This window comes from Thalassophryne amazonica, chromosome 7 (genome assembly GCF_902500255.1).
Source record: "Thalassophryne amazonica chromosome 7, fThaAma1.1, whole genome shotgun sequence".
Taxonomy (NCBI): domain Eukaryota; kingdom Metazoa; phylum Chordata; class Actinopteri; order Batrachoidiformes; family Batrachoididae; genus Thalassophryne; species Thalassophryne amazonica.
Genome location: NC_047109.1, coordinates 51,856,057 through 51,987,624, shown reverse-complemented (window position 1 = coordinate 51,987,624; position 131,568 = coordinate 51,856,057). Strand labels below are relative to the sequence as shown.

The following is a 131,568-nucleotide window of genomic DNA, read 5'->3' as shown; positions in this document are numbered from 1 at the left end:
GAGACATTTTCACTGACTTTTCGCCATGCTCTTTTCGTTGTATGTATTATGAACTCAATTAGTGTACTGTAAAGAAGACACCTTCAGTTTCAAAATAAAAAAATCATCAAAATCTGACAAATATTAAAGGAGTTATGACATCTGTTGTCACCATAGCAACGTGCAAATCAGTTGGGGCAGATCAGCTGTGTTTTGTGTGGATTTTAATATTTTTGGCCAAAATAAAACGTTTGAGGAATGGGAAGAGGAGGAGAGCAAACGAGAAGAACAGCAGAAGCAACGGCATAAAGATTTAACATCGGACGAACTGGACAAGATTGAAGACGGGAAAGAAGAAGAGAACGGTTGCCAAGGATGAAAATATCTTGAGACTGGCATAAAATAGTCCCAAATACTTATGCATTTTTATCAAGTTCTGTTAACTTAAATATTTGTGTGTTAGCTCACTGTGTCGGACCATGGTATAAGCGGATTAAACAACTCGAAGCCGTGTATTATACGGTTTGAATGCACTTCGCAGAGTAACACCACTCCACTTAGCGTTGTGGTATTTTAGACTGCATCGTGCATTCAAACCATACGAATAATGCACAGCTTTGAGTTGTTTAATCCTTACGTATATTACTTGGCAAATATCATATACAAAGCTAAATTCAGAATCAGAAGAAGTTTATTGCCATTGCCAATGAACAGGATTCACAGACTAGGAATTTGCTTCAATATAATGGTGCAACATTAAACAGAGAGCAATATAAAATGCTAAGATAAAATATACAATATGTGCCAAAACAAGACAAAATATAAGATAAAAAATGACATATGAAATATGAAAGGCTGTGTGCAACAGAAAAACAGAAAGAAAGAGAAACAGAAAAAAAACAGTGCAGTGGGAGGAGTGCAATTAAAACCAAAGTACATTGTCTAAAGTGACCCGTGATAAAATGATAAAGTGACAGAGTTAAGGTTAAGGTGACTGAGTTATGAGGAGTTCATGAGTCTAACGGCAGAGGGGAAGAAACTGTTCTTATGGCGGGAGGTTCTGGTCCGGATGGACCGTAGCCTCCTGCCCGAGGGGAGTGGTTTGAATAGACTGTGTGCAGGGTGAGAAGGGTCAGCTGTGATCCGACCTGCTCGGCCCAGAGTCCTGTAGACATGCAGGTCGTGGAGAGATGGAAGGCTACAGCGATCACCTTCTCAGCAGAGGCCACGATGCGCTGCAGTCTGTGTCTGTCCCTGGCTGTGGCCCCGGCGTACCACACCGTGATGGAGGAGCAGAGGATGGACTCGATGGACTCGAACTTCAGACAATCTAAACCCCTTCTCAAACTATGGGTAATTGAAATCAACACCTACCTTAAAACTTTAAATAGCATACCGAACAAAAAAAGCAATAAAGACAATAAACCTAGTGAAGAACTACAGTTTACAATAAATCCTCTCGTACTTCTCGGGTCAGTCTTTGTCCATGCTGATGTCTGTGTTGTATAATATGTCTCTTGTTATGTTAATTGTTTGTAATGATGCCTGTTTGTTAGCCATGTTGTATGTTAGTCATATAGCTTGTTTGTCTGTGCCTCTCATTGTACTTTTTCTCTCTTGTCTGTATAAAAAAAGAAAAAACAGTGCAGATTAGGAATATATTATCAAACTTTCAATATTGTTTGGTAAATTCGATGTTCATGAGTGCAGAGTATTGAAAAGGACTCCTAATTTACACGGACGTCTGACTGAATTTTGAACAATATAATATAAGCAGTGTTGAGCATATGGACTCTCCCGAATGCCATAAAACTGTCAATCGCAAAAAAAAAAACAGTGATCTTACCTTATGTTTCTGTAATACAGAGGGGTTGACAATAGAGGGCAACAAAGTGTTTGAGCTTGGAATTAAATTTAAAACTACAGCACCACACTCCTATGCCGCGTTCACACCGGGCGCGATCAGACACTACAAATTTGCGGGGGTCGCGTGGTGACGGACGTGCCTCCTTCGCCCGGTGTGTCACTCTGCTTTTGCTGTGAAAATTCGCCCCGGTGCATCATCAAATAGGAGGAGCTTCCATTCCGCTCGCCGGCTCCGAAGTTAACATGATGGACCATGATCACACGGAGCGAGGTGTTGTGGAAAGCTCCCAATACAGGGAGTATCATTACTTGCTGCAGGAGCTGTGTCTGGATGATGGCCGCTTTCAGTGGTCCTTCCACCTCTGCGGACCCAGTTTGAGGACCAACTGTCCCATTCATGCGCGCACATGTAAACAATAAAAAAAAGAAACTCCGCTGCTTGCTGCAGCTCACTCTTCCCCCCAAAAAACTCTGTCATAATTGTGTTTAGAAACCAGTCACCATTTGTTTTATTATACATCTGTGTAGTTAATTAATAAAATATTCTCCACAGACGATTCGCTTGCGCATGCACGTAAAAAAAAAGAGAAAGAAACTCCGCTGCATGCTGCGGGGCTGCTCCTTGCTCTTTCCCAAAAAAACTCTGTCATAATTGTGTTTAGAAACCAGTCACCATTTGCTTTATTATACATCTGTGTAGTTAATAAGTAAAATAATCTCCACGGATGATTCGCTCGCGCGCACGTAAAAACGCGCAAAAACTCTGTCATAATTGTGAAATAAAGGACAAAAGAGACATAAGTCCTGCTCACAGGCTGCTACCAGATACAGGACATGTTCACATCTTCAGTCAAACTCCAGACATCTCCACATCACTACATATTCAGGACCTGATTGGTCATCGCGGCGCGACGAGATGAAAAAGTTCAGATTTTTCAACTTGGGGAGAAGGGCAATGCGACGTGATGCGACGCAATATCGTGCCACAAACGCGCCAATCACTCAAAATCGCTTCACTCGCGTTGCTTCACTCGCATCCATTGCGTTGCGCTGTGTGACTTGGCGCCAAAACGCGTCGTTCCATAGGGATTACATGGCAACCTGTCGCTGCTGTCGCTCGCGTCGCGCCCAGTGTGAATGCAGCTCTAGAGCACAAACCTCCGCCAACAGTCAAACCTCTGCCAACAGTTTCCAATTCCACAAAACTTTACATTGAAAAAATGTTCAAGGTCAAAGGCCTGTTAGAAGTGGCTTTTCATAAGCTAAATTACATGTGATCAAATGTCAAGAGTATGTACGAGATCTGTTAGCAAAGTATCCGACCTTTTTATTTTTTGCAAAAACCTGATGGATTTGAATCACGTGCTTGCATGAGCCAACCTTGAACTATTGTGCACATGCGTGAATTTTTTCATGCCTGTCGATTGCGTCATTTGCTTGTAAGCAGCCTTTGTGTGAGGTGTGTGTCGTGCACTTGGCGTTTTTTCATTGCAAGGAAAAAGACGTAATGACTGGAGCAGCGCCGCATCAAATTTTGCCAGAAACTGGGCGACAGCCAGGTGGAAACCATTCGGATTATTCAGACGGCTTTCGGTGACGATTCTATGGGCATCACACAGATTAAGGAGCGCTACAACCGGTTTAAAGATATCTGCACAACGGTGGAGAGCGAGCCACGCTCCGGGCGGTCATCAACATGCTGAAATGACCAGATCATTTCCAAAGTGAATGCTGTGGTGATGCGGGACCGTCGTGTGACTGTCTGAGAAATTGCGGAAGAGGTGGACATCAGCACTTTTTCGGCACATTCCACTGTGACAGAAGATTTGGCCATGAAAAGGAGTGGCGGCGAAATTCGTGCCGCTGCTGACGGAGCAAAAGCGCCTTCGTGTTGAAGCCGCACAGGACTGGACTCCGAAAAATGATGCCCACCTCTTCCACCATTCGTAAGATTCAGACAGCTTTCAGTGGCTTTTCAGTCGTGTTCACTTTGGAAATGATCTGGTCATTTCAGCGTGTCGATGGCCGCCCGGAGCATGGTTCGCTCTCCACCGTTGTGCAGACGTCTTTAAACCAGTTGTACCGCTCCTTAATCTGTGTGATGCCCATAGGATCATCACGAAAGCCGTCTGAATCATCCGAATGGTTTCCATCTGGCTGTTGCCCAGTTTCTGGCAAAATTTGATGCAGCGCTGCTCCAGTCGTTGTCTTTTTCCTTGGAATGAAAAAATGCCGAGCGCACGACACACACCTCACACAAAGGCTGCTTAAGCCCAGGTTACACATAGACAGTTTTGTTCGCGGGTAGTACGTAGACCGAAGTTCGCGGTAGTTCCGGCTGTTTTCGCGGTGGAAAGGGGTGGAGCATTTCGCCGGCGTTTTGAGCGCCGTACTAGCCGCAAATACGCGGATAAAACACTGCTAAATCCGCCGAATAAAGCGGAGTTTTGACGCCGTAGCATCCCGCACACGTCAGGCAATGACACAGTTCTATCCTTTAAAATCACAGGTTAAGACGCGCGTGAGAACGGCGGTGTTCTGCTGCCACCGATAATGCCCTGTGTACCACTGGATTTATCAATCAATCAATCAATTTTTTTATATAGCGCCAAATCACAACAAACAGTTGCCCCAAGGCGCTTTATATTGTAAGGCAAGGCCATACAATAATTATATATGTAAAACCCCAACGGTCAAAACGACCCCCTGTGAGCAAGCACATGGCTACAGTGGGAAGGAAAAACTCCCTTTTAACAGGAAGAAACCTCCAGCAGAACCAGGCTCAGGGAGGGGCAGTCTTCTGCTGGGACTGGTTGGGGCTGAGGGAGAGAACCAGGAAAAAGACATGCTGTGGAGGGGAGCAGAGATCGATCACTAATGATTAAATGCAGAGTGGTGCATACAGAGCAAAAAGAGAAAGAAACAGTGCATCATGGGAACCCCCCAGCAGTCTACGTCTATAGCAGCATAACTAAGGGATGGTTCAGGGTCACCTGATCCAGCCCTAACTATAAGCTTTAGCAAAAAGGAAAGTTTTAAGCCTAATCTTAAAAGTAGAGATTTATCCAGGCAAATCCTGCGTTACTCCAGGAACTTTTGCTTATAGGCACCGCCCCCAGAGTATAATAGGCTGAAGTAGCTGTCAGTGCAGGGGGAGGGAGTGACAGGGAGCTCATCTCTCAGCCTTTTCTTTTCTCTCCTTTTCCCCTCCTCAACGTGTTGCTCGTTTCCACCACAGGGCTACCCTCTGCTTCTGAACCAGACCTCTTGGTAAGTCCTTGCCGCTGCCAGTTTTATTTTAGGAGGTATACTGGAGCTTCTCTGCAAAAATATCTGGAGCTGGCCGCGAGTGAGAGACCTGCATGCAGCACGCTAGCGTTTTTATACTGACCGCCGCCTATCAGCCGTTTGGAACGCCGTTAACCGGGAGGTGGCATTTAGAACAGCGTACTGTCCGCTAGCGCCACCGTTTTGTCTGCCTCTGTCGCCGGTTAAAACGCCTTTGAGGACGCCGATGTGGGCTCTATCGCCGTTTTACACGCCGTTGGTTAGGGATACAATGCCGGCCGCCAATTACGGCAGTGTAAACTGCGGCACTACAGGAAAGGGCGGGATGACACGGCGATTAAAAAGTATCAAACGCCGTTGTTCGCGTTGTCTCCGTGGTCAGGCCACTTCTCCGGGAGCGCTCCCGGAATTATTTAACATGTTGAATAATTTTTATCGACGATTCCCGGTGAAGCCAGAACCAAACCACGCCCCGTGCGCCGGCATTAACTACGGTGTTTGATCCCTAAAACGGCCCGGAGGGGGCAAAATCTCTGCCGGGACGCTTCTGGGATAGTTTACTGTCTATGTGTAAACGAGGCTTTACAAGCAAATTACGCAATCGACAGGTGTGAAAAAATTCACGCATGCGCACAAAGGTTCAAGGTTGGCTCATGCAAGCACACGTGATTCAAATCCATCACGTTTTTTGAAAAAAATAAAAAGGTCAGATACTTTTCTGACAGACCTCATATTTAGCTTGTGCACTTGAATCAAAGTTTTTTGTGGTGTTCTCAGGTTTGTTTGTTGTTTTTTTAATCAACTTTTTTGGTTTCTGAATTCTTTTTCAGATAATTTTCACAGCACATTGGTTATCTCTACTATGTACAGTTTGTCATTGCTTTTTGGCACTTGGTTTCTGAGTGATAACTGGAAGATAGATAAACAGGCTTAAAATTGGAATCTCCATCCAATTTTGGTGGTGTAGGTAAATCCATAACAGAAAAATGAGAGTGACTGAGGCACTTTTGATTGAGATGTAACACCTAATGGGCTTTTCAATATTAAATTCAAATATCCACAAAATCCACAATCCGGATAAGATCCAGATCACACTTTGCCAAGTGATAGTGAGTTCCAGTCTGCCCCCCCCACACACACACACACACTTTCAAATATGAGAGTGATTGGGGCATGTGGCATGTTTGATTAAGATATAATGTAAAATATACATTAAATGGGGTTATCAATGTTAAATTTAAATGGCCACAAAATCTGTAATCTGGATCAGATCCAGATCAAACTGTCAGTCAATAAAGGATACCATCCTACATAACACTTTCAAATATGAAAGAAATTTCATTGTTTTTGACAGTTATGAATTTTTGAAAATTCATTCAGTGTTAAAGATATTTAATGTTCAAACTGATAAACTTTATTGTTTTTATGCAGATATTTGCTCATTTTGTAATGGATGCCTGCAACACATTTAAAAAAAGCTGGGACAGTGGTATGTTTAACACTGTGTTACATCACCTTTCCTTCTAACAACACTCAATAAGCATTTGGGGACTGAGGACACTAATTGTTGAAGCATTTCTAGATATTGTTGATGTATGGCTTTCGCTTTGCATGGTAGAGTTTTAACTTGCACTTGGAGATGTTGCAAATGTGTTAAGTGACAATGGTTTTCTGAAGTGTTCCTGAGCCCACGCGGTAAGATCCTTTACACAATGATGTCGGGAACGAAGGTCACGGGCATTCAGTGTTGGTTTTCGGCTTTGGCGCTCACGTGTAGAAAGTTCCCCAGATTCTCTGAATCTTCTGATTATATTATGGACTATAGATACTGGAATCCCTAAATTCCTTGCATTGTTCTTAAACTGTTTGACTATTTTTTTCATGCAGTTGTTCACAAAGTGGTGATCCTACCCCATTTTTGCTTGTGAAAGGCTGAGCCTTTTGGGGATGCTCCTTTAATACCCAATCATGACACTCACAATTAGTGTCCTCGGTTTATCAGTTTGAACATTAAATATCTTGTCTTTGTGGTGTATTCAGTTGAATATATGTTGAAGAGGATTTGCAAATCATTGTATTCTGTTTTTACTTACATTTTACACAATGTCCCACCTTCATTGGAACTGGGGTTGTATTCATTTATGTACAATGACAATGCAGGCCCTTCTTCCCTTCTTTACCCCCCCCCCCCCAAACACACAAACATTCTGGTACCTCTATACTGGTATACCCAGCCCAGTCTCACTTTTTTTTTCGTCCTCCCATCACAAAATTAATCAAATTTTTCTTGACAGGTTTTTTTAACTGACTATTACTGACCCTACTCCTACCCCCAACCATAACCTTAACCATAACCTAACCCTACTACTTCTCCCAACTCTAACTATAACCACCCTGACCCCCGCTGCACTTTTAATTACGTGCACCCGTCATGGAATGAATTAGAATAAATTTGTGCTCCCACTTTTCGTGACGAACCAATAGATTAATGTATATTTCGTGCTGCTGAATCACGACATGCCATAAGACTGGCTTGATTAGATATAAGCATAAACCTTCTTCTGTGATTGTGACCCACTTCTAAAAATGTAATCATTAGTGTTGTTTTTGGTCAACCAACATCAAGCACCAGAGGGAGTTTTTCCTGAACACTGTAAACTGTATGCTTGCTTGGGGGTGGGGGGGTTGGTAAGGTTAGACGTTACCCATGTGAAACACCTTAATGTAGCGTTGTTGTGATTTGGCGCTAAATAAATCAACTCAATTGATTGAAGTTAGGTCCAAATTGTACTCCTAAGCATGAAGACACAAACACATGCAAACTTTTGTTTAACTGCTTACACACCTGTTCTGTCCCCAAGAAAAATATATTTTTTTCTAAATGAAGCATTGACTTTAACCGAGGCCATGAATCTGTGTCAAACATAAGGCACAGATGTTTTACTCTCAGTGCCCCTTCTTGTTTTATTTTGAATGGTAGAAAATCAGCTGAAAGATCCTGCGACCAAATTCTGGGAACAAAGGTTTAAAAGTGATGTTGGGTTCCCTGATGGATTTTGAATATTTTTACTTGGACTGCCCTCTTCAAACTTCCGGACATTTTTGGGAGGGGGCAACAAAGGTGAGAAAAGGGTCAAAATTTAAAATTGTCCCAATTGTGTGAATTTGCATATCAAATTGCTCGTCTACTCATAACGATTCCAAAAATATATAGTTTGTTATGCATCCAACCTCAAATGCGGGCCCTATGGCTCGAACTATCAAAAGATCAACAAACTTTTGATAATATGAAAATTTGGTAACAACGGTTAACCTTGACCAATTTTGATGATATTGGTGTCTAATCATATGTTTTCCTACATGTAAAATTCATTTAAGTGCTTTTGAAAAATATAAATGATAAGCTTGACCTTGTAATTTCAAAATGGCTACCATTATTTGTACAAAAATGTAAGAATTAAATGTCAAACATACCTTGGTTTATCACATCGTCTTACTCAGTGTTGTATCCATCAGATGCAAAGTCAGAGTCACTGTAACAAGCACTGGTTTCTGAATCTGTGTCAGATTCTGCAATGTCAATTGTTCCAACACTAAGCAGATGTTCAGGGAGTGTTGGTTAGGAATAATGCAATGGAGAACATTTACCCTGTTGTAATTTACATCAATGTCGTAAACATCACCAAACTTTGGTAAGCCTTTCCAGTCAAGTAATTCGTTCTTCATTGTCTCCCATGCGTCTGGAAAAATGTTGGTTTTGTATTCATCACATTCATTGCACAGAATACACATTCCACTACTTTTACACTCCATCTAATTTCCTTTTTCTGTTTGCTTTTGCTTTCAAAACTGGCATTGATCCTATTGCTGACATTGTTGTATGACGAGCTTAACATGTTTTAGATAAATCAAAGAATGTACAGAAAAAAAGGAAAATTATATCTCAGCCTTTAGACCTCTACATGGTTCTTTTATAACAATGAACAAATTAAAAAAAAAAAACTCAAAGTTTAATGTACTAGTGATCTTCACAAATTCTTGCTATGAGTGTATATACGTGTATTGACAACAGTAAGCGTTTGGGAACTGAGGACACTAATTGTGAGGGTCATGACTGGGTATAAAAGGAGCATCCCCAAAAGGCTCAGCCATTCACAAGCAAAGATGGAGAGAGAATCACCACTTTGTGAACAACTGCATGAAAAAATAGTCCAACAGTTTAAGAACAATGTTTCTCAATGTTCAGTTGCAAGGAATTTAGGGATTCCATCATCTACAGTCCATAATATAATCAGAAGATTCAGAGAATCTGGAGAACTTTCTACATGTAAGCGGCAAGGCCGAAAACCAACATTGAATGCACGTGACCTTCGATCCCTCAGGCAGCACTGCATTAAAAACTGACATCATTGTGTAAAGGATCTTACCGTGTCGGCTCAGGAACACTTCAGAAAGCCATTGTCAGTTAACAGAGTTCGTCGCTACATCTAAAAGTGCAAGTTAAAACTCTACCATGTAAAGCGAAAGCCATACATCAACAACATCCAGAAACACCGCCGCCTTCTCTGGGCCCAAGCTCATTTCAAATGGACAGATGCAAAGTGGAAAAGTGTGCTGTGGTCTGAAGAGTCCACATTTCAAATTGTTTTTGGAAATCATGGATGTTGTGTCCTCTGGACAAAAGAGGAAAAACACCATCAGATTGTTACCAGCGCAAAGTTCAAAAGCCAGCATCTGTGATGGTATGGGGGTGTGTTAGTGCCCATGGCCTGGGCAACTTACATAGCTGTGATGGCACCATCAATGCTGAAAAGTACATCCAGGTTTTGATGCAACACATGCTGCCATCCAAGCGATGTCTTTTTCAGGGACATCCCTGCTTATTTCAGCAAGACAATGCCAAGCCACATTCTGCACGTGTTACAACAGCGTGGCTTCGTAGTAAAAGAGTGCAAGTACTAGACTGGCCTGCCTGCAGTCCAGACCTGTTGCCCTTTGAAAATGTGTGGAGCATTATGAAGTGCAAAAACAACAGAGACCCAGGACTGTTCAACACTGAAGTCGTGCATCAAGCAAGAATGGGAAAGAATTCCACCTACAAAGCTTCAACAATTAGTGTCCTCAGTTCTCAAACGCTTATTGAGTGTTGTTAGAAGGAAAGGTGATTTAACACAGTGGTAAACATACCACTGTCCCAACCTTTTTGAAACGTGTTGCAGGCATCCATTTCAAAATGAGCAAATATTTGCGCAAAAACATTAAAGTTTATCAGTTTGAACATTAAATATCTTGCCTTTGTGCTGTATTCAATTGAATGTAGGTTGAAGAGGATTTGCAAATCACTGTATTGTTTTTATTTACATTTTTCACAACGTATCAACTTCATTGGAATTGGGGTTGTACAAGTGCAAGTTAAAACTCTACCATGCAAAGCGAAAGCTATACATCAACAACATCCAGAAATGCCACCGCCTTCTCTGGGCCTGAGCTCATTTGAAATGGACAAAGTGGAAAAAGTGTGCTGTGGTCTGATGAGTCCACATTTCAAATTGTTTTTGGAAATCATGGACGTTGTTGTACATTGACAGATTTTCTTATTAGTTATAAATATTATATCAAAGTGAAAGCTAAAAATAACATTTTACTTACCAATAGAAAGCCAATGCGATCAATACGTATATTTCTTGAAGACAAGTGTCACACAAGAGGGTATCACATCTGTGACGTTCAGTTTGTCAATTACAAGTAAATCATATTAATGTATCATACACGTATGGTTATTGTTAGAGCTATTTTTGCATTTTAATTGAAAATGCATATTTGTATATTTAGATTTAAAATTCCATTAATATTTGTACAAACCTCTCCACCACGATAAGGTGACGGTTCCTGGAGAGGCTTTGTAATAGAATTTTGTGTTAATTTGTGAAAATTTATGTGAGAACTTAGAAACATAATTGCTCTAATGTGATGCAATCTGATTGGCTGCCGAGTTTACTAAAAACATTAGGACGCATGGGAGAGGGCAGAAGCCTCGAGCCTACGAGCATCACAGTCTTTTGACTGTCACGCTACTTACTTTAGAAGTCAGGAATTCGTCTTTTGTTTTGTATGATTTTAAGTTTTAGTAAAGATACAAACATAGAAGAAAAGCTTGGATTCAAGACCTTTCATTTATTATATAGTGCATGAAATAAGGTCATGATCCACAAAGCAGGGCACTGAACTCTTAAGATAGTAATGAAACACATGAAAGGTTGTTATGAGGTAGACCTACTTGTCTTCAAAGTTTCAGTTTGATTTAATACATTATTTATGAACTTGAATAATAATCAGACTATTAAACAGCTTTTTGAAGCCTTGTTTCTTCACATGCCCAGTCATCCTCATTGACCAATTTCACTTCAGTGTTTACTAAGACTGCTCATCACTATTAATCATAATCTGCACAAAATTTGAAATTGTTACAGGTTTCCATTTTGCAGAATTTTCATTCTTTTACAGACCATAATTTCTGCCAGTTTTTAATACCCAGTATTGGCTTAAATTTCACTTTTCATTTTGAAAAGTGAAATCATAGTTATTTTGAAATTTCAAGCCCAAGACTTCCATTTTTATTTTTCAAGTGCTTAGATGAATTTCTGATGCTGAAAAACATATGAGTAGACACAAGTATTATCAAAATTGATCATGGTTAAGGGCCCCTTCACACATAGTGCGAATTTGGTCATTTGCGCATAAAGTACGTATGAAGCAGGAATCGTATGCAAAACGTGTAGAATCGTAGCTGCTTCTAAGAGTATGGTCACGGGGTCGACAGACTGTTCTTTTACTAGCGATAAGAGCCATCATACTGATCTCTGTTATCAAGTTTGACACACAGAGGTATTTGACTTTGAGCTTCAGTAACATTGTCTAAACATGTGACATTTGCAAAATTGCACTATTTTTTGTAAGAAAGTGTGGGAATGTTAGGGCAGAAATAAACTACATACTGTATCCATCAGAGAGTTTTCTAGTCCTTACAATATTTGGTAAAGTCCTTTTCTACAGTCCCTGCTGTGACAGGCATTTTAGATTATTTAATAAATAACAGACAAGGGATAAAGGTGATTTGGTTCTTTATTTGTAGTTCATTTAGGGCCATTCACTATCGATGTTTCCTTCAGTCATTCTGGTTTGCCCCTCTGGAAAAATAGAAAAAGTTCACAAAAGTATGACATATTTTCTGAAAAAAAAAAAAAAAAAAATGAATTCCTACATGAAATGCATAAACCTACACATGTAACTTGACAGATATCTTTTGTGGAGGTAAAAAAAAAAAAGGTATAAAATTTACAGCAGGTCTATTCAGTTGTCTTGAACCCTGAGTGGAGTGTTGTTATTACTCTCATGTGAGTTTTATCTCCTTTTCACTTAAAAATAGTGTTGTAGAGTTAAAAATTTGTGTCTGACAGAGGTCTATAAAACTTCAATTAGCTTTTAGGAATGCATTATACACAAAACATGCTTCCCCATTAACTTTTATTGTTAGGAAAATTCTGCAGCTGCTCTGCTTTGTGTAAGACCGATCCTGCCAGATCTCAGAAGCTAAGTTGTGTAGGTCCTGATCAGTACTCGGATGGGAGGCCTCTTAAGCCCCTTTCACACCAGGCCTGCTTCGAGTTGCGTTGTGCAGCGTCATGACGATGCCACGTGGATGCAATCTAGTGCCGAGACGATGTAGCTCAACGCCAGAACACCGCGAAGGACGCAAGGGACGAATCGAATCGGACACCAAAAATTAAACGTTTAATTTTTTTGCGTCCTGTGCTTGATGCATTAAGGAAGTAGTTTCAACACAAGTTGGGGCAAAGCAACGGTACTCAATGTGAGTGGAAGCCACACTCTCACAATGGGCCTCATGTATCAAAGTTGCGCACTTGTGGTGTAAATTTACAGCGTAAACTTGAAATACACCAAAGTCGCCGTGACATGTATCAAGCAGTGCGCACCTGCCCATTTCTGGTGTACGCCTGACGTGATCTTGATAAATGCGGCGGGTGGAAACGACCATAATTATAATGAACACTCCCATAAATATTCAGACTCCACTTCAGACACACCCTCATTTTACGACATGGAAGCCAGGAAGACGGCAATGAAAAAGAACTCCACCAATCACGATGCGTGCCAATAGAGCGTCAAAAGTGGCCATCGCATCAATTGTTTTGTAGTATATAATCAATAAAAATAAAAAATAGCCCGAAATACGCGAAACCGCGACATTAGGCAGCGTTATTTTTTACAATTATTATTAATGTTTCAAAGCTGTAAAACCCCTCACTACACAGTTTATACACTTTCTCAATCAGGCATGAACATTTTCTCACTTTTCTCTTGTGTGTAAACACTCTCAAAGCTTAAACCTTAGTAGGAAAATAATACTAAACTGTTTCAGGCCCAAACATTTGTTTGAGAAATAAAAATGGAAAGTTTTCCTATAAATAATTATGATGGCATTTAGAACTAACAAATTAATTTTAACGATCAACGAACGAGGTCGGACACATAAGAAATTATTAATAGTGACTGACCAGTATGTCACAGATCGCTCCTCTGCGTCCTGATGCCGCGCCTTTTTCCACTCACACCTGGCTGCAGCAGGTGTTTGTTTCCGAGTGACAAACACAGTTATGAGTAGTTGTTGGCACTCTTTTTTCTTCTGGGCGACAAGATTCTTATAAACAGACACGAAGAACACAGAACACTGTAAAAAAAAAGTCATGCAAAATTGGACTAAATACTCCGTGAGACTCCGGGGGATTTCTTTATTTTTTAAATGTATTTCTGTATTTATTTTATTGTGACAACCGAATGGAGACGACAAAACCTGGTTGCAGCATGGGCGAATTAAGGGAATGACGAAACTACAGTTGTTATTATCAATTTCATAGTCTAAAACGATCACACCACATGAAGTTAAGCTCAGCGCTGCTCTGGCTCCAGGCTCGAAGTCTGGAGAAAAGGGCGTGCATCGTTTTCTTTGCAGTCAGCGCTGTAGCCACGGATCGTACTCCATAATCCCGCAAAAGCGGGATTTGTATTGATTATTATGTAGTATAATCAGGAAAGTGTTATTTATGTAACATATGCATTGATTTGTATAATGGCACTGTTTATTATGTTGATCATCTTCATTTTTATGTGGATTCCAGCGCTGGTTCATTTTGGTGTATAATTTACGCCACCTCTCGACCTGGTGTATATTTTCAGCGCAGCGTACGCCAACGACCACATTGATAAATGCCAAGTAGCGCAGCCGTTTTGGCGTACACCCCATATACACTCAAATATCGCCGTACGCAACGTTGATACATGAGGCCCAATATAATGTTACCCAACGCCAATTTATGAATCCTGCTGTGTTTGTTGTGTGGGCCGCTGAAGAGGAGGTACTGCTGGCCCACCACCACCAGAGGGCGCCCTGCCTGGAGTGCGGGCTCCAGGCACCAGAGGGCGCTGCCGCCTTATGGGAGCAGCCGGGGTGACAGCTGTCACCCATCACTGGACACAGCTGTTCCACTCAGCACAGAGGTATATCAGGAGGACGGCGTCTCCACCTCAGTGCCGAGATATCGCCTAAGACTGAGGTAACATTCTCTGCATTCATATTCTGAACAACCAGCTAAAACTTGTTAAACCTTTTCAGGGCTGTCGACTACTGGTAGCTACATTGCTTGGATAGTACTCACCTTCCTGCTATACATTGACAAGAGGTGGAGGCGCTTCTCCCCTCTCCGTTACTGGGTGCTGTCGCATCCACACCTGTGTGTTGTTGCTCTCTCCCGCCAGCAGTACCGGATCCGACGAGCGGAGGCAGTGGCCACCTGGGAATTCGGGACTTGGCGGTTCCAGTATTTCCAGGGTTCGGTGGCAGAGGAGATCTGGGTGGTTCCGGTTCGACTGAGACGGACGTCTCCTACCTTCGAGCCTGCCCACACGACACCAGCGGATTCGACCCCAAATTGTGATTGCTGTATTCATTGTGCTCGTTTCACAATAGTAAATCTTGTTATTCACCTTCCTCCATTGTCCGTTCATTGCGCCCCCTGTTGTGGGTCCGTGTTCCTACACTTTCACAACAGGATATCTCGGCCAGCGTCATGGACCCCGAGGGGCGTCAACCGGCTGTTGAACGGCCAATGGAAGACCAAGGCGCGTCGGCGGCTTCGGGAGGGGTAATCGGTGAGTTGCAGCGGATCCTCACCGCTTTCACCTCTCGGATCGATTTAATGACCGAGCAGCACGTTCTCCTAAACCGCAGGGTGGAGGCTCTCGCCGCACAAGTGGAGGCGCGCCCTCCGGGCGCCGCTGCGGCTCTCCCTCCTGAGGACCCTGCGCGTGAAAGTGTCGTTCCACTGGTCGTTCAACGGTCCCTTCCTCCGTCCCCAGAAGCATACATAAGCCCTCCAGAGCCGTACGGAGGCTGTGTGGAGACGTGCGCGGATTTTCTGATGCAGTGTTCGTTCGTCTTCGCACAGTGTCCCGTGATGTACGCGACTGATGCTAGCAAAGTAGCTTATGTGATAAATCTGCTTCGTGGGGAGGCACACGCTTGGGCTACAGCGCTCTGGGAGCAGAACTCACGGCTCCTTCACACGTACGATGGGTTTGTACGGGAGCTCAGAACGGTGTTCGACCATCCCAACAGAGGAGAGTCCGCTTCAACCGCACTACTGTCAATAAGACAGGGGCGTCGGAGCGCAGCTGCCTATGCAGTCGCCTTCCGCATCGCGGCGGCGAGATCCGGCTGGAATAGCACTGCCCTCCGCGCTGCCTTTGTAAACGGACTGTCACTGGTCCTAAAAGAGCACCTGGTGGCTAAGGACGAACCTCGGGATTTAGATGGGCTCATCGATCTAGTCATTCGACTCGACAACCGGTTAGAAGAACGCCGTCGGGAACGAGGCGAAGGGCGTGGCCAGGCACGCGTCGTCCCTCTCCCTTCCGGGTCCGATCGAGCTCCGCCCTCCCCACGCTCCTCTGTTCCTGCGCTCCGTGCGCCTATGGCTCCCCCTGCTGACGAAGCTATGGACACGAGCAGGGCAACATTTAGGGCACCTGGAGCACAAAGGAGGCGGGCCCACAGAGCTTGTTATGTTTGTGGCTCGAGTGAGCATCTCGCAAACGACTGCCCCGAGCGGTTAAACTCCAACGCCCGCCCCTAGAGACTGGGCCAGGGGTGGGCCAAAACATTCACGTGGGACACACCCACATTGCTACACGACTCCCAGTCACGATCCTGTTTGAGGATTCAACCCTGAAGGCCCCAGCACTGGTGGACACGGGCTCTGAGGGGAATCTGCTTGACAGTAGATGGGCCAGGGAGATAGGGCTCCCTCTGGTGGCTCTTACCTCGCCTGTGCAGGTTCGGGCGCTAGATGGCTCCCTACTCCCACCAATCACACATAAGACACCTCCAGTAACTCTGGTGGTGTCAGGTAACCACCGGGAGGTGATCGAGTTCTTTGTGACTCAGGCCACCTCCCGTGTGGTTTTGGGATTTCCCTGGATGCTCAAGCACAATCCCCGGATCGATTGGCTGTCCGGGGTAGTGGTTCAGTGGAGCGAAACCTGCCATCGGGAGTGTCTCGGTTCCTCGGTTCCTCCCGGCTCCCAAGCTAAGGAGGAGGTCCGAGTCCCGCCCAATCTGAAGGCGGTGCCGGCGGAGTACCATGACCTCGCTGACGTGTTCAGCAAGGATCTGGCTCTCACGCTTCCTCCCCACCGCCCGTATGATTGTGCCATTGATTTGGTTCCAGGCAGTGAGTTCCCGTCCAGTAGGCTGTACAACCTCTCACGGCCGGAGCGTGAATCAATGGAAACCTACATCCGGGACTCATTAGCTGCTGGGTTGATCCGGAATTCCACCTCCCCGATGGGTGCTGGTTTCTTTTTTGTGGGTAAAAAAGATGGCGGGCTTCGTCCATGCATTGATTACAGGGGGTTGAACGAAATCACGGTTCGCAACCGATACCCGTTGCCCTTGTTGGATTCAGTGTTCACCCCCTTGCATGGAGCCAAAATCTTCACCAAGCTGGATCTTAGGAATGCGTATCATTTGGTTCGGATCCGGAAGGGAGACGAATGGAAGACGGCATTTAACACCCCCTTAGGTCATTTTGAGTACCTGGTCATGCCGTTCGGTCTCACTAATGCTCCCGCGACTTTCCAAGCGTTGGTAAACGATGTCTTGCGGGACTTCCTGCACCGGTTCGTCTTCGTGTATCTAGACGATATACTCATCTTTTCCCCGGATCCTGAGACACATGTCCGGCATGTCCGTCAGGTCCTGCAGCGGTTGTTGGAGAACCGCCTGTTTGTGAAGGGCGAGAAGTGTGAATTCCACCGCACTTCTTTGTCCTTCCTGGGGTTCATCATCTCCTCCAACTCCGTCGCCCCTGATCCGGCCAAGGTTGCGGCGGTGAGAGACTGGCCCCAACCAACAAGCCGTAGGAAGCTGCAACAGTTCCTCGGCTTTGCTAATTTCTACAGGAGGTTTATTAAGGGCTACAGTCAGGTAGTTAGCCCCCTGACAGCCCTGACCTCCCCAAAAGTCCCCTTCACCTGGTCGGATCGGTGCGAAGCCGCGTTCAAGGAGTTGAAACGGCGCTTCTCGTCTGCACCAGTTCTGGTGCAGCCTGATCCTAGCCGCCAGTTAGTGGTTGAAGTGGATGCCTCGGACTCAGGGATAGGAGCGGTGCTCTCCCAGAGCGGGAAGACCGATAAGGTCCTTCACCCGTGTGCCTATTTTTCCCGCAGGTTGACCCCCGCTGAACGGAACTATGACGTCGGCAATCGGGAACTCCTTGCTGTGAAAGAGGCCCTCGAAGAGTGGAGACATCTGTTGGAGGGAACAGCCGTGCCGTTCACGGTTTTCACTGACCATCGGAACCTGGAGTACATCAGGACCGCCAAGCGGCTGAACCCCAGGCAAGCCCGCTGGTCACTGTTCTTTGGCCGTTTTGACTTCCGGATCACCTACCGTCCCGGGACCAAGAATCAAAGATCGGATGCATTGTCCCGGGTGCACGAAGACGAAGTCAAAACGGAACCGTCGGATCCCCCGGATCCCATCATCCCGGAGTCCGCTATCGTGGCCGCCCTCACCTGGGACGTAGAGAAGACCGTCCGGGAGGCCCTGACCCGTGACCCGGACCCCGGAAACGGACCAAAGGACAGACTATATGTCCCACCAGAGGCTAGGGCTGCAGTCCTGGACTTCTGTCACGGTTCTAAACTCTCCTGTCACCCTGGGGTGTGAAGGACCGTGACAGTCGTCCGGCAACGCTTCTGGTGGGCATCCCTGGAGGCCAACGTCCGGGACTACGTCCAGGCCTGTACCACCTGCGCCAGGGGCAAGGCCGACCATAGAAAGACCTCTGGGCAGCTACAGCCACTGCCCATGCCTCATCGCCCCTGGTCCCACATCGGCCTGGACTTTGTCACGGGTCTCCCGCCGTCCCAGGGACACACCGTCGTCTTCACGATAGTGGACCGTTTCTCCAAGGCGGCCCACTTCGTGGCCCTCCTGAAGTTCCCAACGGCCCAGGAGACAGCGGACCTCCTGGTCCACCACGTCGTCCGTCTGCATGGCATACCATCAGACATCGTCTCCGATCGCGGTCCCCAGTTCACCTCGCACGTCTGGAGGAGCTTCTGCTGGGAACTGGGGGCCACGGTCAGCCTCTCGTCTGGGTACCACCCCCAGACCAACGGGCAGGCAGAGCGGGCGAATCAGGAACTGGAGCAGACGCTACGCTGTGTGACAGCCGCGCACCCGACGGCCTGGAGTACCCACCTGGCCTGGATCGAGTACGCCCACAACAGCCAAGTGTCATCTGCCACCGGCCTCTCCCCGTTTGAGGTGTGCTTGGGGTATCAGCCCCCCTTGTTTCCAGTGGTTGAGGGAGAGGTCGGTGTGCCCTCGGTCCAGGCCCACCTACGGAAGTGCCGTCGGGTGTGGCGTGCCGCCCGCTCTGCTTTGTTGAAGGCCCGGACGAGGGCGAAGAAACATGCAGACCGGCGGCGGGCCCCGGCCCCCAAGTATCGTCCTGGGCAGGAGGTCTGGTTGTCCACCAAGGACATTCCTCTGCAGGCAGACTCACCAAAACTCCAAGAACGGTACATCGGACCTTATAAAATCCTCAAGGTCATCAACCCCGCCGCAGTGAGGCTCCAGCTTCCGGCCTCACTGCGGATCCATCCAGTTTTTCATGTTTCCCGGATCAAGCCCCTTCACACCTCACCCCTCTGCACCCCGGGTCCGGCGCCACCTCCTGCCCGGATCATCGACGGGGCACCGGCTTGGACTGTACGCCAGCTCCTTGATGTCCGTCGGATGGGCCGGGGTTTTCAATATCTGGTGGACTGGGAGGGGTACGGTCCCGAGGAACGCTCCTGGGTGAAGAAGGGCTTCATCCTGGACCCGGCCCTCCTGGCCGACTTCTACCGTCGCCATCCGGACAAGCCCGGCCGTGCGCCAGGAGGCGCCCGTTGAGGGGGGGGTCCTGTTGTGTGGGCCGCTGAAGAGGAGGTACTGCTGGCCCACCACCACCAGAGGGCGCCCTGCCTGGAGTGCGGGCTCCAGGCACCAGAGGGCGCTGCCGCCTTATGGGAGCAGCCGGGGTGACAGCTGTCACCCATCACTGGACACAGCTGTTCCACTCAGCACAGAGGTATATCAGGAGGACGGCGTTTCCACCTCAGTGCCGAGATATCGCCTAAGACTGAGGTAACATTCTCTGCATTCATATTCTGAACAACCAGCTAAAACTTGTTAAACCTTTTTCAGGACTGTCGACTACTGGTAGCTACATTGCTTGGATAGTACTCACCTTCCTGCTATACATTGACAAGAGGTGGAGGCGCTTCTCCCCTCTCCGTTACTGGGTGCTGTCGCATCCACACCTGTGTGTTGTTGCTCTCTCCCGCCAGCAGTACCGGATCCGACGAGCGGAGGCAGTGGCCACCTGGGAATTCGGGACTTGGCGGTTCCAGTATTTCCAGGGTTCGGTGGCAGAGGAGATCTGGGTGGTTCCGGTTCGACTGAGACGGACGTCTCCTACCTTCGAGCCTGCCCACACGACACCAGCGGATTCGACCCCAAATTGTGATTGCTGTATTCATTGTGCTCGTTTCACAATAGTAAATCTTGTTATTCACCTTCCTCCATTGTCCGTTCATTGCGCCCCCTGTTGTGGGTCCGTGTTTCTACACTTTCACAACAGTGTTTCATTGTTCCTGAAGTATAAATCATGCAGGACTGTTTTTATACCGTGTACACAATGCAGTAAAAACTACACACTCAGAGACACAGAAAAAAAAATGCTGATTGCAGCCTGACTGCAATGCTCACTCCTTAAATTCTCACACAGTTGTTTTTGAATAAAGTCCAAGTCCTGTTCACAGACTGAATGCCAGAGACCAGACATATCCACAAAATACAGCATAACTCCAGACATCTCCACATTTTGTCACGGATGGTTCGTTCGTGCATGTGCACATGCGCAGACGCAGCTTGCAGTCAGAGAAGACAAACTATGACAGAACTCAGAGCACAGACCTGCAGCTCAGCAGAAGACATACAAACTAGAAGAGAAATCGGAGTGCACATAGCCTGGCTGCAGCTGAGTCTGTCTGCAGGTTTTCCCCTGCGTCGTTACCTCCTCTCTGCCCCCCTGCTGCGCGCACCTGATGCAGACATTTCTGCGTTGTCATGACGCCGCACGAAGCAACTCAAAGCAGGCCCGGTGTGAAGAAGACTAGGGGGTGTGTGTTTCTCATCTGAAGTTGTGTCAGGAAGGGCATCTGGCGTAAAACTCATGTTAAAGCTGATCTGTCCTGGTCACACTGGAGCTGGTACACCGATCCTGAATGAAGTGGGGGAAGTCCAACAACTTAAATAGTATGATTCATACTTCTGACAAAAGAATAATAATAATAACCTTTATTTAACCAGGTAGGAAAAAAAACCCTACTGAAATTGAAACCTCTTTACAAGGGGTAACCCACTCATTGGGTTTAGATAAATCTAATTTCATGGTAAAATCTGTAATTGGCACTGGAATTAAAGAAGTCATGTTATAGACATTAGACTGGCAGCCTGTCCAAGGTGCACCCTGCCTCTCGCCCAGTGATGGCTGGAATAGGCTCCCCCACCCACGAACCCCTTTCCCCCATTACCCTTAATTGAAATAAGTTCAGAAATGCATGGATGTTACAATGCAGTGGGTAATGTAGAAAGTGAGACACTTTCTGGCAAGTTAATGGATCTGTCTGTAGCACTGAAGTGTGTGAGCGGAGAGCAGACACCAAAGCTCCCTGAAGTGAAACAAGAAGGTGAAGTTTTCAATTTTTTTCATGTGTGCTCAATTTTATTCAGTTCAACTGTATTTTAAAATTCAGTTTCATGTGTAAATGCAGCAGTGGCTTAGAGGTTAGTACTGGTGCCTCACAGTAAAAAAGTTGTGGGTTTGATTCCCACCTGGGGCATTTCTATGTGGAGCTTGTATGTTCTCGCATTGTTAGCGTGTGTATTGTAGCCATCTGTGATGGGTTATTTTTTGGTGTTTGTTCAGGTCTGTTCCCCTTTCTAGTCTGTTAAATTATGTCTTTGTGTTGTTTTTTTCTGTGTTAATAGTCCGTCAGGTTTCACATGATTTTTGCAGTTCCTTTCTCTGGTGTGTTGAGGTTGGCTTGGGGTCAAGTGTTGTATTTCTTTTAACATGGAAGTCTGTTCTCTGCTGCACTTTTGTATTCTTCTTTTGTCAGTACATGTTCTTGTGTAATCAGTTCAGGTGTGCCTCATTAGTTCAGCTGGTTTATATAAGGTCACATTTTGAGTTAGTCTTTGCCGGTCCATTGTTTGTTGCTCATGCTTCACATTTTATGGTGGTATGTGTAATACTGATCATTGAAATTCTTTAAGTTTATTTTTTAGTTAATATGTTCAGGTAATTCCCAGGGGCTCTAAGGTTTTTTGTCTTTTGGTTGTACTTTCTCTTTTATTGGTTTTTTTCCCCCTTACCCTGCGTTCAGGGTTAGTTTGTATTTTAGTTGTAACCTTCCCCACTCCTGCTGTTTTTGACACCTCACCTCTAATCAGATAAAGACTGTATTTTTGTTGAATCCTTTCACTCTCCTGCTGTGTTTTTAATACTACACCTTAATGGGATAAAGACTATTTTTGTTGAATCCTTGCATTCTCCTGCCGTGTGTTTGATACCACACCGCTATTGGACGAAGACTGTATTTTTTGTTGAATCTTTACCCACTTTTTGTATGTTTGGCTCACAGACTGTGTACAACCCCAATTCGAATGAAGTTGGGATGTTGTGTGAAATGTAAATACAAACAGAATACAATGCTTTCCAAATCCTCTTCAACCTATATTCAATTGAATACACCACAAAGACAAGATATTTAATGATCAAACTGATAAACTTTTTTGTTTTTGTGCAAATATTTGCTCATTATGAAATGGATGCCTGCAACACATTTTAAAAAAGGTGGGAACATTCCACAAGTGAACAGGTTAATTGGAAACAAGTGAGTGTCATGACTGGTTATAAAAGCAGCACCATCCCCAAAAGGCTCAGCCATTCACAAGCAAAGTTGGAGCGAGAATCACCACTTTGTGAACAACTGTGTGAAAAAATAGTCCAACAGTTTAAGAGCAATGTTTCTCAATGTTTAATTGCAAGTATAGGGATTCCATCATCTGCAGTCCATAATATAATCAGAAGATTCAGAGAATCTGGAGAACTTTCTACACGTAAGTGGCAAGACCGAAAACCAACATCGAATGCCTGTGATCTTCAATCCCTCAGGTGGCACTGTATTGAAACCCAACATCATGGCCTCAGGAACACTTCAGAAAACCATTGTCAGTTAACACAGTTCGTCGCTACATGTTGTGAAAAGTGTAGGAACACGGACCCACAACAGGGGGCGCAAATGAACGGACAATGGAATAAGCCAAATATAACAATTTAATGTTGTGAATGTGCACAACAGAGCAACAGACAACACAATTGAGATCACCAGTCAAATAAGTTACGGTGGTGTGTGAGCAGGCTCGAGGATAGGAGACGCCCGTCCAGAAAAGAGTCGGATCCCGCAATCCTGGAGCCGCCAAGCACTGGGTCCCCAGGTGGCCACTGCCTCCGGCTGTCAGATCGGGTACTGCTGGCAGGAAGAACAGACAGGTGATGGTGGGTGTATGAACACCCAGCAAACAGTTCAACACAAAGGTGGAAAGCACCTCCACCTGTCAATCAGGAAGTTTGTACAGATCCTGAAGTAACACTTAACAGTCTGCAAACTCAGAATAATGTCAGTAAGTACAGAAGTAAAAACGTATGTACTCTACTGTATGTAACCAAAGGCTGAGACGTTTACTTATCGGTAGACGATTTCTCGGCAGTGAGGTGAAGATGCTGCCCGGCTCTTATGGAGGTGTGGATGATGATGATGAGTGACAGCTGGTGTTGTTGATGAGTGACAGCTGCCACTCCCGGTGCTCTGGCGCCCTCACGTGCCTGAAGCCCGCACTTCAGGCAGGACGCCCTCTGGTGGTGGGCCAGCAGTACCTCCTCTTCAGTGGCCCACACAACAGGACCCCCCCCTCAACCAGGTTTGTCCGGATGTTGGCGGTAGAAGTCGGCTAGGAGGGCCGGGTCCAGGATGAAGCTCCTCTTCACCCAGGAGCGCTCTTCGGGTCCATAACCCTCCCAGTCCACCAGATACTGGAATCCCACGGCCCTTACCATGGACGTCCAGGAGCCGGTGAACTGTCCACGCAGGCTTCTCATCGATGATCCGGGCAGGAGGCGGTGCCGGTCCGGGGGCACAGAGGGAAGAGGTGTGGTGAGGCTTGACCCGGGAGACATGGAATACTGGGTGGATCCGCAGTGAAGCTGGCAGCCTCAGCTTCACCGCGGCAGGACTGAGGACCTTGATGATGGGGAAAGGGCCAATGTACCGATCCTTCAACTTGTGAGATTCCACCTGTAATGGGATGTCCTTTGTTGACAGCCAAACCTCCTGCCCGGGCTGGTATGCAGGGGCCGGGGGCCCCCGGCGGTCTGCATGGGCCTTGGCCCTCATCCGGGCTTTGAGCAGGGCAGAGCGGGAAGAGCACCACACCCGACGGCACCGCCTCAGATGGGCCTGGACCGAGGGCACCCCAACCTCTCCCTCCACTAGCGGGAACAATGGGGGCTGGTACCCCAAACACACCTCAAATGGGGAGAGGCCGGTGGCAGACGAGATTTGACTGTTGTGTACGTACTCGATCCAGGCCAGATGGTTGCTCCAGGCCGTCGGGTGCACCGAGGTCACACAGCGAAGGGCCTGTTCCAACTCCTGGTTGGCCCGCTCTACCTGTCCGTTGGTCTGGGGATGGTACCTGGAGAGGCTCACGGAGGCCCCCAGCTCTCTACAGAAACTCCTCCAGACCTGCGAGGAGAACTGGGGACCACGGTCAGAGACGACATCAGATGGAATCCCATGCAGACACACGACGTGGTGGACCAGGAGGTCTGTAGTCTCCTGGGCCGTCGGGAGCTTCGGGAGGGCCACGAAGTGGGCCGTCTTGGAGAACCGGTCCACTATCGTGAGGATGGTGGTCATGCCCTGGGACGGCGGGAGGCCCGTGACGAAGTCCAGGCCGATGTGGGACCAGGGGCGGTGGGGCACAGGTAACGGTTGGAGGAGACCCTGCGCCCGTTGGTGGGCTGCCTTTCCCCTGGCACAGGTGGTGCAGGCCTGGACATACTCCCGGACATCGGCTTCCATGGATGCCCAGCAGAAGCGCTGCCTGACCACTGCCATGGTTCTTCGCACCCCTGGGTGACAGGAGAGCTTGGACCCATGACAGAAGTCCAGGACAGCAGCTCTGGCTTCTGGTGGGACGTAGAGTCTGTTCCTAGGGCCGGTCCCCGGGTCCGGGTTCCGTGTCAGGGCCTCCCGGACGGTCTTCTCCACGTCCCAGGTGAGGGCTGCCACGATAGTGGACTCGGGGATGATAGGTTCCGGTGGATCTGACAGCTCGACCTTGACCTCCTCTTCATGGACCCGGGACAGGGCGTCAGATTACTGGTTCTTAGTCCTGGGACGGTAGGTAATCCGGAAGTCAAATCGCCCGAAGAACAGTGACCAGCGGGCTTGCCTGGGGTTCAGACGCTTGGCGGTCCGAATGTACTCCAGGTTCCGATGGTCCGTGAAAACCGTAAATGGTACCGCAGCTCCCTCCAACAGGTGTCTCCACTCCTCAAGAGCCTCTTTCACCGCAAGAAGTTCCCGATTGCCGACGTCATAGTTCCTCTCCGCCGGGGTCAACCTGCGGAAAAAATAGGCACATGAATGGAGAACCTTGTCGGACTCTCCGCTCTGGGACAGCACGGCTCCTATCCCTGAGTCAGAGGCATCCACTTCAACAACAAACTGGCGATTGGGATCGGGCTGCACCAGAACGGGTGCAGACGAGAACCGACGTTACAACTCCCTAATGGCGGCTTCGCACCGATCTGACCAGGTGAAGGGGACTTTAGTGGAGGTCAGGGCCGTCAGGGGGCCAACTACCTGGCTATAACCCTTAATAAACCTCCGGTAAGAATTAGCAAAGCCGAGGAACTGTTGCAGCTTCCTACGGCTCGTCGGTTGGGGCCAATCCCTCACCGCCGCAACCTTGGCCGGATCGGGTGCGACGGAGTTGGAGGAGATGATGAACCCCAGGAAGGACAAAGAAGTACGGTGGAACTCGCACTTCTCGCCCTTCACAAACAGCCAGTTCTCCAACAACCGCTGCAGGACCTGACGTACATGCTGGACATGAGTCTCAGGATCCGGGGAGAAGATGAGGATGTCATCCAGGTATACAAAGACGAACCGGTGCAGGAAGTCCCGCAAGACGTCATTAACCAATGCCTGGAACGTCACGGGCGCATTGGTGAGGCCGAACGGCATGACCAGGTACTCAAAGTGACCTAACTGGGTGTTGAATGCCGTCTTCCACTCGTCTCCCTTCCGGATCCGAACCAGGTGGTACGCATTTCTAAGATCCAATTTGGTAAAAATTTGGGCTCCATGCAGGGGCTTGAACACAGAATCTAACAGAGGCAGCGGGTGTCGATTACGAACCGTGACTTCGTTCAGTCCCCTGTAGTCAATGCATGGATGGAGTCCGCCGTCTTTCTTGCCCACAAAAAAGAAACCTGCACCCATCGGGGAGGTGGAGTTCCGGATCAACCCGGCAGGTAAGGAGTCCCGGATGTAGGTCTCCATTGATTCACGCTCAGGACGAGAGAGGTTGTACAGCCTGCTGGACGGGTACTCAGCGCCTGGGATCAAATCAATGGCACAATCGTACGGACGGTGCGGGGGAAGAGTGAGTGCCAGATCTTTGCTGAAGACGTCAGCAAGATCATGGTACTCCTCAGGCACCGCTGACAGATTGGGGGGGACTTTAACCTCCTCATTAGCTGTCACACCGGGTGGAACCGAGGATCCTAAACATTCCCATGGCAGGTGTCGCTCCACTGCATCACTACCCCAGACGGCCAATCAATCCGGGGATTGTGCTTTAATATCCATGGAAACCCCAAAATTACTCAGGAGGTAGAAGGTGTTACATAAAACACAATCTCCTCCCTGTGATTTCCAGACACCACCAATGTCACTGGTTGTGTCTGATGTGTGATTAATGGGAGAAGGGTGCCATCTAGTGCCCGTACCTTCAATGGGGAAGGTAGTGCCACTAGAGGGAGCCCTACCTCCCTAGCACATCTGCTGTCCAGCAGATTCCCTTCAGACCCCGTGTCCACCAGTGCTGGGGCGTGAAGGGTAAGATCCCCACAAAGGATCGTTACTGGGATGCGTGCTGATCTACGGGCTTTTCCCGCGTGGATGTTATGACCCACCCTTAACCAAGTCTCTAAGGGCGGGCGTTGAAGTTTAACCCTTTGGGGCAGTTTCTTTGTATGTGCTCATCAGAGCCACAGAAAAAACACTCCCCGCGAGCCAGCCTCCGTTGTCTGTCATGTGATTTTACTTGGGCCCTGCTCATGTCCATAGCTTCGTCAGCAGGGGGAGCTGTGGTTCTAAGGGGCTCTCTGACTGTGGAGCGTGGAGACGGCGGCACCCTTTCAGACCCGGAAGGAAGAGGGACGGCTCGTGCCCGGCCATGCCCTTCGCCCCGCTCCCGACGGTGTTCTTCTAACTGGTTGTCTAACCGTATAACCAGGTCAACAAGCCAGTCAAAATCCCGCGGCTCATCCTTAGCCAGCAGGTGCTCCTTCAGGACCGGAGACAGTCTGTTTACGAAGGCGGCGCGGAGTGCAACGTTATTCCAGCCGGACCTCGCAGCCGCGATGCAGAAGTCGACAGCGTACTCGGCTGCACTCAGACGTCCCTGTCTCATAAACAGCAGCACAGTTGAGTGTTGTTGATGAGTGACAGCTGCCACTCCCGGTGCTCCGGCGCCCTCACGTGCCTGAAGCCCGCACTTCAGGCAGGACGCCCTCTGGTGGTGCACCAGCAGTACCTCCTCTTCAGCGGCCCACACAACACTACATCTACAAGTGCAAGTTAAAATTTTAGCATGCAAAGCGAGAGCCATACATCAACAACATCCAGAAATGCCGCCGCCTTCTCTGGGCCCGAGCTCATTTGAAATGGACAGACACAAAGTGGAAAAGTGTGCTGTGGTCTGATGAGTCCACATTTCAAATTGTTTTTGGAAATCATGGACTTTGTGTCCTCCGGACAAAAGACAAGAACAACCATCCAGATTGCTACCAGAGCAAAGTTCAAAAGCCAGCATCTGTGATGGTATGGGGGTGTGTTAGTGCCCATGGCATGGGAAACTTACACATCTGTGATGGCAACATCAATGCTGAAAGGTTTTTGAGCAACACATGCTGCCATCCAAGCAACATCTTTTTCAGGGATGTCCCTGCTTATTTCAGCAAGACAATGATAAGCTGCATTCTGCACGTGTTGCAACGGTGTGGCTTTGTAGTAAAAGAGTGCAGGTACTAGACTGGCCTGCCTGCAGTCCAGACCTGTGGTGCATTATGAAGCGCAAAATATGACAACGGAGACCCCAGACTGTTGAACAACTCAAGTCGTGCATCAAGCAAAAATGGGAAAGAATTCCACCTACAAAGCTTCAACTACTATTAGTGTCCTCAGTTCCAAAATGCTTATTGAGTGTTGTTAGAAGGAAAGGTGATGTAACACAGTGGTAAACATACCACTGTCCCAGCTTTTCTGAAATGTGCTGCAGGCATCCATTTCAAAATGAGCAAATATTTGCACAAAACAATAAAGTTTATCAGTTTGAACATTAAATGTCTTGTCTTTGTGGTGTATTCAATTGAATATAGGTTGAAGATGATTTGTAAATCATTGTATTCTGTTTTTAATTTATATTTTACACAACATCCCAACTTCATTGGAATTAGGGTTGTAGTAAAACTTGGCATTTTTTTAAACTCACCTCCTGTGTTTTGGCTGTCTTGCATTTGGGTTCTATTTTGCTAAATACCTGGCTCTGAATCCTGACAGAATGGACCAGCCAAACCAAAACCCAGCAGGCAGCACTCTGAACTTGCTTAAGGATGTTTTTTCTGAATTTAATAATTTGTTTAATTATCATTGCTGCTACACCCCGAGCCAGAAAACAAATTTTTTGGAACAAGCACTGGATCTGGTGGTGCAGAATAAATGGATTGTGGACTTATTTCCTGACTTTGCACTTGTAGGGACTTTGTTTGAGAGGGGGAGTCTTCCTGATTGGGTGAGGAGCCCAGAGGACTATTTATCAGCTCAGGAAGTAGACTCACATGACACAGAAACTTTGCCGTTCACTCCTCCCATTACTACGCCCTCCAAAATTACCTCTCACCACCTAGCTCAGCCTTCCAGCAGGTGGCTGTCGGGGGCCGACAGCCACAGCTCCCAGGATCTTCAGTGCAGTTCAGTCCCGTCAGAATCACCAAGGCCTTCCACATTATCGCACTCAGCAGCACCGGTCAGAATATGGATCCTGCAGGTAGCTTTCTGGGCTTCCTAATCTATGAAAGGTTTTGTGAACAATTCTTCTTCTGATACAATTCCTTCCATGGTACAAACTATAGGAACCTGAAGAAGTGATACCTGGCTACTGCCCAAACGGTGGTTAGCACCCACACTTGGGCGGTGATGGTATTCTCTGAACTGTCTTCTGTGGGAAAAACATTGGAAAGCCTTAACCCCCTAGACTGGGCCTGGGATACCACAGCGTTTTATTGTAAGCTTGGCTGCCAGGTGTCATCCATGCCCAAGGAGCCTCTGGTCGCTCCACACAGAGTGACATTGCTCTCCTCGGCTTCATCTTCACTCACGCCAACCCAATCCTGTCTCCAGCGCACGGCGTCAGCAGCTTGAGCAGAGGTCCTCTGACAAGGAAGTGGAGCCGCACTAAGGATGCCAAAGGAGACTTCCAGCGGGGAACCACGATAGTCACCGCCTCTCTCGTCCCTTCCTCTGAGCCTGCTCAGAAGGAAAAGCCCGGTTCTCTTGTGGAGCTGTCTCTAGGTTCCAGGGTGGGGATCACCTGTAATGATTGTGACTTTCTTTATTGCTCTCTCAGCGAGCCCAGTAACTCTGATGAGGAAGCAGGAAACACTCCCGCTGCCTCCAGACATCACCGAGGGGAATCCTATCCCGACCCCTGAGGACATCATGGAGGAGCGAGCCGTCCCTTCTGCAGCTAGCTTCTTTGATCCTGCAGTAACTTGTATTGCCACAGGGCCTCAACCCCTCACAGTTGAGGAGGTTCTTTTAGACAAAACAGACATGGTATCCTCTAAGCCAGAGTATGGTGGTCATGTAGTGACTGGTGACAGAGACCAAAGCAGTTCCAAAGACAATTTTTGAAGGAAGTAATGGTAATCACTCAGGATCCTGTTGTCTGCAGAATACGGACCTGGGAGCAGGCCTAGACAAACAGGCTCAAACAGAAAGGTCTACTAGATCTCAGGATCCTGCTCACACCATTCCCAATCTTTGTCACAACATTGATTCGTCTGATGATACAGATTGGTCTGACATTTCCCAAGATGCCGAGGGTACCAGTTCCGATCCCAGTCAAAATATTGATCCTTCTGATGTTTCTGATTGGGCTGATATATCCCCAGATCCCGATTGCACCAGGTCCAATTTGGTGACCTTGGGTGTTTCCACTGCATTGATTGTTTTTTTTGTCTCTGGTTCAAAGTGGTGAACCCAACACTCATCCTGGGTAAGAAAACGTTCCATGTAATTGGCTGGATCCTCTTCAAATTGCGCCAAGTTTGCCTTCGACATGACTAGCCTGGTGCGTTTCTGATCAGGCGTCAGAAGATGTGGCACCCACCGAGCTGACACTTTTGACATTCCAAGTTCTTCATGCAGAATGTGTTCAGTTCTCTCACGGCATATTCTCACAGCATCTGCTAGCTGATTAATCGTCGATCGTCTGTCGTCCATCACCATTTCATGAACAAGGTCAATGTTTTTCTGGGTTGTGGCTGTTGCAGGCCGCCCAGACCTTGGGTCGTCTTCAAGGCTCTCTCTGCCCCACTTAAATTCAGCTGCCCACTTCTGCACTATAGATATGGAGGGAGCTTCATCCCCTAATGTAGCAACCATATCCACATGAATGTCCTTGGGCTTTAACCCCTTCTTACGCAGGTACTTAATCACAAAACAATGCCAGATTTTGTCCATTTTTGCTGTTTCCCTCTACCACGAACTTTCAAACTTGGCTATGAACCACAAACTACCTCACAACCTGGAAGAAAAAAAACACAGTTAATCATCAGAAGAGTTGAACTTAATGCATGCCAAGTTTTACTGAAATGGCATTTCACCTTCTTGGTGAGCCTTAGAACTTTTCAGCTTACCCTCGTACATCCACCCAGTTTTGACATGCTCAAGAGCACATTTGCTGAGACTACAGACTCCACCGTGGGCCCAGGAGGATCACACCGCTCCTCGTCAGTCTCCGCCGTGGACCCAGGAGGATTGTACAGCTCCACGTCAGTCTCCACCGTGGGCTCAGGAGGGTCACCCGGTTCCGCATCAGTCTCCACCGTGGGCCCAGCAGGGTCACACGGTTCCACGTCAGTCTCCACTGTGGGCCCTGGAGGGTCATACGGACTCTGATCTGGCTTTAATGTAGCCTGCAGCCGGCCAATGAGCTGGTCTCTGTTTTTTGTCACGAACTTCTGCTGGCCAAAGAACCAGTGCCCTATGTCGTCAAGGAACTTCAACTGGTCTTCCCTTCCTTCAAGGATCTTCAGTGGGCCTCCTCATCCTCTGGCATTCTCCTTCTGTCAGCAGCCAGCCCCGGCTTTCTGTGGGGGTCGGCCTATGGATTCAGTGTTTAATGGGTTATTTGTGAATCCTGGTTTCTGGACTGATGCACCTTGGTTCTTGGGTAGTCCCACCAGTCAGCTGCCAGTCCCCGCTTTCGATGGGGGTCTGCCTATGAACTCTGCATCTGACAGTTTTGTTACCTCTGGTTTCCAGGTTGGTTCCCCCTGGTTCGGGGGTGGTCCCGCCTGTCTGCCTCCCGCCTGTGGTGGTTTGTTTGGGGGGTAGGGTTGTTCCTGTTTTTGTCCCATATCCTCTGTTTATGTGGCCTTCTCTGGTCATTTTTTTTTGGGGGGGGGGTTTGAGCTGTCAGGGAACATCTCTAGGGGGGGTACTGTCATGTAGCCATCTGTGATGGGTTATTTTTTGGTGTTTGTTCAGGTCTGTTCCCCTTTTTAGTCTGTTAAGTTATATCTTTGTGTTGTTTTTTCTGTGTTAACAGTCCGTCAGGTTTCACTTGATTTTTGCAGTTCCTTTCTCTGGTGTGTTCAAGTTGGCTTGGGGTCAAGTGTTGTATTTCTTTTAACATGGAAGTCTGTTCTCTGCTGCACTTTTGTGTTCTTCTTTTGTCAGTACATGTTCTTGTGTAATCAGTTCAGGTGTGCCTCATTAGTTCAGCTGGTTTATATAAGGTCACATTTTGAGTTAGTCTTTGCCGGTCCATTGTTTGTTGCTCATGCTTCACATTTTATGGTGGTATGTGTAATACTGATCATTGAAATTCTTTGTTTATTTTTTAGTTAATATGTTCAGGTAATTCCCAGGGGCTCTAAGCATTTTTGTCTTTTGGTTGTACTTTCTCCTTTACTGTTTTTTCCATACCCTGTGTTCAGGGTTAGTTTGTATTTTAGTTGTAACCTTCCCCACTCCTGCTGTTTTTGACACCTCACCCCTAATCAGATAAAGACTGGATTTTTGTTTAATCCTTTCACTCTCCTCCTGTGTTTTTGATACTACACCCTTAATGGGATAAAGACTGTATTTTTTTTTAATCCTTGCATTCTCCTGCCATGTGTTTGATACCACACTGCTATTGGATGAAGACCGTATTTTTTGTTGAATCTTTACCCACTCCCATTTTTGTATGTTTGGCTCACTGACTGTGTAGTAAAACTTGCCATTTTTTTAAACCCACCTCCTGTGTTTTTGCTGTCTCTCATTTGGGATTTTTAGTTTGCTAAATACCTGGCTCTGAATCCTGACAGCGTCGGTTCTCTCCTGGTGCTCAAGCTTCCTCCCACATCCAAAGATATGCAGGTTATGGGAATTGAAGAATGGGAATTGATGTCTATATGTGGCCCTGTGACAGTCTGGCATCCTGTCCAGGGTGTGCCCTGCCTCATGCCCTTTGACTGCTGGGATAGGCCCCTGTGACCCTTAATTGGAATAAGTAGGTATAGAAAATGGATCGGTGGATGGTATAAATGCAGAGTACATGCATGTCAAGAACCTGCCTGTGTAGGGTACAGCTAAATATTGTGCCATGTTAATACCAGAAATACACTGTCCTCCCCTTTAGACCAGGTTTTTGTTCATCTATAACACAGTCACTTGTTGCTGCCTCACAATAGCAACCCACCTGCACTGCACCTGCCCAGCCCTCATTTTAAGACCAACTTACCAATAAACACAAAAATGAAAACATCCATTTTCAGATCTCTGACCTGTTTCTGTGCCTGTTGCTATAAATAGGAAGGACCTGTTGTAAAAGTTTAATATAAAATCCCAAGCCTGTATAACTGAGAAAGGCACATGAGAGCACATTTTGTACAACGTGACCCCTCCAAGCCAAAAAATCAACAGCTTAACTCTAGATTATCAATAAGAAAAGTATTGCTCAGTTTTAGCACAAAGCCAAATAATTGTATATCAAAGAGGGGACATGAACAGATGGACCAGACCAGGTCAAATTCTTTATATCAAGGCATCTAGAAGAGAACATATGTTGGACATTATACAAAATAATTACCTCAATATAGTTTTCAACCCATTGGATCAGTTCGGTTACTCTGGTGTAGACGCCTGGTCTATTGGGCCGTCCACAGCCTTCTCCCCAGCTCACCACCCCTGCCAGCTTCCAGTCCCCACTGACTGTCTCACACACCAGGGGCCCACCGCTATCACCCTTACAGGGCACACAGAGTGCAGCAAACATGACACACGGGCTTATGAAGAAAGAATCGAGTGTGACCGAGCATCATTAACCTGTGTGAACCACAGTAATGCGACTTTTATGCCAGTGAGTAGATACCTGGCAGGAGTCCACCCCTCCATCCATGTTGCCAGCACAAATCATTCGAGAAGTTAGATGCACTCCATAGACGTTCGGGTGGGAGCAGATGGCTTGAGATATCACATGAACCTGAGCCTGCCTGAGCTTGTCTGACACAAAGCCTGGGTGAGAGAATGACAAATAAAACAAGTCTTTTTTAAATGTCTTATATTACTCTGTAAATCATCAACAGCACAGAGGTCCAAAGGCGACCTCCTTTTTTCTGTGGCAGTTTCTTCTCTCCGTCGCGTTTTCGTAGCAGTTTCCACAAGAAGGAAATAAACACAGAATATATATTTTAGTTAAACTAGGTGTACTTTTTATTATTTTATTTATTTTTTAATTAAAAATGTAATTCTACATTTGCATAATTTGCATTCTGTAAATGTAACTTAATTTTCTCTGGAAAAGTCAATGCAAAAATATAAAGTTCAGTGGCAAATACTTTGGAATACTTGCTTAAATTGTTAGGAAAATCCCCCCCATGGAATGAAAAGGTCAATTTGGATTTTAAAAGTGCCACCTTTTTAAAAATGCACAACCAGAAGGTTAAGACCTATGCAACAAATTGTTTATTCTGGTGTCTGTTGACAGGCTTGGTAAGTTGTTGTTGTCTCATATAAGTTTTTTTATTATTATTTTATTTTAACATTATTAACATTTTGACAGGCTTTGATATATATATATATATATATATATATATATATATATATGTATATATATATATATATATATACGAGGTCTGTGATGAAAAAGCGGTCCTTTTTATTTTTTTCAAAAAATAAATGGATTTGATTCATATGTTTTTACGTCAGACAAGCTTGAACCCTCGTGCGCATGCGTGAGTTTTTTCACGCGTCGGTGACGTCATTCGCCTGTGGGCAGGCCTTGAGTGCTCCACCCCGCCCGTCGGAATCTCTTTGTCTGAATAGCCGCTGCGGATGGCACGCGTTGCTTTATCAACATTTTTTCTGGACCTGTGAGGGATATCCGAGTGGATACTATTCAAGAAATTAAGCTGGTTTTTGGTGAAAAGTTTAACGGCTGATGAGAGATTATGGGGTGTTTCTGTCGCTGTAAGGACTTCCCACGGAGCGGGACGTCGCGTAGCGCTTCCAGGCACCGTCGTCGGCCTGTTTTGACCTGAAAACATCCTAATTTAAGGCTTAATTCACCCAGGATGTCGTGAGAGAACAGAGAAGATTCAGAACAGGCCGGCATGAGGACTTTATGCGGACATTCCACTGTTTAAGGACATTTTGTAATGAAAGACGTGCGCGCAAATTCGCCGAGTCGTTTCCGTGACGACTCAGCGAATCTGTGTGCGCCGCGACAGGAAAAACACCTTCGTGTTGAAAACCATTTGTAAAATTCAGGCGGCTTTTGATGGCTTTCAACAAGTGAGTAACTGAGAAATTGTTTAACAACTTGGGCATGTTCCAACTTGCCCGTTAAGGTTTCCAACGGAGGTGTTTTTCCTGTTGCGACCCCCCACGGTCGGGTCCGGCCCGACATGCGACTCTGCCCACACGTTCTTTCATTACAAAATGTCCGTTAACAATGGAATGTCCGAATAAACTCCTCATGCCGACTTCTTCTGAAAGTTCTCTGTTCTCTGACGACTTACTGGGTCAACAGAGCCTGAAATGTGGAAGTTTTCAACTTGAAACGGCGAGATGCTGTCACCTCGAAGCACAGATCGCCGTCAGGTGCTATGGGCCGTCCTTAAAGCGACACTACCAGACCAAAATCTCTCATCAGCCGTTAAAATTTTTACTGAAAACCAGCTGAATTTATCGAATGGTGTCCACTCAGTTGTGCCTTACAGTTTTTGAAAAATTTTTTATCAAACAAAGCAGCAGTCTCTGAGCCATTCTTAAACAATGAAAAAACGACGAGAGGGTGGGCGACTCCTCACTCAAAGACTGCCCACAGGTGAATGACGTAACCGACAGGCGTGAAAAAACTCTTGCATGCCCACGAGGGTTCAAGCATGTCTGATGTAATCACACGTGATTACATTACATACTTTTATCACAGACCTTGTATATATATACGAGGGCTGTCAATAAAGTTACGGTCCTTTTTATTTTTTTCAAAAACTATATGGATTTCATTCATATGTTTTTACGTCAGACATGCTTGAACCCTCGTGCGCATGCGTGAGTTTTTCCACGCCTGTCGGTGACGTCATTCGCCTGTGAGCACTCCTTGTGGGAGGAGTCGTCCAGCCCCTCGTCGGAATTCCTTTGTCTGAGAAGTTGCTGAGAGACTGGCGCGTTGTTTGATCAGAATTTTTTCTAAACCTGTGAGACACATCGAAGTGGACACGGTTCGAAAAATTAAGCTGGTTTTCAGTGAAAATTTTAACAGCTGATGAGAGATTTTGAGGTGATTCTGTCGCTTTAAGGACTTTTCACAGTGCGAGACGTCGCGCAGCGCTCTCAGGCGGCGTCATCAGCCTGTTCAAGCTGAAAACCTGCACATTTCAGGCTCTATTGATCCAGGACGTCGTGAGAGAACAGAGAAGTTTCAGAAGAAGTCGGTTTCAGCATTTTATCCGGATATTACACTGTTAAAGGAGATTTTTTTAATGAAAGACGTGCGGACGGATCCGCGCGTCGGGACGCAGCCGACGCGGTGCGGCGGCACAGGAAAAACACCTCCGTGTTGATAACCATTTGTAAAATCCAGGCGGCTTTTGATGGCTTTCAGTGGAGTGAGTATATGAGAAATTGTTTAACAGGCAGGACATGTTCCAACTTGTCCTTAAGGCTTTCAACAGAGGTGTTTTTCCTGTGGCGGAGCGTCGCGGCGGCTGCGTCCCGACGCGCGGACCTGTCCGCACGTCTTTCATTAAAAAAATCTCCTTGAACAGTGGAATATCCGGATAAAATGCTGAAACCGACTTCTTCTGAAACTTCTCTGTTCTCTCACGACGTCCTGGATCAATAGAGCCTGAAATGTGGAGGTTTTCAGCTTGAACAGGCTGACGACGCCGCCTGAGAGCGCAGCGCGACGTCTCGCACCGTGAAAAGTCCTTAAAGCGACAGAATCACCTCAAAATCTCTCATCAGCCGTTAAAATTTTCACTGAAAACCAGCTTAATTTTTCGAACCGTGTCCACTTCGATGTGTCTCACAGGTTTAGAAAAAATTTTGATCAAACAACGCGCCAGTCTCTCAGCAACTTCTCAGACAAAGGAATTCCGACGAGGGGCTGGACGACTCCTCCCACAAGGAGTGCTCACAGGCGAATGACGTCACCGACAGGCGTGGAAAAACTCACGCATGCGCACGAGGGTTCAAGCATGTCTGACGTAAAAACATATGAATGAAATCCATATAGTTTTTGAAAAAAATAAAAAGGACCGTAACTTTATTGACAGACCTCGTATATATGTTTTTTACTTAACTTACAGAATTAGTGCTGCATTTTAAATAATTGATGGAACTGCATATCTCTCAACAGTTGTATGTTCCACAGCTACGTGCACCATATGCAGGAACATTCCTGTAAACAAGATACGCCATTAACAATTCATGGAAGACACTTGATACACTATAGATATCACTTTGGAAGAAAATGAGCTGATCAAATTTTAAAATTGTCTGCTGCAGAAATATATGTATTATTGACAATGAAGTATTTGCATCACAGCAAGGAGGTCCTGGGATCATTTCTAATCTGGTCCTTTCTGTGTGGAGTTTGCTTGTTCTCTCTCTGTGTTTGTGTGGGTTCCCTCCGGATGCTCTGGCTTCCTCCCACTCCCAAAGACGGGTTAGGTGAATTGGAAACTTTAAATTGAATTTAGTTGTGAATGCGTTTGTCTGTCTATATGTGTGGCCCTGCGATACACTAGCGTCCTGCCAAGGGTGTACCCCGCCTCTCGCCCAGTGAGCGTTGGAATAGGCTCCAGCCAGTCATAACCCTTAATCAGAATAAACCATTGAGCTGGAGCCTATCCCAGCAAAGTAATTTTTTTCCTTTGAACATACATAATTCAAAAAGACACACCATTGCAAACCAGTTTCATGGCAGTTTGAGGTGACATTTCAGAAAGTACATAAATTTATGGGTTTGTGATGGGGGCACAAAAATGGGGCGCTTTTTGTGACGGGGCACAAATTCATTTCGTGATGGGAGCAAGAAATATGGGGTGATGAGGGGGAGTCTGGGGGAGTTATAGTTAGGGATAGAGGAGGGTAGACACTTACGTTATGGTTACAGTTATGAGAAGGGGAGGGTTATTAATGGCAGAATAAAAAAAAACCGTGTCATGAAAATGGGGCGCTTTTCATGACCGGGGCACAAAAGAAACATGAGATCGGGGTGCACCATTGATACACCAAGGGAGGGGATATCAATATATTACATTTTAGTGTTGCCAAGGCCTTTGCATGTTAATGAGGATAAGATGATCTTTTTCTATTTCACACTATATTGTTGGGTGAAGATGAACTGATTACATTTCAGAGTAATGGTATATATGTTGTTGCTATTGTTATGGTTGACACACAAATTTTTCAAAATGCCACATGATAGATTCATGACATGAAATATAGATTTAAACATTACATACATAGTTAATGCTAATTACTACCTGTAAAGTCTTGGCAACACATTGATGAGTTTAACTTTTTAAATTTGGTGCCCTTTATAATTTATTTTTTTTGTATTATTAGGAGCATGATCATCTGCTAACTATATTTGTGTTTGGCCTGTCATTTGCGTTATGTGACGTATGTGATTGCTCTTAATGCCCGTCTGAATTTCACTTTGTTCACAATAATAAATTGAAGCTAACCTCCTTCACGTATGTGTCCCCAGCCTGTGATCCAACAGGACGCTCCAGGTGGGAAGGACTCACTTGAAGTGGGTAAACAGACTGGGTGCACCCCGTCTGCAATCACAAAAGCAATCAAACTGAAACTTAATCTGGACCTTTATAAGCAAAGCAATAAAGAGACGCAGTAAATGTTGGTGGACTCTACAATGGTTCTGAAATAATATCTAATCTTCTTTTGAATCAAAGTTCCTCATCATAAAATGTCTAACACTTCTCTTTGAATGAATGAATGAATTTTTGAATGAATGAATTTATTCGGCACACAGAATAACAATACAGACAATAACAATTTCATAAAAACAACAACATACAATGAACCCATGTGGTCGAAAGGGTGAAGGCAGAAGCAAAGCTTATAGATATCCTCCCCTTATACCATTAAAAACAAAGTAAAGAATGTATACATATATAAATATATATACTCATAATAACAATAAAAAAGAAATGTGCACAAACAAAACAACTCAGACAGTGCACCAGAATTTCAAGACACAACCAAACGAGCAACAGTGCATAAACTCAAGCACAACAACAACAATGGTAAACCTAATTCTTCAAACTATAATGGATAAGTATATTATGTTTGTAAAGCCTTTTAAAGCCAACTAAGGTACCAAGTAACTTAATATTATCAGGACACTTATTCAAATATTAACAGCCTTAACGGAAACACGACTTTTTACAGTAGTTTGGATCTTTACACACACCTCACATGCCTGCAGCTGATTTAGTCTTTTAATTTGTTCATTTGTAGTTTTAAATGGTTTTTGAAATCTATTGCTGTCTCTCTCAAGACACAATGCATGGAGGGTTGCACCCAAAGTACAGCACCCTGAGACTATAAGTACCTCTGACACTAGATGACAGAGCGTGGTGAGAGGGAAGAGGAGACATCCTAAGAAACAGAGGGGGTGATTGATGTCAAGAAATCCTACCAATGTTTGGCAAAGGCTGGGCTGAGAGACAGCACAAAGGCCATGATCATGGCAGCACAAGAACAGACCCTGAGCACCAAGTCCATGGAGGCAAGGGTCTACCATAGCAGGTAGGACCCGAGATGGAGGATGTGCAAAGACACCTCTGAGATAATCCAGCACAAACTGGCAAGATGCAAGAGCTGGGATAGTGTACTCTAGAGGAACAGGTAAGACACTGCATCACTGGAACAGTGTACAAGGACAAAAATGTAAATCTTGCAATATTAAAAAGTAAACTATATGATCCTGGCTCTACCCTTTTTTCAGTGATCCACTCCACACTGCATTGGATTCTGTTCCTTATTAGACCCCACTGTTTTGCCATGGCTTGTGCAAAACAGTTGATTAGCTTCTCAGTAAAACCACATATGCCAGTATATTGGCTTTTTTTTTTTCTTAAATGTTGATTGTACATTTTGAAGCTTTTGCCTAGTGTATGTTGAATAGGATCCAGTCTTCTGTGACCCATAAGGCCCTCCTTGTTGTGAAAGTGTAGTGACACGGATCCACAACAGGGGGCGCAAATGAACGGTCAATAGATGAGCCAAAAAGTAACAATTTAATGTTGTGAAGGTGCACAACGAATACACAGACAATCTCAGAATCTGATAACAGTCAATCCACAAAGGTGACGTGTGGGCAGGCTCGAGGATAGAAGACGTCTGTCCTGAGAAGAGCCGGAACCACACGATTTCCGCCGCCACCGAACCTGGTGAATACTGGAGCCGCCAAGTCCCGAATTCCCAGGTGATCACCGTCCCCAACTGTCGGATCTGGTACTGCTGGCGAAGAACAAAGACAGTCAAGTGTGGGTGTGTGTACACCCCGTAACAACAATGGTGGGAATGCCACCTCCACCTTTAACACACACTCGTGCAGCGTCTGTTTAACCACTTATCTGACGAGACGAAGGACGAAACAGTCGTGACCCACGCCGGTCCTCTGGTTGACAGCTGCAACACAATAGCTCTGGAAATCACTGAATGCTGGCAGAGAATATTACCTCCATAGAAGTACGATATCTCGGCGATGAGGTGGAGATGACGTCTGGGTTTTATGGAGTGAGATGATGAAGAATGAGTGACAGCTGTCAGGAATTAATGAGTGACAGCTGTCACTCCCGGCTGTGTCCGTGGCGGCAGCGCCCTCTCGTGCCTGAAGCCCGCACTTCAGGCAGGGCGCCCTCTGGTGGTGGGCCAGCAGTACCTCCTCTTCTGGCGGCCCACACAACAGGACCCCCCCCCTCAACGGGCGCCTCCTGGCGCCCGACCAAGCTTATCGGGGTGTCGACGGTAGAAATCGGCCAGGAGGGCCGGATCCAGGATGAAGCTCCTCTTCACCCAGGAGCATTCTTCGGGTCCATACCCCTCCCAGTCCACCAAATACTGGAACCCCCGGCCCATTCGACGGACGTCCAGGAGCCGGCGTACTGTCCAAGCCGGCTCCCCGTCAATGATCCGGGCAGGAGGCGGCGCCGGACCGGGAGCACAGAGGGGTGAGGTGTGGTGAGGCTTGATTCTGGACACATGAAAGACTGGGTGGATCCGCAGTGAAGCCGGGAGTTGGAGCTTCACTGCGGCAGGACTGAGGATTTTGAGGATTCTGTAAGGTCCGATATACCTGTCCTTGAGTTTTGGGGAGTCCACCTGGAGGGGGATGTCCTTCGTGGACAGCCACACCTCCTGCCCGGGCTGGTAAGCAGGGGCCGGGGATCGCCGGCGGTCCGCATGGGTCTTTGCCCTCGTCCGGGCCTTCAACAAGGCAGAACGGGCGGAGCGCCACACCCGACGGCACTTCCGCAGGTGGGCCTGGACCGAGGGCACACCGACCTCTCCCTCCACCACGGGAAACAATGGGGGCTGATACCCCAAACACACCTCAAACGGGGAGAGGCCGGTGGCAGAGGACACCTGGCTGTTATGCGCATACTCGATCCAGGCCAGATGTTCACTCCAGGCCGTCGGGTGTGCGGACGTTACACAGCGCAGGGCTTGCTCCAATTCCTGATTGGCCCGTTCTGCCTGTCCATTGGTCTGCGGGTGATACCCGGACGAGAGGCTCACAGTGGCCCCCAGTTCCCGGCAGAAGCTCCTCCAGACGTGTGAGGAGAACTGGGGACCACGATCAGAGACGATGTCGGTGGGTATCCCATGCAGACGGACGACGTGGTGGACCAGCAGGTCTGCTGTCTCCTGGGCTGTTGGGAGCTTCGGGAGGGCCACGAAGTGGGCCGCCTTGGAGAATCGGTCCACTATCGTGAAGATGGTGGTGTTGCCCTGGGACGGCGGGAGGCCCGTGACGAAATCCAGGCCGATATGGGACCAGGGGCGATGAGGCACAGGAAGTGGCTGGAGAAGCCCTTGGGACCTCTTGTGGTCTGCCTTGCCCCTGGCACAGGTGGTGCAGGCCTGGATATACTCCCGGACGTCGGTCTCCATAGACGCCCACCAGAAGCGCTGCCGGACAACTGCCACGGTCCTTCGCACCCCTGGATGACAGGAGAGCTTGGAACCGTGACAGAAGTCCAAGACTGCAGCTCTGGCCTCTGGTGGGACGTATAGACGATTCTTCGGACCAGTTCTGGGGTCCGGGCTCCGTGCCAGGGCCTCCCGGACGGTCTTCTCCACATCACAGGTGAGGGTGGCCACGACAGTGGACTCCGGAATGATGGGCTCCGGTGGATCCGACAGCACCGTTTTGACTTCGTCTTCGTGTACCCGGGACAAGGCATCCGATCTCTGGTTCTTGGTCCCGGGGCGATAGGTGATCCGGAAGTCAAAACGTCCGAAGAACAGTGACCAGCTGGCTTGCCTGGGGTTCAGCCGCTTGGCGGTCCTGATATACTCCAGGTTCCGATGGTCAGTGAAAACCGTGAACGGCACAGACGCTCCCTCCAACAGGTGTCTCCACTCCTCAAGAGCCTCTTTCACCGCAAGGAGTTCTCGATTGCCGACGTCATAGTTCCGTTCAGCTGGGGTCAACCTGCGAGAAAAGTAGGCACACGGGTGAAGAACCTTATCGGTCTCTCCGCTCTGGGATAGCATGGCTCCTATCCCTGAGTCAGAGGCGGCCACTTCAACCACGAACTGGCGGCTAGGGCCGGGCTGCACCAAAACTGGCGCAGTAGAGAACCGACGTTTCAACTCCTTGAACGCGGCTTCGCACCGATCCGACCAGGTGAAGGGGACTTTTGGAGAGGTCAGGGCTGTCAGGGGGCTAACTACCTGACTGTAGCCCTTAATGAACCTCCTATAGAAATTAACGAAGCCGAGGAACTGTTGCAGCTTCCTATGGCTTGTTGGTTGGGGCCAATCTCTCACCGCCGCAACCTTGGCCGGATCAGGGGCGACGGAGTTAGAGGAGATGATAAACCCCAGGAAGGACAAAGACATGCGGTGAAACTCGCACTTCTCGCCCTTCACAAACAGTCGGTTCTCTAACAACCGCTGCAGGACCTGACGTACATGCTGGACATGGGTCTCAGGATCCGGAGAAAAGATGAGAATATCGTCCAGATATACGAAGACGAATCGGTGCAGGAAGTCCCACAAGACGTCGTTAACCAAGGCTTGGAACGTCGCGGGGGCATTGGTGAGGCCGAACGGCATGACCAGGTACTCAAAGTGACCTAACGGGGTGTTAAATGCCGTCTTCCATTCGTCTCCCTTCCGGATCCGAACCAGGTGATACGCATTTCTAAGATCCAGCTTAGTAAAGATTTTGGCTCCATGCAGGGGGGTGAACACGGAATCTAACAATGGCAACGGGTATCGGTTGCGAACCGTAATCTCATTCAGCCCCCTGTAATCAATGCATGGACGGAGTCCACCATCTTTCTTGCCCACAAAAAAGAAACCTGCACCCATCGGGGAGGTGGAGTTCCGGATCAGCCCGGCAGCTAATGAGTCCCGGATGTAGGTCTCCATTGATTCGCGCTCAGGTCGTGAGAGGTTGTACAGCCTGCTGGACGGGAATTCAACGCCTGGAACCAAATCAATGGCACAATCGTACGGACGGTGCGGGGGAAGGGTGAGTGCCAGATCCTTGCTGAAGACGTCAGCAAGATCGTGGTACTCAACCGGCACCGCCGTCAGATTGGGAGGGGCTTTGACCTCCTCCTTAGCATGCAAACCGGGAGGAACCGAGGATCCTAAACACACCCGATGGCAGGTTTCGCTCCACTGAACCACCACCCCAGACGGCCAATCAATCCGGGGATTGTGTTTCAACATCCAGGGGAAGCCCAAAATCACGCGGGAGGTAGAAGGAGTTACAAAAAACTCAATCTCCTCCCGATGGTTTCCAGACACCACCAGAGTTACTGGTTGTGTCTTGTGTGTGATTAAAGGGAGGAGGGTGCCATCTAGTGCCCGCACCTGCAATGGCGAAGGAAGCGCCACCAGAGGGAGCCCTACCACCCTTACCCATCTGCTGTCTAGCAGATTCCCTTCTGACCCCGTGTCCACCAGTGCTGGGGCTTGAAGGGTTAAATCCCCGCTCAGGATTGTAACTGGGAGTCGTGTGGCAATCTGTGTGTGTCCCACGTGAATGTTATGACCCCCCCTTTGCCCAGTCTCTAAGGGCGGTTGTTGTCGTTCTGGCCGTTTGGGACAGTTTTTCTGTGTGTGCTCCTTTGAGCTGCAGAGAAAACACTCCCCGCGGACCAGCCTCCTCATTTTGGCCCTGTGCGTTTCCCTAACAACGTCAGCAGGGGGAGCTGTTGCCCCACGGAGCGCTGCGGCTGTGGAGCGTGGGGAGGGCGGCCCCTTTTCGAACCCGGAAGGGAGAGGGACGTCGCGTATCCAGTCACGTCCTTCGCCTCGCTCCCGACGGCGCTCCTCCAACCGATTGTCTAACCGTATAACGAGATCGATAAGCCCATCTAAATCCCGCGGTTCTTCCTTAGCTACCAGATGCTCCTTCAGGACCGATGACAGTCCGTTTATGAAGGACGGCGCGGAGCGCAACGTTATTCCAGCCGGACCTCGCAGCCGCGATGCGGAAGTCGACTGCATATTCGGCTGCGCACCGGCGCCCCTGTCGCATTGACAGCAGCATTGTTGAAGCGGTCTCTCCTCTGTTAGGGTGATCAAACACTGTTCTGAACTCCCCCACAAACCCAGTGTATGCTGATAACAACCGTGAGTTCTGTTCCCAGAGCGCCGTAGCCCAGGCGCGTGCCTTACCCCGAAGCAAATTAATTACATATGCCACCTTGCTGGCGTCAGACGCGTACATCACGGGTCGTTGTGCAAAGACGAGCGAACACTGCATCAGAAAGTCCGCGCACAACCCCCGTACGCTCAGGGGGACTTATGTATGCTTCAGGGGATGGTGGGGGGGTTTGTTGAACGACCAGTGGAATGTTAATACCCGGCACCGGCTCGGCAGGAGGAGGAGCCGCAGCAGCGCTCTGATCGCGCGCTTCCACCTGTGCGGTGAGAGCCTCCATCCTGCGATTAAGGATGACGTTTTGCTCAGACATCAATTCCAGCCGAGCGGTAAAGGCGGTGAGGATTTGCTGCAACTCACCGAGCACGCCTCCTGCAGACGCCTGTGCACCCTGCTCTTCCATTGGCTGTCCAATGGGTGACGCCCCTTGGGATCCATGACGCTGGCCGAGATATCCTGTTGTGAAAGTGTAGTGACACGGACCCACAACAGGGGGCGCAAATGAACGGTCAATAGATGAGACAAAAAGTAACAATTTAATGTTGTGAAGGTGCACAACGAATACACAGACAATCTCAGAATCTGATAACAGTCAATCCACAAAGGTGACGTGTGGGCAGGCTCGAGGATAGAAGACGTCTGTCCTGAGAAGAGCCGGAACCACACGATTTCCGCCGCCACCGAACCTGGTGAATACTGGAGCCGCCAAGTCCCGAATTCGCAGGTGATCACCGTCCCCGACTGTCGGATCTGGTACTGCTGGCGAAGAACAAAGACAGTCAAGTGTGGGTGTGTGTACACCCCGTAACAACAGTGGTGGGAATGCCACCTCCACCTTTAACACACACTCGTGCAGCGTCTGTTTAACCACTTATCTGACGAGACGAAGGACGAAACAGTCGTGACCCACGCCGGTCCTCTGGTTGACAGCTGCAACACAATAGCTCTGGAAATCACTGAATGCTGGCAGAGAATATTACCTCCATAGAAGTACGATATCTCGGCGATGAGGTGGAGATGACGTCTGGGTTTTATGGAGTGAGATGATGAAGAATGAGTGACAGCTGTCAGGAATTAATGAGTGACAGCTGTCACTCCCGGCTGTGTCTGTGGCGGCAGCGCCCTCTTGTGCCTGAAGCCCGCACTTCAGACAGGGCGCCCTCTGGTGGTGGGCCAGCAGTACCTCCTCTTCTGGCGGCCCACGCAACACTCCTCTTAGAAATGAATAAATAAAAGATAATTTTTTTAAATGTACAAAATAAATCTACTACTACTACTACTACTACTTCTACTACTACTACTACTAATAATAATAATAATAATAACAACAATAATAATAATACTTATTATATTATTTTTATTATTCATTTTGTATCTCTTTAACAACATAAATACAAATTGCTTCACAAAATTAAATTCAATAAAAAGCAAATAATAAATCCCTATTAAAATTTAATAGCAAAAACAATAATAAGAAATATATTTTAAAACAAAGTTTTAAAAAAATACAATTTTTAGCAATATTGCAGCAACATCAACAACCTTGTTAAAAAACGATTAAAAGATTTATAAACTCATACTTCAAGTTTCCATAGATGACGATTCGCTAAATTTTCAGTTGGTGCCAAACAGTACAGTGAAAGAGGTATGAAATAGTCTGTGATACTATGATTTGAGGTACCAGCAAGAGGTTTTAGTTGGAGCCTTAATTTACAGTATTTGTTGAAAAAAGTGAAAGAATAGAAATTGAATAGAACAAAGGACCAAAGTAGCATTATGTTATTCAACATAGTCTAACCATATTTAATGTTGATTTATTTTCTTTTATTACAAAAATAATAAATGCATTTCAGAGCACAGGTCAATATGAAATGGATTTAATTTGCAGGCTTAATTATGGAGTCTGTAATAGTTTTACTTTGCAAATATGCTGCAGTGTTGTTGAGGTACTCCAACATAGAGAATGTATTTTTCCCACCTTCTCTCACCTCTCATCTGCATTTCAGCAGTGCGCAAGAGGCCCAGGTCATAGTCATTGAATTCATTGAAGTTGGGGTGGTACAGGACCTGCAGCGTTCTGTAGCGCTGTCCCAGAGACCTGTCTGTGATGCTGACAGTGTCCACAACCACGAGCCAGTCAGACGCGTCAAACATGTCGTTTCTGTAGAAACCACAGGACCAATGAGCAGGAGGTTAGAATTTCATCTTTTCTGTTTTCTGGTGTATTATTTTCACCGGGGTATAAATTTCACTGGAATATAAATCTCACTTGTAGAAACTGGCTTCTGAAGAGCAAAAAGAAAAAAAAAAACTGAAAAAGTTTTTTTTTTCTGTATATGTAGAACTGACTTTTAGCATGTTTCCCTGTGGGTAAGTGTAACAACAAACTGGAGCTCAGTGTGCCACGTGCACGCCACGGTGTGTGCTGTTATTTCACATAAGGACTTTTAAATTCCAAAAGATGGACAAATAAATGTGCAATGGACAACATACTTAATGAATATTATGTGATGAAATTTAGACAACATAAATGTCAGATGACATAGACGGAGAAATTAACTGGATTTTTTTTTTTTTTTTTTTTTTAATGCAGGAAGCCATTTTTAATTCCAAAAATAAGTCATGCCATGTCAAAATACATCATTTGATACAGAGTGATGGAGATGCTATTCTGGTTTTTCTGTTTCCTGTTTCTTCAGCTTGGTAAAACCTTGTAGCTGTTAGAATGGCCTAAGCAGTTTCTTCCTTAGTATCATCAGAGGGAGTTTTTCTTCACCACTGTCACCTGTGTGCTTGCTCAAGGGGTCAAGATTAGACCTTACTCACGTAAAGTGCCTTGAGGCAGCTCTGTTGTGATTTGGTGCTGTATAAATAAAATAAATTGAATTACCTGAGTCAAGGATGCTGTGGCTTTGCTCACGTCTGTGTGCTTATTTGTTGCTTTTCTAACTGAATTATGAAAAAAAGATAAAAATGAATTAATTCAAATTTCACATCCAGTACATTTTCTGATAACTTTTTATTCCAGTAGAATGGGACATTTGACCAACTAGTGCAGTTTTTAACTTCCTAATAGAGATAAGCCCCTGTATAAATAAGAGAAGTACAGTAAGACTTCTTTTTTTTTTGGCACACATTTCAAGCTTTCTAGTTTTGATTGTAATGGAGCTTCAGTTCACTTAAACCTGACCAGGGAGTTATCTTGTCTGGACTAAGCTGGACATGATGACATCACTTGTTACTGAGACCGATGGATTTGCAGAGGAGGACTGGGCTATCTGTACTGTACATGATGTTATTTTGTATATATTTTATTTTATCTGCTTATTATTTAAAAGGAAATTAATTGCAAATCAACCAAGCATTAAAAACAAAACAAAAAAATTCTTTCCTGACAGCCGCCTAGGTCGTCTATACAGGGCCGGCCTTGGGACCAAATACCACTGTGGCTCTAACTGTGGGATGATGAACCATCTTTCCCACTTTGTTTCCATCTCTTACTCCACAAAGCAGTGAGCTGCAGTGATGACCCATCGGGGTGAGATGATGGCTCCTCCACAAACGTGGCTCCCTTTCCACTGTAAGCTGACCTGCCAGCCCCACCTGCCCTCTGCTGCCAGCGTTCCCCCTACGATGCGTTGGCCCTCATTGACCACACCCAGGCACTCTGTATGAGAATGTAACAGAGCAACACTTATCATATTTCCATATTATAACATTTATAATGTGGATTTGTTGAATTCAGTGAATGTAAATTAATTAGAATATAATAATAATTATTATATATTAGAATGGAATAATAATTGATAGAATATAAGATATATGATAGAATACACTAAAAAAAAAATTACTCACTGGATTGGATTTCCATCTATTAAATATATGTAGCCCCAACTAAATTAAATTAAATTATCTTACATGGATGTGCTTTTTTGAGTTGGGGCTACAAATCTTTAGTACATGGAAATCCTGCACATAATTGAATTGAGTTCATCCAATGAGTCTTTTTTTAGTGTAGAATAATAAGTAAATGGAATATAATGAGTAATAGCATGATATTACATTCATGTTTTTTTTTTCATAATATGGCTATAAAAACAAGCAGCGTGGGCCTTGATGGCCTTTTGAAATTAAAAAACCCTACCAAATAAGTTAATTTAAAGCTACATGTAACTTCACCTTGCTCCTAATTTATATTGTGACAATGAAGTGACATATGTCTTCCCTACAACAAACCCAGACATGTCCAGCAGCCAGCAGGTGGCAGTGTTCAGCAGGTATGAAACAGGTTACATAGTTTACACATAAATAAAAAAAAGAATAAAGTATTACATCCTTGACTGTCAGGTCAAGGATGTAATACTTTAATGTTAAACATTCATGTCTTTTTGGCTGCCGTTTTCTTGGTAATTTTTTGTGAACACACACAAATGGTGGGTGTATAAGTGTGTGGTTATTTTACTTGCAGTGAAGTTTCCTGTCTGGTTGAAGGGGTTTTTAGGCAGAAAGGGGAGCTGAGTGGGGATGCTGCAGTTCCCATTTAGACCACACAGAGGAGTCAAATCTTCTGTTTCAGAGTTGAACATCAGCAGCTTGACTGTAATATGAAGAGACAATGAGCTGACAGTTAACTCAGTTGGATTTATTAAGTGCCTTTCAAGAACAGAGTGTCATGTATTGCTGTAGCTGCTTCAATTCAATAACTGAAGAAATAAAAGCATGAGCCAAGCTGAGTTTAATGGGCCCTAAGGTGCTTTTACAATGTGTGCAAAGGAATAGTGCAGCAGATAAGAGAATATTTAGAGCAGAATCTTGCAAATGGTGTACAAGCATCAAATTTGGCGCAAATGCTCCTTAGACATTACTCTTTTGAAAAAAACGATTGGCCACTTGAATTATTAATAAGCAGCCAGATAGGGGCCAATTGAAGAATTACACAGGGGTCAAAATTAAAAGATGCTCCAATCATATTGAAAACTATACCACATTATTTGCCTGATCATAAAGATTCCAAAACGGTATAGTTTGGTCTATCTGTGACTGAATGTTATGGGGTAAAAACAGCAAGACTGGTGACAAAGGTCAGCTTCAGTTTGTACAGGGGTCAAAAGTTAAAGTTGCTCCAAATTATTAATTGAGTTAACAGAGTTTTAAAAAGGAATAGTTTGGACCACACGTGTCAGGCTTAGTTATCATGTTACGGGCTAACATATGTGATGTCATAGAATCCAATGGATGTTGACCTTGTTTGACCTTTACTTTGGAGACCAAGCATTCAACACAGTCAAAACTATTCCATTTATTAATCATATTAGCTCATCCAATACTTGGCATCACTTTTTACCAGAACTGGAGCAACTTACACACAACAAGGGTTATGTGATTAAGATGATTAAAGACTGAATTACAATATTCCATGTGAGATGACACAAAAGCATAAATAATCATTTCTATTTCATTTTGGGTGCCATTATGTCTGAATTTGCTTGTTCTTAAACCCCAGACATATGATTGAACATGATCATAAAAGTTGAACCTCCAAATGGAAGCATATATACAGTGAACAAAATGGAAACCAGAACTGAACCTTGAGGAACACCACTGGATAATTTAGCTACAAAAGAGGAATAAGACAAATTTGCAACTTGAAATCTAATATTAGAATGGTTTGAGAGCAATACTGAACCAAATGTATGCATCCTCTAAGTCTTTCAATCAGCATATTGTGATTTATTATCCAAATAATTATACACCAAATTAGTGAGGAAGCAAGGAGTGTACATACTCTTCTTTAAAATCTTGATGCAAATTAGCCTCTGGTCATAGCTGAATTGGCTGAACTGTGTTGTGTGGGCCGCCAGAAGAGGAGGTACTGCTGGCCCACCACCAGAGGGTGCCCTGCCTGAAGTGCGGGCTTCAGGCACGAGAGGGCGCTGCCGCCACGGACACAGCCGGGGGTGACAGCTGTCACTCATTATGTCATGACAGCTGTCACCCATCTACACTTCATCATACCACTCCTTAAAAAGCGGACGTCATCTCCACCTCGTTGCCGAGATATCATCGACCTGTGAAGGTAATATTCTCAGCCTTAAAACTAACTGTATCTTAGTCTGAACTCGTTTTACAGCTGTTTTCCTGTGGAGTGCCTTATCTGGGAGATTGGCGTAATCAGCGACGGCTTCGCTTCACACCCCAGCCAGATAAGTGTTTGAGACAGGAGCTGCACGAGTGTGTGTGAGAGGTGGAGGTGGAATCTCCACCATTGTTGTTACTGGGTGTGCACACACCCACATCTTATTGTTTCTGCTCCTCGCCAGCAGTACCAGATCCGACATTCGGAGACGGTGGCCACCTGGGGACTCGGGACTTGGCGGCTCCAGTATTCTCCGGGTTCGGTGGCGGAGGAAATCGTGTGGTTCCGGTTCTTCTCGGGACAGACGTCTTCTATCCTCGAGCCTGCCCACATGTCACCTTTGTGGATTGACTGTTTGCAAAATTCTGTATTCCTCTGTATTGTGATTGTGCTCATTCACAACAGTAAAGTGTTCATATTCGACTCTTTCATTGTCCATTCATTTACGCCCCCTGTTGTGGGTCTGTGTCACTACACTTTCCCAACAGGATATCTCGGCCAATGTCATGGATCCCGAGGGGCGTCACCCATCTGTTGAACAGTCAATGGAAGAGCAGGGTGCACAGGCGTCTGCAGGAGGCGTGATTGGTGAGTTGCAGCAAATCCTCACCGCCTTTACTGCTCGGTTGGATCTGATGACCGAGCAAAACATCATCCTTAATCGCAGGATGGAGGCTCTCACCGCACAGGTAGAAGCGCGCGCTCAGGGCGCTGCTGCAGCTCCTCCTCCTGCCGACCCAGTGCAGAATATAGACGTTCCACTGGTCGTTCAACGACCCCCCCACCATCCCCTGAAGCATACATAAGTCCCCCAGAGCCGTACGGAGGTTGTGTGGAGACGTGCGCAGACTTTCTTATGCAGTGTTCGCTCGTCTTTGCACAACGTCCCGTAATGTACGCGTCTGACGCCAGTAAAGTGGCTTATGTAATTAACTTGCTTCGTGGTGAGGCACGCGCTTGGGCTACGGCGCTTTGGGAGCAAAATTCACAGCTCCTTACCATTTATACTGGGTTTGTGAGGGAGTTCAGAACAGTTTTTGATCACCCTAACAGAGGAGAGACTGCTTCAACAGTGCTGCTGTCAATAAGACAGGGGCGCCGGAGCACAGCCGAATATGCAGTCGACTTCCACATCGCGGCTGCGAGGTCCGGCTGGAATAACGTTGTGCTCCGCGCCGCCTTCATAAACGGACTGTCGTTGGTCCTGAAGGAGCACCTGGTAGCGAAGGAAGAACCGTGGGATTTAGATGGGCTTATTGATCTCGTTATACGGTTAGACAATTGGTTGGAGGAACGCCGTCGGGAGCGAGACGAAGGACGTGGCCGGGCATGCGCCGTCCCTCTCCCTTCCGGGTCCAAAAAGGTTCCGCCCTCCCCACGCTCCACAGCCTCAGCGCTCCGTGTGGCAACAGCTCCCCCTGCTGACGAAGCTATGGACACGAGCAGGGCCACATTTAACAGACAGAGGAGGCTGGCCCGCGGGGAGTGCTTTGTCTGCAGCTCGAGTGAGCACCAGCAGAGAGACTGCCCCAAGCGGTTTAAACACCAACGCCGACCCCTAGAAACTGGGCTTAGGGTGGGCCAAGACATTCACGTGGGACACACACATATTTCTACACGACTCCCAGTTACAATCCTGAGCGGGGATTTAACCCTTCAAGCCCCAGCACTGGTGGACACGGGGTCAGAAGGGAATCTGCTAGACAGCAGATGGGTTAGGGAGGTAGGGCTCCCTCTGGTGGCGCTTCCTTCGCCATTGCAGGTGCGGGCACTAGATGGCACCCTTCTCCCTTTGATCACGCACAAGACACAACCTGTAACTCTGGTGGTGTCTGGAAATCATTGGGAGGATATCGAGTTTTTTGTGACTCCTTCTACCTCCCGAGTGATTTTGGGCTTCCCGTAGATGTTGAAACACAATCCCCGGATTGATTGGCCGTCTGGGGTGGTGGTTCAGTGGAGCGAAACCTGCCATCAGATGTGTTTAGGTTCCTCGGTTCCTCCCGGTTTACAGGCTAAAGAGGAGGTCAAAGTCCCTCCCAATCTGACGGCGGTGCCGGTAAATGATGTCTTGCGGGACTTCCTGCACCGATTCGTCTTCGTATATCTGGACGATATACTCATCTTTTCTCCGGACCCTGAGACTCATGTCCAGCATGTACGTCAGGTCCTGCAGCGGTTGTTGGAGAACTGGCTGTTTGTGAAGGGCGAGAAGTGCGAGTTCCACCGCACTTCTTTGTCCTTCCTGGGGTTTATCATCTCCTCCAACTCCGTCGCCCCTGATCCGGCCAAGGTTGCGGTGGTGAGAGATTGGCCCCAACCAACAAGCCGTAGGAATCTGCAACAGTTCCTCGGCTTTACAAATTTCTACAGGAGGTTCATTAAGGGCTACAGTCAGGTAGTTAGCCCCCTGACAGCCCTGACCTCTCCAAAAGTCCCCTTCACCTGGTCGAATCGGTGCGAAGCCGCGTTCAAGGAGTTGAAACCTCGGTTCTCGACTGCACCAGTTCTGGTGCAGCCCGACCCTAGCCGCCAGTTTGTGGTTGAAGTGGACGCCTCTGACTCAGGGATAGGAGCCGTGCTATCCCAGAGCGGAGAGACCGATAAGGTTCTTCACCCGTGTGCCTACTTTTCTCGCAGGTTGACCCTGGCTGAACGGAACTATGACGTCGGCAACCGAGAACTCCTTGCGGTGAAAGAGGCTCTTGAGGAGTGGAGACACCTGTTGGAGGGAGTGTCTGTGCCGTTCATGGTTTTCACTGACCATCGGAACCTGGAGTATATCAGGACCGCCAAGCGGCTGAACCCCAGGCAAGCCCGCTGGTCACTGTTCTTCGGACGTTTTGACTTCCGGATCACCTATCGCCCCGGGACCAAGAACCAGAGATCGGATGCCTTGTCCCGGGTACTGTTGTGTGGGCCGCCAGAAGAGGAGGTACTGCTGGCCCACCACCAGAGGGCGCCCTGCCTGAAGTGCGGGCTTCAGGCATGAGAGGGCGCTGCCGCCATGGACACAGCCGGGGGTGACAGCTGTCGCTCATTACTTCTTGACAGCTGTCACCCATCTACTCAACATCATCTCACTCCATAAAGACCAGACGTCATCTCCACCTCGTTGCCGAGATATCATACTTCATAGGAGGTACTACTCTCAGCCTTTTTTTTGAGATTTATAAATCTGTGATTGTGAGTGTTTGCAGGAGAACCGGTCGTGTTGGTGGAGGCTGTGCATGACGGCGCTCCTTTTCCTCTGAGACCACTGCAACGTGTTAAGTGAGAGGTGGAGGTGGCATTCCCACCGTTGTTGTTACTGGGTGTACACACACCCACACTTGACTGTCTTTGTTCTTCGCCAGCAGTACCAGATCCGACAGTCGGGGACGGTGATCACCTGGGAATTCGGGACTTGGCGGCTCCAGTATTCACCAGGTTCTGGGGCGGCAGAAATCGTGTGGTTCCGGCTCTTCTCAGGACAGACGTCTTCTATCCTCGAGCCTGCCCACACGTCACCTCTGTGTATTGACTGTTATGATATTCTGTGATTGTCTGTATGTTCGTTGTGCACATTCACAACATTAAATTGTTATATTTTGGCTCATCTATTGACCGTTCATTTGCGCCCCCTGTTGTGGGTCCGTGTCACTACACTTTCCCAACAGGTACACGAAGACGAAGACAAAACTGAGCTGTCGGATCTACCGGAGCCCATCATTCCGGAGTCCACTATCGTGGCCACCCTCACCTGGGACGTGGAGAAGACCGTCCGGGAGGCCCTGTCACGGAACCCGGATCCCGGAACTGGGCCGAAGAACCGACTTTACGTCCCACCAGAGGCCAGAGCTGCAGTCTTGGATTTCTGTCATGGTTCCAAGCTCTCCTGTCATCCAGGGGTGCGAAGGACCGTGGTAGTTGTCCAGCAGCGCTTCTGGTGGGCGTCTATGGAGGCCGACGTCCGGGAGTACATCCAGGCCTGCACCACCTGTGCCAGGGGCAAGGCAGACCATAAAAGGTCCCAAGGACCAGCCGCTTCCTGTGCCTCATCGCCCCTGGTCCCATATCGGCCTGGATTTCGTCATGGGCCTTCCGCCGTCCCAGGGCAACACCACCATCCTCACGATAGTGGACCGATTCTCCAAGGCGGCCCACTTCGTGGCCCTCCCGAAGCTCCCAACGGCCCAGGAGACAGCAGACCTCCTGGTCCACCACGTCGTCTGTCTGCATGGGATACCATCTGACGTAGTCTCGGATCATGGTCCCCAGTTTTCCTCTCAAGTCTGGAGGAGTTTCTGCAGAGAACTGGGGGCCACCAAGAGCCTCTCGTCCGGGTACCACCCACAGACGAACGGACAGGCAGAACGGGCCAACCAAGAGTTGGAACAGACCCTCCGCTGTGTGACATCCGCGCACCCGACGGCCTGGAGTAACCATCTGGCCTGGATCGAGTATGCACATAACAGCCAGGTGTCTTCTGCCACCGGCCCCTCCCCATTTGAGGTGTGTCTAGGGTACCAGCCCCCATTGTTTCCTGTGGTGGAGGGAGAGGTCGGTCTGCCCTCAGTCCAGGCCCACCTGCGGAGGTGCCATCGGGTGTGGCGCACCGCCCGTTCTGCCTTGTTGAAGGCCCGAACGAGGGCTAAGACCCATGCAGACCGCCTGCATACCAGCCCCGGCAGGAGGTGTGGTTATCAACGAAGGACATCCCCCTCCAAGTGGACTCCCCTAAGTTGAAGGACAGGTACATCAGACCATTTAAGATCCTCAAGATCCTCAGCCCTGCCGCAGTGAAGCTCCAACTCCCAGCTTCTCTGCAGATCCATCCTGTTTTCCATGTGTCCAGACTGAAACCACACCACACCTCACTCCTCTGTGCTCCCGGTCCGGCGCCGCCTCCTGCCCGGATCATTGACGGGGAGCTGGCTTGGACAGTGCGCCGGCTCCTGGACGTCCGTCGAATGGGCCGGGGATTCCAGTATTTGGTGGACTGGGAGGGGTATGGACCCGAAGAATGCTCCTGGGTAAAGAGGAGCTTCATCCTGGACCTGGCCCTCCTGGCCGATTTCTACCGCCGTCACCCAGATAAACCTGGTCGGGCGCCAGGAGGCGCCCGTTGGGGGGGGGGAATCCTGTTGTGTGGGCCGCCAGAAGAGGAGGTACTGCTGGCCCACCACCAGAGGGCGCCCTGCCTGAAGTGCGGGCTTCAGGCACGAGAGGGCGCTGCCGCCACGGACACAGCCGGGGGGTGACAGCTGTCACTCATTATCTCATGACAGCTGTCACCCATCTACACTTCATCATACCACTCCATAAAAACCGGACGTCATCTCCACCTCGTTGCCGAGATATCATTGACCTGTGAAGGTAATATTCTCAGCCTTAAAACTAACTGTATCTTAGTCTGAACTCGTTTTACAGTTGGTTTTCCTGTGGAGTGCCTTATCTGGGAGATTGGTGTAATCAGCGACGGCTTCGCTTCACACCCCAGCCAGATAAGTGTTTGAGACAGGAGCTGCACGAGTGTGTGTGAGAAGTGGAGGTGGAATCTCCACCATTGTTGTTACTGGGTGTGCACACACCCACATCTTATTGTTTCTGCTCCTTGCCAGCAGTACCAGATCCGACATTCGGAGACGGTGGCCACCTGGGGACTCGGGACTTGGCGGCTCCAGTATTCTCCGGGTTCGGTGGCGGAGGAAATCGTGTGGTTCCGGTTCTTCTCGGGACAGATGTCTTCTATCCTCGAGCCTGCCCACACATCACCTTTGTGGATTGACTGTTTGCAAAATTCTGTATTCCTCTGTATTGTGGTTGTGCTCATTCACAACAGTAAAGTGTTCATATTCGACTCTTTCATTGTCCGTTCATTTACGCCCCCTGTTGTGGGTCTGTGTCACTACACTTTCCCAACAAACTGTTTGTGTGTAAATGCATAGAAAACTGTTTACTTGGTGTTTTTATCCAAATGTGTGTAAGAGGACTTTCTGGTGCAGGTTACCTAAGATGGCAGAGATGATGACCAGTTTGACGACAACAGTAACACTCACAATTAGTAAAAAGTGAGATGGACAGAGACAGGCTGAAGACTCAGCATCTGTAAAACAAATTAAAGCTATCTTTACAGAGAGAAAAATGTTTTAAAACACATACTGATTAACTGTGATATTAATCTTTAATATGTTGTACAAATCTCCTAACTTTCATGCAGATTATAATTATTGCATCTTTCCTATTGGTGTCTTTAAAACTGTTACTGATGGCAGGATTTGCAATTGTTCTGTATTTATTTGCTTGTGTTTTTTCACCATCATGATATCACAATCACTGTAATGAATATCTACAGTGAAATCAAAACCATCTGGTCGCTTGGTTTCCTGGTACACCTGTAAGACCAACGACTCTTAAATATAGCAAAATTTGCATCCTTTTCTATAACAAAACCCTTAATTATGGTGGAGTGCACATAAAATAAAAATATTAAAGGTGTTGTTTATCAAAAATAAAATATGAACACTAATGTAGTACACACAACTTTCCTGAAGCCATTTGGATGCTCTTGCTGGTGTTATTACTGTTTAGCATCAAAATCTCACATTGGTCTCACAACATGCAGAAGACGTGGACAAGACACGTACAACACTGAGGTATGGCCACGTACAAGAACGAGGTACAGCCAACAGGTGGCTCTTCTTAGGTGTTTCTCAGTCTCAAAGATTGAGGACCTAGAGACATGAATGACACTGCCGAGATAAAGGAATGTTTCTACAAGGTCAACACTTTAATCACATACAGATACACTTCTGATGGCCGAGTCCAGGAACCCATTAAAACCATGGATCTTAGTCTTGATTCAGGACAATCACAAACCCAGACACTCCAATTCCTCAATTAACTTGTCAAACATCACATCAAAGTTCACAGCATTTGTCTGCAAACTCAAGGTCTATCAACCTTTCCTCCCCAAGGATTCCATGACCCAACCCAATACCCAGTCCATGAAGACCTCCACCATATTTTCTAAAATTAACCACAACTCAGACTATAATTCACCTATAATACCTAAATTATAAAACCGTATGACCTCTATAACCTTTAAAAACACAATGACATGCTTCTTTGAGGATGAGCATATATTTGACAAAACATCCAAGTGATATTTTTCACTTTTACTCTCTCAAAAACTTCCCAGATTGGGTGTTTTACTTTTGTTTAGTTTTGTGTCATTGGTTAACATAATTCCAAATATTTGTTGGCACAGCTCAGCAGATGAGAATTCCTCACAGGAAAGTGACGTAATTCCCTGAAAGCAGGCATTGCATTGTTCAGTGGTAGTTTTGAGGCTGTGCCTAGCTTGTGATGTGGTTGGTGTTCAAGGATTTGTCATCTCATTGTAAAAATGAATTTATAATATGATGCCTTGTGGGAATTGAAACAAATTTTCTGCTTGATTGACATTCACCTGAAGTGAATAGAACTGGTGTACTGTGGGAGCTTTCAGTAGTTTTGCACAGGCTTGAAGCAGAACTATGGAGCAGGAATAGTGACAGTGATGTGATAAATGTAAGATTGAATCAAGTCATCATCATCATCATGAAGTATCACTTCAGTGACCTAAAAATCTACCAGAAAAAAGGTAGATTTTATAAAATCAAAAGCACTGTAATGTTGCTTACTGAATGTGGGACAGCACATTATTAAAACCAGACTAGAATGTAGGGGTAAACAACTTTTTATTGTAAATGAAAAACAGTTTAAGCCTGTGTTGTTCCATCACTTAAAGCACATAAAAGCACATCTAATTCTATGAAGTGCTTCCCAAACCACAAGGAGATAAAAGACTGGATTAGGACAGTGTTTTGTTCTTATTTGTTTTTTAAAAATGTATTAATAAATGAAATCACAACAGATTGAGATGTGTCTGTAGTGCTCCAAAAATATTTGTAGAGGATGTCTTGTTGTTGGACAACTTCATACAGCACAAAAACCTATAATATCCATGTATTCTTTCTCAAACATGTTCACTTTTAGGTATAATTAAAGCTTTGCACAGATTCTTATCACTGGTTTACTATAAACAAAAAAGAAAACTGGTAAAAGTATTGTTTATCAGCAGAATCTGGAATTTCTAATTAAAAATGTGCAGTGATAATGTGTGTCCATCATGGCTGATGTGAAAAGCCTCGGAAAAATAATGTGAGATGTGTTTGAATGTAAAACAGAGCAGTCACCATATCCTGTCATATCCTGATAGGCCTGAACTGATTCCATTTTCAAGGTAATAGGTCAAAGGTCAAAGATAGGAAAAATTTTTTTTGGAAAATTGGAAAAATCCCCATCTTTAACATTGAACAAATTTTCAAAAATTTAGAACTCTGTCAAAGAAGACCCAATTTCTTTCACATTGGGGACCGTAGAAGGACAGTATCCTTTATCAACTGACAAAGTTTGATCCAGACCTAATCCAGATTACAGATTTTGTGGCCATTTAAATTAACATTGGAAACCCCAATGAATGTATATTTTACAGTAGTGTTCAGAATAATAGTAGTGCTATGTGACTAAAAAGATTAATCCAGGTTTTGAGTATATTTCTTATTGTTACATGAGAAACAAGGTACCAGTAGATTCAGTAGATTCTCACAAATCCAACAAGACCAATCATTCATGATATGCACACTCTTAAGGCTATGAAATTGGGCTATTAGTAAAAAAAAGTAGAAAAGGGGGTGTTCACAATAATAGTAGTGTGGTATTCAGTCAGTGAGTTCGTCAATTCTGTGGAACAAACAGGTGTGAATCAGGTGTCTCCTATGTAAGGGTGAAGCCAGCACCTGTTGAACATGCTTTTCTCTTTGAAAGCCTGAGGAAAATGGGATGTTCAAGACATTGTTCAGAAGAACAGCGTAGTTTGATTAAAAAGTTGATTGGAGAGGGGAAAACGTATACTCAGGTGCAAAAAATTATAGGCTGTTCATCTACAATGATCTCCAATGCTTTACAATGGACAAAAAAAAAAAAAAAAAAAAAACAGACGCGTGGAAGAAAACAGAAAACAACCATCCGAATGGATAGAAAAATAACCAGAATGGCAAAGGCTCACCCACTGATCAGCTCCAGGATGATCAAAGACAGTCTGGAGTTACCTGTAAGTGCTGTGACAGTTAGAAGACGCCTGTGTGAAGCTAATTTATTTGCAAGAATCCCCCGCAAAGTCCCTCTGTTAAATAAAAGACATGTGCAGAAGAGGTTACAATTTGCCAAAGAACACATCAACTGGCTGAAAGAGAAATGGAGGAACATTTTGTGGACTGATGAGAGTAAAATAGTTCTTTTTGGGTCCAAGGGCCGCAGACAGTTTGTGAGATGACCCCCAAACTCTGAATTCAAGCCACAGTTCACAATGAAGACAGTGAAGCATGGTGGTGCAAGCATCATGGTATGGGTATGTTTCTCCTACTATGGTGTTGGGCCTATATATTGCATACCAGGTATCATGGATCAGTTTGGATATGTCAAAATACTTGAAGCGGTCATGTTGCCTTATGCTGAAGAGGACATGCCCTTGAAATGGGTGTTTGAACAAGACAATGACCCCAAGCACACTAGTAAACAAGCAAAATCTTGGTTCCAAACGAACAAAATTAATGCCTCGCAGATGTGAAGAAATCATGAAAAACTGTGGTTATACAACTAAATACTAGTTTAGTGAGTTACAGGATTGCTAAAAAAGCAGTTTGAACATAATAGTTTTGAGTTTATAGCATCAACAGCAGATGCTACTATTATTGTGAACACCCCCTTTTCTACTTTTTTTTACTAATAGCCCAATTTCATAGCCTTAAGAGTGTGCATATCATGAATGCTTGGTCTTGTTGGATTTGTGAGAATCTACTTAATCTACTGGTACCTTGTTTCCCATGTAACAATAAGAAATATACTCAAAACCTGGATTAATCTTTTTAGTCACATAGCACTACTATTATTATGAACACTACTGTACATTATATCTTAAATCAAACATTTCCCAATCACTCTCATATTTGAAAGTGAGGTGCAGACTGGCACTCACTATCGCCTGACAAAGTTTGATTTGGATGTGGTCTGGATTGTGGATTTTGTGGACATTTGAATTTAATATTGAAAAGCCCATTTGGTGTACATTTTGCATCATATCTCAATCAAAAGTGCCTCAATCACTCTTATTTTTCTGTTATGGATTTACCAACACCACTAAAATTGGATGGAGGTTCCAATTTTCTGACTGTTCCAGTTATCAATCAGAAATGAAGTGCCAAAAAGCAATGACAAATTGTGCATATATAACCAATGTTCTGAGAAAATTATCTGAAAAAGATGGGTGTGGATGGTAGGCTTGCACACAGGCATCCATTTTCATAATTGCTAAAATTTATTAAGGACAACCTTGGGGACACATGAGTTTAGAACTCTGTTGAAAAGAATGCACGTGTTGTGCTTTCTACCTGTTTGTTTGTTTTTTTTGTCTTGTTCTCTCTCTTTCCTTTGCCTGTGGCGGTTGGAACACCTGCACTCAGTATTTCAGCCGCAGTGTTCTGCTCCAGCTTCAGGCCTCCTGAAGAACCATCCGTCCTTTACTTAATAATTCCCCATGCATCTGTTGAACTCTAACCACTGTCTGATTCATGTCTTCACATTCTTCAACTGCCACCAGCTCCACTGGCATCCACCTGGTCCTTGCAGTGTCCAGCGTCCCCAGAGGCTCCCAGTCCCTGCACCTCCTCTGTTGCCTCACATTCAAATAAGCCTGTTCTTTCTTTTTTAATGTCTGCCTCATCAAATTTTATGCCTTTCTTATGGTCTTTCTTGTTTATCACAACACGTATGCAAATTTCTGTCTTTATGGGAACAAACTATTTTATTGGTGATTCAACCTAGAGTTTTATTAGAGATCCCACATCCCAAATGATGAAGCATTTTACCAATCAGTCTATATACAGAGGATGTAGTCTAGTCAAAGGTTGCTCAAGAAATCTGTCTGCAAACCTGCTCAACTCTTTCCTGATCAACAGTATTAAAGCGCACTTCAAGGATAGAAGTTGAAGTCCTATATAGGCCTTACAGGAAGGTGATGATCTAATGGTTAAGTGTTGGGCTTGAGACCAGAGGATTCTCGATTCAAACCCCAGTCTGGCTGAAAAATCACTAAGGAAGGATAAAGTCCTTATTCCCCAAGTTGCTGCCCAGTGTATAGCGAACACCTTGCATGGAAGCACTCTGATGTGTGTGTGCTTGTGGCATGAGTGAGTGAATAGCTGTAAAGTGCTTGGAGCTTCTGATTCAGATGGAAAAGCACTATATAAATGCAGTCAATTTGCCCTAAAGCCCATTAGTATTACTTTTTTATCTGAATTCTGTAGCATGTGTTATGTGTCGGACGCAGGACGGAGAACCGACCAGCGTTTGAAGGACCCAGTATGAAATAAGCAGAGCACGGTACAAAGGATAACAAAATTTAATGACATAACAGTGCGGTGCAAAAGTATAACAAATTAGTGCGCGGACTGGCGAGGTGGATATACGGTGCACTCCCAGCTGCACAAATGGTCCGGAGCCAGAAACAGTTCGGACCCAAGGACCCCGCCGACACCCCCCAGGTGGCCGCGACAAACCGAGTCTGTGAAAGAAGAAATCATGTGAGTCCACACTCCACACACAGAGAGACCGCTCAAAGGTGTACACAAACAGCAAACACTTCCTGGCTTAATCACTAATCGGCTTCCCACCCTGCAGGCATGGAACACCCCGTTCACATTACTCACTGCAGTGGAAGCTGATTAAACGACTAACATAACAGCTCAATATAATAAGGTGTGAGGGACACCACATTTACTGACTGTACAAATGTTAGTCACAAAACCTGACGTACCTCAGGAAGTGTGCTGACGAGCATGAGACCTCACCCCCTCCTCTTTCACAGACCATGGCATCAAACCTGGACGTTCTCTGCATCCATAATGATGAGATGGCTCTCAAGACGACGATCTCACCCGTCTGGTCACAAGGTCGAGTCTCTGGCAAATACACACTGTGTACTCCAGACTTAAATGCCACCATGCTCCAATCCGTGTAGATGCACCACAGCTGAGAGTCCTGACGAGCTGCACATGATCAGCCTCAGGTGATCAGGGTGAGGTCCTGATAACTCAGCCACATAGCCACTCAGTCCTAAACGCGTGCCACCTGGAAGGAAAAACAAAAGACAGAAACAGAAGACAGAAACAAAAAGCAGCCAGGCACCCCCAACCATACAACAGCACCCCACCCTCAGGCGAAGCCTCCCGGCGACCACACAAACCTGGCCCAGGAGAAACACCCCCCTCCAGGGACCATGGCTGGAAACCGTATCTGCATTCATCTTCCAACAGAATCTTCATCTGACAGAACGGTTGACGTCTTCTCCTCTGACTGCATCTTTGCCTTTGTTTCTGTCACTCGATTTGCACAGGTGTGGCCAGGAGTTCTTGAACCTGTGCGGTCAGCCTTTGTCCAACTATGTTTACAGTCTGATTAGTCATAAAACAAAAAAGACAAACACAAACAACCAAACCACCCACCCCCCCTCCCCAGAGGACCGTTCCATCAAACCCCGGGAAGGGGAGAAAAGAAAAACAACCCAAACTTAAGCTTGCAAAGAAAAACACTAACACCCCCCCCCCGCCCCCCCGACGACATGTAGGGACCAACACCCCCCAGAGGACATCCTGCCAGCTCCAGGAGTAATAACCACAGCCGAGGTCCATCTGGGATCCAAAGTCACCCACGGGGACTCCCAGCGCCTCCCAGAGGACCGTTCCATCAACCCCAGGAGACGCCCCCCCTCATGACCAACGGACCCAGCCCCGGCCATCTATGGCTAGATGGACCCACAGCCCTTTCCCCCCCAGAGGACACCACAGTCACACCCTGAGGGCGGAAACTGGGGGGAAAAACAAAAGGAGAAAAAAAAAACAAACAAACAAAACAACCCCAGCCCCACCCCCTCGGCGCAGTGGAAACTGGAAGCACGTCCAGCGTCACCAACCATGACTATACCCCAGAAGTCAACCGGGAGGAGTGGGACAGCGGTTATGGCAGACGGCACAAAACGGCGCCACCCCTCCGACTTCCAAACCAGCCACCAGCTGCGGGTATATTCCACTGCCCCAAATCTCAGCCACGCCGATGGCAGACGGCTCAAAGGTGCGCTGAAGCCGGAGGTAGAACAGGGAATCAACAAAAAAAAAACAACACCCCGAACCCCCCCCCCCCCCCAGGTGCAGAGGTTACCTGGGAAACACCCAGCATAACCAAACTGCACCACTCCAGCAATGCCGACAACCCACGGCTCACACGGCTGGAGCCAGAGGAGAAGAGAGGGAATAAAAAACTGATCCGGATAACTTCTGAACGTCTGCTGCCGCCTTACTGGCGCGGTACCGTCTCTGCTACCGCTGGGTCCGTGATGTTTGGCCAGAGACTACTGTTATGTGTCGGACGCAGGACGGAGAACCGACCAGCGTTTGAAGGACCCAGTATGAAATAAGCAGAGCACGGTACAAAGGATAACAAAATTTAATGACATAACACCATCCTTCCAGCTTTGCTCCAGAACAAGTTTTCTCTGCTCCACGTGCCCAACTCCACCTGCAGGCTGGGAAAAAATGTCTCGAACACTCGGGTTCTCAGCACAGGATCTCCACAGGGCTGTGTCCTTTCCCCTCTGCTCTTCTCCCTGTACACTAACTGCTGCACCTCCAGCCACGACTCTGTAAAGCTCATCAAGTTTGCGGACGACACCACCCTCATCGGACTCATTTCGGATGGGGATGAGTCTGCCTACAGGAGGGAGGTGGACCGGCTGGTGACCTGGTGCAGCAGCAACAACTTGGAGCTCAACGCCCAGAAAACAGTGGAGATGATCGTGGACTTCAGGAAAGCCACAGCCCCCCCGCCCTCCCTCGCCCTCACCAACAGCCCCATCACCACTGTGGTCTGTCACCGCTTCCTTGGCACCACCATCACCCAGGACCTCAAGTGGGAGTCAACCATCAGCTCCCTCATCAAGAAGGCCCAGCAGAGGATGTACTTCGTGCGGCAGCTGAAGAAGGCCAAGCTGCCTGTCCAGCTGATGGTGCAGTTCTACACGGCCATCATCGAGTCCATCCTCTGCTCCTCCATCACGGTGTGGTACGCCGGGGCCACAGCCAGGGACAGACACAGACTGCAGCGCATTGTGGCCTCTGCTGAGAAGGTGATCGGCTGTAGCCTCCCATCTCTCCATGACCTACACGTCTCCAGGACTCTGGGCCGAGCAGGTCGGATCACAGCTGACCCTTCTCACCCTGCACACGGTCTGCTCAAACCACTCCCCTCGGGCAGGAGGCTACGGTCCATCCGGACCAGAATCTCCCGCCATAAGAACAGTTTCTTCTCCTCTGCCGTTAGACTCATGAACTCCTCATAACTCAGTCACCTTAAGCTTAACTCTGTCACTTTTTCATCTTATCACGGGTCACTTTAGACAGTGTACTTTGGTTTTTAATTGCACTCTTCCCACTGCACTGTTTTTTCTGTTTCTCTGTTTTTCTGTTGCACACAGCCTTTCATATTTCATATTTCTTTTTTATCTTAGATTTTATCTTATTTTGACACATATGTTATATTTTATCTTAGCATTTTATCTCTTCTTAATGTTGCACCATTGTAACGAAGCAAATTCCTAGTCTGTGAATCCTGTTCACTGGCAATGGCAATAAACTTCTTCTTCTTCTGATTCTGATTCGGCTTCATTCATAACTGGTGAAAGCATCCTCAGGAAAATAAATAAATAAACAAACTTATTTATTCAGTTATTTGTAATTACACATTTTACAGTATCCTCTGGCTGGTTGTCCATGTGTGCTTAAATGGGCTTTATGCTGTGTCTTTTGAACAGCTGGTCGAGTCCTTTTGGCAATCCTTCTTGTTTCGGTTGTGGCCACACCACTTCTGGTTTGCATCTGCGTCAGATCAGTATCCACCTCATCCGCCATGAGAACATCATAATTGATCGAGAATCAGCAATATTCTTTAAATCTGAGCCAGAACATTTGAGTAAGTGTGAAAATAAACAGAATTAAGAATATTTTATTCTAGGCCATGTTTCCTGCTAATTTATTTCTCTGAATCAAATTTATTTGACTTTTTTTGTGATCAGGTTGTGATTGCTGATGTCCCCGCCCATTTCAATAAATATTTTGTTGAAATTCACATCATGAGCAGTCTTCAAAATTTACAACAACCTACACAGATGTTCAGGCCAAGGCTTTGCCTTAATTATATTATAACAAAATCAAAGTTTGTAATGTTAAAGAAAAATACAGATCTTTCCCTTGTCATAAATGACCCCATATTTATGCCACCTTCTATCAGGCTGGATGTGTTGGGAAAGTGTAAGTACACGGACCCACAACAGGGGGCGCAAATGAACGGACAATAGAATAGGTCAAATAACAACACTTTACTGTTGCGAACGTGCACAACAAACACAACAGATTCCACAATAGATCAAAGGTCAAATTACAAGGTGTCGTGTGGGCAGGCTCGAAGATAGGAGACGCCTGTCCAAAGCAGAACCGGAACCACACGATTTCCTCCGCCACCAGACCCCGGGAATACTGGAGCCGCCAAGTCCCGAACTCCCAGGTGGCCACTGCCTCCGCGTGTCGGACCTGGTACTGCTGGCGAGGAACAAAAACACAATTAAACGTGGGTGCGTCTGCACCCAGCAATCTGCACGGCAGGGAAGCTACCTCCACCTCTCGTTGGAGAAAAAGTCTGTTATCACTCACAAAAATCACAACAAAAAGGCTTTCTATCAAGCAGTCAGGCTGAGGATATTACCTTTCAGGTAGAACGATATCTCGGCAAAGAGGTGGAGATGACGTCTTGCTGATATACCGATGCAGATCAGATGAGTGGTGACAGCTGTCACAGGTGATGAGTGTCAGCTGTCACCCCGGCTGCTCCTGTGAGGCGGCAGCGCCCTCTGGTGCCTGGAGCCCGCACTCCAGGCAGGGTGCCCTCTGGTGGTGGTGGGCCAGCAGTACCTCCTCTTCAGCAGCCCACACAACAGGACCCCCCCCTCAACGGGCGCCTCCTGGCGCCCGACCAGGCTTGTCCGGGTGGCGGCGGTAGAAATCGTCCAGGAGGGCCGGGTCCAGAATGAAGCTCCTCTTCACCCAGGAGCGTTCTTCAGGTCCGTACCCCTCCCAGTCCACCAAATACTGGAAACCCCGGCCCATCCTACGGACATCCAAAAGCCGGCGCACAGTCCAAGCCGGCTCGCCATCAATGATCCGGGCAGGAGGCGGTGCCGGACCCGGAGTACAGAGGGGTGAGGTGTGATGTGGTTTGATTCGGGACACGTGAAATACAGGATGGATCCGCAGTGAGGCCGGCAGCTGAAGCCTCACTGCGGCTGGACTGATGACCTTCTGGATCTTGAAGGGACCGATGTAACGGTCCTGTAACTTGGGGGAGTCCACTTTGAGGGGGATGTCCTTTGTCGACAACCACACCTCCTGCCCTGGCCGATACGCAGGGGCCGGGGTCCGCCGACGGTCTGCATGGGCCTTTGACCTCATCCGGGCCCTCAGCAAGGCAGAACGGGCGGCACGCCACACCCGACGGCACTTCCGTAGGTGGGCCTGGACCGAGGGCACACCGACCTCTCCCTCAACCACTGGAAACAAAGGCGGTTGGTACCCCAGACATACCTCGAAAGGGGAGAGGCCGGTGGCTGACGACACCTGGCTGTTATGGGCATACTCGATCCAGGCCAGATGGGTACTCCAGGCCGCCGGGTGCGTGGCTGTCACGCAACGCAGGGCCTGCTCCATCTCCTGGTTGGCCCGTTCTGCTTGCCCGTTGGTCTGGGGATGGTACCCGGATGAGAGATCCCATGCAGCCGGACGACGTGGTGAACCAGGAGGTCCGCTGTCTCCTGGGCCGTCGGGAGCTTCGGGAGGGCCACGAAGTGGGCCGCCTTGGAGAATCGGTCCACTATCGTGAGGATGGTGGTGTTGCCCTGGGACGGCGGGAGACCCGTGACAAAATCCAGGCCGATGTGGGACCAGGGGCGATGGGGCACGGGCAGCGGCTGGAGCAGACCTGAAGCCCTACGATGGTCAGCCTTGCCCCTGGCGCAGGTGGTGCAGGCCTGGATATAATCCCGGACGTCGGCCTCTAGGGACGCCCACCAGAAGCGCTGCCGGACAACTGCCACGGTTCTTCGCACCCCTGGATGACAGGAGAGCTTAGAGCCGTGACAGAAGTCCAGGACTGCAGCCCTAGCTTCTGGTGGGACGTAAAGTCTGTTCTTCGGCCCAGTTCCGGGGTCCGGGCTTCGTGCCAGGGCCTCCCGGACGGTTCTCTCTACGTCCCAGGTGAGGGTGGCCACGATAGTGGACTCCGGGATGATGGGTTCCGGTGGATCCGACAACTCCGTTTTGACTTCATCTTCATGTATCCGGGACAAGGCATCCGATCTCTGGTTCTTGGTCCCGGGACGGTAGGTGATCCGGAAGTCAAAACGGCCGAAGAACAGTGACCAGCGGGCTTGCCTGGGATTCAGCCGCTTGGCGGTCCTGATATACTCCAGGTTCCGGTGGTCAGTGAAAACCGTGAATGGCACGGACGTTCCCTCCAACAGATGTCTCCACTCTTCAAGAGCCTCTTTCACCGCAAGGAGTTCTCGATTGCCGACGTCATAGTTCCGTTCGGCCGGGGTCAACCTGCGGGAAAAATAGGCACACGGGTGAAGGACCTTATCGGTCTTCCCGCTCTGGGAAAGCACAGCTCCTATCCCTGAGTCCAAAGGCGTCCACTTCAACCACTAACTGGCGACTAGGATCGGGCTGCACCAGAACGGGTGCAGACGAGAAGCGCCGTTTCAACTCCTTGAACGCGGCATCGCAACGATCCGACCAGGTGAAGGGAACCTTTGGTGAGGTCAGGGCTGTCAGGGGGCTAACTACCTGACTGTAGCCCTTAATGAACCTCCTGTAGAAATTAGCAAAGCCGAGGAACTGTTGCAGCTTCCTACGGCTAGTGGGTTGGGGCCAGTCTCTCACCGCCACAACCTTGGCCGGATCAGGAGCGACGGAGTTGGGGGAGATGATAAACCCCAGGAAGGACAAAGAGGTGCGGTGGAACTCACACTTCTCGCCCTTCACAAACAGCCGGTTCTCCAACAACCGCTGCAGGACCTGACGTACATGCCGGACATGAGTCTCAGGATCCGGAGAAAAGATGAGTATATCGTCTAGATATACGAAGACGAATCGGTGCAGGAAATCCCGCAAGACATCATTAACTAATGCTTGGAACGTCGCGGGGGCGTTGGTGAGGCCGAACGGCATGACCAGGTACTCAAAGTGACCTAATGGGGTGTTGAATGCCGTCTTCCATTCGTCTCCCTTCCGGATCCGAACCAGGTGATACGCATTTCTAAGATCCAGTTTAGTAAAGATTTTGGCTCCATGCAGGGGGGTGAACACGGAATCTAATAATGGCAACGGGTATCGGTTGCGAACCGTAATCTCATTCAGCCCCCTGTAATCAATACATGGACGAAGTCCGCCATCTTTCTTGCCCACAAAAAAGAAACCTGCCCCCATCAGGGAGGTGGAGTTCCGGATCAGCCCGGCAGCTAATGAGTCCCGGATGTAGGTCTCCATTGATTCGCGCTCAGGTCGTGAGAGGTTGTACAGCCTGCTGGACGGGAACTCAGCGCCCGGAACCAAATCAATGGCACAATCGTACGGACGGTGCGGGGGAAGGGTGAGTGCCAGGTCCTTGCTGAAGACGTCAGCAAGATCGTGGTACTCAACCGGCACCGCCGTCAGATTGGGCAGGACTTTGACCTCCTCCTTAGCCTGGGAACCGGGAGGAACCGAGGATCCTAAACACACCCGATGGCAGGTTTCGCTCCACTGAACCACCACCCCAGACGGCCAATCGATCCGGGGATTGTGCTTTAACATCCATGGGATGCCCAAAATCACGCGGGAGGTGGCAGGAGTTACAAAAAACTCAATCTCCTCCCGGTGGTTTCCAGACACCACCAGAGTTACTGGTGGTGTCTTGTGTGTGAGTAAAGGGAGGAGGGTGCCATCTAGTGCCCGCACCTGCAATGGCGTAGGAAGCGCCACCAGAGGGAGCCCTACCTCCTTTGCCCATCTGCTGTCTAGCAGATTCCCTTCTGACCCCGTGTCCACCAGTGCTCGGGCTTGAAGGGTTAAATCCCCGCTCAGGATTGTGACTGGGAGTCGTGTGGCAATTTGTGTGTGTCTCACTTGAATGTCTTGACCCCCCCTTAGCCCAGTCTCTAAGGGCGAGTGTTGACGTTTTGGCCGTTTGGGGCAGTCTCTCTGTGTGTGCTCTGTTGAGCTGCAGAGAAAACACTCTCCACGGATCAGCCTCCCCATTTTGGCCCTGTGCGTTTCCCTAACAACGTCAGCAGGGGGAGCTGTTGCCCCACAAAGCGCTGCGGCTGTGGAGCGTGGGGAGGACGGCCCCTTTTCGAACCCGGAAGGGAGAGGGGCGCCGCGTATCCGGTCACGTCCTTCGCCTCGCTCCCGACGGCGTTCCTCTAACCGATTGTCTAATCGTATAACGAGATTAATAAGCCCGTCTAAATCCCGCGGTTCGTCCTTAGCCACCAGGAGCTCCTTCAGGACCAACGACAGTCCGTTTACGAAGGCGGCGCGGAGGGCAGTGTTATTCCAGCTGGACCTCGCAGCCGCGATGCGGAAGTCGACTGCATAAGCAGCTGCGCTCCGGCGCCCCTGTCTCATTGACAGCAGCACGGCTGAAGCGGTCTCTCCTCTATTTGGATGATCGAACACTGTTCTGAACTCCCTCACAAACCCATCATATGTCAGAAGGAGCCGTGAATTTTGCTCCCAAAGCGCTGTAGCCCAAGCGCGTGCCTTGCCGCGAAGCAGATTAATTACATAAGCTATCTTACTAGCATCAGTCGCGTACATGACGGGACGTTGTGCGAAGACGAGCGAACACTGCATAAGGAAGTCCGCGCACGTCTCCACACAACCTCCGTACGGCTCTGGAGGGCTTATGTATGCTTCAGGGGAAGGTGGGAGGGGTCGTTGAACGACCAGTGGAACGTCACTGTTACGCACAGGGTCGACAGGAGGGAGAGCCGCAGCAGCGCCCTGAGGGCGCGCCTCCACCTGCGCGGCGAGAGCCTCCACCCTGCGGTTAAGGAGGACGTTCTGCTCGGTCATTAAATCCAACCGAGCCGTGAAAACGGTGAGGATCCGCTGCAACTCACCGATCATTTCTCCTGCGGGCGCCTGTGCGCCCTGTTCTTCCATTGGCCGTTCAACAGCCGGTTGACGCCCCTCGGGATCCATGACGTTGGCCGAGATATCCTGTTGGGAAAGTGTAAGTACACGGACCCACAACAGGGGGCGCAAATGAACGGACAATAGAATAGGTCAAATAACAACACTTTACTGTTGCGAACGTGCACAACAAACACAACAGATTCCACAATAGATCAAAGGTCAAATTACAAGGTGTCGTGTGGGCAGGCTCGAAGATAGGAGACGCCTGTCCAAAGCAGAACCGGAACCACACGATTTCCTCCGCCACCAGACCCCGGGAATACTGGAGCCGCCAAGTCCCGAACTCCCAGGTGGCCACTGCCTCCGCGTGTCGGACCTGGTACTGCTGGCGAGGAACAAAAACACAATTAAACGTGGGTGCGTCTGCACCCAGCAATCTGCACGGCAGGGAAGCTACCTCCACCTCTCGTTGGAGAAAAAGTCTGTTATCACTCACAAAAATCACAACAAAAAGGCTTTCTATCAAGCAGTCAGGCTGAGGATATTACCTTTCAGGTAGAACGATATCTCGGCAAAGAGGTGGAGATGACGTCTTGCTGATATACCGATGCAGATCAGATGAGTGGTGACAGCTGTCACAGGTGATGAGTGTCAGCTGTCACCCCGGCTGCTCCTGTGAGGCGGCAGCGCCCTCTGGTGCCTGGAGCCCGCACTCCAGGCAGGGTGCCCTCTGGTGGTGGTGGGCCAGCAGTACCTCCTCTTCAGCAGCCCACACAACAGGATGGTCAGGAATTGCTGCTCCTCTTCTTCTTGTGTCCGTCTCCTGGGTGACAGTCAAATGGAACATCTCCTCCTCCGAAGAGGAGTGTCTCTCCCTTATTTAGCAGGAGTAGGGGAAAAACTACAGAGGATCTTCAGACAGCACAAAATCCCAGTTTACTTTAAACCGGTTAACACCTTGAGACAGAAATTAGTTCACCCTAAGGACAGGATCCCTAGTTACAAACAGAGCAATGTAGTGTATTATATCAGATGTCAGGAAAACTGTAATGAACACTACATAGGTGAGACTAAGCAACCTTTAAACAAGAGGCTATACCAGCACTGCAGAGAGGTCGCCAGTGGACCTCAGTCTGCAGTTCATCTCCACCTGAAAGACACTAACCACACGTTTGAGGACAAGGAAGTTAAAATCTTAGCCAGAGAGAAGAAATGGTTTGAGAGAGGTGTCAAGGAAGCATTCTTTGTAAAACAGTTGAAACCAAGCCTTAACCGGGGGGGCGGGTCTCAGACATGCTTTGTCCCCTGTTTACAATGGGGTACTCAGGTCAAAGCAGTTTCAGTCCTTTGTTCTTGGTAATGAGTCATTCACGTCATCAGGAGAGTCGTCAAGGGAGCCATCAGGGGAGGCTTCCATCCCATCATTAGGAGAGTGCTAACTAGAGCACAATAGGTGCTAATTAGAGCTATTGTTTAGTCACTAGCCTATAGCAGTCGGCCTCTCGGTAGGAGGGGTCTGGTTAGGTTAAAAACTCCAGCTTTTGTAGGCTTCTGGTTTATTCTTCTCTACAAGAGTCAAGACAGAAGTCAGACTACCAGAGCAAGAATTTTAGCTGAGGAAGCTTCTGTGATTTGAAGCAAAATGTCCTCACGTCAAGCAACCCAGTCCAGTCGAAGATTCAAGCTTCTCTACTATGGAAACCACCTGGACAACTGAGAGCCTACACAGAAACACCCAGTGAGCTTATAAAACCCCAGGTGATAATCAGCAAATCAGGAACAGGTGTGCATGGAAAGCACCAGAACAAGGGTGTGGCCAGAGAGAGGGAAACACCCATCACCAAGAAACAAGAGAAAGACAAGAGAAGCAGAGACAGACAGACCCAAGCAGAAAAACCCAGTAAGAGAATAAACAAACCAAAACCAATGAAATACAAAAAACAAACAACAACAAAAAGCAAAAACAAAAAAACAGATCAGAGAAAAGAAATAAAACCAGTTAACTTAAACTCAAACCCTGACACCTTCCTGTTATCATTGCCACACCAATGAGACAATTCCTGTAAAAAATAAACAAAATTATAATAATAATAATAATAATAATAATAATAAAAAGCAATATTCAAGTCTTCAGAGCTCTGGGGCCTGTACTACGAAGCGGGGTTAACTTACTCAGATGTAACCCAGGGTCAACCTCTTAAACCGGTGTTGACAAAACCTGGTTTTCTCAAGTGGTGTTAATCGGCACTACGACGCTGAATAAGATGTTGATTTGTTGAACCTGTGTTAACCTAATTGGAGTTTGTGCGCGTTCACATAAAAGGGGCGGGTTGCAGCACACGTCACCATTTTTCAATGATGACGCGGTCACCTTACTTTACCGGAGAAGAATGCACGATTATTATGCGGAGCTACGAGGAATTTAAATTAATGTTAAGGGGGAAATTGAACACATCGTCTGCCAATAAAGCAAGACAGGCTTGTTGGCAACGTATTGCTGATCGGGTAAATGCGTACGTACAAGTCAAATGTTCCCCAAATCTGTTACAGATGATTAACTTGTGAAATGTCTAATATGTGTAAAAAATGACCTTCTTTCATTAATTACGCCCAGATGCAACACGATTCAGAAGTGGGCATAGGCCTACTAATAAATGTTAGGTTAATTTAATGTTTCCTAAATAGGCTACCTTGACTGTATGATTGCTATTCCTAATCCTGTCAATATTTCAGATGCAATAGCAGTGCCAAACACACCTGGCAGCAGGTGAAGATGAAATATAAAAACATCCTTCAGAACGGTAGGTTTATATTCAGAGCTTGATAAGCCCCATTTCGCCTAATTAATGGACATGCATTAGACCTATTTTGATATTAGTAATTACCCGCGATTGCATAAAACCCTTCTTTGATTTGCATTGCGGATAAATGGCCAGGGACAACGACAAATGCATCCAACAGTTTCGATAGAGCAAGTACTACCTTGCGAATCATACGACATACAGTATTCTTGCTCAGATGTTCAGCATCACCGATGGAATACATAAATTGTCCACTGGCAAAATAGGCACAAGGCACATTATCTGCTCGATCGTCGGGGCATTGCTACACTGTAAAAAATGACTTGTTTTTACAGGAAAACTCTGGCAGCTGTGGTTACCAGGGAATTCCTGTAAAACATACAGCAGCACAGTAGATAACATTACAGATATAATATGTATGTGGATTTACAGTGAATGAACCACGGCTGACTCACATTAAAGGAACTGTTAAATCTACAAACAAGAGCTCTCTTTTTTTGTACATTTAACTGCTGTATTTTTTACAGGAATTCCCTGGTAACCACAGCTGCCAGTGTTTTCCTGTAAAAACAAGTCTTTTTTTACAGTGTACGATGGGTGATGTTACAGACTTCTGGCCCGATCAGCTGACAAAGATAACGAATTCCCTTGGCTGAGAATCTATATCTTTCATAGAGAATATCGTCCGGGTATGTCAGCGGATTCTGGCGGTCTTTAAAAACCCTCGCCCTGCGAAGAGAGCCCCTCACAATTTGTGCCCCAATATCAAACGGATCATCCAGGAAGGCCGGCATTGTCTTCAGAGTGATTGAAGGTGGAGGGACGGTACTTATAAAGGGAGTGGTTAAGCGAAAACCTCAAGCTAACTGAGAACATAACCTGCTCGGAGCAGGTTTGGCACACAGCATAAATTGCCATGGCAGCATACCTTGATCAAAACCTATCCACCTTTCGTAGTACAGGTTAACCGGGAAGTTACTCCACACGTCACAACAACTGGGAAAGTTCAACAAAATGTCTATGGATAATTTGGTTGCATCTGATAAATAAATAAATGAATAAATAAATGGCTGCTTACAGGAAGTGAGTATGGAGTGGTGGTCTTAATGTCATAAGGCGTTAAACTGGTCAGAAGGCCTTAAGTTAACAACACTGTGAAATTAGTTCCTTGTAGCTGTAATATTGTATAGGTGCTGCTGAATGATGTCAGGCTGTAGCACAGTGAGGATGAATTTTAATTGTAAACCTGTGGGATATGAAGAAGATGTGAAATTTGAGTGCATGATTAAATATTTATTGTTATGAACTGGTTTTGCTGTGCTGAAAAGCAGTGACTTGAGAAGTAGTGGAAAAAACAAGACCTTGTGTCTACTTCTGACTGCAGTGATTTTATTTATTTATTTATTCATTGTTGGCTTGTTGATTGATGAGATGAGATGAGATATACTTTATTGATCTCACAGTGGAGAAATTATGTTTACACTCCAGTTACCTCAGACAGCAATTAGTCCACAATTATTACTTGTTTACCGTAATAATGGCACACATCAGAATTAAGACAGCACATACACATTTGACATGGTTTATGTGCACTAAATTTGAAGACGTCCCTTATCCGAATTGAGGCAAGTAGGTGAAGGTCACGCAGCAACCCTGAGTTACGCCACCGTCAGCTTGGGGGTGGGGGGACCAGCAGCAGCTAAAACCACACCGCCCCTGCAGAAGGGAAGAGGGGTGACGTGAGCAGAAGTCGAAGTGTGGGGTGTGTGATGGGGATGGGGGGGTGGGGAGAGGGAGTGGAGCATGCTTCAGTCCTATGAAAAACAGTTTATTGTCTTTGTGGGTTGAGATAAGAAAGGAGACAAATCACCAAGGCCTGAAGACATACCTCTGGAGGAAAACAGTCGGGCAATTTGTCCTTCAGGCTTGATAAGCCTGCTATGTTGTGGTTTGAGCAGTGAAAAACACTTTTTACAGTTCCACTTGAACAACCAAATCCCAATTATGAATTAAGAATATTCCCAATTATGAATTAAGAATATTCCCCGGCCTCCGAAATCTTCAACTTCATCTGCAAGGCATGCATCTGCTCCAAGATGTCATCTAATTTGCGTCTGAGTTCAAGAGTCATTGCAGTCTAAGAATGCAATGCCTTGCCCACCTCGTTAATCATGACGGACAAGTGAGGGACCATGGTCTTGCCAATTTTCCGATGGATCAGGGCAGCACATAAGCCAGAAAGTACCAGCCCTGGTACCATAAGACCAAATATGAATAAATCCTCAATGTCCTCAACGGAGAAAGGCACCAAGCATGCAATACGCCAAGACCCGCAGGAGTCAAGAACATAGCCCGCAGGATGCGTTCCATCTGGGCAGGTAGGATCCACCGGTCCTGACCTTCTTGTAGAAAAGATGGTGTCAATAGCGTTCAGAGACCAGCTGATCAATTCCATGGTTAATCAATAGTAGTCCAATAGAACCAGTATTCAATATAATTTAAGGAATTCACAGTCTGGTGAAGTAGGGACTTGAAGGTTAAAGCAGAGAGCAGAGATAAGAAAGAGTGGAGGAGATGCGACCACCCTCGTTGGAGTCCCAAGCTGACCATACTAATTGAAAGATGTCTCTGTTTCAATATAACGCTGATGTGTATTCACACACATAAAGTATTCAAGTATTCACACCCTTTGCTCAGTATTTTGTTGATGCATGTTTGGCAGCAATTTCAGCCTCAAGTCTTCTTGAATATGATGCCACAAGCTTGGTGCACCTATCTTTGGGCAGTTTTGTCCATTCCTCTTTGCATCACCTCTCAAGCTCCATCAGGTTGGATGGGCAGCATCGGTGCACAGCCATTTTCAGATCTCTCCAGAGATGTTTAACCAGATTCAGGTCTAGAATCTGGCTGGACCATTCAAGGACATTCACAGAGTTGTCCTGAAGCCACTCCTTTGATATCTTGGCTGTGTGCTTAGGGTTATTGTCTTGCTGAAAGATGAACAGTCAACCCAGTTTTAGGTCAAGAGTGCTCTGGAGCAGGTTTTCATCCAGATTGTCTATGTACATTGCTGCATTCATCTTTCCCTCAATCCTGAATAATCTCCCAGTTCCTGCCACTGAAAAACATACCAACAGCATGATGCTGCCACCACCATGCTTCACTGTAACGATGGTGCCTGGTTTCCTCCAAACATGACGCCTTTGTCTCATCAGACCAGGGAATTTTGTTTCTCATTTGTCTGAGAGTCCTTCAGGTGCCTTTTGTCAAACTCCAGGTGGGCTGCCGTGTGCCTTTTACTAAGGAGTGGCTTCCGTCTGTCCACTCTACCATACAGACCTGATTGGTGGATTACTGCAGAGATGGTTTTCCTTCTGGAAGGTTCTCCTCTCTCCACAGAGGAATGTTGGCACTCTGACAGAGTGACTATCAGGTTCACGGTCACCTCCCTGACTAAGGTCCTTCTCCCCTGATCACTCACTTTAGATGGGCGGCCAGCTCTAGGAAGAGTCCTGGTGGATCTGAACTTCTTCCATTTACAGATGATGGAGGCCACTGTGCTCATTGGGTCCTTCAAAACACCAGAAATATTTCTGTATCCTTCCCCAGATTTGTGCCTGGAGACATTACTGTCTCGGAGGTCTAAAGACAATTCCTTGGACTTCATGCTTGGTTTGTGCTCTGACATACACTGTCAACTGTGGGACCATATATTCATGTCCAGTGAACTGAATTTACCCCAGGTGTACTCCACTTAAGCTGTAGAAACATCTCAAACATGATCAGTGGAAACAGGATGCACCTGAGCTCAATTTTGAGCTTCATGGCAAAGACTGTGAATACTTATGGACATGTGATTTCTTAGTTTTTTATTTTTATTTTTTTGTTTTTAATAAATTTGAAAAAAATCTAAAACTTTTTTCACATTGCCATTATACAAGCGAAGCGTCACACAGCAGCACAAAGCTCACTCATGGTACAGGGCGTCCTAAACAGGAAGTGCCAAATTTCACATCCACAGTAAAACAGGATATGTTCAAATGTCAAACACTTCCTGGATTGACAGATGAGATCCCATGGAATCTCAGGGGAATTCAGTGGCAATCTCACACTCAAACAGGAAGTGCCAAATTTATCAGTCACAGTGAAACAGGAAACGTCAAATGTTGAACACTTCATGGCATGGGTGGAGCTAGAGCAGAGGCCGGGGTTTCACTGGACTCCACTGAAATCTGATTGGACACAGATGATTGACATGTCACGGCACCACACGTCTGGTTGCATTTTCAAATCAGTGAGTCACATTAACTGCTAAGTTTCACCTGTCCAGTAAGTTGTGCTGTATACCACAAAAAGGTCAAATTCACCTTAGTAAAAGAAGAAAAATTTTGCTTCAGATTTGAACTGAACATGTCGTTTGAACTATGGACGTCTAATCACACCAAACAAGTAAACGACTGTATTTTATACCAGAAATGCGGTCCAGGTTGTTAAAAGCAACATTTCTCCTTTAATTCGAATTGCCATATATATACGTTTAAGCTAACAGACAGCAGCTGGTTCATGCTGTGCTGTCTTATTCGTGCAGCAGATAACTGAAACAATCCTTCAAATGGTGATACAAACATCAAATTCAGCACAAATACAGCTGGAGCAAAATTAATGGAGCAACTTTTGGCCCCTGTAGAAAACTGAAACTGACCTTTGTCACCATTCTTGCTGCTTTTACCTCATAACTCCACAACATTCAGTCACAGATTGTCCAAACTATACCTTTTTGGAATCTTTATGATCAGGTAAATAATGTGGTGTAGTTTTCTATATGATTGGAGCATCTTTTAATTTTGATCCCTGTGTAATGTTTCAATTGACTTCTACCTGGCTGCCTATTGAAAATTCAAGTGGCCAATCAGTTTTTTTTAAAGAGTTCATGTCTATGGATTATTTGTGCTGAATTTGATGCTTGTATCACCATTTGCAGTATTCCACTCTAAATATTCTCTTATCTGCTGCACTACAATATATAATCCTGCTCTGTCCTGGGCTGTCCTCTGGACTCTGTGCAGGAGGTGGGGGACAGGAGGGTCCTGGCTAATCTTAAATCTATCCTGGACCACGAGTGTCACCCCCTGCTGGACGTTCTGTCTGCTCTGGAGAGCAGTTTCAGTGACAGACTCATCCACCCTCGCTGTGTGAGGGAGAGATTCCACAGATCATTTCTCCCGGCTGCTGTCAGACTGTACAATGATCAATGCTAGTACTGTGGTAACCATAGCAACCAGGACAATAATCATGTCACTACCTGCTGTATTTATTAGTGCAATAAATTAATTTATGGTGCACTCAAGTCACTTTACATACGAGGGCTGTCAATAAAGTAACGGTCCTTTTTATTTTTTTCAAAAACTATATGGATTTCATTCATATGTTTTTACGTCAGACATGCTTGAACCCTCGTGCGCATGCGTGAGTTTTTCCACGCCTGTCGGTGACGTCATTCGCCTGTGAGCACTCCTTGTGGGAGGAGTCATCCAGCCCCTCGTCGGAATTCCTTTGTCTGAGAAGTTGCTGAGAGACTGGCGCGTCGTTTGATCAAAATTTTTTCTAAACCTGTGAGACACATCGAAGTGGACACGGTTTGAAAAATTAAGCTGGTTTTCAGTGAAAATTTTAACGGCTGATGAGAGATTTTGAGGTGATTCTGTCGCTTTAAGGACTTCCCACGGTGCGAGACGTCGCTCAGCGCTCTCAGCCGCCGTCGTCAGCCTGTTCAAGCTGAAAACCTCCACATTTCAGGCTCTATTGATCCAGGACGTCGTGAGATAACAGAGAAGTTTCAGAAGAAGTCGGTTTCAGCATTTTATCCGGATATTCCACTGTTAAAGGAGATTTTTTTAATGAAAGACGTGCGGACGGGTCCGCGCGTCGGCTCGCTCGCGACGCTCCGCCACAGGAAAAACACCTCTGTTGAAAGCCTTAAGGACAAGTTGGAACATGTCCTGCTGTTAAACAATTTCTCATATACTCACTCCACTGAAAGCCATCAAAAACCGCCTGGATTTTACAAATGGTTATCAACACGGAGGTGTTTTTCCTGTGCCGCCGCACCGTGTCGGCTGCGTCCCGACGCGCGGACCCGTCCGCACGTCTTTCATTAAAAAAATCTCCTTTAACAGTGGAATATCCGGATAAAATGCTGAAACCGACTTCTTCTGAAACTTCTCTGTTCTCTCACGACGTCCTGGATCAATAGAGCCTGAAATGTGGAGGTTTTCAGCTTGAACAGGCTGACGACGGCGGCTGAGAGCGCTGAGCGACATCTCGCACCGTGGGAAGTCCTTAAAGCGACAGAATCACCTCAAAATCTCTCATCAGCCGTTAAAATTTTCACTGAAAACCAGTTTAATTTTTCGAACCGTGTCCACTTCGATGTGTCTCACAGGTTTAGAAAAAATTTTGATCAAACAACGCGCCAGTCTCTCAGCAACTTCTCAGACAAAGGAATTCCGACGAGGGGCTGGACGACTCCTCCCACAAGGAGTGCTCACAGGCGAATGACGTCACCGACAGGCGTGGAAAAACTCACGCATGCGCACGAGGGTTCAAGCATGTCTGACGTAAAAACATATGAATGAAATCCATATAGTTTTTGAAAAAAATAAAAAGGACCGTTGCTTTATTGACAGACCTCGTATATTACACTACATATTACATATTACATATATATATTACTTATATTTTAACCTGCCCATATTGTAAATATCAGAGTAACTTATCGTACATTTTCACGCTGAAGTCATTTTACCTGATCACTCTCACACCCCGACAGTATATATCATCCCGGCAGTGCAGCACTGAACTGTTTTACCCAGCACTCAGTGCTTTTTTTAGTTCTTGTTTTTAAGAGATGCTTGTTGTTTTATTGCATGCCCTTCTATTCCTACTGTTCTGTGCTGTGATGTAACACTGAAATTTCCCCATTGAGGGATGAATAAAGGCTTTTCTTATCTTATCTTATCTTATCTTATCTTATATATGAGATGTAAGATGTTGCTCCTCAGTGTTTCTCAATTGCCCTCAAAAGTATTGTAACACTTGGTATTTCACACATTTTAATTTGTTTATTCCATTTCAAATACATTTTCCCCCTAAAATTATCTCAGACTGAAAGCAGATCTCTACAACTTGATATAAATTAATTAAAAATATAAAATCCAGCTTCCTGATGAAGTGGTGTAGAGGAGGATTTTCTTAAAAAGAAGACCTGAAAGTTCAGCTACAATTTGATAGAAAGTACATTTGAATTTGGACAATCTAGCAGAGGAGATGTGCAAGGAGTACGGGCATACTCAACCCAGACCAAACTGTCAGCCCACATTAAGGGCTGCTTGGCCACAAGATAATGGGACACCATATCAGCTCCTGATTATATCACCCAGTCTGCCCACTGGATAGAGGAATGGTACCCAGAAGACAGACTCATACTGCTGACAATCCACTTGCAGATCTCTCTCCAAAACTGGGGGGGGGGGGATTGAGGCTGTGATAGGCTACAATGTCCTGACGGAGTCCATTCAGTTGGGACACATGTGAGACCACTACCTCTGCAATCTCTTTGGCAGTGGGTAGTCCTGACATGGACATGAAATGCACCATCTTTGGGAACCTGTCAGCAGTTGTTCGTATCACTACATTACCCCCTGAAGAAGGCAAAGTAGTGACGAAATCCATCAACAAGTGGGACCAGGAGTGAACAGGAAGCAAAAGTGGTTAAAGGAAGCTTGACAGGCATGCACAGGTTGGACATGTAGCCAAAAACTCTTGAATGTTCTTTTCCGTAGTGGACCACCAGAATCTTTGGTGTAGGAAACTGTTGTGCAAAGATAAAGAATGTTGGAGACATATGAAGGGAAGTCACAAACTGAAAAAGTTGTCATAACAGTGTGTCTGGCTTGTTCTCATGTGAACCAGGATGGTATGACAAGGTGAAGTTAAATCTTGTGGAAAAATAGTGCCATCGTGGCCTGCCGAGAGTCTATTATGCAGCTCATAAATATTAAAGTTCTTGTGATCAGTCCACACAACAAAAAATGGACAAGCCCTCTAGAACCAGTGTCAACCCTCCTCCAAAACCTACTTAACTGCCAGTAGCTTTCAATCCCCCACATTATAGTTGTTTTCTGCCAAGGACAACTTCTTAGAGAAGGCACATGGGTAGACATTGTTGTCCTTGATGGAATACCGAAATAAGAATGGCCCTCACTCACACATTGGATACATCAACCTCAATGATAAACTGCTGAGACAGATGTGGCATGGTCAGAATCAAGGCCAAGGAGAACCATTGTTTAATCATCTGAAATGCTTTGTTAGCAGCTTTAAACCTCTGAAACTTGGCATGAATGGATGTGAGTTGGGTTAATGGGGCAACAACAGAACTGTAATTCCAAATGAACTAGTGTTTAAAAAAATGGGATTCCAGTGAAGTCTTGAAGTTACTTACAGTTCTCTGGAATCCATGACCACACTGACTTTAGCAATATCCACCTCAACACTGTCTGGTGACACCACAACACCTCTTCACATGTTTCTACCTTCACAAATAATTGATCGCCCAAAAGATGCATGAGTACTAGACAAAGTAAAAGACAAAGAGCTATACAAACATAAAAACATTCAACATGTCATGAAGAAAGTCACTCACAAGACTTTGAAAACATTTGGGAGGTTGGAAAGCCCAAATGCAATGATCAAGTAGTCATGGCTAGTTGGGGTTTTATTAAAATCCATTTTCCATTTGTTGCCATACCTTAATCTCACCATATGATAGGCATTGCTCAAGTGCAACTTTGTAAAAACAGTTGCATCCTGCAGAAGTTCAAATGCTGAAGAGAGGCAGGAGATACCTGTTTTCAATACTTACATTGTTCAGAGCTTTAGTCAATACAGGGACACAATGATTTCTCTTTCTTTATTATAAAGAAAACCCCAGCTCACCCTGATCAGGAGGGAAGTATAATCACTACGGCAATCCCTCATTCAATGTACTTATGTATAGCCTGTAGCTTGGGCCTGGAAAGTACATACAACTGTTCTTGTGTATCCTGTGAAATACACATTAGAGATCTCACTAAGACTGCTGTCTTCCACCACCATAATATTGTGAGGATTCGTCCTATCCCGTCTATGACTGATGTAGACTCTGATCCATGCCTTTGTCTCTTATAGATTGGATTACTGCAACGTCCTCTCCTCTCATTTACTGTAGTGCAGGATTAGAGGTCTCCAATTAGTTAAAAATGCTGCTGCTAGAACCTTGACTAGAAGGTGAACATTTGACCATATTAGTAGAGAAGCTTGAATCTTCGACTGGACTGGGTTGCTTGATGCGAGGACGTTTCGCTTCAAATCGCAGAAGCTTCCTCAGCTAAAATTCTTGCTCTGGTGGTCTGACTTCTGTCTTGACTCTTGTAGAGAAGAATAATCAAGAAGTCACTATACCCTGGGGACGCCACTCCATGCATCTATGGACTGCCCAAAATCCACAAACAGGACGTGCCACTCAGGCCTATTGTATGTAGCACAGATTCCATCACATACAATTTGGCCAAGCACCTCAAGTGGATTTTGGCTCCTCTAGTGGGTAACTCAGACCACCATGTGGAGAACGCACAAGATTTTGTGAACAAGATCAAGGACCTGCAGCTGGAGGCAGATGAAACAATCGTGTCATTTGATGTGACTTCGTTGTTCACCTGCATCCCCACTGCTGAGGCCGTCTCAGCTGTGAGGCAGAGACTGCTGGAGGATGTGTCTCTACTTGAAAGGACCAAACTTACACCAGACCACATCAGCCAACTCTTGGAGATCTGTCTTAACACCACATATTTCCTGTTTAGGGGGAATTACTACATACAGATTCATGGTTGTTCGATGGGGTCGCCGGTATCCCCCATTGTGGCCAATCTGTACATGGAGCGAGTGGAGAAGACACCCTTGACGTCTTTCACGGGCATCTCTCCCAGTCACTGGTTCAGATATGTTGATGACACATGGGTTAAAATCAAGCAACAGGAAGTTGAGGACTTTACAGAACACATCAACTCGGTGGACACCAAAATCAAGTTCACACGTGAGGATGCCAGAAACAACCATTTAGCCTTCTTGGACTGTGATGTTACGATTGGAGAGAACAGGCAGCTCCAGACAGGGGTTTACAGAAAACTAACTCACACTGACCAATATCTGCTCTTTGGCTGAAACCACCCCCTTGAACACAAGCTCGGGGTGATCAGGACGCTTCAACACAGAGCCCTACAGGTGCCCACAACTGCAGAGGGAAGGGCTAAAGAACAACAACTTGTCTGGAAAGCCCTCACAGTATGTGGGTACCCACTATGGTCCCTGGACAAAGTGCAGAAGTCCCAGAGAACAAAGAGACCAGATAGACAGGAGACGGAGACAAGAAGAAGAGGAGTGTCTCTCCCTTATTTAGCAGGAGTAGGGGAAAAACTACAGAGGATCTTCAGACAGCACAAAATCCCAGTTTACTTTAAACCGGTTAACACCTTGAGACAGAAATTAGTTCACCCTAAGGACAGGATTCCTAGTTACAAACAGAGCAATGTAGTGTATTCTATCAGATGTCAGGAAAACTGTAACGAACACTACATAGGTGAGACTAAGCAACCTTTACACAAAAGGCTATACCAGCACTGCAGAGAGGGTGCCAGTGGACCTCAGTCTGCAGTTCATCTCCACCTTAAAGACACTAACCACACGTTTGAGGACAAGGAAGTTAAAATATTAGTCAGAGAGAAGAAATGGTTTGAGAGAGGGGTCAAGGAGGCATTCTTTGTGAAACGTTTGAAACCCAGCCTTAACTGGGGAGGGGGTCTGAGACACACTTTATCCCCTGTTTACAATGGAGTGCTCAGGTCAAAGCAGTTTCAGTCTTTTGTTCATAGTAATGAGTTATTCACGTCATCAGCAGAGTCGTCAAGGGAGCCATCAAGAGAGGGTCCGTCCCATCATTAGGAGGGACAGCTGCCCTGTCATTAGGAGGGTGCTAACTAGAGCACAATAGGTGCTAATTAGAGCTATTGTTTTGTCACTGGCCTATAGCAGTCTGCCTCTCGGTAGGAGGTGTCTGGATAGGTTTAAAAACTCCAGCTTTTGTTACTTCTTGATTATTCTTCTCTACAAGAGTCAAGACAGAAGTCAGACCACCAGAGCAAGAATTTTAGCTGAGGAAGCTTCTGCAATTTGAAGCGAAACGTCCTCGCATCAAGCAACCCAGTCCAGTCGAAGATTCAAGCTTCTCTACTATGGAAACCACCTGGACAACTGAGAGCCTACACAGAAACATTTGACCATATTACTCCTATCCTAGCCTCCCTTCACTGGCTTCCTGTCCCTGCAAGGTCTCATTTTAAGGTTTTGTTACTAACTTCCAAAGTCCTTCCTGGACTCAGCCATCAGACGTGTATCTGTATGTGGTGAAAGAGTTGAACATGTAGAGTAGTTCACTTATATTGACAGTGACATACATGTCTTTGGTTCCTCGGTCATTGAGGAGAAACACTTGGGAAGAGTTTGTGGAACCATGAGGCCCCTGGACAGGTGTTTGGTGATGTTGACTGGAGCCACCAAGTGATTGACCTCATACAACAGCCTTTCTGCACACTTTGTGTTCAATGACAAGGAAATTACCATGTGTTTTTTTTTCTCTCTCTCTTTCAGTTGTTGACAGGCAAAACGATCTTGAACTAGCTTTTATATACAGAGGCCTTATTTCTCAGCGTGGTGTATATTTAAACACTCGCCAGAAACAATACTTTGCCTAAAATGATAGACCATGAACTGGCTGCATTTATATGCCTTCATATTTGTAAAAAGTGTTTTTGTAGGATGCTGCCGAGAACTTGGTCTACAGAGCCACTTTACTGACAGATCATAAATGTTAAAAGGTTTACAATGTGCAGTGTTCAGGATTTGCTCATTTTTTACTATTATCTGTTTTGTTTTTTACATTTAAGCCAAGTGGCATCTGTGTTCAAGTATGCGTTTGTGCGCGTGTATGGCTTTGATCACAGAAAAAGTGGGGAGAGCTGACTTTTGCCATTTGGTATGCTTATGTATTTTGAATCAAGGATGAATGCTGTGAAAACAGAAAGTTGATAGGACTAATATTTTTGGAGAAGATATTAGCTAACAACAGTGATCAGTGGAGGTTTATAATTAAATTCTGGACTCGCACACCATTCCAGTAGGAGGCGGTAAATCATCTACGTATATATGAAAAGCCAAGTGGCATCTGTGCACGATGTATATGCGCATGTGCGTTTGTATAACTTCGATCACGGACAAACTGGGGAGAGCTGACATTTGCTGTTTGGTATGCTTATGTATTTTGGGTCAAGGATCAAAGCTGCCAAAACAAAACCTTGATGAGAATGATATTTTTGGAAAAACTACAGATATTAACTAATAAGACTGGACAATGGACGTTGATAATTACATTCTTAATTCTTGACTCACACGTCATGACAGCAGGGGGCGGTAAATCATCTATATATTAAAAGTGAAGGGATGTCTGTGCTTTTGTATGCATGTGTGTGTGATTTTATTTAGTAAGTACAAAATATAATTGGAAATACATTAAAAATACATAGATGACACAAGAAAGTGAAAACACTTATTTCTATTGTGGTCCATTTAAAAATCAAATGACAAAATATAAGTAATAATAAAATAAGCTAATAATAATAATAATAATAATAATAATAATAATGTGTATATGATAACAAGAACCTAAACAATTTATAAATTCATTAAGACAGTAAATTACCATTAAAAAATTATGTAATTAACAGGAAATTATAAGGTTGAGCTCTTCCTCTAAAAACTAAAAAGGTCCTATAAAAAGGTCTAATGTTCTAAAAACTCACAGAACTCATATGCCATTCCAACTCATTACACAAACTTTGCATAATTTATTGCCACCCTTGAAAAATGTTAGCCACCATGTTTCCGTGATTAAATGCCTGATGTTAAATAGGGACCTGCCTTATTTAATTGCCGGGTCAAAACTTTGTCTGAAAAAATTAACACCTACCTTAAATAAGCTCCAGTCTTGTTTAAAGGCCGGGTCCCTCATATTAGCTGCCAGAGCTCTACCTGGCTGATTGTCCGTGTGCACAGTCATGGCTCAATATGTGGGTACGTGACAAGTGTCCAAATGGCGGCCTCCTGCTCCAGCATATGTGCTGATATACAATATACTGATAATTTGACTCCTGAGGATGCAGCAACGACTGGATGTCTTTGGTACTAGGTCTCATTGGAGGATCCTTGATACCACTGGAATGACTTTATGTCAAATGAGTGGTTACTTAGCTGGACTGAGATGAGAAGTATCTCTTTCATTGTGAGGGAGTATCACCTTTGACATGATACAGCACATAGGTGTCTGTGTGTTGAGGACCCTAGTGACTGGAGAAGACCAAGAGGACACCCACGCTTCACCTGGTTTCTCCTAGTGATGTTCTGCAACCCCTATTCCCATGAAGTTGGGACATTGTGTAAAATGTAAATAAAAACATAATACAATGATTTGCAAATCCTCTTCAACCTATATTCAATTGAATACACCACAAAGACAAGATATTTAATGTTAAAACTGATAAACTTTGTTGTTTTTGTGTAAATATTTGCTCATTTTGAAATGGATACCTGCAACACATTTCAAAAAAGCTGGGACAGTGGTATGTTTACCACTGTGTTACATCACCTTTCCTTCTAATAACACTCAGTAAGCGTTTGGGAACTGAGGACACTAGTTGTTGAAGCTTTGTAGTTGGAATTCTTTCCCATTCTTGCTTGATGTACAACTTCAGTCGTTCAACAGTCCGTGTTGTCATCAGTCAATCTTTATTGTTGTATTTTGCACTTCATAATGCGCCACACACTTTCAGTGGGCTACAGGTCTGGACTGCAGGCAGGCCATTCTAGTACCCGCACTCTTTTACTACAAAGCCACACTGCTGTAACACGTGCAGAATGTGGCTTGGCATTGTCTTGCTGAAATAAGCAGGGACGTCCCCGAAAAAGATGTTGCTTGGATGGCAGCATATGTTGGTCCAAAACCTGGATGGACCTTTCAGCACTGATGGTGCCATCACAGATGTGTAAGTTGCCCATGCCATGGGCACGAACACACCCTCATATCATCACAGATGCTGGCTTTTGAACTTTGCGCTGGTAACAATCTGGATGGTCTTTTTCTTCTTTTGTCCGGAGGACACAACGTCCATGAGTTCCAAAAACAATTTGAAATGTGGACTCATCAGACCACAGCACACTTTTCCACTTTGCGTCTGAACATTTCAAATGAGCTTGGGCCCAGAGAAGGTGGCAGTGTTTCTGGATGTTGTTGATGTATGGCTTTCGCTTTGCATGGTAGAGTTTTAACTTGCACTTGTCGATGTAGCGATGAACCGTGTTAACTGACAATGGTTTTCTGAAGTGTTCCTGAGCCCACGCGGTAAGATCCTTTACACAATGATGTCGGTTTTTAATGCAGTGCTGCCTGAGGGATCAAGGGTCATGGGTATTTGATGTTGGTTTTCGGCCTTGCTGCTTACATGTAGAAAGTTCTCCAGATTCTCTTAATCTTCTGATTATATTATGGGCTGTAGATGATAGAATCCCTAAATTCCTTGCAATTCAACATTGAGAAACATTGCTCTTAAACTGTTGGACTATTTTTTTCTAGCAGTTGTTCACAAAGTGGTGATCCTCGCCCCATCTTTGCTTGTGAATGGCTGAGCCTTTTGGGGATGCTCCTTTTATACCCAATCATGACACTCACCTATTTACAATTAGGTGTTCTTTGAGCAATCATCAACTTTCCCAGTCTTTTGTTGCCCCGTCCCAACTTTTTTGAAATGTGTTGCAGGCATCCATTTCAAAATGAGAAAATATTTGCACAAAAACAAAAAAGTTTATCAGTTTGAACATTAAATATCTTGTATTTGTAGTGTATTCAAATGAATATAGGTTGAAGAGGATTTGCAAATCATTGTAGTCTGTTTTTATTTACATTTCACATAACATCCCAACTTCATTGGAATTGGGGTTGTAATTCCCTTTAAAGGGGATCCTTTGGGATACGACCATCCTCCCTTCAGCCACGTTTGTCAAATGGAGGATGGTCGTATCCCAAAGGACCTCCTTTACGGGGAATTAGAACATGGTTCAAGGCCCGTAGGACGTCCGAAGCTCTGCTTCAGGGACATATGCAAGAGAGATATGAACACAATCGGCCTGGCTGCTGGTAACTGGGAAGTGCTGGCCGCAGATCGTGGCAGATGGAGGTGGTCTTGCAGTGGGTCCCTCGAAGGGGAGAGAAAAGTGAGAAATGAAACCTCTGAGAAAAAGAGAGAGGAGGAAGGCTGCTGGAGTTGCTCCGCCATCTTCTGATTTCTTGTTGCAGTTGTTACTGTCATTCAAGAATCGAACTTTCAGCCACCTGAAGAGATGTCGAAACCTAAGCTAATGTCATGGTCTTTTGATCAAAGATGGCCAGAGAGAGGCTGCAGCTCCTTCTCCTAGTGATGTTAGGATAAAGCCCCTTTCGCGCCAGGCCTGCGTAGAGTTGCATTGTGCTGCCTATCTAGTACGCAGGAATGGCTGCGCAAGTTGCCCGCAGGGGGGAGAAGCTTGACTCCACGATGCTGTTTACAGACTACCTGGACACGCAGATGGATTTGATACATTGGAAAAGGTCAGAATACATTATTTGCAGCAGTTAATGGACTTTATTTAATGTGCCACAATCGTGAGAGAACATAAGAAGGTGAAAGCACCACGGCGCTGCAACCAGCGATCGTGCAATCCGTCCATGAGGAGTGGACGCTGGACATGCTCTATGCTGACAGAATGTTTAATTTTTTTGTACTCATGTCGTGGACCCCATTGCATCACTCAGCATATTGCCACGTAGGGCTGCATAAACGTGGTGTAGGGCTACATAACCTCAGTGTAGTCGGTATGTCATTATTATCATTGTCATGATCATTAGCCCCTCTGCATCCCTGATGGGTTGGTGGGGCTGTGGGAGTAAAACCTGGAAGTCTGGAGAGGAGCGAGAAGCAGACTAAGGTTAGCTGATGATAGCACACTTTGATCATGCAGAAAGTGTAGATTTTACCCTAAGATGTTCCTGGATGAATGAAATTCCTCCGGGGAGGGGCACGGGGCCCCCAGATGGACATGTGCACGAACAGAGGTGAGCCCCTCTGCATTCCTGAAGGGTCGGCACAGCGGTGGGAAGGAAAGCTGGAAGTCTGGGGGGGGGGGGGGGGGGGGGAGCAAATCGGCCAATTTGTAAACGACGACGGTGCACTGTGATTGATCACAAAGTGTGGATTTTCCCCTAAGTGTTCCTGGAGGAATGCTAAATGTAAGACACAGAGGTGGGACAAAATCATCATCAAGTCACTCTCAAGTCATGAATCAGCACGTCCCAAGTCAAGTCTCAAGTCATAATGACCGTGAATTGTTTGCAAACTGATTTGAGACTTGCAGATTGACGACTTGAGAATGACTTCACAGTGACTTTGTCCCACCTCTGGTAAGATACACGAACTGTGGATAATGCAAAATGTAAGAAAAATCATGAAGAAATTAACGTTTTGCGACATGTGTGTTTACGTTTCATAAGATATTTTTTCAGTATTCATATTTTGCTGATAATTCACGATTTGCATCAGATTCACGGTTTGGGGTTAATGCTTCTCTTGTAAGTTTGATGTTCTATTTGGTTTGGTTTGTGGTGTTCATTTTGGTTTGAAAAATTTAAAGCTCAAAGTTTGAGTCACAAAAAAAACAAACCTTTTTTCTCCGTTTTCTTACATTTTATCATGGATTTGGTGTTTCTGAATAACCTGATGCTTTCCAGTGTGTGTGGTATGTTAAAGGAGACTGTGCGACAAGTGAAGTTGAGTGGCGATTGTTTTAGACATGTTCAAAGCAGTCCCCACTCAAATTTTAGAGTGGCAGGAGTCACAGAGTGTATAGAGTGCATTTTGAACATAACCAGAACACACTCTGCAACTGATTTTCACCCCATGCCATCTGGTGCAGTCTGAGTATGCATCACTCAGGTTGGGCACAATTTAATTGGGTTTCAACAAAACACCAAAGCGAACCACAAAGATGATCCTTAGCCATACCTGGAAGTTGAACCTTAACCATACCTGGAAGTTGAACCTTAACCATACCTGGAGGGTCTTTTGGTAGTATTAGATCGACTGATCCATCCTCTAGTTGGTCTCCATGTGGTCTCTGCTCAACATCTTGGTTGTTATCACTTTGAGGACATGATGAAGATGGGGCTATTGGCTCAGGAGGATCTTTGGGTAAAGATTCTGAAACCTGAGGGTCTGGCACAATGTCTGGAAAGTGTGGAAGCTCTGGTTGTAAACCTTCATTAGATGCTGGTGTGGCATGTGGCATGAGTGTGAGCACTGTGGAAGGGACAATAGATGATATGCTCAAGATTTCATGACTGTTCGGATCTTGGAAGGACATTGATAACCAGTGGTCAGACGATGAATATGTAGACATGCTAAATGACTGCTGTGCAGTAGATGTGCTGCAGTTGGCAGCTTGGGGCTGCATACTTATGTCTCTGGTCATGTCAAAGTGTTACAATTTCAGACGTTTCCTTGGGATCAAGATGAGTACTGGTCCGGATAATATAAACCGGATTGGAGGCACAGTGAATGGAACCAAACGGAATAAGTTTATACTAAATCCTCAGATGAACCACAGTCAGTCCTACAAAAACAGAGAAACAACAAAAAAAACATCAGTCTGGAAAGTGTGGAGTGTGCATACTTGATATACTGATTTTCATTCTCAGCAAATATGACTGTTGTGTATTATTATTATTATTATTATTATTATTATTATTATAGTCAGCAGTGACTGTGAGAACCACTAGGCCGAGGCTTTGAAAATGAGATCATCAAAATTAAATCATGTCAAGCTAAATATAATTTCAAACCCACACATATGTTAAGAGAAACATAGGAGGAAGACGTTCTCTGCTTTGGATACATTCTTAGAAAATCCTTTTCTGACTTTCAGAATCAGTAGGAAATTGTACAGAAATGCTCTCTTTCACATGGAACCCATTCACGAGGTATCTTGCTTGGCCATCTCTCTCAAGCACTTTTTTTAGTGCCTATATATATACCAAATTCTTGATGTTGGGTTGTGTGTAGGTGTGACAATGTTATTTAAGTTTTAGAAGTCGTTAGCTTTTAAACTATCACAAAATAATGGTTTACTTTTATGATTTAGTACATTTCTGTGAGGAATTGGTCTCTTTCACTGACACTCTGCTCCTAGTTCGTGAAGAATGCAGTATTCACTAAACATCCAGCAGATGACAGACACATCAAAGTTGCAAACTGGACTGACCTGGTCAGCTTAATGAATTTATTAATAAATTTATGAATGAACTTCCTCACCTCAATGAGGAAAGAGAAGCAAGGAATGAAGTTCTAATTATATGCCCTTTTAATCTAGTTTTAATTTGCTCTTTAATATTAATTTGTCTTTCAAGTCCTCATCCACTAACTCTTCTTTGCTCTCTCTTGCTCTCTCTCTCTCTGCCACAGTGTATTGTCATGAAAAAGTTATAATGAAATGTATGAAAAAAATTTGTATGCATTTTTAGTGCGAAATTCATACGTGCCCCAGATATTATCCATTGACTGACAATGACAATGTCACTGACACTACGCTAAGATGGCAAGTTATCTGGGTGAAAATAAAAAGTGGGAAGTCTCCTTTTACTCATTATCATAGTTTTCTAACCCTAAACCTAACCAAAACACACTTAACATTCTGAAACATGTGTTGTTCACTAATTAGTAGGACTATGCCCAAAATGCAGCAGTCAACTTTTTATATCATATCATATCATACAAAACGCCTCATTAGAATCTATTGCTCTCTGCAAGCCACTCAATCACTACTGATGTCCCCTCCATACAGTCTGGTTCTACTTGAGATTTCTTCCTTTTAAAATGGAGTTTTTCCTCATCACTGATCCCATATGGTGCTTTTTGGAAGAATATTGTGTCCACAAGATGAAACAGATTTTTAAAATATAAGGTAAATGCAAGTTTGCTGTCAGATATACTATGTGTACAATTTAAATGCTACAAAGAAGAGTAATATCACAAACTAGAGCACCGCACTCATAGACAGCAAACCTCCGCCAACACTAGTTTCCAATTCCACAAATTTGTTCCTTGGAAAAAAATTTCAAGGTAAAAGTCTTGTTAGAAGTGGCTTTTCATAGGGTAAAATATAAAAGAAAATATAGATCCAAAGGGCTTTTCAATGTTAAAATCAAACATCCGTGGATCAGATGTGGATCAAATTTAGTCTATTTATTGAGTGTCAGTTTGCACCTCATCATCACAAATGAGAGTGATTGAGGCACTTCTGATTGAGATATAATGCAAAACGTACACCAAATAGAGTTTTCAATATTAAATTCAAATGTCCACAAAATCCACAATCTGGATCAGACTTTCAGGCGATAGTGAGTGCCAGTCTGCATCTCACTTCCAAATATGAGAGTGATTAGGGCATGTTTGATTAAGATATAATGTAAAATATACAGTAAATAGGGTTTTCAATGTTAAATTTAAATGACCACAAAATCTGTAATCTGGATCAGATTCAGATTAAACTACACAAATACCATTGATCTTTTTTTTGACATACTATGAATGATTGAAAATTCATTCAATGTTAAAGGATAGGGATTTTTCTAATTTTCCAAGCTTTTTCCTGACTTTGACCTTTTGCCTAGGACCTTGAAAATTGAATCAGTTCTTGCCTATCAGGACATGAATCCTCTGTAAAAAGTTCATAACAATATTTGAAAAATTGTGGGATCCAGCCTGTTCACAAACAAACAAATAGGAGCAAAAATATAATTTATCATCATAAAATTACCATCTTATTAATCATGGTCTTTATTGACTGTGTGAGGGAAAAGACATGGATGATTACTTCTAGCTGTGACCCTGAAGTGGAATAAAGCAGTTTAGAAAATGGATGGATGTTTGTCAAATATCCTGCACGACTGTCAGCGTCACAGACAGAAGTGTCCTCCTCAGAAGCTCTCACCTGGATCTCACTCATGCACAGTTCCATCATGTGCTGCTTCATTTATATTCCTGGGATTAATCATTTGAGTGAGACACCTTCACTCAAGAAACTGTCGTGTAGCACAGTGCAGAAACGATTGACGCTGCACTCTCAGGGACAAGTGTGTGAATCCACCCCGCTGCTCTGACAGGCCTTTTAATCCCATGACAACTTCTTCTTCACCGTGAAGTCTTGAGTTTGTCATCTGGTCTCCTGCATATCTGCTGCACTCCTTTTCACCTCAGTTAATCCATTCATCATGTAATCATCATTGTTATCATCTCTATATCTGCATTTGTTTGCACTCCAGTTTAATCCTCCTCTGTCGAGGACAGGTGAGCCTATTGTAGTCAGCCCAGTAACAGATATGCAACCATTGTTACAGAGCATCCATGAAATATGCATGTGGATAATTGTGAGTTTGGGTCAGAGGTCAGCAGCAGAGGGTAATGTACACCACACACTCACGCAGAGGTACACAGCAGCAGTGCAGACAGATGCATGTATACAGTGCAGGAGGTGAATATCAGTTATTTAATTTTGGGTGGTGACAGATTTCTGTTTATGCTGGCCCCTGTGCCTGGAGATATGTATGATTTATGTGGTCATTTTTGAACCCCAGAACGTGCTTGTGGGATCTGCAACCCCCAACATGTAGAATTTGGGTTTGGGTTATGTCAAGCTTACTGGTACAGACAGCGTGGCTGGATACAAATGCAGGATTCAGATGTCGATAAAACAGGGTTTAATAATGTTCAGGCAGTGTTTGGTACACAGGTAGGCAGGCCGAGATAAACAACAGGATCCCAAGCATCAAGCAGAGACAATGTCAAAAAACAGGCAGACAGGTAAAAAAAAAAAACACGGGTAGGCTCAACTATGAAAAAAATACTCTGAAGAAAAGTGCTCAAATGCAGATCAAGGCTCAACAATCTCACAACCAGGCAGGGTAAAAGGTGTGACTTAAATAGAGTGATTAGGTGGCAGCATGATTAGGTGGAAGACAGGTGTGTGTGGAAGGATCTGGAAAGGAGCATGGCAAGCAGGAGAGAGGACAGGAAGGGAACGCCCATCACCAAGCATTAGACAGCAGACAATAAAAGTCCCTCCAACAAAACCCCAATCAAACATAACTGTGACAGAAAACCAGCAGAGACAAAATAAAGTAGAAACAAAAACACACTCCCCACAGACCCCAATCATAACAGATTAGTGTTATGCTTGGTAGTGCACAGTAAGACTCTGAGATGGTTTCTCAGAGTTGGGTTTCTCTCAGAATGTTTACTGTTGCCATTTGCCTACAGCAACTCCCACTGCATGCTGGGAAATGTAGTATACATAACACCACATCTCCCCACTATAAAATGAAGAGCCATTTTTTTCAAAGTCAAACACAAACTCAATTTTTTTCATTATTATTGTTTTAGCAGTACTCAATAAGTCTTTGAGGCCCTCAAACATTTCTTTTTGGTCTGCCAGAGGTCTTCACTGTTGTTTTCAGTGAATTGTTACCACCTGGCACAACAGGATATGGTGGTTAGCTCTGTAGTGGTTCCTCAGCCAGGTTATTTGTAGTGTCCACATGCTGAAATGTATGGTAAAGCTGTTGCACAGAACACTGGCTTGACACTTGTGACTTGATATCAACATGGTTTCTTCTCAGCAACATTGCATGGTCTGTCTGGGTCTGATACAAACGTGGTGCTATTTCTATTTCCACTCATCCTTGGATGTTCCAGATGCCAGTCATGTGATCTCAAATTCTGACAGGTTCTCCTGGCTTTAAGTTGTGCAGTTGTTTAGCTCTCCTGTCATGTCTCTGTTTAACTCTGATTTGATCGGTTTTTAACTGTGTGCTCCTTTTAGGTTCAACAGGTGCTCCCGTATTGGCAAGTTTGTGCATATGCGTCGTCCCATCAGCATCTGAGCTGGTGATTGGCCATTCTGCAGTGGTGCATTTCGATAGATCATGAAACTCTAAAGAAAATCTGCGTTTCCGTCATGTGCTTTCTTCATGAGACTTTTGACAACTTTCAATGAGCTCTCTGCGAGGCCATTTGATCTGGGATAAAGTGGGGTGGATGTTGTATGTTGGAAACCATATTCACTGATAAATCAACAAATTCTGTACTTGCAAACTGATAGATAATATCTGTGCTAATTCTTTATTTTATGTTAGCTATCAAGTATATGTGTTATTGGTGTGGAAGTTCTGAGAAACATAAGTCAAGTTTCATTTCCATCATATGTCCATTGTTAACACCCACATTGTATAAAAGTGTTGTACAAGCTACTTCGGGGGCGTTTCACAAGATCGACACTGTCTGTGAGGTTCCCAGGCCTGGTTTTTAACGTGACCCTTAATAAACTCAAAATGAGGACTACAATGGTTTGGCTTTTGGTAAGGGGCAAAATCTTGCATAAAAGAACCGGGTAAAAATCACACAAACTGTGGACCATTGTCTGATACCAGCTGAGCTGGCACATCATGGCTTGCAAAGATTGTTCTCAGGAATGCAATGATTGCTTTGCTGGAGTCTCTGTAGAGTCTTAGAGTCTTGTAATTAGAAGATCAGGTGTCTATTTTTTGTTTTATCCAGTGAATGCAATATGCTTCCGTATGGTTCCATGGTTTGGGTAAAAACAAATGTATATGGAGAAAGGGAGGGTGGAGAGGCAGGGCCAGAAGTGAGTTTTTTTACAACTATTTTGTGACATATGTTGTTGTGGATTGCGCCACTTCTGAACATGGACTGGGCCCCAAGATGCAAGGTAGCCAAGACACAGGAGGTATGGCAAAAAACAAGAGTATTTAATAATTCCAAAATAGGCAGTAATAGAATACATTCAAGAACATCTAAAATACCAAAAATGAACAACTCCCAAAAATACAGTAATTTCTGGACTATAAGCCGCTACTTTGTTCACACGCTTTGTACTGCAGCTTAAAACAACGATGCGGCTAATGTATGGATTTTAACAGGCTACTGACAGCCCCGTTTCCACTGAGTGGTTCGGGTCGGTGCTGCACAGTATTATACGTGTCGGAACGGTTAAGTCTGGTTTGCTTTACATTTCCACCACAGGCAGATCCCTTTTGATTGGCAGGTGGGACACTTAAATATTGATGAGCATGGCATTGAGTATTTTTCACATTATTATTTTTTTCTTTGTGGATCATGGGATAATTTCATCGTGTGCAGACAGAATCGACTGATCCCTGTGCACATGTAGCAGACTGCGGTAGTCCTGGATCGGCCCAGCCACACCAGGCACTGCAACTCAACAACCTGATGGATGACCTCCAACGCAGAAACCATGTTGCTATTATACAGATGAACAGTTTAATAGGATCATTAAAACGGATAACAAATTATCAATAATCCATTTCAACAGCAGAAGTCTATATGCAAACTTTAACAACATTAAAGAATATTTAAGTCAATTTAAAAAAATATTTAACATAATTGCTATATCAGAAACATGGATCAATGAAGATAAAGGAATGGATTTTGAACTGGATGGATATGAATTTAATTGTGTAAACAGAAAGAATAAGAGTGGAGGAGGAGTGGCTGTGTATGTGGATAAGAACATGGATTATAAAATAGTAGACAATATGACAACTGTGATTGATAACTTATTAGAATGTATAACTATTGAAATATGTGAAGAAAAAAGCAAAAATGTATTAGTCAGCTGTATATATAGAGCACCAGGATCTAGTATTGAAACATTCACTGACTGTATGGGAAAAATGTTCTCAAAAACTAATCAAAAAACTGTGTTCATTTGTGGTGACATAAATATTGATCTGCTCAATCCAAATAAGCATAAAATAACAGATGAATTTATCAATATAATGTATAGTATGAGTTTTTATCCAAAAATCACCAGGCCAAGCAGAATTACATCCCATAGTGCTACCTTAATTGATAATATATTCAGCAATGATATTGAGAATAACACTGTGAGTGGATTATTAATCAATGACATTAGTGATCATCTACCAGTTTTCATCGTTTATAATAGAAACCATCGGCAGAATCAGCCAGAGAAGAAAATAAAATACAGGCGAGTGCGGACAGAGGAAAACATGAACACACTAAAGAAGGATTTACTGGAGCAAAACTGGGAAAAGGTATACAGTGAAAGTGATGTTGATAGTGCATATGAAACTTTTTTACAAATATTTACATCATTATATGATAAAAATTGTCCAATTAAACAAGACTACAGAAAACAAAAAATCCAAGCTCGACCATGGATGACGAAAGGGTTACGAAATGTATGTAATAAGAAAAATACACTGTATAGAGAATTCATAAAACTAAAGACTAAAGAGGCAGAAAATAGATATAAGAAATACAAAAATAGATTAACTAATATTATACGGGTATGTAGGAAGGAATATTATAGTAACATATTATATAATAACAAAACAATATTAAAGGGAATATGGGATATATTAAATAGCATTATCAAAAATGGTAATAAAAAACAGAGTTACCCTCAGTATTTCATTGATAATAATGTCAAGAAGGAAAATAAGGATGAGGTAGTCAACGGTTTTAATAATTTTTTTGTAAATATTGGACCAAGCTTGGCAGAAAAAATTCCCGATTCCCAACCTGAGGATTGGGATAATAATCTCATAGAAAGAAATCCCTGTTCAATGTTCCTCACAGCAGTGGATGGAAAAGAAATTATAGACATTGTGAATAATTGTAAATATAAAACATCTACCGATTTAAATGAAATTGATATGGTGGTGGTAAAACAGGTCATTGAATGGATTGTAGAACCATTAACATACATCTGTAACTTATCATTTCAAACTGGTAAATTTCCCAATCAAATGAAAATAGCTAAGGTTGTGCCGCTGTATAAGACTGGGGATAGACACCACTTCACAAATTATAGACCTGTTTCTTTGCTTCCACAATTTTCCAAATTATTAGAAAGGTTATTCAATAATAGATTAGACAAATTCATAAATAAACATAAATTACTTACTGATAGTCAATATGGATTCAGAGCACATAGTTCAACATCACTTGCATTAATAGAATCAGTTGAGGAGATTACAAACGCCATAGACCACAAATTACATTCAGTTGGAATATTTATAGACCTTAATAAGGCTTTTGATACAATCAATCATGACATATTAATCAATAAACCTGAACAGTATGGGATTAGGGGGTTGGTGTTGCACTGGGTGAGAAGCTACTTAAGTAACAGAAAACAGTTTGTGAAGTTGGGGGAATATATATCATCATGCTTGGACAATGCTTGTGGCGTCCCACAGGGGTCAGTATTGGGTCCAAAACTCTTTCTAATTTATATAAATGATATTGTCAATGTTTTCAAAATATTAAAATTAGTATTATTTGCAGATGACACAAGCATTTTTTGTTCAGGGGGGGATTTGCAGGAGTTACTGAGGAGGATCAGTATAGAAATGGGAAAATTGAAAATATGGTTTGACAGAAACAAATTATCATTAAACTAAAATACATGTTATTTGGCTATTGTAATACAGACATACAGGTTCAGTTACAAGTCGAGGGGGTAGATATTGAAAGGGTACATGAAAATAAGTTTCTGGGGGTGATAATAGATGATAAGATAAACTGGAAGACTCATATAAAACATATACAAAGTAAACTGTCAAGAAGCATTTCAGTTCTAAACAAAGCGAAACATATTCTGGACCACAACTCACTCCGCATTCTTTACTGCTCACTGGTTTTACCATATTTACAGTACTGTGCAGAGGTATGGGGTAATACTTATAAAGGTACAACACAATCACTATCAGTAATGCAGAAAAGAGCTATAAGAATTATTCATAATACTGGCTATAGAGATCATACAGATCCACTATTTTTACAATCCAAATTCTTAAAATTCACAGACTTGGTTCATTTTCAAACAGTACAAATCGTGTATAAAGCAATAAACAATTTACTTCCAGCAAATATTAAAAATATGTTTTTTAACAGATCAGGGGATTGCAGTTTGAGGGGGAAATTTAATTTAAAGCATCAGTGGGCACGAACAACATTAAAAGGTTTCTGTATTTCTGTCTGTGGGGTGAGGATGTGGAACAGATTGGGAGTGGGGCTCAAGCAATGTCCAAGCATGAACCAGTTCAAACAGTGGTACAAAAATATGGTTTTTTTTTAGGTATAGGGAGGAGGAAGGGTAATGAGGGTTAGGGTGTTTTTGTTTTTTGCTTCGGCTTGTAAATATATAGTATTTTGTATGTAAGTAGGTGTATATTTATGTTTGTGTGTATATATATATATATATATATATATATATATATATATTGATAATGATATCAGTTTAGGTGTGTAGGAATCTATGTGTATATGTGGCAAAGGGTATCACTGGTTGTGGGGAAGAAGGGTTAGGGAAAAATAAGCTGATGCTTCACCCTACCCCTTTTCGGACATGTTGGGTACACAGTAGGAACTTTTTTGTTGTTGTCTTCACTGATCTATCTTGTAATTGTTGTTGTATCAAATGTTCGAAATAAACAGTTTTCATTCATTCATTCATTCATTCATTCATTCATTCATTCATTCATATATACGCAATTCATACACAGTACATACTCACTCTATGCACTGTGTATCTGCTGTTAACCGCTGATATCCGCAACTGACAGGGATTTGCGGCTTGGCCGCGGACTGGGACAGTGTGTAAAACAGATATATATTGTGCCCATCATGTCCTCATCACAAACTGAAATATGGTGTAGCGAATGCATACAAATTGGCCACGAATAAAGCGTTGTTATTACATCTGCTTTGCAGCTGATTTGCGGACAATCTGTGAATGCATAACAAACACGTCACGTAAACCCTAAGTATTATATGTGGCAGAAAGCGGCATACCTGCCAGTCAGTGCCGGTCTGGCTGTGTAAATCCACAAAGACGTAATAGCTGCTGAAATCCAGGACTTTTATTTAACACCAACAAAAGGAAGAGTTGCTGTTTACCCACAACTCACGCTGATGTCTGCTTTCTGTGACACTCTCAAAAAAAAAAAAAAAAACACCGTCTCACACCCAGAGCGGCTTCCCCCCTCCCACTCCCCAAACTCATGAACAGTTAACCCTCGCATGACAACATGAACATTAACTCTGTGATCAACTTGTCCAAGTCCAGCACTTGCTCCAGGGGCTGTATTGTTGGTGTGAATAGTGATGCCGAAAGGAGCAAGTGCGCTTCTTTTATGACCGCAATGCAGATGCTGTGCACGCGCAACACGTGCGCGATGCATTCATAATACACCCGTAATACTGCCGTGATAATCTCAATGTGTCGGATCAGTTTCCTCACTACATGCGTTATATAACCGTGGTTGTTCATCATATATTCACTATACATTATTAATATATCCATAATTCATACTGGGACATTTGTCATTTTTGGCCATTTTTGTTGCGGACGACAACGAACGCCTGCAATTTGTATACTCAATTCATGCGCAATTAATCCTCTCCCCCAGTGGGATAGGGCCCTTAACTGCTGTCAGTCAAGTGGTAAATAAGCTACTCTGTGGGGTTCATATGTATTTAAATCTGATTGTGATGAAGTCAGTGCCTCACCAGCCATCAACCTCACTGCATGCTATATAGCAATAAATTCAATTGAACACCAATGTCTTTTGTCAGCTGCTCCCCTTAGGGGTTTTGCCACAGCAGGTCAACCATTTCCATCTCACCCTGTCCTCTGCATCTTCCTCTGTCACACCAAACGCCTGCATTTCCTCTATCAGCACTAATCCTGTCCATCCTCATCGCTCCCAGAGAGAATCGCAACATCTTCAGTTTGGCCACCTCTAGCTCTGCCTCCTGTCTTTTTGTTAGTGCCACTGTCTCTAAGCTATACAACACAGCTGGTCTCACTGCTGTCTTATAGACTTTCCCCTTCATTCTTGTAGATAATCTTCTGTCACAAATCACTCCTGCCACCTTTTTCCTTCCACTCGAGCATGCCAGCACTCTCTTCTTCACTGTTCTTTGAATAGTTAACCCCAAGTCCTTGTAACTGCACTATTCCACTGGGCTTCCTCTCATTCACACACATGTACTCAGTCTTGCTTCAACTGACTTTCATTCCCCTTCTCTCCAGAGCGTAACTGCACATCTCTCGACTCATTTCAGCCTGCCCTCACTACAGATCACATTGTCATCCGCAAACATTATAATCCATGGAGACTCAACTCAACTCAACTTTTTTCTTATATAGCGCCAAATCACAACAAACAGTTGCCCCAAGGCGCTCCATATTGCAAGGCAAGGCCATACAATAATTATGACAAACCCCAACGGTCAAAACGACCCCCTATGAGCAAGCACTTGGCAACAGTGGGAAGGAAAAACTCCCTTTTAACAGGAAGAAACCTCCAGCAGAACCAGGCTCAGGGAGGGGCAGTCTTCTGCTGAGACTGGTTGGGGCTGAGGGAAAAAAACAGGAAAAAGACATGCCGTGAAGGGGGGCAGAGATCGATCACTAATGATTAAATGCAGAGTGATGCATACGGAGCAAAAAGAGAAAGAAACAGTGCATCATGGGAACCCCCCCACAATCTACGTCTAAAGCAGCATAACCAAGGGATGGTCCAGGGTCACCTGATCCAGCCCTAACTATAAGCCTTAGCGAAAAGGAAAGTTTTAAGCCTAATCTTAAAAGTAGAGAGGGTATCTGTCTCCCTGATCTGAATTGGGAGCTGGTTCCACAGGAGAGGAGCCTGAAAGCTGAAGGCTCTGCCTCCCATTCTACTCTTACAAACCCTAAGAACTACAAGTAAGCCCGCAGTCTGAGAGCGAAGCGCTCTAATGGGGTAATATGGTACTACGAGGTCCCTAAGATAAGATGGGACCTGATTATTCAAAACCTTATAAGTAAGAAGAAGAATTTTAAATTCTATTCTAGAATTAACAGGAAGCCAATGAAGAGAGGCCAACACGGGTGAGATATGCTCTCTCCTGCTAGTCCCCGTCAGTACTCTAGCTGCAGCATTCTGAACCAACTGAAGGCTTTTTAGGGAACTTTCAGGACAACCTGATAATAATGAATTACAATAGTCCAGCCTAGAGGAAATAAATGCATGAATTAGTTTTTCAGCATCACTCTGAGACAAGACCTTTCTGATTTTAGAGATATTGCGTAAATGCAAAAAGGCAGTCCTACATATTTGTTTAATATGCACTTTGAATGACATATCCTGATCAAAAATGACTCCAAGATTTCTCACAGTATTACTAGAGATCAGGGAAATGCCATCCAGAGTAACGATCTGGTTAGACACCATGCTTCTAAGATTTGTGGGGCCAAGCTAATCAGACTCCTGTCTGATCTTTTCTGTCAACCTGTCCATCACCACCACGAACAAGAAAGGGTTCAGACGTGATCCTTGATGTAATCCCACCTCTACCTTGAACTAATCTGTCATTCATACCACTCCTACCTGCACCACCCTCACATGTTTCTCTGCCACTCCAGACATCATACAATACCACAATTCTTCTCTTGGCACCCTGTCATTAGCTTCTCTCAGTCCACAAACACACAGTGTAACTCCTTCTGGCCTTTTCAGTACTTCTCCACCAGCACTCTCAGAGGAAACATTACACATGTGGTGGTCTTTCTTTGCATGAAACCATATTGCCACTTACAGGTTTTCACCTCTTTTCTAAGCCTAGTTTCTACTACTCTTTTCCATAAGTTCATGGTCTGGCTCATCATCTTTATTCCTCTGTAGTTACTGCAGCTCTGCACATCACCCTTGATCTTAAAAATAGGACCCAGCACACTTCTTCACTTCTCAGGCATCCTCTCACTTTCCAAGATTTTATTAAACAATCTGGTTCAAACTCCACTCAAATCAATCATAAACAATATTTACATTGTAGGAAAGAAGCCACAGGATAAAGATAATAATGTGTTTGGAATATTGAAAATGATCACTTGTGGATAATTTTACCTCGAAATGTGCACCACCTAGTTCTAAGTATAGGTACTTTTGGTTACCTTTAGTTTAAACATTCATTAATTGATTAGTCTCAATTTAATTACTCAGTCTCAATTTCTAAGGGATAAGCTCTGCAGGTCAGATCCGACACCCTCTGTAAAACCATACAAAAATCACAGACAACTTCACACGTTTAAGATATTTATTTAACTCTGGCAGGAGTTAAATAACAGGACATATGAGCAATTTAATGATGACGACATTCAATGAGTAATGATTATATGACGTTCAGATCATTTGGTTTCATAGCGGGAGTTTTAGGAATAAGATTCGTCCTAATTTAACAGGTAATTTACTTTGGTATTTATTAACTTGAGAGAAGATTAATGATTTTGAATAGAGTTAAATAAAGCCACTCTGTTTATCTGACAACATAGCCCGGTCTTACTTTGCGCAGTGCAGCGGGTCTCTGTGAGGTCTGATGCTGGACGCCGTCTGGTTCAGTCACTGCTCCGTCTGCCACACAGCTTCGTCAGGGACCTTGACAAAGAGGCTCTGCCAGTCCGACCCGCTCGGTTTCGTCAGTTGCGGGACAATCGCTGTTATTGTGCTGTGATTTTGCGACGGCAGTTCAAGTCGCTGTTGAATGTCTCAGCTGGCCTGGATGTTTTTCTCTGCAGCGCTCTGGAGTCTGGCTCGACAGAATAAAGGTTTGAGCATCTTTATTCTCTATCAAAAATCAAAAATTCGTCTTTCGCCGTCATCTTTTTGGAAGCTTGGTCAAATCAAAACTCAATGCAAAAATAGCTGACTTTAGAAGAAAAATGTTCGGGAAAGGAATTTGGAGTTTGAAGAAGAAAAAGGTTTTAATTTGAAAATTCAAAAAAGGAAGTTAAATGTGCCAGCGTGTTTAACTTGACAAAAGTTGCAAAAGTTATCTGTCGAAAAAGTAATTGTGCAAAACAAAAAGGAGTTTAAGTAGCACATGGCTTTTAACAAAGAGTCATAAATTTTCTGTTGATGGCCAGGGCGCGTCTTTAGACTCAAGAAGCGCACGGCAAGATGCAGAAAAGTGAAGAGAGGAAAAGAGCGAGAGAAAAAGAGAACGAATCCCTGGGCGCGAGCTCTTTTAAAGGTTTAACAAGCTCCACCCTAAGAATTCTGGGTAATGTAGTTTCTGGAGTTTCCTTCATCCATCCATCCATCCATCCATCCATCCATCCATCCATCCATTTTCTTCCACTTTATCCGGAGTCGGGTCGCGGGGGCAGCAGCTCAAGCAAAGTCGCCCAGACCTCCCGATCCACACACACCTCCCCAAGTTCCTCCGGGGGAACCCCAAGGCGTTCCCAAGCCATTCGAGAGATATAGTCCCTCCAGCGTGTCCTGGGTCTTCCCCGGGGCCTCCTCCCAGTGGGACGTGCCCAGAACACCTCTCCAGCGAGGCGTCCAGGTGGCATCCGGAAAAGATGCCCGAGCCACCTCAACTGACTCCTTTCGACGTGGAGGAGCAGCGGCTCGACTCTGAGCTCCTCCTGAGTGACCGAGCACCTCACCCTATCTCTAAGGGAGCGCCCAGCCACCCTGCGGAGGAAACTCATCTCGGCCGCTTGTACTCGCGATCTCGTTCTTTCGGACATGAGCCAAATCTCATGACCATAGGTGAGGATCGGAACGTAGATCGATCGGTAAATCGAGAGCTTTGCCCCCCTACTCAGCTCTCTCTTCACCACAACGGTCCGATACAGCGACCGCATCACTGCAGATGCTGCACCGATCCGTCTATCGATCTCACGCTCCATCCGTCTCTCACTCGTGAACAAGACCCCGAGATACTTAAACTCCTCCACTTGAGGCAAGGACACTCCACCGACCTGAAGAGGGCAAAGCACCTTTTTCCGGTCGAGAACCATGGCCTCGGATTTGGAGGTGCTGATTTTCATCCCGGACGCTTCACACTCGGCTGCAAACCGCCCCAGTGCACGCTGAAGGTCCTGATTTGATGAAGCAAACAGAACCACATCCTCCGCAAACAGCAGAAACGAGATTCTGTGGATCCCAAACCAGACCCCCTCTACACCCTGGCTGCGCCTAGAAATTCTGTCCATAAAAATAATGAACAGAACCGGTGACAAAGGGCAGCCCTGGCGGAGGCCAATGTGCACTGGAAACAGGTTTGACTTACTACCGGCAATGTGAACCAAGCTCCTGCTGCGGTCGTACAGGGACCGGATAGCCCTTAGCAAAGGACCCTGGACCCCGTACTCCCGCAGCACCCCCCACAGGGTGCCCCGAAGGACACGGTTGAATGCCTTCTCCAGATCCACAAAACACATGTGGACTGGTTGGGCAAACTCCCATGAACCCTCGAGCACCCGATGGAGCGTGTAGAGCTGGTCCAGTGTGCCGCGACCAGGATGAAAATCACACTGCTCCAACTGAATCCGAGGTTCGACCATCGGTCGAATTCTCCTCTCCAGTACTCTGGAATAGACCTTACCGGGGAGGCTGAGGAGTGTGATCCCCCTATAGTTGGAACACACCCTCCGGTCCCCCTTCTTAAACAGAGGGACCACCACCCCGGTCTGCCAATCCAGAGGCACTGTTCCCGATCGCCACGCAATGTTGCAGGGGCGTGTCAGCCAAGACAGCCCCACAACATCCAGAGACTTAAGGTACTCAGGATGGATTTCATCCACCCCAGGAGCCTTGCCACCGAGGAGCTTTCTAACCACCTCGGTGACTTCAGCCTGGGTAATGGATGAGTCCGCCTCTGAGTCCCCAGTCTCTGCTTCCTCTTCGGAAGACGTGATGATGGGATTGAGGAGATCCTCGAAGTACTCCTTCCACCGCCCGACAACATCCCCAGTCAGGGTCAACAGCTCCCCACCCGCACCGTAAACAGTGCTGGTGGAGAGCTGCTTCCGCCTCCTGAGGCGTCGGACGGTTTGCCAGAATCTCTTCGAGGCCGACCGATAGTCCTCCTCCATAGCCTCCCTGAACTCCTCCCAGACCCGAGTTTTTGCCTCTGCGACCGCACGGGCTGCAGCACACTTGGCCTGCCGGTACCTGTCAGCTGCCTCTGGGGTCCCACCTACCAACAAAGATAAGTAGGACTCCTTCTTCAGCTTGACGGCATCCCTTACTTCTGGTGTCCACCACTGGGTTCGGGGATTGCAGCCGCGACAGGCACCAGAGACCTTGTGACCACAGCTATGAGCAGCCGCATTGACAATGGAGGTGGAGAACATGGTCCACTCGGACTCCATGTCTCCAACCTTCCCCGGGATCTGGGAGAAGCTCTCCCGGAGGTGGGAGTTGAAGACCTCGCTGACAGAGGGTTCCGCCAGTCGTTCTCAGCACACCCTCATGATACGTTTGGGCCTGCCAGGTCTGACCGGCTTCCTACCCTCCCAGCGGATCCAACTCACCACCAGGTGGTGATCAGTCGACAGCTCTGCCTCTCTCTTCACTCGAGTGTCCGAGACATGTGGCCGAAGGTCAGATGATACGACTACAAAGTCGATCATCGACCTCCGGCTCAGGGTGTCCTGGTGCCACGTGCACTTATGGATACCCTTGTGCTCAAACATGGTGTTCGTGATGGACAAACTGTGACTAGCACAGAAGTCCAACAACTGAACACCACTCGGGTTCAGATCGGGGAGGCCGTGCTTCCCGATCACCCCCCTCCAGGTCTCACTGTCGCCGCCCACATGGGCGTTGAAATCCCCCAGGAGAACAATGGAGTCCCCAGTAGGAGCACTATCTAGTACCCCTCCCAGGGACTCCAGGAAGGTCAGGTACTCTGCACCGCTGCTCGGCCCGTAGGCCAAGACAACGGTGAGAGACCTGTCCCCGACCCGAAGGCGTAGGAACGCGACCCTCTCCTTCACCGGAGTGAACTCCAACACTTGGCGACTGAGCTGGGGAGCAATAAGCAATGCGACCCCAGCTCTCCGCCTCTCCCCGTGGGCGACGCCAGAAAAATAAAGCATCCAGCCCCAAGCTGTGCGTGGAGGTGAGCCCGACTATCTCTAGTCGGTATCTCTCAACCTCCCGCACAAGCTCAGGCTCCTTCCCCCCTAGCGAGGTGACATTCCATGTCCCAACAGCCAGGGGCTGTGAGCATGGACCGGGCTGCCGGGCCACCTGCCCTCGACTGCCACCCAATCCTCTCTGCACCCGACCCCCATGGCCCCCTCTGCAGGTGGTGAACCCACAGGAGGGCAGGCCCACGTCACTCTTTCGGGCTGAGCCCGGCCGGGCCCCATGGGCTAAGGCCCGACCACCAGGCACTCGCGCGCAAGCCCCAACCCCAGGCCTGGCTCCAGGGTGGGACCCCGGCTCCGCCATACCGGGCGACATCTCGGTCCTTGATCTTTTACTGGCCATGGAGGTTCTGAACTGCCCTTAGTCTGACCCGTCACCTAGCACCTGTTTGCCTTGAGAGACCCTACATGGAGCACAAAGCCCCCGACAACATAGCTCCTAGGATCATCCGGGTATGCAAACTCCCCCACCACGATAAGGTGGCAGCTAGAGGGGGAGTTTCCTTCATCTAGTTTCATATATATAAATCAGCGTGGCTCCAAAATTCCCACTTCAAAACCAGAACAAGTCCTGTAGAATAAATCTTGTAACTGGTTTACCTGGAATTATATACCACACACATATAAGTAAACATTCCCCAATGAACAGAGTATAACACAAAGAGTGACATGTTTCCTTTTCTCTTTTTTGGTTCTTTTGCTACAACAACACAATGAAATTTCCTTTTTAAAATGTGATTACAATTTTGAGCCTGCAGGAGTCAGTCACCTGTTCTTCCCCAAATTGTCCCACAGGGGTCACTCTTGTTCCATGGTTAGATTTTGTATTTATCTGGCAGAAATGTGGAAGCGCAATACTGGGTCAATTTCAACTAGAAAACCTTTGCAATAATTAATAGATCGAGGGTAATCCTTCAGTGAGCTGTTTTCTTTTGAGTCTAGTGTGAAAAACCTCTTTTTAGGAATTTTGGTGAAGAAGGTGTCTTTCTGTAGAGGTTTTTTTTATGTGAGAGGGGAGTTGAGTTGCATATGGTTTGGGGTACTGATAACGATTCACAGCTCCATGGGGAATGCACTTTGGGAAGTCTTAAATCCTGATTAGTGGTGGTGTTTGACACAGATCCCAGCTGTGCCTGGCTTGGAGCGTCTCCTCTTTGACACCTGAAGATATACCAGGCCTTGCTGTATGGAGTTTATCTTTATTTGAAGAACTCCATGGCCTCTGCTTAAGGCAAGCTTAAGATGTTGGTTGTTTGATCACAGCTTCCCGCTACAACATTTATGAGCTTTTGACAAGAGCAAAAGTTAGCAGAAGTTATCATCCATGCTGATGTCTGTCAAATGTCATTTAAATCACTCTAGGTGTGTTATCAGGTTACATAAACAATGTTTCCAGTTTTATAAGTGTTTATTGATCACTAGTTTTTACATAATATATGACAAAGAGGTTATATTTACACACAAACAAAACAGAATTTGCAGCTAGCTACCAGTCTATGACGTCACCACACTAATGTCTGCTAAATGTCTTGAAAACAACTTCGGAGGTGTTATTAGGTTCCAAAAAAACAGTGTTTTCAGTTTTTGATGTATTTATTTCTCAGTAGTTTTTACAGAATTTATGAGAAACATGTTATATAAATGCATAAATGGAGAGTTTGTAGAGAGACCAACCACTGACATCACAGTGCCGCTCTACGATGATTGACTGTCACCGTCACCCCAAAACAAAAAATGGAACTGATTAAAACAGAATGTGACTTTTTGAATGTGAATGTGTCTCTTTGAACTTGTCCAAGGTCTGTGTCCCAAGAATGTTCCCTGTGAATTTAAAAAGTGTCAGTAATAGGACTGGATTTATGCTGAGCACAGACAGATGGATGGTTGCAGATTGGACATGTAATGTTATTTTCAGAATGAAGAGGTTCTATCTCCATATTTTAATACTAAGATCTATGACTGGATAAAGACTATGAGTAAATTCAGGGCCAGCACCGATTAATTGACCATGTCTGTGTATACTGCCTGTCAAACAGGCAGTTGAGTGGCTAAGGAAATGGTCTTCCAATTTGAAGACCTTGGTCTGAACCCCACATATGTGAGGACATATACAAATATACCTGTTCTGCACACTGAGAGTGCTTAATGGAGAAGTACAGAGAAGGCATTGTGTGTCTATTTAGAGAAATCTTATGACAAAGGTGTCAAGAGAAGATTTGTGGTATTGTATGAGAAAGTCTGGAGTGGCAGAAAAGTATGTGAGGGTGGTGCAGGATATGAAGACAGTGCGAGAGTGGTGTGATGTGCAATAATAATAATTGATGCATTCAAGGTGATGATCAGATTAAATCAAAGATGGGCTCTGAGCCATTTTCATTTTTGCAATGTTGATGGGCAGGTTGATAAACAAGACCACACAAGAGTGTCTGTGGACTATCATGTTTGCAGATGACATTATCCTCAGTAGTGAGAGTAGGGAGCAGGTTGAGACGAGCCTGCAAAGGTGGAGATGTGCTCTGGATAGAATGACATTGAAAGTCAGTCAGACCATACGAGATCTGTTAGAAAAGTATCCGACCTTTTTATTTTTTCAAAAACCTGATGGATTTGAATCACGTGTGCTTGCATAAGCCAACCTTGAACCTTCGTGCGCATGCGTGATTTTTTTCACGCCTGTCGGTTGCATCATTTGCTTGTAAGCAGCCTTTGTGTGAGGATGGGTGTAGTCTCTCTGCGTTTTTTCTTTGCAAGGAAATGGCAGAACGACTGGAGGAGCGCAACTGCATCAAATTTTGCTAGAAACTGGGCAACAGCCATGTGGAAACCATTCGGATTATTCAGACGGCTTTCGGTGAAGAACCTCTGGGCATCACACAGATTAAGGAGCAGTACAACCAGTTTAAAGATGTCCGCAAAACGGTGGAGAGCGCGCCACGCTCCGGTCGGCATCAAGATGCTGAAATGACCGTATCATTTCCAAAGTGAACGCTGTGGTGATGTGGAACCGTCTTGTGATTATCCGAGAAATTGTGGAAGAGGTGGACATCAGCACTTTTTCGGCACATTCCACTGTGAAAGAAGATTTTGCCATGAAAAGAGTTGCAGCGAAATTCATCGGCACAACGCTGATGGCGCAGCAACAGCGCCTCCGTGATGAAGCCTCACAGGACATGCCCTGACATGCCCAGCTCGTCCACAGTTTCTCGGATAGTCACACGACTGAAAAGACACTAAAAGCCATCTGAATCTTCCGAATGGTGGAAGAGCTGGGCAGGTCAGGGCATGTCCTGTGAGGCTTCAACACGGAGGCACTGTTGCTGCACCATCAGCATCGTGCCGATGAATTTCGCTGCAACTCTTTTCATGGCAAAATCTTCTTTCACGGTGGAATGTTCCGAAAAAGTGCTGATGTCCACCTCTTCCATAATTTCCCGGATAGTTACACGACGGTCCCACATCACCACAGCGTTCACTTTGGAATGATTTGGTCATTTCAGCATGTTGATGCCGACCGGAGCACGGCGTGCTCTCCACCGTTGTGCGGACGTCTTTAAACTGGTTGTACCGCTCCTTAATCTGTGTGATGCCCAGAGGATCATCACCGAAAGCCGTCTGAATAACCCGAATGGTTTCCACCTAGCTGTCGCCCAGTTTCTAGCAAAATTTGATGCAGTCGCGCTGCTCCAGTCGTTCCGCCATTTCCTTGCAAAGAAAAAACGCAGAGAGACTACACCCATCCTCACACAAAGGCTGCTTACAAGTAAATGACGCAACCAACAGACGTGAAAAAAATCACGCATGCGCACGAAGGTTCAAGGTTGGCTCATGCAAGCACACGTGATTCAAATCCATCAGGTTTTTGAAAAAATAAAAAGGGTGGATACTTTTCTAACAGACCTCGTATATCTAAATGAGAGCATGCACTGCAGAAGAGTGAGATTGTAAGCAGTAGAAGCAGATAACATTAAAGCCCCCATCACACATGGCAAGAATGTGCAGGAACCCGCCCGACACGGCAAATATTGCCATAATCAGACACAGTTGGGAGGGAAAGAGGTGTGGTCAGCAGTGTCAGAATGCAGCCAGACTACCTCGTCCACACCTGCGCAGTGGCATCCAAAATGTATGTAGAGAACAGTTAGATGACACAGACTGCCTTCAGATGGCCATAAAAGGTACTGAAGACTGCCCAATGTCCAAATGTCTGGATAGCAAACATGGGAACAGAGTGGGAGGGAGCGCCATGTTCCTCCCTTTGCGCAGTCCCTGCCGGTACTGGACGCCGGAGTACAACCAACGGACACACGCCATATGTTTCAAAACCGGCACTGGTGCGGTCACTCACTCAGTCATGCAATCACACCTCTGCTTGTCCTCTGCTTTCCAGCGCTACTGACCTCACGTGTGTGTGCGTGCGTAGGCTGTAATCCTAAGTGGACATATGTAGCACAACATGCCGGCAGGGTTTGCCATTACCGATCCCTCTCAGAGCTCAATCAGCTGTGATCAGATCATTTCAAATGCTGTTATGACGCCAACAGAATATGTAGATTGTGATCAGATGAGGCAAAAACTGCACATAGACCACTGTCAGATGTGCGTCCCATCTCAATGGCACCAAGGGTGTTTTGAACATGTGCAATACACTCGTGACAGCCGAGCGAATGGGACCAAATATGTAGACTGGTCAGAGACTGTGTTCCATGTCAGCTGTACGGGGGTAATTTTTTTTTTTTCCTGAACTTCTTAATTTAAGATGTTTTAAGCCATGAAGTTATGCATAAGAAGGACTGTGGTCACATTGAGTGAGGGCTCTCTGAGCCAGGTGCAAGTCTGATAGCTTCTGGAGCTCAGAGACCACTGGCAACAGCTGCTAGCTGTTGTGGAGGCTATGTCTGCCATTTTCAGCATTTTATAGCAAACACCAGGGATAATATGGCTTGTGTGGTGAAATGTCATAACAAATCATCTAAGATGTCCCTGTTGCAATATTTGCATTGAGTCTCTGGTCCTTCTCTGGGACCTATTCACACATAACACGATGGAGTCGTCGAATGGCACTCGTGTAAAATCAGAGCCTCACCCAAATACCTTGTACAGCAGTTGCCACATCCATTCGAGCACGGCACATGCAATCTATATTTGTGTGCAGCTCACACCGGAAACCCATTCGAATGGCAGGCAAGATGAGGTCGGACTGCCATCTGCAGTGGTGGGCACAGCTAACCAAAAAGTTAGCTTCAATAATAACCCCTAATCAGCTAACTGTAAAGTTATCTTTTGTAACGCTAAACTGATAAACCACCAAAAAAAAAATTATCAGAAGCTACAGCTAACCGCTAACTGACAACTTGCAGTGCTGTCTCCGGTACACTCTCAGCAACTAACAAGCCGATTTTGAGTTTAAACACCTCCAATGCTTCTGATAGAATCAAAGGCGATCACAAACCCAAACACAGCCAATGAGTCAGCGCTTCTGTCTTTGTGTGCACTGCCCACTTGCTGTAGGGAAGCAGTGGTCCAGCCGTGAGGCAGACATCTTGAAAAGGAAAGCAGGTTTGACTTATGGTTTTGATTTATAAATCAAATAAATCCGATAGAATAACTACATTAATGTCAACTCTTAAAATGTACAAAGTGAAAATATAACACATATCTGTTCATTTTAAAATAATGCAAGATTTGAACATTAAAACAGATATGCCCAAAGGGATTATGGGTAAACTGAGCATCCGCTCATACTTATTGGTTGACTAATTAATTCTATGTAAATCCAACACAAGTGAATCAATGTGGAAATACAAACCACCTTAGAAAAATTATAATTCGCTTTAATGCAACTGTTGCAAAGAATGCACAGTTCTCCCTCACTGTCTCCCTGGCTCAAGACTGGTTTTGCTGCCATTGCCATAGCTTCTACAAAAGTCTATTTCTTGTCCATGCCAACATTCTCTGATAAAATCACAGCATCACACAGTCTGCAAAGAAATCTTAGTTATTTATCCCATCAAACTAATGGAGAGAGCAGCCCCATGATCAGTCAAAGACACACAATTATAAAATGTTACTATTGCAAATCGGCCACTTCAGACAAAATCATGAAATGCATGGTTAAAATACATTTTGTTTATAAAAAAAATGTTAGTTTTTACAGGTTATAATATACCAGTAAATTAGCCATGAAATTTTGTGAACTGAATAATAGATTTGTAAATGATATTTCAATGATTTTAAACTAAAAACTAACATACCAGGAGTGTTGATTTTGCAAACCAGAGATAACAAGCTTTCCCACCAATATAATACTCAGAAATGGGACGTGAACCCTTAATTTGAGTTGAAAATATGAATTCACCAAACTTTGCCCCTTGATCACAAATTATTGCTACATTAGCTTTAGCGCAAGTCTTAGACCATTTACTATAGTAAAGCAATGGCTTTGGCAGCCATTTTGAATTTTCTGATGGACTGCATGATCCAATTTGCAAAATACTGGTGGAAATGGATTCCTTGACCATAAAAACCTATGGAAAGACACCAGAAGTGTGGCCGTAGTCCTTCTAGAATAGGAGATATGACACTTTGAAGTTTAGGGGACTGCGCCCGGCGGCCATCTTGCACGATGGAAAGGCCTGGCTATGATTTTTAAGCCACTAATTGTTATTTCCTTTGTCATAACTCACCAAATCCTGCCAAAAAAACAGATCTTCGGACAAGTTCCTACCACTTATGACCAACTTTATGTGTCTTGGCGGTCATCTGGATTTTTGGTGGCCATCTTGGATTCTGGACAAATTTCAAGATGGCACAAAATCTTATTTTGATTAGTATGGTCTCAACTACCGGAATCCATTGAGAAAACCTTGACAGGAAAAAAATGGCAGTTTTTACCTGGCTCAGCCCTGTCTAGTAGCCCCCAAAAATCTGATTTAATAAAGACCTGAACCAAGGTTAACCTGTTAGCTTAGCAAGTTTGGATGCAGAGATAGGGATGTGTTCAGGTTCCTTTTGTCAGACAACTGAGCCACCTACACTCCACTTCTTTATCTATTTATGGATTCATCAAGACACAGCCATATAGTGAAGCAGATATACGAGGTCTGTGAGAAAAGAATCTGACCTTTTTATTTTATGAAAAAAATATATGGGCTTTTTTTCCATCAGAATTTTTTCAGAAACAGGCAGCTGGAAACCATTCGAAAAATTTATCTGGCTTTCGGTGAAAATTTACGGGCTTCACAGAGAATAAGGAGTGTTACTACAGCTTTAAGGACTGCCCACAATGGCGCGCGTCGCGCTCCGAGCCGCCATCGAGAGTCAGAAACCACCACATCATTTCTAAACAGATCGCTGTGTGGAGCCGGGACCATCGTGTGCAATTTCTCTGATTATCACAAGAGCTGGACATCAGCCATTTTCTGGAAAATTTCACTTTTAACAAGAGATTTTGTCATGGAAAGCCGCGCGGAGGCTTTGCGTGTCACGACCGATTCGCTGATGAAGCAAGACAAAGGAACACCTCCGTTTCGGAGTGCCAGAGGACAAGTTGGGACAAGCCCAGCTCTCCACTATTTCTCTTATACTCACTCGACTGGTAAGCACTGAAAGCCGAGATAGGCATGTCCCAAATCATTCCGCCTTTTCCTCGCAATGAAACAACGACGAGAGGGGTGGACCAGTGCTCACTCAAAGCCTGCCCACAGGCGAATGATGCAACAAGCGTGGAAAAACTCATGCATGCGCACAAAGGTTCAAGCTTGGCTGACGTAAAAACATATGAATCAAATCCATATTTTTTTTTTTTTTTTTTTATGGAGAAAAAACCCACACCACTGGATCTTTACCCAGAGAAATGGTTGGACTACAACACTCCGTTGAAGAATCCACAGCAGATGCTAGTCAGACAAACGGGTAAGCTGTGTTTGTAGCGTTAGCTGCTATGTTATTTATTCATTTTCTTGCATTTGATACAACCAAGCACTGCATGAAATAACACCATACATATATTAACGTTACGTAATCTTGGCATTACGGTGGTACTACGCTGTGTGGCATGAAGCTCATAGTTCCTCATAGCCAAACCGTCCACACTGAGTGACAACACATAGTAGTTAAAAATAATCAAGGGCCACTTTTTCTTGTCATCTTCCCACTCTGTTATGACCCGTGGGCAGTGTTGCCAGTTACTTTGAAAAAGTAATCCAATTACTGATTACTGATTACTCCTTGAAAAAGTAACTTAGTTACTTTACTGATTACTCAATTGTAAAAGTAACTAAGTTAGATTACTAGTTACTTTTTTAGTTACTTTCCCCAGCTGTCGACAACAACCCACGTCAACATGACAATGATACCTGTTTTGCCAAAACTCACTTTATAGTCACCCTTTCTTGACTTCAATGAAAATAAATACTTGTTTTATAAAAAGTAAAATAAAGACCTCTTTCTTGACCTCATATTTAACTGTTGACAGCACTGTAACAGTAAAACCTGCAGTTTCTAACCTACATTGTTTATAAATGTAACTATTAAATTCTTTCTAACATTTTTCTAACATTTAAATTCTCTCTAAACATTTTACTTGTCGAAATTATTATTACTATAAGTAGTATTAGTAGTTGTAGTAAAAAAAAAGGCTTCAAAACTGGACCTTTAATCTAGGGGTGTTGTGGGGGAGGGGGGCACATCCTTGCCTGCTTTGGCGTTTGAGCACAAAGAATGGATAACATTTATTTTTGCAGAAAACATAACCAGATTTACAGGTAAGAAGGTTTTATTGCTTTTTCACATCATGTGGTCCTCAGAAAGAGAGTTTAGGTGCATTTGAGTGGAAAATAGTGTTAGTTGTTGACACGTCGCAGAGGATCAGCTGTTTTTAGTTAGCAGATACGGAGCGGCTCAGCTCAGAATTCTAAATAAAGGAGAAAAAAGCATTAAAATGTCTTTGTAAAACTCAGTGCAGGCGTGTTGTTGTCACCGCACTTTAAGAGGTGACGAGTCATAGCTGCTGCAGAAAACGGCGGAAGAAAAGCTCACAGTTTTTCCTGTGCCGCCGCACCGCGTCGGCTGCGTCCCGACGCGCGGATCCGTCCGCACGTCTTTCATTAAAAAAATCTCCTTTAACAGTGGAATATCCGGATAAAATGCTGAAACCGACTTCTTCTGAAACTTCTCTGTTCTCTCACGACGTCCTGGATCAATAGAGCCTGAAATGTGGAGGTTTTCACCTTGAACAGGCTGACGACGGCGGCTGAGAGCGCTGAGCGACGTCTTGCACCGTGGGAAGTCCTTAAAGCGACAGAATCACCTCAAAATCTCTCATCAGCTGTTAAAATTTTCACTGAAAACCAGCTTAATTTTTCGAACCGTGTCCACTTCGATGTGTCTCACAGGTTTAGAAAAAATTTTGATCAAACAACGCGCCAGTCTCTCAGCAGCTTCTCAGACAAAGGAATTCCGATGAGGGGCTGGACGACTCCTCCCACAAGGAGTGCTCACAGGCGAATGACGTCACCGACAGGCGTGGAAAAACTCACGCATGCGCACGAGGGTTCAAGCATGTCTGATGTAAAAACATATGAATGAAATCCATATAGTTTTTGAAAAAAATAAAAAGGACCCTTACTTTATTGACAGCCCTTGTATACATTTATGCTTTCATCTGACCTTTACTGGCCTGTTGCACCTAAAGGAGCCCTGACACTTGCACGACTTACAGCCGCGCACTTGCACGTACTTCGTCGTGACGAAACTCGTAACATCAACAAAAAGCACAACCTGTTTATTTGATCCTATACCAACAAAACTGTTTAAGGACCTGTGGCCCACTCTTGGGCCGACTGTGCTGGAAATGATTATTCTTTAACTTCTGGATCTGTTCCTAAATGTTTCAAATCTGCAGAGATTAAACCATTACTTAAGAAATCTAATCTTGACCCTTAGTGTATTGAAAAACTCTTGGCCGATATCAAATCAATCATTTTGCTCTAAAATTCTGGAAAAAGTGGTGTCACGGCAGCTCGTGGACTGTCTTACTGACAATAATCTCTTTGAGCCACTTCAGTCTGCTTTTAGAAAATATCATTCCACAGAGACGGCTCTCACAAAAGTGATAAATGATCTTCTGCTTACAATGGATTCGGACACCACTATGGTTCTTGTGCTGTTAGATCTCAGTGCTGCATTTGATACCATGGATCATCATATTCTACTTGATAGGCTGGAAAATCATTTTGGGATTACTGCAGGCATTGACATTAAGCTTTTAGTGTACTTGTCCATAGGACAAGTAACCCTGGCAGTTTACTTGTCCTATAGGAAAAGATGGTTGTCCGGATAACCCATGAGTGAGGTTCAAACTAAATATTTATCACATACACTTTGCTCTGACTGGTCACTTAATAAAAACCTGTCATACGTCTTTTGTTTGTAAGTACTTTAATATTCCAACATAAGAATTGCAGCTGAAATAGAAAAATCATTACATTTCAACATTTTCTGGGACTGGGATTCAGATTAAATATTTATCACATCTACTTTGCTGTGACATATCACTTCATGAAAAAGTTAATACTGTCATTCTTCTCACCCTGTTCAACTGTGAAAATTAATCTTATTTATTATTGTTTACAATGACTGCATGTTCGGTGGCTTAGTGGTTAGCACTGTTGCCTCACAGCGAGAAGGTCATGGGTTCAATTCCCGTGGCCTTTCTGTGTGGAGTTTGCATGTTCTCCCCGTGTTTGCGTGGGTTTCCTCCGGGTGCTCCGGTTTCCTCCCACATCCAAAGACTTGGATGGAATGGATTGGAATCTTTAAAGTTGTCCTTAGGTGTGTGTGTGGGTGTGTCTGTTTGTTTGTCTATTTGTGGCCCTGCGACAGACTGGCATCCTGTCCTGGGTGTACCCCGCCTCATGCCCTATGACTGCTGGGATACGCTCCAGCCCCCGTGACCCTTAATTGGACTAAGCGGTAGAAGATGGATGGATGACTGCATGTTTGATTAATTAGGAGATAACTACTGTGGAAGTACTGAAATTACAAGTTTTCATAAATTGCTTCTCTCCTGTGTGGGTGGTAAAATTCAATTTCCAAAAAATAAATTTTATTACATATTGCATGCATAGCCTCTAGCCTTTTAATCTGTTAATCAAGACATAGCTCATAATGTTTCTCTCCTGCGATTGTTCATAATTGGGGAAAAAAAATTAAATAATTGGTAAATGCCAATGTGCATCTGCTTCTCTCCTGTGTTTTCTGAATTCATCACTGTTCAATGCATGATCATTTGCCAGTATGTATTTTATAAAACATATCAAATTCTTTTATTTCAACAATTAAAAATGACTTACTGGTTCGCAAATGAAGGAAAATCCCGACAGACATGGCAGTATATTGTGTTGTCCTCTTCCTTGTGCCCCAGCCACAGATAATCCTGTGTCCAGCTACTCACAAACTTCCTCTCTCTTCCTTTCTCTTCATAACTCTTCTTTGAAGCTTCTACACTTATAGGGGTTGATGCTTTGCATTTGACTGGCACTTTCTCTGATATCTGGCCCGGTTTTAGAAAAGACATTCTGTCCAATAGATTCTTCAAAAGGCATGTTAATCGATGTGATGTTCGTTATCTAATGTTTCCCACCACAGCATCTCGCAAGAAGATGCTACTAACTAGGGCTGCCACAAACGACTATTTTGATAGACTAGTCAACGATTATTTTTGCGATTAGTCAATTAGTCGGATCATACATAATTTCCTAAATTAAGGCCTGCAGCATTTTGCCGAGAAACGTCGGGATGAAAACATGAACATTTCCAAACCAGTGACTATTTCTTAGACTTCATTTACATCAATCATTCAGAAATACAAACAGTGTGGTACTTTATAGTAAATCTGTGTCAGGTAGGCAGTTCTCAAAAACTAAATGACCATGCTGGAAGGAGACAAGTGAAGGAAGCCACCAAGACACAACTCTGGAAGAACTTGTGACTTCTGTGAGTGGAGAATGTGGAGAACTGGGAACAGTGCAACATTTTTATTTTTATCTTCATTTTACATATAGTTCCAACTTTTTCTGATTTGTGGTTGTTTCTGTTGCATTTCTGAAATTACAGAACTGCTATAAAGAAAAGTGTGAACTTTTCATTGTGTTTTAAAACTTTGTGGAGCAAATGCAAACACCAAACTCTTATAAAGAAGGAAAAAATACACAGATGTGCAGGCAAACTTTGATATAAACTGAACAGAACAATGCAGGCTGATTTGGCTCCCCGTATTTTTTGTATGAATAAAACAGAATAAAATAAGCGGTAACTCACTTTGAAATAAATAAAACATATAGCTGCAGCTTATAATAATTTTGAAAAATAACAAAAATCAGCAGCTTGCATTTTGATTCTGACTCCAGTTAATTTTAGTGTGATGAAGTCATTTTTTTTCTCCTCATCATTAATGTTTTGTGCTTGAACACTACCTTAAGCTTAAGATTGAACAAATAAATACCTTTGGAAAATAACAGCTGTTGAAGTTCAGAGTTCTCACCTGCTTTTTGTGATCTGTGCCTCTGAACATCACTGCACACCTTCTCCACAGCAGGGTTTTTTTAACCCGTGTATGCGTAATTTTTGCTCCGTTCATTTATATATTCTCATTTTTTAAGGATGTTTTAGGGATAATTGACCATTTATTTCATCTAATAATCTCATAAATTCACTATATGATGCGCACATGGTGTGAACAGGTCGGTGCCATCAGAAAAACACCAGTAGAGAAAGTGGAAAGAAAAGTAAAGGCAGCTCCACGGTTTGGCTTTGTTTTGTTTTTTAACATGTTCACTCGGGTTAAAATCCTCTCTCTCTGCTCTGTGCTCGCTGCACTGATGATTCTCAGCAGAATGTAATGTCTCGTGCCTCTGTTCAGGAATCTCCCTCCCTCTCTCGCAGTCTGCAGCCAGTTGACTCCGTGCGCATGTGCGCACACACACACACCACACACACACACACACACACACACACACACACACACACACACACACACACACACACACACACACACACACACACACACACACACACACACCCACCGACAACTCCTCTGGTAAACTATACATTTTAGACAGCTTTGAACAAGACGGCCACTGTTTTAATCGGCTGTCTTATCCAAGTTTGAACGTTCAAATGATGGCAGGACGGCTCGCTGCCTAAAACTATGAATTGAGAGAAAAACAAAGACTTAAATAGGGAGGTGGTGGCGTAACAGTTTGCACGTTGGACTGGGACGCCAGCGACTCGGGTTCGCTTCCCGATCACAGCCACGCTCCCAACTGGCACTTTTAACATCAGTGCTGGGGAGGAGGGAGAGACACGTGCCGTGGGCCCTTCTGAAAACAAGTTCCGTGCTTTCACTGGTTACCCACGTTAAATATGATCCTCTTTCTTCTTAAATAAAATAAATGACTTGTCGACTACTAAATTAGTTGTCAACGGTTTCAATAGTCGACGTTGTCGTCACTAGTCGACTAGTTGTGGCAGCCCTACTACAAACGCACACTCCATACAGTGGTCTTGCGCACACATTGATATCACGTTTTCCGATTGTCCGCTGCATGGAGAGTGGTAGGAAAAACCGAAGACGCTTTCTTGCGAGGTGCGAGACAAGACATGATGTAAATGAGAAAACAAAAAGGCGGTGGTCAGGTATTTTGGTTCCGAGCAATGAAAATAAAGAATTTGAATGTTTTAAACCAAAAAAATCCACTTGTCCAGTCGGACAATGATTTAGACCATATTGCTTGTCCGATCACATTTTACACTTGTCCCGGACAATCGGACAAGCGTTAATGTTGATGCCTGTACTGGGAGTGCCCTTGCATGGCTGACATCATACTTGACGTCTCACTGTGTTTTGTATAGTAACACCACCTCTAACCTTAGTGACATGAAATTTGGGGTTCCACAGGGCTCTGTCTTAGGCCCCCTGCCTTTATATAGCACCCCTTGGGCACATACTGCGGTGCTTTGGGATTACCTTTCACTGCTATGCTGATGATACTCAGTTATACATGCCAATAACTGCTGGTGATCTCATCCACATACAATCCTTGGAAGATTGCCTTTCATCAGTGAGAAGCTGGATGTCTAGAAACGTCCTACTTTTAAACTCTGATAAGACTAAATGATGGTTCTTGGTCCACTGAGACATCTGCATCAATTTGACCATGCTTAGCCTAGGTTCGTGTGTCATACGTCACAATGACAAAGTGAGGAACCTTGAGATCATTTTTGATCTTACATTGTCCTTTGACCTCCACATTAGAAATATTACGAGGACTGGTTTCTTCCACCTGCGAAATATAGCGACGATTCATCCCATCTTGTTTATGGCTGATGCTGAGACCTTGATTCATGTGTTTATCTCTTCTAGATTGGACTACTGCGATGTTCTATTTTCTGGTTTACGGCCAGCATTAGGGCTCTCCAATTGGTTCAAAATGCTGCAGCCAGACGTTTGACACGAAGCAGAAAGTTCGACCACACCAATTTGGCATCCCTTCACTGGCTTCCTGTCCCAGTGAGATCAGATTTTAAGGTTCTGCTACTAGTCTAGTCTAGTACTAGTGCTACTAGGGGAGGTCTAGTGGTTAAGGTGTTGGGCTTGAGTCCAGAAGATCATGGGTTCAAATCCTCACCTGACTGGAAAATCACTAAGGGCCCTTGGGCAAGGCCTTTAATCCCCTATTGCTCCCGGTGTGTAGTGAGCGCCTTGTATGGCAGCACCCTGACATCGGGGTGAATATTAGGTATTATTTGTAAAGCGCTTTGAGCGTCTGATGCAGATGGAAATGCGCTATATAAATGCAGTCCATTTACCATTTACCATTACCATTTAGTCTATAAAATTGTTCACAGACTGGCACCTCCCTACCTAGCTGGCCTAATTAAAGCTTACGTACCGGCCCAGGCTTTGTGTTCTCAGGGTGCAGGACTATTTTATGTCCCTAGGGTGAATAAAAAGTCTGTGGGTCACAGCGCTTTCTCTTATCGTGCCTGTTCTGTGGAATGATCTCCCTGCATCAATAAAACAGTCAAATTCTGTGGAGACTTTCAAGTCCAAACTTAAGATGCACTTATTTTCCCTTTCGTATAGCTAGCATACTGGCATAGTATAGTTCTATGCTTTTACTCTTTTAAATTAATTTTATTAGGAAACGGAGCATGCCGCGGCCTCAACTCTACCTAAATTCTAATGCCGCGTTCACACCGAGAGCTTCGCGAGCGACAGCAGCGACAGGTTGCCATGTAATCCCTATATAAGGACGCGTTTTGGCGCCAAGTCACGCAGCGCGATGCGATGGACGCGAATGAAGCGACGCGAGTGAAGCAATTTTGAGCGATTGGTGCGTTTGTGGCACGATATTGCGTCACGTCGTGTTCTTCCCAAGTTGAAAAATCTGAACTTTTTCGTCTTGTCGCGCCGCGATGACCAATCAGGGACTGAATATGTAGTGATGTGGAGATGTCTGGAGTTTGACTGAAGATGTGAACAAGATGTGTCCTGTCTCTGGTAGCAGCCTGTGAGCAGGACTTATGTCTCTTTTGTTCTTTATTTCACAATTATGAGAGAGTTTTTGGAGCGAGCAGCAGCCCTGCAGGAGGGGGAGAGGAGTTTCTTTCTTTTTTCTTTTTACGTGCGCGTGCGAGCGAATCATCCATGAAGATTATTTTACTTATTAACTACACAGATGTATAATAAAACAAATGGTGACTGGTTTCTAAACACAATTATGACAGAGTTATTGGAGCGAGCAGCAGCCCCACAGGAGGGGGAGCAGAGTTTCTTTTTTTTTTTTATGTGCGCGCGAGCAAATCATCTGTGAAGATTATTTTATTTATTAACTACACAGAATTATAATAAAACAAATGGTGACTGGTTTCTAAACATAATTATGACAGAGTTTTTTGGGGAAGAGCGAGCTGCAGCCCCGCAGCAAGCAGTGTTTTTTTTTTTATTATTGTTTAAGTGGTTAGTGCGCTTGGTTTCAGTGCAGAAGGTTCCCGGTTCAAATCCCACCCCTGCCACATTTCTCCACGTGAAGTGGAGTTGCGTCAGGAAGGGCATCCGGCGTAAAACCTGTGCCAATTCAACATGCAGATCCACCTTGGATTTGTTGTGGCGACCCCGAATGCAAACAAGGGAGCAGCCGAAGGGAGTTACGTTTACATGTGCGCGTGTGAACGGGACAGGAGGTCCTCAAACTGGGTCCCGCTGAGGCGGAAGGACCGCTGAAAGCGGCCGTCATCCAGACGCAGCTCCTGCAGCAAATAATGATACTCCCCGAATTGGGAACGTCTCATGATGTTTGTCAGCTTTCCACAACAACTCGCTCCGTGTGATCAAGGTCAGTCATGTTAACTTGGCTGACAACCGGAGCCGGCGAGTGGAATGGAAGCTCCTCCTATTTGTTGACAGAGAGAAAACTAACCCACCTTATGTCACATCAAAGGGTTGGGCCCCCTGATTTACGGCCTAAAGGTCAAAGGTCACCCCCACCCACCCCCCTGCCTCCAAGCCCCGCCTTAAGTCCCACCTCCAAACTCCGCCCCACCTCCCGCCCCTCCCACCTGCGTCTAATATTTTAATATCCTTTTATATTTTTAATTCTTGAATTAAAGAATGATTAAAAAATACCTGTATCTTTTTTTAATGTAATTATGGGGTGATTTTTTAAATGTATTAGTTAAAGAATTAACTAATTATGAAATAATTAAACCTGAATATCTATAACAGTGTCTAATATTTTAATACCCCTTTAATATTGTTAAGTCTTAAATTAAAGCATGTCCTTTTATGTTTTTTAATTCCTGAATTAAAGAACGATTAAAAAATACCCATATCTTTTATGCAATTATGGGAGGTTTTCTTTAATTTACTGATTAAACGTGAATATTTTAATACCCCTTTAATATTTTTTAATTCTTAAGGATTTTTTTTAATTTACTAATCACAGAAATATCGAGTTATGCTTTAATTAAACATGAATATTTTAATACCCCTTTAATATTTTCTTAAATTAAAGAGCGATTAAAAAATAACCCCCTCTTTAATGTAATGGAGGGAGGGTAAAGTCTTGACATGATTCATTTGCATCACATCCCATGAGCCCCACTAACGTTAATAACTAATAGATGTTAAAATAAAAAAGCCTTTTTTTCCCGGATTAATTAAGTAAATAGCCTCTCACTGAAACAAGAAGCTCCTCACCGGAACATGACCCCGTGTGTCTGTGTGTGTGTGTGTGTGTGTCACACCAGATGGTAGAGAGGGAGGGAGGGTGTTTTTTTTAGAGCAAAAGGCGCCAGTAAGTGTTTTTCGTCATCTTTTTTCTGTTTTAAGAAAAACAGGGCAAAATATTTATGAGGGGAAAAAATATCATCTGTCCAGCGAACTTGCGGACATGTATTGGGGTGCTAACCGCGTAACTCTCCCCCCATGCCGGTAAATTACCTGATCGGGTAGATACTGCTGGGGACTGTAGATTGTTTTTGAAGACAAAAAACAAGCTTTCCTCTCCAGTCACGCCCACGTGAGTAGGATTCTCCGGTCATTTTCACCTCAGCATTTGAGGAGACCGGATGTTAGGAGTCCACGATGGGTATAATATAGAATTAATTCGCAGTAAAAATTCCCTGATCGTAAAAAAAAATCACGTTGTTTAATTACGTTTCCTTGTCTTTGAGCAGAGTGTGAAAACCAGATCAGCTTTCAGGGTACGTGATTTAAGTAATCTTTTGATAGAAATGCTTGTTTTTTTTAAATGATGCTCGCGGTCTGAAACGATGCCCTTTTTTTTAGACAAAGCCGTGCTCGGAGCCATACAGACTGTGTTCGAAGCCGTCATCGGTAATATATTTCAAATATTACAGAATGTTTGTTTGGGAGGCCGCTGCTTTTTAAAATTTTTATTTTATTTTTTTATTTTAGAAATCAACTTAGAGGACCTTGGAGAAGGTAGAAGCGAGGAAACCCCGACTTCACCACACAGATGTAAGTACACCATCCGAAAATTAATTTGCATTTAAAACTTTGGATTAACAATCTGAAGTTTTACTGTTACAGCCGGGGGAGATCCAGCTTAGCGTCAGAGAACCGTAAAATGGGGTTTGGGTTTACACGGTAAGGAGATGAAATGTATTTATTTATTTATTTATTTTAAATATTTAATAACTAATGTTTTTTGTTCTCTTTTTTCAGCTCGTGCTGGCAGGAGACCATCTATTTTCCATCAACACTCCAGGCTCGAAGATATTGTTGTGTGGGCCGCCCGAAGAGGAGGTACTGCTGGCCCAACACCAGAGGGCGCCCTGCCTGTAGACGGGCTTCAGGCACCAGTTCGCTGCCAGGAGCTCCAGGACCTCTGACAGCTGTCACTCATCACCTCATCATGCCATCCATAAAAGCCTGGAGAAGACACCACACCCCTGCCGAGAAATCGTCTGCATTATTCAGGTAGACTCTCAGCCGTCTTCATACGTATCTCAGCTAAGCTTTGTTGTAACGTACCTTTGCATCTGAGCTGGTAGCTGTGGTTCAGTGATTTTGTGAGTTTGCAGCTTTTCCATTTGCAGCCAAGTCGGAGGGAGTTGATTTGGAGTTGGCGTTCCCGCTCTGCACTCCAGTACTCAACAAGTGGAAATTGGGGTCTGCACGGTAACACTCAGGACTTGTGAAAACAGGAGGTGGAGGTGTTTTCTCCTCCCGAAGAAGAACTCTGCTGATTGTTTACTGGGTGTGTGCTCACACACCCACTCTTGACTGTTTCTGCTTCCTGCCAGCAGTACCCGATCTGACAGCTGGAGACGGTGGCCACCTGGTGACTCGGGACTTGGCGGCTCCGGTGTGTTCCAGATCCGTTGGCGGTGGAAATCGTGTGGGTCCCGACTGTTCTCTGGACGCTTTCTCTTATCGTGCCTGTTCTGTGGAATGATCTCCCTGCATCAATAAAACAGTCAAATTCTGTGGAGACTTTCAAGTCCAAACTTAAGATGCACTTATTTTCCCTTTCGTATAGCTAGCATACTGGCATAGTATAGTTCTATGCTTTTACTCTTTTAAATTAATTTTATTAGGAAACGGACCATGCCGCGGCCTCAACTCTACCTAAATTCTAATGCCGCGTTCACACCGAGAGCTTCGCGAGCGACAGCAGCGACAGGTTGCCATGTAATCCCTATATAAGGACGCGTTTTGGCGCCAAGTCACGCAGCGCGATGCGATGGACGCGAATGAAGCGACGCGAGTGAAGCAATTTTGAGCGATTGGTGCGTTTGTGGCACGATATTGCGTCACGTCGTGTTCTTCCCAAGTTGAAAAATCTGAACTTTTTCATCTTGTCGCGCCTATCCTCGAGCCTGCCCACACGACACCAACTTTCTAATTGACTGTAGTATTGAATTGTATCTGTATCCGTTGTGCACATTTCACAACATTAAAAGTGTTACTTCTTATTTCCATTGACTGTTCATTTACGCCCCCTGTTGTGGGTCTGTGTCAATTACACTTTTCACAACAGATATTCTGGGCTGGAATTAATCGCATCTGATGAAACATCAACTTGCTGGAAAATGTGTATTCTGTTTTTTTTTTTCTCGATGGAACAGGAGAATTCATTTTGGAGAGGTACATTAATTGATTTTTGAGGTAGAATCATCTTGTCACGGTTTTTAAAGATGGAACGAGAGAATTTAGGCCGAGAAAATACCTTTGGAGGGGTATTAGGAGATTTAAACGGTTCAATAATCGACTCAACGGGGTGTGCTCCTGGAACAGATGGCCCATTACCTGAGGCGTTAAATTCGACGCCTCGAAATAACACTGAGTCCGGAGAGAGACTTTTAAGCCAAGTTTGTTTAACACCGCTAAATGATACTCTTAACAATTTGGCTGCTGAAGGGGAATCAGATGAAATTAATCCCCACATCATTTCTGCGATTAACGCGTTATATTCCCCGCTCCACTCTGTGAGTGAAGATTCCCGTGATTTAGCACACACCCCGCCTCGAGATGAGTCTGGAGACAGACTTTTAAACCGAATACGGCTAACTCCTTTAAATGACGCCGTAAGCCTCCTTGCGTGCGAAATTAATCCTCACGTGCAATCCGTGGTGGATGAATTAAACCAAATGCCTAACAACACCCGCGTTTTTTCACCTTTAAGAAGTCCCTCCCCGTGCAATGCGTGAAGATATTTTAAACAGAACGCGTTTAACTCCGATAAACGCGGCAATGTCTGTTTTGATGGAAAGCATCGATGATGCGCGAGCTGGGTGTAGCCGCGATTCCCCGATGACGGGCGCCGGAGTGGCTAATGTCATCAGGAGACCGGCTTTTAACAATATCGAAATCAGGCAACCTCTAAATTTCCACCACGCCACTGAAATTCCCGACTACGCTGAATTTTATCGTAATGTCATAGGGACCCTCCAAAACTCAGTTGAAAAAGCTTTCACACACGCCAGGGCCGGGGACTTTATCCAAATGAAAATTCGTGGGGACTCAGTCTACAACGAGGCCGCTTTGATCACCTCATATAACGATGGAGCCGATGTGACGGCCTTCCAAAATTTGCTAGAACGATTGAGCCAATCAAATTCCAACATTTTATCCAACGGCTCACTGGAATTAGTGGTCCAAGTCATCTGCAACCAGATCGGAGCAGGGAAGCGCAAAATAGATAGCTGCGAGCCGACGCTGCAATCCGCCCGCACGTCTTTCATTAAAAAAAATCTCCTTTAACAGTGGAATATCCGGATAAAATGCTGAAACCGACTTCTTCTGAAACTTCTCTGTTCTCTCATGACGTCCTGGATCAATAGAGCCTGAAATGTGGAAGTTTTCAGCTTGAAACAGGCTGACGACGGCGCCTGGGAGTGCTGCACGACGTCTCGCTCCGTGGGAAGTCCTTAAAGCGACAGTATCACCTCAAAATCTCTCATCAGCCGTTAAAAATTTCACCGAAAACCAGCTTAATTTTTCGAACCGTGTCCACTTCGATGTGTCTCACAGGTTTAGAAAAAATTTTGATCAAACAAAGCGCCAGTCTCTCAGCAACTTCTCAGACAAAGGAATTCCGACGAGGGGCTGGACGACTCCTCCCACAAGGAGTGCTCACAGGCGAATGACGTCACCGACAGGTGTGGAAAAACTCATGCATGCGCACGAGGGTTCAAGCATGTCTGACGTAAAAACATATGAATGAAATCCATATAGTTTTTGAAAAAATAAAAAGGACCTATACTTTATTGACAGAACTCGTATGTATGTGATTTTTGCTTTGAGGGGTACAATACCTCTGCTTCCCATAATTGACCATCTTATTGTAAAATTTGTGAATCCTCGCAGTGTTACCAAAAAAAATAACCCAGTATTTTGCACTGATTGTATCAAGTCGTGTCGCTCGCCCGTCTGTTACAGCCTGCATAAACAGCCGGTAAGTTCGTTAGTGTATGTGATAACAGAAAAATATGCCCTCAATGTAAACGCGAGTATTACATAGCATTTTCTAAAAACAGCGCTCCACACGTCTGTAAGCAGAAAAGGTGTCATATATGCAGCGAAGCGCTCCAGGAACCGAGCGAGGGTCACCTCTGCTATATGATGCCACTCAAAGCTGAAGAGACGCATTCAGACAAATACGTTTTTTATGACTTTGAAACGTTTGTCAATAATGACGGGGAACATGTACCGTTTTATGTCAGCACTGTAACAAAGACTGGGGATTTTTGGAGCATGTGGGGGACAGACTGTGTAGCCCGGTTCTTTAAACATTTTAGAATGAGAAAATTCAAAGAATACGTGTTCATCACTCACAACTCAAAAGGTTTTGATGGCTATCTGCTTCTAAAGTATCTAGTCGAGCAAGGCGTAACCCCCGCTGTGATTATGACTGGGAGTAAACTATTACTCATGACAGACGCCACCTTTAAACAGAAATATATAGATTCATTATCATTTCTCACAATGCGCTTGGCTCAAATGCCAAAAGCCATGGGAATCCAGCTGAAAGACGAAATCCTACGCAAAGGTTACTTTCCGCACGTGTTCAGTTCAGAAAAAATCTGAACTATGTCGTCCCATACCCTGACTCTGCAGCTTACGTGCTCGCCAATATGTCAGGGAGAAAGACAGGAATTTAATGCGTAGTACGTGACCAAAAAAATGCAATTTTCGATTTTAAAGCCCAGGCAGTAATGTATTGTGATAACGACACAAAAATCCTGGCTGCAGCCTGCTCCAAGTTTATGTCAGAATTCATCGCTGAAACACGTGTGAAGGGGATCACTCAAACGCATGAGAGCTGTCAGAAAATAAACTTTGACAGTGTCAAAGATCTGGTCGAGGGTTATATAAAAGACCCCGCCCTCGCTGCATCTATCAAAACACCGCAGCAGGGAATTAAATGTCATAAAACCAGTTTCAGTTTGACAAACATATCATTTCAAAAATCCTTCAGGGTGGTGTATGACAAGCGATGACTTTTAAAGGATGGGGAAACCGAGCCATTTGGATTTTGAAACATGTCTCACTCTGGCACTACAGCTGATTTTGACCCCAGACTTCAGCTCCCATTCTCTTGTCTCATCATTGGACCGAGTGGGTCGGGGAAGACTGTGTTTGTGAAAACATTGCTGGAAAATTGTAGCCATGCTATGAGATATGTGCCTGACAACATTGTATGGCTGTATACGTCTGAACAACCTCTGTATTCTGAACTGAGAGTGAAGAATAAAAATATAAAATTTTTACAAGGTCTGCCTGACTCCTTCGTGGATGAAAGCCCCCTGAAGGTCAGAGCCATCTGGTTATTTTGGACGATCTCATCTTTCAAACAATGGATCATCCTGAAGTTGTAAGAATTTTTACCCAGTACAGACATCATCAGAATATGAGTGTTATCATGATCACACAGAACATATTTCATAAAGGGAAATACAGTCGAACCATCAGCTTGAATTGTAATTATATGGTGCTGTTTAAAAGCCCCAGAGATAAGTTACAGATGAACATTCTGGCTCAGCAAATGTTCCCCGGCAGAAAACAATTCTTTTTGGAGGCTCTTGACAATGCTACGAGCGTAC

The 131,568-nt window shown here is 45.2% G+C and overlaps 1 protein-coding gene across 1 annotated transcript; it reads right to left on the bottom strand.

The window, feature by feature from the left end:
- Positions 1-30,118: 30,118 nt before the first annotated feature.
- LOC117513440 (transmembrane protease serine 9-like) lies at positions 30,119-91,668 on the bottom strand. The gene is made up of 10 exons (XM_034173622.1): positions 91,386-91,668; positions 56,977-57,072; positions 49,311-49,445; positions 48,350-48,515; positions 46,837-47,009; positions 38,658-38,753; positions 33,830-33,972; positions 33,530-33,703; positions 31,107-31,433; positions 30,119-30,160 (listed from the first exon to the last, which is right to left on the bottom strand). Exons 1-10 carry the CDS (start codon positions 91,666-91,668, stop codon positions 30,119-30,121), a joined length of 1,635 nt encoding a protein of 544 aa, XP_034029513.1.
- Positions 91,669-131,568: the final 39,900 nt, after the last annotated feature.

Bases quoted from the DNA above. Each gene is read 5' to 3' on its own strand.
- LOC117513440 (XM_034173622.1), bottom strand. From the start codon at position 91,668: ATGCCACATGCCACACCAGCATCTAATGAAGGTTTACAACCAGAGCTT. The intron at 33,973-38,657 runs GTTAGCTTCAAT...TCTCTCACCCAG, and splicing joins GGGACACATACGTGAAGGAG to GCTTTGTGTCAGACAAGCTC. The intron at 30,161-31,106 runs GTAAGCTGAAAA...CTGTTTGTCTAG, and splicing joins AACTGGGTGGATGTACGAGG to GCCTGCTCCCAGGTCCGTAT.